Source organism: Fundulus heteroclitus, chromosome 23, assembly GCF_011125445.2.
Source record: "Fundulus heteroclitus isolate FHET01 chromosome 23, MU-UCD_Fhet_4.1, whole genome shotgun sequence".
NCBI classification, from domain to species: Eukaryota; Metazoa; Chordata; class Actinopteri; order Cyprinodontiformes; family Fundulidae; genus Fundulus; species Fundulus heteroclitus.
In genome coordinates this window covers 27,611,876-27,713,862 of record NC_046383.1, presented here as the reverse complement: position 1 = coordinate 27,713,862, position 101,987 = coordinate 27,611,876, and the positions used below count along the sequence as shown (strand labels likewise).

Here is a 101,987-nt window from a genome sequence, read left to right as displayed (position 1 = left end):
TATTGTAATAATGATTTCATTGTCTAGTATTAAAGTGTCACTTTTACGTCCCCATTTCATCCCGAATAACTTGTATTTACTGATTCTGACCCTGACAATCTGATTTTTAAATTTTTTTTATCTGATTTACATTAATAGCTAAACTGAGCCATATTTTCAAACAAGTTTCATTCAGTTAATCTAAAACACACACATACACACGCAGACACACACACAAAATGATTGTAACAATTACATGTGATTGTGAAAAAGTTCAAAATATCTCTTCAAACTGCAGCTTGGGTCACGCTTATAGATTTATTGTCATCCGTCCATCCATTTCTCAGTACTGTGGTGTCATCGTAATTCCATTTAAATCATTCTGCTGATTGGCATGTTTTACCCTGTCACCTGACCTATGCAAATAGATGCAAGCCTGCATCTGAAACTGGAAATCAAATAAAAACTTGTCCACGTCTTTTTGTATTTTGCAGTTTGTAAACATAAAACTGAAAGTCTGGAACTGTTGCATGTTGCAATGCACGTGCAATAAACATGATCCAAAGCTTAATTTTTGCCGGCCACGGCGGGGTTCATCGGGCCTTGCTTTCAGTTTGCCTACAGGGGTCCGTGCACGGCGAGGTTTAAATCGCTTCCCTCCCTAGTACAGCTGGAAATGTTGAAATGCTCCTGCCCTTTAGATCTCTGCAGCCTTTGCTGAGATGAAAGCGCTCCCATTTATTCTAATCAAAAGGCTGCTAAATACCAGAGGCCAGACCCGCTGAACTAACCAACCTCCGGCGCTACCAGACCCCACGTCACCGCCGCCCGCTCTCACAAACACTCCCCCCCATCGGCGCCGCACAAACTGAAGAGCCGGGCGATGTTCGCTTCAGGCCCAAAGGGCGGCGACGGGCAACTGTGACTGACAGCCGAGGTTTTTTTTTTTTTTTTTTGCCTGTGGCTTAATTGCAGTCAGCTTCTCCTGCTGAGCGTAATTAGCGTTCAGTGGCGTGTCACTTCCAGTAGAGTTTCATTTATTAGAGATGATGATTGGCTAAGGGATAAAACACAGGGGTGAGACCCCTGTCTCCCCTCTCAGTGGGAGGGAGAGCTCAGCGAGGGGGGGGTTGCAGTAAAGAGAGAATCTCACCTGCTGAAAGGTCCCCTGCCTCGCGTAACCACCCAATTAGGCTCAGGCTGCTGTTTTTTTTGTTTTTTTTTTTCCCTCGCTTGCAACGTTGAGGGTCCTACAAATGTCTTGGCACCAGCTTTCTGTTAAGCTTTTAGACCTTAATGGTCACTGTGTGATCCACCTCTGATCAATCTAAATTACAGGACGTCCTAAACCATCCACCCAAAGATAGAGATGTAGCCAAGAGGTCTACGGTAACTCTGGAGGAGCTGCAGAGATCCACAGCTCGGCTGGGAGGATTTGCTATTGACTCCACTTGCCCTTCTTGAAGTTTATCCTAAGCCATGAGGAGGACCTGTAAGTCTGCGGAAGAAGACGCTCTGGTCAGACGAGAGCTCCGCAGAGACTCTTTGGCTTGCAAAAGACTATTTGTGGCCAAAACCTTAACACTGCACATCATCATCATCATCATCATCCAGATAACGGCGTCCACACTGTGAGGCATGGCGGTGTCAGCATCATGCTGTGGGGGGGTGACTTCCCTCAGCAGGTACCGGGAAGGTCGACCCCTTCCAACAGGAGCATCCTACCACCGAGTGGTTGGTGTCTGAGTAAATGAATGTGGCGTGATAAGATGTGAAGAAGAATTGCATGTAGGCAAAGACCAGCGATCTTCATAATGTTTCTGTGTCCCCATCAATGGCTGCAATCTGCAGGCCTGCACAGTACCGTCTTTGTTGTCTCAGTGGTAAATACCAAGGTACTACCAAGGATCGTTGACATAAAAATACAACCGGTAACAGAACATTGTATTATACTGCATGAAATCATAATAAAAAACATGTGAATTGGTGTGTTTAGGTGACAAAAGGTTCATCCAGGAAAACCCATTTAGACTGCTGCTGCTTTGCTGCCCCCCCTGGCACCGGAGCTATTGATTTGATGAAATGAGGGATGAAATGAGGGTCACAGAGGTGTCTCTGAGTGTAATGTGCTACCCTGCGTGAAGGAAAACAAGGGTTTAGCAAAAAAAAATCAAATAAACAACAAAAAACGGCTTCTTTTTTTGCAGGAAAACAAACTCAGCAGGAGGCTGGCGTTTTCGCCAAAGTTCTTTGCTCCGAATATTAGCATCTGCAGTTGTGTTCACTGCCCAGCTCTTATCGTGTATGATAAGAATTTTTCATTTTGTTCAACAGATATTTTAATGATGAAAAAATTGGAGAGATTAATTTGTAACGGTTTATGTTTGTCGATGCTCAGCATTCTGCCACACATTTACTGGTAGCTACTTTAATGCAATGAAACGTTTTAGCCATTTCTTTTGGATTTCATTGAGATTTACAGTCTAAACCTGTTTATTGATTGTAAAGAAACTACATGCTCTTTGAATTCTAACTTTTTCTGTACGTAATACAAGGGGTCCACTTTAGGATCTAGCGTAATGTAAATCTAGAGTCAAGTATAGAAAACCGTACAGATAATTTTGCGCTGTCATCATTTATTAAACAGAAACAAAGCCATGAAGGAAAAGCAACGCAAATGTATTGAAAGACTAATCGTGACCAGGTTCCTTCAATGACATTTAGCGGGGCGGTAGCTGCATCTGTGGAGGATGCAGGAGTTTAGGCAGGCAGGACAGTATTAATGACCTGAGAGAAATACCTGCTGCTAGGCCTGGACGATAATTCAGTAACAATATAGAATCGATCGATAGAAGTGTGGTGCCATAGAAAAATAGAAAAAGGGTCAATAAAAGTTTAAATAGAAGAACAGTTTTCCTCCTTTTGCATTCTAGCCTGCTGTGTAGTTCAATGCTACAGTAACGTCCTCCCAACCAATCACAAACGCAGACCCAGGATTGTCCGTCACCAAGCTCCGCCCCCTCCAAAGAGCTCAGAGAGCATTTGTTCTTTTTTAAATACTTGCAGTTTTGGTAAAAAGTTGGTTAAATAAATGGCTGGTTTTGAATTAAGTGTTTGTGTTCTTTATTTAAACATAGCTCCTTAAGCAACAGCACAAAACAGTCAGGGCTTAAAATATGTGTTTACCGATATCGAGCAATGCGATTTCTATTTTATTTTTATATATATCGTCCAGCCTGACCTGCTGCTTTTATAACTGCTTGAGGTTCGCCAACCAACAAACAAGGCTGACAATCAAGAAGAAAATATTTCAGAGAAGTCGCCGCTCTTTTTAAGAGTGGATGTTCAGACCACGCGATGCTCAGAGAGATCGTAGAACAAGCCTCGGCTGGCGCGTCAATTTCAAAGCACACGATGGCGCAATTAGAAAAAGACTCGATGAATGTGCTTGTTTGGAGAAAGCTTCTTCTTTGAAAAAAATAAATAAAAGGATTCCACCTGCACGAACTGTAAGTCTTCCTAAACAATGTCCAAATCAGAGACGTTTGACCCCAACATGCAGCTCCCCTTGGGGACCAGCTGCTTACGTCGAGGGGCCAGAGGTTTAAACGAGAGCGCCTGGAGGACAACCGTCACCGTGTGTTTGTCTTTGAAGGCCCTGCAACGACACAGCGTTTTCTATCTGCAGCTGGTGGAAAAGCTGCTCCTTTTCTTCTGGTCAGGTGTAGAGATGTAGCCGTTCTCCTCCACCTCCAGTGTTTACGCTGCGGGTCAGAACCCCGGGGACTGATGACGGGTTATACAGTGGAAGTGTTGCTCTGATTGAGCGAGTTGCCTCTGGCGATAAAAGGTCGACATAAATAATCAATGAGGGGGGGAAATGTCAGAGAGGAAGGGAGAGAGAAAACAGGAGTTGTTAGGGAGCTGACGTGAATAAGTCTTATTTTTTATTTTATTTTTTGCACTTTAGTAAAGTAACATTTTAGTCCCTAGTCTTTAAAGATGGTTGCTTTTACATCCACCATGCTCATTTAAATCTACGCAGAAACGATTACCTGATGAAACCCCCGCACAAGAGAGACCACTGACACCTCACCAGAGCCCAGACCCGAGCTTTAATTAGAACCCCTGGTAATTCAAAAGGGTTTCCCTGTGAAAACAGACTTAATGATTCAACGCCAGCAGGAATCAGTCCCACGGAGGCCCTGCTGTACCTGTGTGTGTGAATGTTCAGGAATCGCTCTCCCAGCACAAACCCGACAGAAACTTCGACTCGGACTCAAACTCAGGCCAACGTTTTGACAACGGATTTATTGAAAACACTTTCCATTTAGACACACATCGCGAATAGATACGTCCCGCAGCGCAGGTAAAGAAAGACCTTTTACTGTCACGCCGGCTGTTACACCACTTTTTATTATTCATAAATACAATGACGACACAGCTGTATATTTTGAGCATTCATGTTAAATTAAGAATCTCACATTGTAAACTTACGTAGAGGTCAACATTATTTGCAAACACTTTGAGCCGGCTTTCATTTTCTACGTAGAAAATAATGTTTTTGTCATCCTAATATAAAGCTTTAATTTACAGGCACCAATGACTACCTTACAAATCGCAAAAGGTTTTCACAAATGCAGATGGCGATGCTCTGATTGCAGTTCTTACCTTGGAGCAACATTGCACAGACAGAGGAGAGAACATCGATGATTTACATTGCAGCGGTTGGCGGAGCTGTGTTTGGGAATCAGCCGGAGAGGAGCTTGTTATTTTTCAGCTTCTTGGGTCTGGTTCTCCCACGGCACTGGATCGTTCTCATCTGTCTGCAGTCCGGTCTCCCTGTCCTGCCAGAACTGCTCCACGTCGGGCAAGACGATCCCGTCTTTGAGGCTCGCCCTGTCCGCCTCTTTCTCCCCTCTAGGTTTGCCTTGCTCCGGCGGAGGCTGAGCCTCGCTGCTGATCTCCTTGCTGGAGCTGGTAGGGAGCCCCTTCTCCTCCCTCAGCTGCCCCGAGGTCTCCGGTCGGGGACAGGGGGACTGGAGAGAGGTAGGGTTATGGGGTCCGGGCTTTGGCTTCGGCGGCGGCTGTTTGCGTAGGGTGAGGCGCCTCCACAGCCCCCGGTAACTCTCTCTGAACTCCTCAGAGAGGAAGAGGACAATCAGAGGGTTGACCAAAGACAGGGTGAAGGTGAGCAGCTGAGCGGAGAGGGCGAGGAAAAGGGGAGGAGAGGCGCTCAGTGGCTGAGCTCCTTGGGTTTCTTTCTCTGCGAGGTGGCGCTCCCAAAGCCACACCACCCACTGGGGAAGCCACAGGACAGCCATGGCCAGGGTGAGGCAGAAAAGCATCAAGGTGAGCCTGCGGGATCGGATCTGCGTGCGCAGGTTCTGAGACTTGGTGGAGCGACGCTGGCAGTGGCCATACGCCTTCCAAAAGTACATGAGGGCGAAGCCGAGCGGTGCGCAGTAGACCCCCAGAGGGTATGCTTTGACGTACACGGACATGAAGTCCCTGGCTTCTGGAGGAAGCATCAGCACGCACGCGAGCCGGCGGACGTCCCTGCGCAGCTCGGCAAACAGCCACAGGGGGATGGTGACCGAGCAGGCGGACAGCCAGATGAAGAGGAGCACCACCAGGATGGAGCCCAGGTGGATGCTCACCTGCCGGGTGGGGTTCGACACGTACTGGCTGCAGGCTTTGGCCATGAAAGCCACCGTCAGGCTCTTGGCCACCATGCAGGACTGGAGGAACCAGTCGGCCGTCTTGCACACCGTCCAGCCCAGGCTCCAGCTGGACCTGGAGTAGGAGACGGCCCTGAAAGGGACGGCGAACATCAGCACCAGCAGGTCGGCGAACATCAGGTTGAAGATGAGCGAGTTGATGAGGGACAGCTTGCCCCTGTGAGCGTTCGAGAACAGGATGACCATTGCGGTGAGATTGCAGGCCACGCCCAGGACACAGATGACCCCCAGAATAGCTGGCACCAACACCCGGAGCTCGCCGGGGTCCCGATGGTGGAACAAGCCGGGTCCGTTGAACGGCCACTTGTTGGAGGAGCTGTTCTCCACAGCCGTGCTGTTTCCAACTAGCTTATCCATCGATTTCAAAGATAACCTGGCACAAAAACTAAAAGTAAATGAATCTGACAACTCAAGAGACAGCCAGAAGAACTGAAAGAAAATAACTGAGAGGAAAAAAACTTCGAAAAATTAGGTAATCTGAAGACGTAAACGGGTTTTGGTTGAGAAGATCACAGCAGAGGAGTTCAGAGCAGGCAGTCAGGAGTTTAGAGCGGAGCTCTTGCCCGTGCCCTGCTTTATCCTGAGACGCAGAGATGCAGCCCCTGCCGCGAGTTATAAAGATGACGTTTGATTGACAGCTGCTCTCCCCAGCTGGCTAAAAGCATGCAGACTACACCCACAAGGGGCCAATTAGGCAGGAAAAAGAACGCTGTGTAATGTGCACGATTGAAACGCAACATACCCAACGTTTACATTGGAGGGTTCTCTGGCACAGTTACAATGCGTTTCATTTTAGATTTACATTTTTAAAATCGGGTTCATTGGGTAATCAAGTCTGAAGTTTAGATAGTTTGTACAAAATCGATTCGTATCTGTTAAAGAACGGATTAAACGTAAAGTTCCTGGCAAACGTATTCATACCCTTTGAGCCTTTTCACATTTTGCCCCCTAACAACCTCAAACTTTAATGCTTTTCCACTAGACTTATGTTGTAGTCCAATGCACATTGTTGGGCCACTGTCACCTTTGCCTCCACCTGTAAAGTGGAAGCAAAGCCACGGCATCATTTTGCTTCAAGTCTGAAGTTTAGATAGTTTGTACAAAATCGATTAGTATCTGTTAAAGAACGGATTAAAGATAAAGTGCCTGGCAAACATATTCATAGCCTTTGAGCCTTTTCACATTTTGCCCCCTAACAACCTCAAACTTTAATGTTTTTCCACTGGACTTATGTTGTAGTCCAGTGCACATTGTTGGGCCACTGTCACCTTTGCCTTCACCTGTAAAGTGGAAGCAAAGCCACGGCATCATTTTGCCGAGGGCGCCAAAATGGCCGTACAGCTAATTCCGAAGGCAGGACAAGAAGGAGCGTCGATCAAAGCAGCCATAGGGACCACGCCGGATTCAGAGGAGCTGTGGAGATCCAGAGCTCAGGCTGGAGACTCGGTGGACAGGAAAACTAAGAAATGTGCGCTCAAATTTGGTTCTCATGGTAGAGGGGCCATTTGCAGTTTGTTACAATGCATGCATATGGAAGGTGATGCTCCAGTTGGACGAAAGGAAATGTAACCATTCAGTCTACTTAGAAAACACTATGAGGGGAGAAAAACTAACACTGGTGTGAGTAAAGGCCCACCGTCCCCACTGGCCAGAGTTGATGGGAAGATGGATGGAGCCAGACACAGGGCGATGCTGTGTGAAAACCTGTCAGGAACCTTCCAGCGGAGCAAAGCTCCCAGTCATGCTGCCAGAGCCTCAGGTGAATGATTTAAATCCGGGTCGTCCAAACTTTTTGGCTATTGGGCAGAAATTGTCAAGTCAAAAGCACTTGAGGGCCAAAAAAATTTAAATAAAATAAATAACTTAAAGAAAAAGGTGTTTTTTATTGGTGTGCTGTACCTAACGTTTAATTAAATATTTAAATGTAAGATTTTAACTTAATTCATTTCAACTGTAATAATGATGCCCTAATTAAAAATAAAAAAAGTTTCTATCTGCACCAGCCACCAGTGCTGGTCGGCATCATCATTCTTGAAATGCAGTCGGGGGGGGGGGCTTGGCTGCACACACCCCCCCCCCCCCCCCCCAGCCACACTTTGGACACGGCTGATATAAATCAAAGCACGCCAATGTGTCAGAATGGTCTAGTCAAAGTCTGAACCATAAATCCAACTGAGAATTTGCAGCGATATTTAAAAAAACATATGTTCACAGTCACCCACCATCCGGTCTGACTCATCCAGAGGTATTTTTCAAAGACCAATGGGCAAAAAAACAAACAAGAAAAAACAAACAAAACAAATCTGTCTTTAAATGTATAAAGCTAGACAGAAACCTTAAAAGCAGCTACTATTCTATTTAGAGGTCCCACACCAAAGTGGTTCTCCAATTAACTCAGGAGGGTCTGATACTTCTGTATATTTTGCAAAAAATATACACAATTTTACACAATTTTAGATATGCATAAAATTCACACAGGTTTGTTGCTGTATCGTGACAAAATGTGGAAACGTTTGCCTTTTTTCACCAACCACATGTGATGCTTTGCATTGCTTATAACTGGGAATCCATCAAAAGGTCAAACCAAGAGAAGCCAGTCTCAGTTTTTACCACTCTTTGTCCACTAGAGGGCGACTTCAAACCAGAAGCTGCTCTGATCTCGGGGCGCACACAGCAGGTATAGCTGGGATCCACGCTTGACTCAACAGATGCTAAACAGATTAGAGTCCACACTAGCAGGCATTTGAGCTTGCAAATCTTTATTCGTTTTTTGTTTGTTTTTATTCAAAGTAAGTCCAGTAAGCATAAAGACTGCATGGTAATTCCTTGCATTTTGATACATTCTGAGCTATAAAAATTGGTTCGTTTCAATTAGAAGTGTCACAAAGGAGGGCGGTTTAGAAGATATCACTGTTAACAGACTCACACACAAATATTCCCTGATTTCACAGAGTCCAGGTGCGCCTTTGACCGCTTCGCACGAAAATCGGAGCCGGAGCCGATTTCTTTTGAGACGACCTGCTGCCGGTCGCCGTTGCCCGTCTTCGCCCCCTGACAACAAACATGCACAAGCATCGGGACGACCTCATAGAAAAGCGGTTTAAAGCCGCGGCGTGGTGCTTCAAATGATCTGTGGAGGTCCGGCTGCTCAGTCAGCTTCGGCAGATTCCCAACCAACGCATGCAGAAGGAGCTGGTCATGCCAACATGGCGTAGTTTGAGTCCCTATCAAATCACACGCTTTGCCGCCATCGTGTCGCCTACAAATCATTTTCAGCACTTTTTATTTGAAGAAAAAAACTAAAGTTTTGCAAAGAAAAACGTTGTGGCTTTTTCATTTGTCTGAGAAACCGATGACATTAAACACACAGTGGTTCCTCTGTACAAAAAAAAAAAAACTGTCTTCTCCTCCTCGTCATTACTTACAGAACTTTGTCCACATCTTCATGAAACCTTTTTTTTTCCTTCATTACTTTATTTTCATTGGTAAAGAAAGAGATGGAAAGTAAAAGCAACGACAAAAAAAAAAAAAAATCCCTAAGTTAACATTTAATTTAAAACATTCACACAGTCCCGTCCCCCTTCCCTCCCGCGCCCACTACATCAAAGCCCCACATACCAAAAAGAAGGCACCACAGCTTCTAAACAGACTCACCCACCGAGACAAAAACAAACCAAATCGGATCACGGCGTCTGGAGGGGGGGGGGGGGGCTTCGTTCCCATCCGAGACGCGAGACCGGCGTTTCTAATGGGGGGTAGGGGGTCGGGCGTTAACAGTCTCGCCTTCTTCCTGCGCCGCCGTCCAGCGCTTGGCCTCGGTCAGAGGCCGCGGGGTCCGTCGCATGCGCGGCGGGCTGAATAGGGGGGTGGGTGGGTGCACCGACGCTACATGAAGACGAGCCACCGTCATGTGAGCTGCCGTTCTGTCTCTGCTGCCCCCATCGGCCCGCTTCTTCAGGGTCCAGAGGGCTGCTACGTAACACGGTCCAAGCAGCGATCCTCCGTGCCGCACCCAAACGCTTCCTCCGGCTGTCCGAGCGGCTCAATAAATTAAATCAGAAGTCATTTTCTTGGAATGAAGTCATTTTTTTCCCCTCCCCTCTCCTTGAATTGTATCCCTTTCGGAGTCCAATTTCTCTGGACACTTGACTCTCTTAAAGCAGAGTTGGGGGGGAGGACGGTGGGGAGGGGGGATTTGAGACGACAGCCCCCCCACACGGGTGTGGGTCCAGACTAAGTGGCTGGCAGGGGGTGGGCGGACTGCCTTCTTTTTCTAGTTCACTTTGTCCTGGAAGATGTAGAGGTTGTTGGTGGCTGCTACAGCGATGATGTTCTCTTGTGGATGCCACGTCGTGTGGAGGATCTTCTTGCTGAAGTCGAGGCTGTCCACGCTGATCTCATCCTTGCGACGTTTGCCGCCCACGCACACCTGGAGGGAGGGCAGAGGGAGAGTCAGGGGGGGGTTTACGCCTCCCGCGGCGTCTTTGGGGTGTTCTAGATGTAGCGTGTTTTACCTAATCCAATACATTGTATTGGATAAACTGTTCAATACTATTCAACCAAAACACTTTTATTTTGGAGGAAACATATAAACAATTTTCTCATTGCACAGGTGTGCACAGTATAACTAATATTTAGTTAAAGCGCCCTTTAATGAGATGACGGCATTCAGACAAGGTCGTTTTCGCCCATTGGGTCTTCTCATTCAGACAGGGTGAAGGCTTTTAAGTTCTGGACTAAGACACACATTTTTATTTTATTTTGAAAGACAAAATCCCTTCTCGGGCTGCAAAGTGACGCAGTGGGTAGCACTGTTGCCTTGCAGCAAGAAGGTCCTGGGATCAAGTACACCCCTGGGTCTTTCTGCATGGAGTTTGCATGTTCTCCCTGTGCATGTGTGGGTTCTCTCCGGGTACTCCGACTTCCTCCCACAGTCCAAAAACATGACTGTTAGGTTAATTCGTCTCTCTAAATTCTCCTTAGGTGTGAGTGTGTGTGTGAATAGTTGTTTGTCCTGTCTGTCTCTGTGTTGCCCTGCGATAGACTGGTGACTTGTCCAGGGTGTACCCCGCCTCTCACCCACTGACAGCTGGAGATAGGCACCAGCACTCCTCATGACCCCACAAGGGACAAGCGTGTTAGAAAATGGATGGATGGATGGAAATCTCTTCTCATTGTTGGCTTTCTAGACACATCTAAGGTTCTGGGGTCAATTAGGACTGGTGGCAGGAACGCTTCATTTTCCACTTCCATGCAAGTCCCTGTTGTCACCTGTTATCGCTCCGCCACCAGCAGGTGGCGCCGTTTCCTGCAGCTTCCTGTTGCTCAGTCTCTGCACAGGCTTCCTGAACACTTCCCATCTTGTCTTTTCATCCGCTTTAAAAAGAGCTGATGAAAAGCGCATCTTTTATTTATTTTTTTTTTGATTAAGGTGACTTTTTTTTTCCCTCCGGTTGTATCGATGACTTTCTTCACGGTGACATGGTATAGTTTTTGCTGCCTTATTTCTAACAGATTATTGCACAAAACTAATTTAGCTAAAGGTCGCACATGTCCAGAAAATCCTACAGGGACAGCTGAATGTGTTTTGATCATCAGATTTGCTATAACTAATGACAGGCGGGTATCAGAGATGACTGAATGCTGCAGCTGGATCAAAAAGAGGCACGGTTATTTGACCTGTCCAGGGACCCACTGACTGTTACAGATGGGCTCTGCCTTAGTGATTACTTTATACTTTACGCTGAAAAGGGCATCGGTGGGAATTCAAACAAGGACCAACAATGGGTCTAGCTGGAAGAATAATTTCAGCGGAGCTACGAGGCTGTAAACGAAGCTTTGGAGCAGATGTTTCTAAATGAATTACAGCTGATTTTACAGCGAGAAAACAAATCAGTTTACTTTGCGTACTAACGGCCCAGCTGCTTAGTGATGAGAGTGGGTTGATGTTGGAAAAAACAGCAAAAAAAGGGCGGAAAATTACAGTCAGCTCAATCTATGGTCTGATGAAATGCTGGCTAGATTATGGAAACGCATGCGATCGCTCCATGCCCCGCATTTCAAAGCAACTTCGCTTTATATTTACTTGTAATGGCCATTTACTAAGGCTGTTTTTTTTTCATGCAAAGGTGGTGAAACTTTAGGCTTCGGATCTCGCACTGCAAAAATAGAGCTAAAAATAAGATTTTTCTTGAATGGGAGTATTTTTCTTTGATTAGAGCAGGTAAATAAGATTATTTGCCAATGGAATAAGATTTTTACACTTAAAATAGGAACAATTCATCTCCATTATCTAATTTCAAGTGCAGTATATCTAATGATCTTATTTTAGGGGTAAAAATACTCATTCCATTGGCAGATAATCTTATTTACCTGTTCAAATCCAGGAGAAATGCATTAATTTCAAGAAAATGTTACTTATTTTTAGTTCTGTATTTGCAGCGCTGAAGCCAATTCCTTACGTACCTTGCGAGGCTTCAGTATAGCTCTGGGTTTGCTGTTCTCTCTCGACGCCTCCAGCGTGACGTCCCGTTTGGTGTTGCGGTCGAACATCCGGAAGAAGTTGTTGTAGGAACCGGTCATGATGACGCTGGAGGAGGAGGAGGAGGAGGAGGAGGAGGAGGAGGAGGGGAAAGCAGGGTGAGCACGGATTTAATCGGCTGATCGCTCCAAGGATCCGTCAGGACGACTCACCTGTCCGACCCGTTCCAGACGCACTCGAACTTGTCGAAGATGCAGTCGTTCTCATACAGGGAACACAGTTTCCCCCGCAGGTAGTCGTGAACCTGAAGAAGAAGAAGAAAAACACGCAAAAAGTTGATTTGCTGTCAGAAAGTGTCTTCGGTAAACCCGGAGCTCCACTGCCATACGCTCTACTCTCAGTCATCCTCCTGATCTGGTGACCTATGCTAAGATGCTAGGCAGCAGGTGGAGGCAGAGGAAGAATCCCCCCCCCTGGCCTTATCAATCATGGCCCCGCCTCGGGATTGCGTCGCCACATTAGACAGGGTGCATCTGACCCCGACGACCACACAGTGGGAGGCTTTACCCTTCAGGTTGCATCTGCACTAACGCCATCCTCTAATGGGAACGTGGCTCAATAGGCCCCTCTGGGGTAATTGCTGAAGATGACAAGGTTACGGGCCAGCAGAGTGACAGTGAAGCATTATTACGTTGACTGATTAGCTTGAAATCAATACGTTTTGATTCGATCTGGGCCGAGCTGGAACTTCCTAACTTCCCCAGCCCAGATTGGTTTCCCTGGCCCCCCGAGGCTCGAAGGGGGTTGACTACATTACCTGGTAGGTTTCCAGGGGTTTGTTCTCCATCTGGAGGTCCCACACCTTGACAGTGAGGTAGTCCCTTGTCATCAGGTAGCGCCCGTTGTGGCTGAACTTCACGTCGGAGATGGATGAGATGATTTCTGAGAAGAAGGAGCGCGTCGACGGATCCTCTGGCTCTTCGAAGTCTACGCGGGACAGAGAAGAACCGGAGAGCGCTTCAGTTCAGGCGCAGCGGACGAACACGCTGTTGTAGGTTGCAAAGGGTTGCCGCAATTCTGTGAAGGGATGCAGCTGCATCCCTTCACAGAATTGCTCAGGGAGATAATCGTGGGTCAGCACGGTGGGCAAATATTGGTTGTGATTCATATTGATTCTGGCAGCTGCTGGTCCATGTGCAGGCCAGCACACCGGGGACGGGAGCCAGGCATTCCATCGTTGGCTGTCAAGTCAATGTTCCTCCCCACCCTTCCTTCCTCCTCCCCCCCCCCCGTCTCATCTCTAACTCTCTGAAAAAACGCCCCCCCCCCCTCCCTCTCCCTGTCAGTCCTGTTCCTCAGCTGAGGTCTGGAGGATCTCTCTGTGATGTGTCAGTGGGGAGTCTAACTAGGGCTGCGGCGTGAAAGATGAAAAAAAGCGAAGGGGGTTGAGGAAGGGATGAGGAAAACAAATCAATGTCAAAGTACCGGCCACATATGAGCCCCGTTGGATTTCTGTGTGTGTGTAAGCCAGAGAGGGAGCGTTTGGCAATAAGTAGAAGCGTGCATGTATATATGCATGTGTGGGAAGCGTCCCCCGCTCTCCCGCTCCGGGGGTGTATAATGGGGTCTCTGGGGAGTCAACAGGGGGAGGGCAAAGGGTTTGTTAGGGTCCCCTTTGCTTTGTCCTTGGGGCATTGACAATCCCCTCCTAAATCCTGTCTCCATCCCTCACCCATCCATCCATCCTGGCTGTAACACTGATTGATACCAGGCGTCTCGTGGATTTATGGGTATGGAGGGAGATGCTGAATAATTCTGGGGCTCACTCGAGCATATCTGCTCGGTTTAAGACATTGCGCTTATTCATCCTTAGATTTTCCTTTCTACATTTTATAACTTTACAACTACAGACCTCAAAGTACTCGTATTTGGAGTCTATTTAACAGAGAAACGCGAAGTAGTCCATAAGTGTGGAGGATAAAGAATTGGTAGTTTTTAAATATTCTCATCTCAAAGAAGAATTATCATCCCGATAACGCCAGAACAATAAATATCAAATACAGTTAATAGTTAAACAGTCCCCCTGTGGGCAGTCCTATAAATACAAGATGCTGAGGGCTACAGAGGTTTGCTGAAGAACATTGGTGGATACATGTCAAAGTCAGGGCTACTCTGGAGGAACTACAGAAGTGTAGAGCTCAAGTGGGTGAAGCAATGAGCAGAATAACCATCAGTCATGCGCTCCATAAATATGGGCTTTATGGCAGAGCGGCAACAAAAAGCAAACCACGAGAAGCCCTGTTTACACATTACAACGAGCCGTTTATGGCACACGGTAAAGATGTGAAAGAAGGTAATGTGGTCAGATGACCGAAATGAAAGCTTTTGAGCTATACGAGATGCGGCGGTGTGTTTGGCGCATCGTCCCCCCCCCCGCACACACCCATTCCTGCACCAGGCTGTGGGGATGCATTTGTTTAGCAGGGACAGCTCAGCTGATCAGAGTTGATGGGAAGGGATGGGTGGAGCAAAGTACAGAGATAGCTTCTTGAACAAACCACCTGAAAAACTGAGATGTAGAGGAAGTGTTGGTTCCTCAAAATCGGGACTGAAAACACTTTTGGTTTCCGTCAGCTTTTGATCAGAGATCCTAACTAATGAACTGATTGCCTGATCACTGATGAACGATTGGAGCTTGAGACTGAATTTGATTTGGATTCAAGTCTCAGATTTGTCCTTTTAATCTGTATTTTGAACATATGTTTTTTCCATGCAATGCTTTTATGTGTTTGGCATATTAAGCTCTCTTTTTTGGGGGAAAACTTAAAGGTTTTTGTTGTTTTCTCTTTGTCTTGTTGGGCGTTGTCTTCAGCGCTTCCCTCTATGCAGTGAAATAGTTAAACGGCCACATTTCCATCCCGTTCTCTGTTTATTCTGCCGTCAACCCTTCAAAATCCCTCTAAAACCCCCCCCAGAACGATTCCTTCGTCGCGGGGGACTCGGGCGTTCACGTGATATTCAACAGGGCCAGGTTAGCACACGGTCCAGTGGATTCATCGACACGTTTGAGGAAATGAGTGACATTATCGAGCAATAAGGTGTGTCCGCGAGGGACTAATGCGATTGCTCTTATGGCATTGATTTCCCAGCGAAAATGTCAAGGTATTCATTATTCATCTGGGCAAAGTGTTTGCATGCGGCGTTAAGGCTCAGAGAGGGGCGCCCATTGTTCCGGACACGCTTGAAGATTTACCGACGGGTGATCAGTCGTGACATATTGATCATCTGTGTGTCACAGCAATACACCCGGACGGCCCAGTTAAGGGAAAGCCCAGCGCATCATTACGTGGGTCAAAGAGCCGATTTTTGTTTCCCCCTTTTTTTCATTTTAGCTCGTTGTGAGCCTTTTTTTTTTATTCTCAATAAAAATGATCTTACCCTTTTCTTGTCTGTTTGGCACAACCCTAACCAAGCAAACAAACTTCCTCTGAGTTTAAGCGCTACTTTTAAACAGAATTCAAAGGTTTGCGTCCGTGTTCCTGAGATGTGCGTCTCCATCTTTGTTACGATACGACGTTACATCGATTTGTTTGGTTGAGGATAAGATATTTGCCCACATGAAAAAAGTCTGTTACGATTTTCAATCGATGCCATTGACATGATGCAATATTATCTGGTCATCTAACATTAATATATAAATCGATAGCAAAACACAAGAGGTGTGCATCTCCATCTTTGTCACGATACGGCATTATATTGATTTCTTTGGTTGATGATAAGATTTTTTCCCATATAAAAAAAAGTGTGTTACAATTTTCAATCGATGCCATTGATATGATGCAATATTATCTAGTCATCTAACGTTAATATTTACATTGGATATTAGATATATTAAATATATTAGATTGGACCATTTTATTTCTAAGCTCTTGCAGGTATCACACATTTAAATCAAAACTGCATTCTTCTAATTTCAATATAATAATAATAATAATAATAATAATAATAATAATAATAATAATAATAAATAAAAATAATACATCACCTGTTCACTATAGTCTCATGCCTGAGTTTCTAAATAAAGGCGTATCTTAAAAATGATACGGATCGATATTTTCATATTGCATCGATGTAATGCTGATCGTTAATCGTTTAATCGATATCTGTGTGGATCGATGTATTGTTACCGCCCTAGTAAACAGCAGTACACGCTGTGCATCACGTCAAAGAACATCCATAAAGATAAGGTTCCTGAGCACGTTAGCCACGCCTCGTCCTAATCTGCGACACCAAATGGTTGTTTTCCTCCCGTGATGCACTCTTCTGATACTCACATTTGCAGTGCTTGTCGCAGAGGGCGGCCTGTCTCATGTCGCAGAGCCGTATGGAGCCCTTGCTGCTGCTGTAGGCGAAGGTGTGACACTGCTGGGGATGAAACTCTGCCGAGGTGATGACTTCCGTCAGCTCCTCCATGTTGGCTGGCTTAATGTCTACGATGTCTGAGAGACGCCGGCTAAGGAAAGACCTCGGGAAAAGAACCAGAGATGTTGCATGGAACATAATCAGCAATGCAAGCAGGACTTTTACTGCAGTTTGAAACCACAGCAATGGGAAACATTTGCCACATCGGGTGTCAAGTTTAAATGAGCTGTTTTAATGGTCAATCATAAAACTGCTGCAGCGCATGACTGATGTTTTGCAAAAGCGAAATCTGAAAAGCGTGGAACGCATTTGTGATCAACCCTCCCGCTCTCTGATACCCAGAAATGAAATTCAGTGCAACCATCTGCACTTTGTCAACAAATTGTTGAACAAAGCTAAGCTAGCAAGCTAATGGGTGTTGACAAATGTGACGGTTATGAAAAAAAAAAAATCCTTATTTTTCTGTTTGTTTCAGTTGCCCTATTGAATTTGGCACACAAAATTAATGAAATATGGCAAAAACTAGATATTTAGGAGACAGGCCACATTACTGGCACACTAACAGACACAACACATAAAACCTTGTTACTCAAAAAAAGTCCCTACAAATGCTGAGGTTTGTTTATTGTTGCTTTAATTGTGGAAAAAAAAAACTATTTGTCTCTAAGAGTCACATTTTAGACATGCTGGATGAGGTCCTGCGTCCGTCTGAGAGCCTTTAGATCCATATCTGTTCAACACACAGGAGAGCATCAACTTCAACTTGACTTAAAGTTGCATAAAATGATTACGTTGTATTCAACATTCCCTCCGCTGATCAGAGGCAGACTCCTCTCATCGATCCAAGGTAGTCGCGTTTTAGCACCCAAAGGATTTCATTTAATGATTTCTCGCCAATCAGCCTCTCATCTTCACAGCAGCTTGATCAATGAAAGACTTTACTACGCAAACATAATAAACGTATTCCCTGAATATGTTTAATACATGTTGTTGCATTAACGTCAATTATATTAGCACACGCTGACATAAACCTGCGTACACGATCTGAGACCTGGTGTGGGATTTGAATGCATCCGAAACTCACGTCCAGATTGATGAAACACAAAAAGAGCATGAAAGCTGCAGCCATTTTCCCACAGTAGGTAGGTTTAGTACACGAGGGCCGAATTGTGTGCTTACACAGCACGCAATTCGGTCAAAGAGACACTACAGTTGTTTTTTCTCATGGAAATGTTTTGTAATGTGAAGTATTTCTATTTTCATCACCATTACTGTCCACACCTCACATCCCGCCATACCAGCACAAGGCCTTAGCAAAGAATGGTCAAAGCAAAAACTAGTTACACACAGCTGTGTCGGTCCCTAGCTGTTCATTGGGGATCGCTTATGGAGAAGATCAAAGCGGGTTTAAAAGGATACTGAAGCTGCGGTCCGTGATCTCCAGGTTCCACAGGTTCACCCGCAGGTCGTCCGTGGAGATGAAGGTCTGCAGGTCGGAGTTGACGGAAATGGAGTTGATGTGGTAGGTGTGTGCGTTGCTGAAGACGCGCCTGGCGGTCGCCTCCACCATCAAATCCATCGGCTGCAGCACGGGCACCTGCAGGGCGTTAAATAGAAAACATCACGAGAAGCAGCAAAAATACGCACCCCGAATCACCTTTGATGTGTACTATCAAATTCATAAATGATTCTGTTTGATTCCCACATTGTTTCCAACAGGCATTCTCAGATGTGCCTCTCTGTGAGTGAAGAAGCATGGGTTTATGTTGGAGACGACTCCAAGGAACGGTCTGCCATTTTTATTCCTCGCATTATAAAAGAAACGGGGACGGAAACTGAGCGCGTCTGTTTCCTGTGGCGCTTCGGGCAGATCACGATGCTGCACAGTTACTCTGCCGTCACCACACCCCGATCCCTCCTCACCATCTGACTGCTGGAGGAGTCAGCCTTGCGCTCCGTTTCGCGCCTCAGTGTCAGAGAAATTGGGCAAAAAGCGATGATGGGGGGCAAAAAGGGAGCGCCTGAGGGTCTGGCAAGGCCCTGCAGAGGAATGATAACCGTACCCCGCAGAATTAAGACGGCCGTACACGCGAGCCACAGAGACACACGCGCGCAGTTTGGACAGCGCCGCAGAGGCTTCAAAGACGCCCGGCAACCGGCCCGCATGCAGCCCCCCCACCGCCCAGATAACACCCAGACAAAGAGAGAAAAGAGGGGAGGGAGCCAGGAGAACAAATCGTCCGCTTCGTCCGCTTCGTCCCCCCCCCCCCGATTGGGTTTCTCTTCTGCTGCTGGCGCTGATTGAAAGACACGGCAGCCCAGCAGGCGGCTGTATCTCTACGGGTGTCACTTCCCTTCCATGTCTTTCACTCGCCGTGAAGCGAGACAAGCGCCTTATTAACCCGTAGCCCCGGACACCGACTGTCAGCAGTCCTGTCTCGTCTCAGGAGACTTTCTCCCTCAAAGTTCGGCAAGCGGGATGTGCTGGATCCCGAAAACGCGCTGAAAACGTGGACTGGGTTTAAATAACTTCTCGACGGACACCTCGATGCGGGGAAACATCCCTCATCTTCCTGCCCGGATTCCACCGCCTCCAAACAGGATTGCCGTCGTGGCGGCCTGTCCTCTATAGGCAGCCATGATCCCCAGGCCAGCCAGACAAAGGAGGGGCAGACGTGCTAAACTCAGCACTAATCTGCCACGGCAGACCAGCACATGCTGCGCTCGCACAATAAGCTTGCGTGGAAAATGAAACGGGCGGGGAAGCGATGGAAATAAACGAGAGGATGATAGGTCGTTCTCACTTTCCACTGCCGACGGTAGCTCCAAACCTCTCATTTGTTAAGAAGGGAATGTGATTATCTGATAATATAACTGAAATACATAGTGAGACGTGGTATAAAAACCATAATGTTGCATTTCCACCTGACACCAGGCACCAGTAATGGTATTCCCAGTGAGATAGGTGTCTGCACGGCGTCAAGCGTTGTGTTAAAGTGCCACTCATTGGGGAGTAAGTCAGGAAAACATCCTGATCCTAACCCCGTCGTTCACTGAGCGTTCACGTGAGTAAAGATGCGCTGAAATGTTCTTGCAGTGTCCAGAAACAGTGAGACATATCTCATTAATCATTCATGGAGATACATTTGGTGATATTTAAGCTCAGGAAAGAAAGCCGTGGGACCACATTGACTGGTCATTTTAGTTAAAAACTGAACCGCTGCTTCAGCAGCAGCTCTGGTAGAGGCGTGTAAAAACGGTTGATAATAAATTCTGCTTTTTCTTTGCGAGAGGACAATCTTACGCTGACGCCGAGACGTCCATACTTTGATTTGAAAACTTTACTTAGTGGGGAAAACTCATGTTAAGAAACAACTGCTTAAAAATCTTCAGGCTTTATCTTCAGCTCACATTTTAATGTGGGAACTGAGTCAGTCATGGACGAAGGTTGATGTTTGTGCCAGCTGAACCATTGCGGTGTTAATTTGGCACCGTTTTTAAACCTTACTCTGTAGAAAGAGAAATAAAAATGACTCGTTTTGTATTTAAAATTCCCTGGTATTTTCATGATGCCATGCACTCTGAAAAGGTTTCCAGAGCCTTTGGAAGAGGCAGGGGCCATCAGCGTCCCAAGTCTTAACATTGGGCGTGAAAAATCATGGACTGTCTTTTTTTCTTTTTTCCACTTAAGAGTACACTGAGGATACTATTCCTTTTTCATGCTGATATCGCTAACATCTATTGTTCAGAAATGTGCTCTCTACTGATGGTTATACGTGACAGAATTTGGACCAACTCCGTCAGTCTTTGTACAATGTTCTTGCTTTCCTTCACCTGCACCACGTACTTTTGCCAGGAACTAAACCGTGACGTTTTACCCCAGCCGGACACATCGCCGCGCCGTCTGACTTCACGAAACGTGACGGCTCTCCGTAACCTCTTACCCGCAGCGAGGTGATGGTGGACGGGTCCCGGAACCGTCCGTCCTCATCCTTCAGGTTGTAGCCTTCCGGACGCTTGTCCCGTTCGCTTATCTTCCACAGCTTCACGGTCTTGTCTAAAAAAAAAAAAAAAAAAAAAAAACACAGAATAGATTCAGATCGAGGCTCACAGAGAAGCGAATCTCCCTCCAACTTGCTCGCGGGAGGGGCTGGGCAGCCAATCTGCCACGTAGCTGGGCAGCCGCCAGCGGAGATGATGAATGGCGGCTCGTGTGTGCATTCTGATATCACCGGTATCAATCTACAAGTTGACTTCATCTTACTGCCGCACATCCCCCCCTCTCCCCCCCTCCGAGGAAGCCATCTGGGCGGTTTTCAATCTTACTTCACATAAACACCAGTTACATCTCATCTTCTCGGTCTACTGAAGGGGATGGCAGAAGCACTCAGGCTGTTGCCTCTTTTTTTTCTCCCCCCTTCTTTTAATTTCCACTGCGTATATTGGTGTCAGAGCGTCGAGGCCATCACCACAGGACCCTCCGCCATCTGCTCCAGCCACTGCTAGCACTTCTGTAGCAGCCATGCTTGAAGCCAGCAATCTGCAAGACGTCTCTGCGTTTCACTGGAGAGTGTCTGCACACGCTTTTAATGTGTGTGTGTGTGTGTGTGTGTGTGTGTGTGTGTGTGTGTGTGTGTGTGTGTGTGTGTATGTGCTTGTGTGCGTGTGTACATGTGTGTGTGTGTTTCTGCAGCAGCAGCCATGCATGAAGTCCTTAATTTGAAACTCTTCTGCTGGTGGCACCTGCTCAGCCAGGCGAGACAGCCATGCATTCACACAGAGAGCCAAAAAATAAAAGGCATTTCTGTTTGATACTGACGTCTTAGTTTAAATCGACTCTGCAAAACGAGAATTTCAAATTAAAACAGTTTTCCGTGCTTGCTGACGAACGACACCAGGACGTCCTGAGCATTTTGCATTGGGGGTTCGTCTCCCAGCGCTCAGAGAGACGTGAAGCACTGACCGTTGGTGGAGAGCAGAAAGTACGCGGCATTCTGCTGAGGCAGCCATTTGATCTTGTTGATTTTCTCCTCGATCTCCAAACTCTTCAGGTAGTCGAACTCGGGCTCGTGACTCTGGAATGTGCTGTAAACGTTGTACTCCCCTCGACGATGGGGTTGTGTCTTACTCTGTGGGGGGAGAAAAAAAAGGTGAGGAAAGTTGGATAAGGTTGTGCGGTCCGACATGTTAGAATCAGGAGGGACGTACATTCTGATTTACATTTGTCTGGGGATGCTCTTCCATCAAAAATGTAAATGTTGCATGAGGAATTTGTTGAATGTCATTTGGACTTTAAAATGGAACAGCATGCTTGGGTCACAACCACACTATGATTACGCTTTCTGGCAACAAACACTCCAAGTGGGTTTGGCCTGCTAATTATCAATCCATGGATTTCTAAATGCTCGGTGAAACTCCTCGTACTGATGCCGCGGACCTTTTTTTGTTCCAGAAATCTGGAACAAACACAATTTTTGTTCTGGAAATCGTGTTTGCATTCATGAGCTTTAAAAAAAAAATTTGCACTTGATTTAAAAAGCTACATACAAAATTACATCAATGAGCAGTACAGTGGAACTTTAAAGCTTTGGCCTGAATTTACTAACCTGACGCTCCGCATATCCATCTGGAAACCTTCCGTTGAAGTAATTTTGGGAAGGGGCGAAAATACTGGTTAGCTGATTGGCCTATGTTGGTGATAGACGGGCCAAATGAACCAATCAGATTCGTCGTCGCTCTGTTACGAGCGACGACAAAAACACAACCACAAGCCAAGCTGCTCTTGCTGCTGCAGGTAAAGGCTCGTTAGCTCAGCAAAGAAATACTCTGTAATTCCGATAAAACTTGCTCGATAGCCACGCTAACTCTAGTTTCATCGGCTGAAGCCACCATGTTCTTTAGACTGAACTGTCGCGCTTCTCGTTGCGTCACACCTCAACCCGCCTCAAAGCCAACGCTGATTGGACGTTCGTTTGGTGAACTGCTCCAAATTTTCTTTAACAGAAAGTAGCCAGACTGATCTGCGAGTGAAACCTTGAAAGCTCGCGAGATCAGGATGGTCTCACAAGGCTATGAATTTACCCCCAATCTCCCACTTTTTACCCCTGTTCTCATGTAAACAGGGGTAAACAGAAACTCTTCACATTTCTTTAAATGTGAAGAAGGCGCTTCACACCCTTCCCCCCCTCCCCAGGTCGTAGAGCGTTCTGCTCCACCCTGTTCGGCCATCTTTGTAGTATGCTGGGGGACGGTGTCGTGAACAAAGGAACATTTTGACTTATCCGCCTGTAGCTTCAGCGTCCTTTAGCTTGGACATCCTGGTAAGCCAGACGTCCATGACCTTGTTTATCAGCTCCGTAGTAAATACTGTGGCGTAATGGTTCAAAAGAACTAAATAGAAAACTGAGAAGACTAAAAGGCTCGAAGAATATGACCCAAGAAGAATATAAAGATTTCTACGCAGCACCTGGACAGTCTACATTTAACTTTTCTGCATTCCTCGAGACTCCAAGTACACAACAAAATGTGTTTAAGGGCTAAAAAAGTGGATTTTGGATGATATGTCACCTTTAAAGTAAGCACTGGCCGTTTGTATTCGATTCAAACTAAATGAAAGTTGCCATAAAAATGAGCAGCCCTCTCTCAAATGAATTTTAACATAGAATGCAACTGCAAATATGAACGTTTGCACATTAAAAGCTTTTGCACAGAAATAAAGACATCCTGTTTGCCATTTCAGGAAAGACACAAGACCTTTCTGGACTTAAGATGTCTCCAGCTGTAGAAAACACCCTTTAAGATGACGTGGAGGATGCTTGAACACAAGGATACTGAGCTACAGTTGAAAACACTGACAATGCGCCCTTCTTCACCCTTCACCACAGGGTGGCGCTGTCTTTACTCAGAACTTTTGCAATGAAAATAAAAAAAAACATGGCTTGTGGCGGAATCCAAGAGGGTGACCAGGCCTCCGTTTCAATTGGGTGGGTGAACCTTCTTGCTGGCTTTATTAGTGCGATTAAGTGTGGAGGGGGCTGCAATCCCCGATACACAGTACGACAGCTTATCTTTATTATTTTTTTCAATATTCACCTCCAACCAAAAACAAACAATCCAGCTAAATCGTTATGAGTCTGTCAAACGCTTTCAGCCGAAAAGGGCAGCACAATTAGCATCGAATTGTTGGCATTTCCTACCTCCTGCTCCCTCTGGAAGACAACCACTCTTCCTCCTTTATCCCCGGTGGCCAACAGCTCCCCCGTCGAGTTAAACTCCACCGTCGAGATAATGTCAGCTGCAACACAGGAAGCAGAGCAGAGAAAATGTCAGTGCGGACATGAGCAACCCAAAAAAAAAAAAAAAAAAAGGTGTACAGGGATATCTAGAGGAGGAATTTACTAGAAAACACTTCAGGAGAAAAAGTAAGAGAAGGCAAATCTTGTGGCCAACCCACAAAGGACTATTTGGCACAGAAACCCAGTTTGATGGAATGTGGGTTAGGAGAAACCGATGGGTGAGCCACTGCTTGATAATCCAGCCTCTCGTCTGGCTGAAGCGGAACAATCTGTGTCATTTCTAACTGCGCTTCTGCTGTTTTATTATTGACGCTTTTTTTTCCTAAAGGGTAATGTTCATCTCGCTGCACCTGACTGGGACTCAATGGGTAACCTCCTTTGGTTCTGGTAACTGACCCGAGCCTCTTTAAGATGTCGGTGTGCCTTTCCATACCTACGGTTTTACCAAAAAAGTAAATAACAGACACCTACCCTTAAGGTAGCATCTCCTCTCCACCTCACCCACACACATCGGCCTGGGTTTAGGAGAGGCCGATGGTGGCTGTAATTATTACCCAGCCCCGGGCTAAAAAAAAGGCAGAGCGTTCTCCCTGGGTCTCTCTCTCTCTCTCACTACAATGAAGGTAGCCCTTCGCTTTACCAGTGACGATAATATTAGACAGAAAACGAGAGCGTTTGTTGTTTCGTACCCCCTCCCCGCGCCCTCTGTGGACCTGCTGCTGCTGGAGCTCTGAGCGGGAGAGGGGGGATGTTTCCATGGCGACCGTCTCCATCACTAGCGGCAGAGAGTGTATGCGAGTGTGTCTGTGCCAATAGCTCTCAGACTTAGTTGCTGATGCTAGCTGTAATTCAGCAGACACAGAGAGAACGGGGGAAAGTGCTGCAACGGAGTGAAAAAACCTGCCTACGTGTCTGTGGGGGGGGGGGGGGGGGGGACTCGCTGCAGCACACAGCCTCAGACAATGGAGCGCCTGTAGTCGGGCTCATCTCGTCACACGGAGCTGTTGTGCCCGCTGGAAAAGGCCGTGTGTGTGTGTGTCTCTGTGCAGATGTGCGAGTATATGAGCGCGCCTTGTCTCAGTTAATTGTTGGGGAGAGAGTCGCAGACGAGGCCAGTGGGATCATCATGATCCTGTGTCAATAATAACGCGGGGTGGAGGCTAATACTGAGCATATTTGATTAGAGAAGGCGCTAACCCTTCCACATGTAAGGCAAATTCTGACTAATTACAAACTAGGCCAGAATTAAAGAGGAAATCAAAACCTCCTAGTATAATCCACGTCATTTTAAACTGACTAATACAGTCTGTTTAAACAACGACAACATTGCTGATAGCATAAAATAATTTGCAATATTGGTTATTAGTAATATTGTAACCATACCTAATTTTGCCTACTATGTGTGGTAGCAGTTTCCAGGTGGTATTTGCTCAAAAATTTTATAATTTTTGCCACTCTGACCCTAGAGTAACACAAGCTGATATTAGCTAGTCAGTAAGGCTATCTGCTCAGGCAGAGCCTGCAGTCAGCAGCTTAACGGCCATAGAGTCGCCAGAGCTTAACAAGTCAGACACGAAACGATTACCGCATATCAACGGCTATGGACTCAAATCTGGCAACATCTTAATCTGACTTTTTCTGCGGTTAACTATACTTTAGGCGCCGAAAGAGATGAGTGAAGCATTTTCCCATTCGTGAACTGGTTCAATAGCATCCAGCAATGGCTGCTTCCCCGCAGTGACTTGATATGATGAGGAGGCGGTAGACAGGAGGAGAGGAGGGACCAGGAAAAGCAGAAAGAAAGGAGTGTGTGGGACAACAGAGGAGAAAAATTTGGCTTCAGCCTGAAGATCTCAGGGAAGACATAATTGGTTGGATGAGATTGATTCTATTGCTCCAGTAGAAAAAAAAAAGTTATCTTTTTAAAAACAAACATGCACGCCGCAGCTAGGTGTGGATCAGTTTTTGCGTTTTCTACAATGTTGCCCCTACACCTTTCTGTTGCTGCGCACTGCCACTCAGCTGGCTGAATGAAAATTATCGCACTTTACCCTCACTTGCACAAAAAAGAACACAAAAAAACGAATTTGGTTATTTAGAAAACTTTTGTTTCCATAAAACAAAGTGTGCGAATGCTACGTCAGTCCTGTTAAGCTGTACCGTATGTAAGCATTAGGCAGGATGTCTGCTTAGCAGCTGAACGTAGGCTGGCTGCGTTAGAAGATAGTGTGACTAACCAGCGACTCCCTGTGCTCGAACAGGAAGGCCAAAAACTTTTATTTCTAAAAAATTATTTTGGAAGTCTTTTTTATGTTTTTTTTATGTTAGGCCTTGCACCAAAATAAAAATAAATAACAATAAATGGATATTGAATATATCTGATTACATTTTTTTTTGTGCAAATACCACTATGTAAATAGATTTTACTCAAGATTATCCTACCATGACGATGCAGACTCTTAGAAATTTAGACGCATAGGTTTCCACACCATGGCTGGCCGTGTTTTTGTTGGCCTGAAATATTTCCTAACGGTTTCATTAGTCTGCATTTTGAACATGGGATTTGTGTGCAAAGTCAGCTGAGCAGCAGTGTGCAGCCACATGTGGGGAAACTAGAAGTGGGCAAAATTAACTGATATTTTGCGGTATTATGAGTTACAAAAACAATAAAATGTACAATTATTATCAAATTATCAACTTCATCTTAGCCTTTTGCATGTCAAAATAGTCAAAGCCCCACCAATATAAATACTGCTCTTGAAAAACATTCCCATCTTAAAATAGGCTTCTTCTGAACACCAGAGACACAAACAAAGTGCGATTCCAACCACTAAACTGCACAGAGTAGCTGCACTAAATCATATTCTCACAAGTATCGATATTTATTGATGCTCTCAGTGACACAATGGAGGAGAACATTGTAAACCTTCCCATTTAAATAATGCAGTCAATTTTTGGTGTTTTCAAACATTAATTGGAATTCATAGTGGAAAAAATCCACATTCTTATCTTGATAGGGGAAAAAAACGATAAACGATATGTCAAATGTGCGTCTTTATTTTAAACCATACGTCTTGAAAACCTTAGCACGCCTCAGTACCGGTAACCAGGCCGTGCCGAACTCCGTCTGGCGCCCATCAGGTCCGCCCAGACAATAATGGACGTTTCTTTGTATCGGTGCGCATTTCTCCACTGCTGTCCCACACGCTCCTTTCTTTTTTGTTTTTCTTGGTGCCTCCGCTCTTCCAACTCCACCGGCTCATCATCGTCGCATTAACCCACTGCGAGGAAACAGTAATTGATGGATGCCATTTAGCCAGTTTACACGCGGGCACGTCCTTCCATCATTTCTCTCTGGCAGCGAAGCGGAAACCCGCAGCAACATTATGGATAGATGAGCTTTTCTGCATGCAAATGGCCTCACATCAGGGAAATTAATCTCTCCCGCCTTCAGACACTGATGGAATTCGGTTCAAACTGGCAACAATTTCTCCAAATTGAATTTTTTTCTCTTTGGGAAAACGCGCAGATCACTTGGAGGCCCTTAGACGGGGCGTGCTCTGCTTGCGAGAGACTTCCACCTTCCTGGGCGTCAGCGGGGTCAAGATGGACATGAAAAATCGGCATGTGGGAGATTCAGTTGATCAAATGCGCACTTAAACACTATCTCTCTCTTACACACATACACACACACACACAAGGTTGTATCAGCAGACCATAACCAGATGAAGCCCATAAATCCTGTGGCTAGCCAGGTCTAACAAAGACAGGTCAGCGCTTCTTGATGTTGCAGAGGGGATGCTTGGGATAGCACACATCCATCAACCGTAATAATGCAGACAAGGCTGTCGGCCCGCTGCTGTAACGTCGTGAGCGTACGTCCGAGTTAAAAGAAGAAGAAGAAGAAAAAAATCCAGCGTGGAGCTGATTTCTTTTTGTTTCTGCTCGCCAATTAGATCCCCCTCCCTTCAGCATGTTATATTGACCGCCAGCAATCCAACCAGTGGGGTGGAAACATAGATACGCATTGATTCTGGAATGAAAACGATGCAGGAGGGTCCAGAAGCGTACTGGATGTATATTTATAGATGCCCGAGGATAGCATCGGGTTCAATGACTGAGAGCAGGGAGAAGTTTGTTTCTGTTAAATCAAAAACCCCGAGGGCTAAAGCTGGAGTGACCCGGCTGACCTCGGCGCGGCGTAATCCTGTCTTGGTGGGAAGAGCGCGTTTTATAAAAAATAAAATAAAAAAAAGCAAACAGAGCTTTGAACCGTCGGCGCTGGAGGGTTGTGTAAGACACGCAAACCTCAAAGTTGCATGGGAATCTTGTTGCGTAAGCTGCGTGCCGTCGTGCCAGGTAGACGGGACGGGACGTGAGCAACGTGGTGCCGTGCTAAAGCGTCGCTAGCATTAGCAGACATGGAGAGGAGAGGATTATATCACTTGTGCTGAGCTGCCTGCGTCAAAGGATCAGGCAGGCGGCGGATAATTCTGCCGTGTTCTCGCACTCTCCTCCACCTGCCGGCATTGTTCCACGTCTGACAACCCATAAGATGTACCGCTCACTCCCTCTTTTCCTCCAACAACATGCCAGCCTCATGATTTCTTTTCATTTAGCGCATAAAGACCTTTCCTCGGTGCGGGACTACAGCAGCTGATAACGGCTTCGTTTTACACCAGGAACAATGGAGATCAATCGGGACTTTGAATAAAGCCTGATACCTCGCCGACCTGGTGCCCCAGCCATATGATCAGGGCTTTATTGGGCCTTATTAATTGCACACAAAGCAGCAGAGCACAATGCGGCTCCCTTCATCTGAAGAGCGTGACTCTCTTTGTAGAGGATCTGGAGAGAACAGGCTAATTAACCTGGTTTCTCCAGGACCAGCCCTTTGAGACTGACGCCGGGTCTGTGCAACAGCGCCATTTTTTTTTTTTTGCCCTGCATGTTTATGTGCTTGAATTCTTTCTGCAAGTCTCTTTGGGGCAAAATCTAGTGATCCCCCCACACACACACACACACACACCGTCACACTCTAAGGACTAAAATGAAAGTCGAAATGGCCGAGACGTGTTTCTGCTCCTCTCCTCTCACACTTCTGTAACACGTCGCCGTGGCCCACATCTGAGCGCAGACAAAACAAGGGGAGAGGAGACGAAGCAAAGGTGTCAAGAGTGAAATCGGTTCATCTTCACTGCTGAGTAGCGTACGGCATCATTTGAATTGCTTGCTATTTGCTATTCTGTCAGAAATTGAAAACGGAGAGGAGAGTGGGGTTGAGGGGGGGGATGGTAGAGATCCGAGGGCGCGTAGAATTGGGATCAACCACCACCACCAAAGAAAAAAAAAAAAAAAAACAAGCGCAGAGACTCTTTTTCTCTGGCTGCCTTGGTGCAACTCCTTTCATCTTGCTGCCATGAATCAATGATTAGATGTCTGCAGCACAGACTGAAACATGTTTCTTTTTCTATTTTTTTTTTCCTGCCGACCTTTTCACCAAAACATGAAGGGGTCCGGAGCGATGCCGCTTCCTCGACAGGACTAAGGAATTAGCCATCAAAACTTACAAATGCATCCCGTCACAAGCGGCGGAAAGGTCAGACAGCAGCCGAGCCTCCAGGCTGCCTCTGCGGGGAATGACTCGAGCGCCAACGGCGTCAACCGCTGGCTGTGCAGCAGGCTGTGCAGCAGGCCGCATCGCGGCGCAGAAAATAGGACATTTTTGTCATCGGGGGCTACAGTTGCAACGCGACGACTTCCCTTTAATAAATTCTCATTAAAATTTCATGGCGCCCCCGACTTAATAAGAAGCTAATCAGGGGATGAAAGCAGCTGCTGAAGAAAGAGTCCGACTCGCCCCAACTTCACAGCTTGCCATTAAGCCCCCGCCACCACCCCTGACAGTAACCCCCCCCACCCCACCCCACCCTTCCCAAACACACACACGCGCATCTTCCACACGCTGCGAGCCGAGAAGGCAGGGCTCTGCGATTTGAGTGTTTCCTAGTGAATAATGGATGGCACCTGAGGGTATGGTGGGCTAAATCTTCTCATGCCGCGGTCCTAAAGTGTGGCCCCGGGGCCGTTTGCCTTGGCACAGGCAAGCGGCTCCCGCTCGGCTCTCGTCAGAGGCGGCAATAAAGGTTGTGAGCGCACTGTTGAGGGACTGCGTCAGTGTTCTCGGGGCTAGAGAGGTCAGTCGTGGGCTTGTACAGGCATCAGAGGGATGCAAAATGGGAAAGGCTGAGAGAAAGCGATATGAGGTGGAGGAAAAAGGGGGTGATGGAGGGAGAAAGAGAGAGAGAGAAAGGGAGGGAGGGAGGAAAGGATCGCATGTCCTACCAATGGATCTTTAGGTCATTGTTCCGGTGACTAAATTGTAAAAGATCAAAAATCAATGCCGGAGCAGACGTTACGTTAGGTCTTGTCTCATAGCTGGGAGGCTGTTTACATCTTTGAACCCGGTGTGTTGCTATTTGACAGCATTATTCAATTTATGGATATCCAAAGTGGCTGTTGTTCAGAGGAGAACAATGTTGGAGGAGTATGATAATCCCCCACCCAAAAAAAAAAACCACACAGAGACAGAGCTGGATACAAGCATCAGTCCCGTCATAAGCAAGCAATGGTTCATCCACAGGCAGCTGCTCGATGCAAATAATGTGGTAATGTGATGCTTTACATTAGGGATGATCCAGATTTCCTTGCAAACATTATGGTGACATAAAAAAAATGTTGGATATTTTTAAATTGGGGTTCTAAGGAGAAGGCTATACACAGTCAGTATCTTAGCTGGAGTAAATACCTCCCTAAATGTCTTCAGTTCGCAAAAACTTGGTTTAGTTTCTCAGCAGAGGTTGAAGCTAAAGTGTAGTCACAATAGTTCCAAAATTAAGGCAGATTTCATTCAGATTTCAAACTAGCTATGTGTGAGCATTTATAAAATATTGACTTTTGCAGCCAATTTCAAATATCTGATTTTTGTAAAGCTTTGACCTGCCAATCATGATTTTAGCTGATTGTAAGTTCTATATATATATTTTTTTTTGTCTTTTTGGCATACCAGGAGCAGAGGTGACGTCACACTGTGTGTATTAACAGTGTGAAAAAGGGGGTTTACTATTTTAAAAACAAAGAAAAAATGTTTAGCTCACATTTTAAACTAGTTTCACCATCTCATATTAGCAATTAAATTAGTGCAGTTAGCATTAGCTTTTGTAAATCACTCTCCATGTGCATTTATGACAATGCAGAGAAGCACACCCTATAATTTTCTAAATGCTGCCAATGTTTTCAGATCTAGAGTTTTGTACCAAATAGAAGTTCAGAGCTCAAGACGCCACTAAAATCCTGGTAATGACTGAATCCCGGTCTAAATCAGTCCCTCACTAAGCCTACAAACTTTCCCAGACGTGGAAACGAATATTTGTCCTGTGGCAAACGGCTTATTGTGAGAAACCCACAATGTGATTGGTAAAAAGAGCAAGAAACAGCAACGCAGCAAAATGACCAACACATGCTAAAATCAAAATCAAGCGCCCTGTTGTAGCTGCAATAAGAAGCCAACATGCCTAAGTAGAAAGGAATTTGTATACCTTTGTATACCTTTTGTGCTTCATCTGACTCTATAGCTCAGTTTGAGTCTTCTTACTAATCAACAGCTTCAGTAGTGAAGATTGTTGTAGTGAGCACAACCTGGTAGCACTGACCAAAAAAAAAAAAAAAGATGGTCACTTTGATTTCACAGAGGCTGGCCTGGCTGAAAATCATCCGATCCTGGTCATCAGCTGATTTCTCAGTGCATCTCTGCTTATGACTGCAATGTAAAAGTCCAGCTCTATGTCCCTGCTCTGAGTAGCTGTTTGCTTCCAAGAAAAGCCCTTCTGTTCATCTAGAACTCCACTCAAAAAAAAAAAAAAAATTATCTCAGCTACCTGATTCTGTACCCAACTCGGGGCGACCAACCGATATTAGCCACCGCCAATGGATCCGCTGAGGCGTGGGATTGGTGCTAGACGAGGGTCAGCGTGAGTGACATCATTAAAATGTCCTGCTGTCGTGGGTGACGACGGCCTGAGGCAAGGCCCAATGGGCTCTCCACCACCACGGTGCATCAAGGACTACTGTGTGTGGTCTGATCAGACCAGGCCTGACGAAGTACGTGCACTTTGGAGAATTTATGAGGACAGCCAGTAGACCCCCCCCCGCCCCCAACACGTGCCGGTGCAGTGATCTTTGGCTTCCCGAACTGACTTCATAGCACTTAGAAGACGCAGACACACAGATCCGGGCACATACACGTACTCGTGATACATAAAGTGTGACAATCGGTCGTAAATTACAGCCGTAAAAAAAATAAATAAAAAATAACAAAAGTACACGCGCATGCGAAAGGCCCAGATGGGCCTCAGACTAGACAGACCTTCCCTTCAAGGAGACTCCTTTTACAATCTGTGCAACCCTCATCTCTGCTGCCTTTATCTAACGCGTGCACGACACGCTGAAAAATAGCGAGACGGAGCAGAGGAGAAGATTCCCCTCCCGTTTTTTTTTTCTCCTCGCTTTTTTCATCCCAGCTCAGACATCAAACAAAGATATCCATCACTCCCACCCCCACTTCGCCTCCTCTCGCTGTGAACCAGCGTCTGTGTTTAGCAGTGACAGGGAATCGTCTAATAAGTGCCAAAGCTGAGCAAACGATGGGGCTCCCCCCCCCCACCCCACCCCCATGCATTCGAAAAAAAGCTGTCAAAAAGAAACAGTATATAAAAAAAAGGAAGAGCATCTAAGAATGTTAGAGCTTTTTGCCTTTTTCAGGCTCTGACTTTGTCTGCCGTGTGGCCCCCAGCAGCACCTGTTACCTGTGCTCGGGGGGCCTCTGACCCACCCTGCAGCCAAGCATGTGCTCGGAAATCCAGCTTTACTGTAGGATGCTGGTCTGCAGGTCCATTTGCATAAAACTCTCATTGGATTCAGTTATATTTTTGGACTAAAACCGCTTTCCAGTGCCGACGTTCCAGGGAATAAAGATGTAAAAATGAGTCTGGTGCCAAAATGATTATGCTGTATATAACATAGCAGACATGATATGCTAATGTTCAGCTTCCAGGGGTTCGAGGCGTGATGCATTTCGAGACAGGATGATGGTGTCAGCTAAAATCCCTGAACCCTCCATGCTTTATTCGTCATTATTTGTGCCATTGGTTTGAAAATGAAAGAATTTATGAGCAGTTGGCAGCATTTATAATCACAGGAAGCAGCTTTTGTTTGCCCCTGTAGAATATCGCCCTGTGCTGCCTATATGTCTCCAGGAGAGATCTATAAAGAGACACACATTTCGTTGCGTTTACCTTCCCCATAATTAGGGCACTTTCTCTGTAACCAATCTCAACAAGTGAGTGAGGAAAGCCCCCCCATTTTTTTTTTTTTTTTTATTTGCCCTGCCCTGTTATTTAAACAGCATTACGTCCAGATTACAGGAGCGGCAGGACGGTCTGATTTAATCCCCTGTTGCCGAATATGTCCTAATTCCTCTGGTCATTCTAAAATAGCAGGTGCGATCGGAAGCCGCCTCCTCACGCCCAGGCAAGATGGGTCTTTATGTAACCAGAATTTCCCATTCATTCTCTCCCCAGCAGCTTAAACCGAGGCGAATAAACGCGCCAACAGATCCAAATAACGCCTTTGCAGAATTCCCACCAAGCACATTTGGCGTGGATTCCAACGCCGTGTTTTTTTTTTTTTTTTTTTTTTTTTTTTTGATCTGGTTTGACTGTTAATTCAAACTGTCTCCAGTTTACCTTCGGTTGCATAGTTATGGTCGCGGAGGAAGCTGTTGTTGATTTTCCGGGTGTCACTCTCCTCCTCCATTGATCAATCGGCTGGTTCCAGATCCTGATAGCGGCAGAGCTGCGCCCATCCTGCCCGGTACCGTCAGCAGGCGAGCCGAGGGACCAGCGGGGGGGCTGTCATCGTGGCTCCCGGTTTCCCCCCTCGGCGTGCGAACGAGATCAAACGCGCTACCTGCGAGGATCGGGTGCGCGATCTGTGTAGGATGTTCGGGGCCGGTCCTGCCCACGCCTCGGAAACCACAATCCAGAGAGCGCGTCGACGCCGGTTAGAGGTTCAACAGCCTAATTGTTATCCCTGCGCATTTGGTCCTCTGCTTGAGGGATCCAGGGAAACGATGGTGAAACAGTGACTGATCGTCACCACATTACAGGCGGAGGTGGTAGAGAGAGAGAGAGCGAGAGAGGGGGGGAAAAAACGAGAGAAATGTTGCGTCTTCTTCAAGGTTGAACCCGCAGCGGCAGCTCCGTAAATCTCTTCTGGAGGATTTGAGTTTAGAATAAGATTCCCCCCCTCCTCCTCCTCCTCCTCCCTGTGCCAGCGGGGCGGGTAGGATTATGCGTCAACGAGCTCGCTCCGGTGCCTCGGCTGCTCCGCGCCAGACTCTCCAGAGTTACATCCCGGATCACGCAGGGTTCCCCCGGCTGTCTCTCTCCTTTTTTTTCCCTCTCTCTCTCTCTCTCTGTCATTTATTCATCGGAAAGCGGACCTGCGCACAGCCCAGCTGACTCACTGTGGCGTTTAGCGCAGAGATGGACTGTAGCTGTTGCTGCTGCTGCTGCGTTTACAGCAGATAAGGGGCCCCTCCCTGCTGCCTGATGCCTGGCTTAAAAAAAAAAAAAAAAAACACCAGCAGCCGCCTGCATCTGAAAAAAAAAAACGACTTTAAAACTCTTCCACTGGCTGCCTGATGATGACAGTTCTGAACCGAGGGAGGAAAAAGCCTGGCAGACCTATCAGCCTCCCCCCCATCACGCTGCTGCTGCTGCTGCTGCTGCTGTTACTGCATAGGAATCCTTTCATTGTTAAAGCAGATTGAGCGGTGAACCCTGCTTTGCATCTGGAGCCATCCCTAACAGCAGGCTACTCATGCAGGGAGGGACAGGCAGGAGAATTCAGAGCACTGATATGGCCAGATGGCGTGGAGTTCAGCCTCAGAGAAATCAGGGCAGAGCTGGACACAAAGTAGAGGTCTCCGCAGAAATATTACATATATATATATATATATATATATATATATATATATATATATATATATATATATATATATATATATATATATATATACATACATATACATATATATACATATATATACATATACATATATATATATATATATATATATATATATATATACATACATATATACATATATATACATATACATATATATATATATATATATACATATATATACACATATATATACATATATATACATATACATATACATATATATATATATATATATATATACATATATATATATATAATATATATATATATATATATATATATTCTGAATGCTTTGATCTGAAGCAAACCTCTGCCACCATCCCAAGTCTTTTGCAGCCTCTAAGAGGTTTTCTACCCACTAACTCTGGCCAACTACCCTGCCCCTGCCGAACAACAGTGTTCCCACAGCATTATGATTTTCAGGGTTAATTTTTACATAACATATAGTGTTTTTTATAATACCCTCTTAAGATATGTATATATATACCACTCACCGGCCACTTTATTAGGTACACCGTGCTAGTAAAGTGCTACCGGGTTGGACCCCCTTTTGCCTTCAGAACTGTCTTAATCCTTCGTGGCCTACATCCAACAAGGTACTGGAAACATTCCTCAGAGAGTTTGGTCCATATTGACATGATAGCGTCAGAACCCTAGAGATGGCTGTACGTGAAAATGCCGGTAGATCAGCAGTTTCTGAAATACTCAGACCAGCCCGTCTGGTACCAACGACCATGCCACGATCAAAGTCACTTAAATAACGTTCCATCCCTTCTCTGATGCTCGGTTTGAACTACATGCCTAAATGCATTGAGTTGCTGCCATGTGATTGGCTGGTGACTATATATATATATATATATATATATATATATATATATATATATATATATATATATATATATATAGATAGATAGATAGATAGATAGATAGATAGATAGATAGATAGATATAGTCACAGTCACTTAGTGGGGAGTGGTGGCCTAGTACAGTACGGTGAGAGCAGGGTGCTTGCACCCTTGGAAGGCTTCCCTGGGTTCAAATCCCACAGACTTTAACTCTTGGTCCCTTAATAAGACCCTTAGCCCCCAGAATGCGCCCTGGGTGCCGCACAGTGGCCGCCCACTGCTCCCTGGGATGGCTTTTGTGCAGAGGACAAATTTCATTGGAATATGTACAAAAACAATGCAATGACAAATAACGATGATAACAGCTATGAAGAGGAAGAGAGCCAAAAATAAGAAGCTAAAAAATACCCAGACGCTGACTAATAAGATCAGCAAGGTCGCCTTCTGCTCCTCTTTTTGGAAAGATCTCATTTTCATGCTGAGTTTAATAACAGAGCACACATCGAGCCTCCTTGGTCAACCCTTAATCTTCTGATGAGCGTGTGTGTGTGTGTGTGTGTGTGTGTGTGTGTGTCCTCAGTGAGTTGCGCATCCTCGCCTTTATCTACTCACTTTACGCTAAATCTCTGTTTCCACAAAGGGACTGGGTATCTTCCTTGCACAGCGAAGCGGCAGCAGCAATCAAGAGATTGTGGGGCCTTCTCTGCTAAATGCATTAACGGTCTAATCCGCGGGAACCATTTGCACATGCAGTCCTCAGCTCCTCTCCTAATGAGAAACTGGCTGTGAAGGTGGCGGCCTGCTCACAGGGGAAAAAAACAAGGACTTCCTACACATGCTATTTTACACTCCATCACCCTCGTACCTCCATCTCCATCTCTGAATACATTACAGGCATTATCCATGGGAAGGGGGGTAGGGGGGGGTGGAGTAATGAAGGTCGTAGGCCACCGATTCACGTGTTTCTGTATTTACACTCCCGTGCTTCTCTAATGAAAACTGCGGAGAAACGCTGCCATCCTTGACCCTCTTAGCTCTAACCGAGTGGCCAGCGCAGATTCCCCATCTCTATCAATATTTAAAGAGGATTTACGGGGACAAAAGAAACACACAAAGACTAAGTTACAGCTGAGCGGAGCGAATGGAACTGAGAGTGAAACAATGCATTTATCAGAGTGAAGCCACGCGGATGAGAGGTTTCGGTTCTTGCATGATTTGTCGGGGCGGGATGAAGAAGGGATGTACAACAAGGAGTAGCAGCCCGCATGAGTTATAAAGGCTTAACGACAAAAATGCTGCTGGGAGCCTCTGCTAAGAGGCTACCTCATCAGTATCACCGTCATTTCTTTGTCCATATGTGCACACCCCAAATTTTCAAAATACCAAATGACACGACTTCCCAACTGGTAAGAGGTCGGCTTACGCACTCGCACAGTTGCATTCACAGCTCTTCAACACTTTGCACATTTAGCACAACATGTCAATGTATTTTATTAGGATTTTGCATAATAGACCAACACGAAGCAGCAAGTGATTGTAAGGCCTGTGTGTTAGGCCCTACAAATCACTTCAACCAACGCGTGTTACGTTCGTTAAAGTGATTTTGTTACTTTTACTCTTGCCGTTTCTTTAGAGCTAACTTTAGATTAGATGAGCTTGTTTTTTGTCACTAGCATATACTTTGTGTGGCTCTGTCTGTGTCTTTGCCACTGTCATGCCCAAATTTGCCCAATCTGGGACAATGAAGGGATTTCTTATATCATACCATGAAGCACCATCCACTCAGTTATCTGACAGTAGAAAACTATTGAAGAGCATAGCCGCCCGCCTAAACTCACGGGACAAGCAAGGAGACCATTAATCCCAGAAGTAGCCAAAAGCAACTCCGAAGGCCCCTGTAGAAGGCCCCAGTAAAAATGGAACGAACCGTCAACACAATTAACAGTTTAGTACTTAAAAATCGGGCTTTTATGGAAGGGTAGCCAGAAGAAAGCCATTGTTGAAAGAACGGTATTAGAAGTCTTGTTTAGCAGTTCGCCGAACATTACGTGCAGCAGAAAACCAACTCTGCACACCACTTTGACCACATCGTCCACACAGTGCAAGGTAGTGGAGGTTTGCATCATGCTGCGGGGATGCATTCCCTCTCCAAAGAGAGAGTGGCCGGTCCAAGTTGATGGGAGGATGGAAGGAGCTAGAAGCAGGAAGAAAGCCTGCTAGGGGCCCGCAGAAGACAGGGACAGAGGTCCACCTTCCATTTGGATGATGGCCATAAAAATACAGCCAGAGCTACAACTGAATGGTTTCATGTCAAAGCAGAGCCATGTATCAGAATGGCCGAGTCAACATCCAGACTTAACTCCGACTGAGAATGTGAGGCAAACCTAAAAATAGCCGCTCATAAAAGCTCCTCATCAAATCTGACTGAGCATAAGCTGTCCTGCGAATAGAATGGCTGAGCAAGGTCTCCAGACCCACAGAGCCGGTAGGGGATTTTGTTTGTCTATCACCTGAAATAATAATAAAAAAAAACAAGCACGATGGAATTTTTATCTGATATGAACGGAAAAACCGGGAGAGTTCAAGGCATAGGAATACTTTACCGGAGCACTGCATTTATTCTGACAAGAGTTCAATCCAAGCGTCTCATTTTCTGATTTATCTAAAAGAAAAACATCAACTCTAAACCGCCCAGCAAGCTGTTTTACTTTGTTACACTACTCTTCTCGCTCATTACACCCCATCCACCACTGCTGGGTAGGAAACCCGCGACAGCGCATCTACAGCCCCGTCTGTAGATGCGCTGTAGATTTCCTGTAGATTTCCTGTAGATTTCCTGCAAAGTCTGGTGCACCAGACTTTGCAGGAAATGCTCGGGGGGGGGCAACAGAATTGGAGAGCGTGTCCTCAATTCCCCTCGACCATTTGGACATAGTGGTTTAAATTAGGCTCGTGCAGCACCGAACATAGGGACACAGTCACACGGCAATGATATTTTAGTCATGCCCAATTGGTTTCTCTGATGTGTGGTAATTGCTTGACCTGTGGGGGGGGGATGCAGGTGTGGGGGAGGATACAAGCAGTAAAGACGCAGCCTGCATACCAAGCAACACATGCAAGTTCACAGGGAGCACAGCTCTTCCAGCGGCCGTGCAACACAACAGTGCTTCCATACGTTCGCCGCAGCAACCTCATCTCTCATGGCTGCGGTCGATCGCGCATCGACCGCATGATGATGTTCGGCTTAAATGGGTAAAGATATTGACTGTTCCGTCCTTTTAGTCCAACAAATTCAAGATTATGGCAAATCACCTAAAACATAATTAAAGTTATATAAGTCATGCTTTAAATTCAATGAAGGGTGAATAATGAAACAACAGATGAAAAAAAAAAGCTTTGTTCTGTAGGCTTGATCATTATTTAGGGTTACCAGGAGATCTCAGAGTATTAGAAAACTAAAATAGTTCTCATCAAAGTCTTTCTTAAGGATACCTCGTATATTATTATTATTATTATTATTATTATTATTATTATTATTATTATTATTATTAACCCTGCAAAAGGATAAATTGGATTTGGATAATAGCCTAAATAAAACAAAGTAGGGGGTAACATAATCCATCCATCCTTCTTCTATACTTCTTCTATACTGGCTTCTTCTATTAAGCTTGTAGGGTCGTGGGGTGTTGGTGCCTATCTCTGGAAGTCACGAGAGGCATGGTACACCCCAGGACAGGTTGCTAGCCCATCACAGAAGCACAGAAGTATTAAGCAAACAGCATGCAATTAAATTTAGACACATATACGGTAAACTTTGCCCATTTTTAACAATAACTTGTCCCCAGAAGTCATGCCATATTTTACTAGGAAGAAAAACAAAATGATATGCAATAGTATAACAAAAGGTGTTTCTGAAGAGGATTACCAACTATAGCTTTAAGAAAAAGCTGTAGTTGGTAATCCTCTTCAGAAACACCTTTTGTTATACTGTGTAAAATCGTCATTCCATCCTGAAAGTAGTTAATACATTACTGTATGTCTTAAGAAAGAAATAATTCTCTATGGAAGCGGCAAGCCTGTAAAAACTCTAACCAATCTTTGCCATTCAGTCCGAAGGGCATAAACTTGTCAAAGTTTTGCTCCTACTCTCACCCATAGACATTATATAATCATTCCCCTCTGTCCCTCAAGTTCTGGGGGTATCGCCGTATCTCTTTGTTGTCCCACATGCCAATCATTCTGACACGCTCACGTAACGCCAACATCTGTGCTCGTTCCTTGTTAGTTTCTGCTTCCTGGGTGCGCACTTCTAGAATTTATGTATCTGGTCATTGTAGCTCTTCTGCTCTCACCGTATACTTTGAACATGGCTGAGATTCACATAAAAGTAAACGTTGGTTTATGGTTAGTATCCTACCACAGGGCTATTCAACTGGCGGCCATGAACTGCTTATTTATTAAGAACAAATAAATAAATTGTCTAATCCACCTCAGATGGTCAATAATGCTTTACATTTCAGTTGTTGCTCAATAGAGTTTTGTCACTAAGCAGATTTGTTAACATGAATGCAGAACATACAGGGGGTGTCACTAAACAGAACAGACACATGGTGCAGAACTGTCTCTATCTAACGCCGCTCCTCCAGCACCCCTACACCAGTGAACGGATAGAAACAGGAAGGTTAAAATGAAAACCCCGTGTTTTGGCTGAAAGGACATGAGGTTCATGCATTATCCTTTAATTTTTGTGCTTATTGTCAAAAACATGTAAAGTGGACAAAAATTAATACGTATTTTCTTATCTTCCTTTTTCAGTTTTGTATTTAAAAAAATGAAAGCATTTTCAACACTTGACGTCTTTCTTCGAATTACACATTTGGGTTGCGTTAATTATGATTTGCTGTAAAATACTATTTAAAAGGCAACAGATCATTATAATGCTTTTTTTTATATAGTGGCTTTATTTGCTGGATGTCCAGCCGCTGAGCTGATGGCCGTCCAACTGTGGCCCCCTAAGCAATTTAGTGAAATAGCCCTGTCCTACTACACCTTAATGGAAAATCCGAGGTGCACAAGCCTGCATGGGCTGCAGCAACAGTATTTAGCACTCAGAATAGGAAAATATAACGATTGTTGAATCTGTTCTGGGAATATCTACAGCCTTGCAGAAGACTCTATATAAGTTGCACACAAAAGATATTGAAAAAAAAACATTCAGTATTTTGAAAGAGACTGTTTTAGAAATTATACATGACAAAATGGTAACATTTTAAGATTATAAATAAAGCTGCTATTAGAAATCTCTGCTGTAAAGCCTATCTCCTTTCTGAGTCAATCTGATTTGACACTTCTGAGTGAGGCGATCTATATCAGAAGCACCAGCTAAGCTGCGGCGCTGCTGTGGTCCTGATTTCTCCTCCCCGTCCCTAGTTTTAGGGTGTCTCTGTGTTATCAAACAAATCACAATGATAATCATTAAGCAGCTTAAGATTCTCCCTCCAAACCTTTATTGTCTTTCATTAGCCAGGCATCCCACCCTGGCATTAGGAGCAGCTAAACACTTGGGGGGGGTAATAGGATTGCCCCGGCAGTCCATCTGTCACGGGCTAAAGAGCTGCAAACCTCCGAGAAGCGCCACCCATTCCCTGCACACACCTTCTCAGCCTGCCCTTTTCTCTGCGCTTTCCCCCTGGAGATATTTATTCAGTCTTAAATCATAACCCTCTGTGCAAGTAAGTCACATCCATTCCAGTGTGTAAATGCCAGAAAGAGTGAGTAAAGCGGAATAACAAATACCCACTTCACTTAAAGTTTATACCCTTCTGGCCTTTATAAAACTATAAAACAGCGCTTCTGTTCCGTTAATAGAGTACAAATGGAGATGCATGGCAGTAGGTGTATGAAAGGAGCGCGAGGGAGAGAGTGGGGGAGGGATTCAGAGTGAGCGCAGCGGGCCAGGGATATGGAAGAGGAGAAAGATAAAAAAGATGGATTCATAGTTTTGGTAAAGGGTATTAAATCAAGCCCAGAGGCTGTCTTTAAATCAGCAGGCTTTACTCTTGGTGTCATTCCAATTACATCAGGATGAGAATAATGCTCCATTGCTCTGAGACTTCGGACCAGCAGGATTGGAAACCCCCCCACCACCACCACCAACACTACCCCCTGACTCTCCTCCACCCTGTACCCTCCCCCTCGACTCTCCCTGCTTCCCTTGATAATAAACTAATTGAAAAGAAATGTGTGTACGCTGATTAGCTCGGGACAGAGGTTTGTGGATGAAAACTAACCAACTGTAACAACTCGGTTCACAGCTGCATGGCTCTTTCATTTGTCCGCTTTGCGGAGTAAACAGATGCATATGTGAAACATATGGAAGCCTGCATCGAGTGCGCACCCACAGGAACACATGCATGTTGCATCACAGTGATGCAAGCAACAAAGCACTGCCACTTGAAAAGTAAAATAAGCATACCGACACCTCCCCCCCCCCATACACACACACTCACTCAAACACCACAAACACACAATGCCGACCACAATTTGTTTAGTGAACACACAGTGTAGTCTTGCTGAGAGGAAATGATGACACTTAACAGAAAATCGTTGCATTGTGCCTGCTCTGGTTGCTAGGAAACAGCAATTGAACTGCCATTGCAGCGCAGCACAACAGCTGCCCACGTAATTGGACAATTAAGATCTTACAACGCCATCATTTTAGCTCATATCCATCTCAATAAAAAAAGGTTTGAGCGCATCCCAACACATTTTCTACCAGTTGGGTTAATGGCTCGAACATGTTCAGAGGAAAGCCGGATTTCATTACTGAAATGATTAGTGGCGCACTGAAAGGAAGCGACAAGGAGGGCTAAACGGCAAAAGCAAAAGTACCATTTGCATGGCCCGGGAAGCTTGCACTGACGCTGTTTGTGTTGCTAAGAGTGCTATATTTATCCTCCGATACTTTCCTTTACGCAGCCAGATGAAAGACCAGCCGGTTGAAAGTAGGTTAAGCAGGTTAGTGAGTGACTGCAACTCCGCCCTCCCCATGCATAACCAGGGATCCGTGCGCAGCTTATGTTCAGCACCGCGGACAGCTCTGTACAATGCAGGCGCCAAGGCTGTAAACAAGACGCGCGCTAAAATGAAAGTCCAAAACAGTATCTGCATATAGTGCCTTGGAAAAATATTCCCGCCCTGTGAACATTTCCACGTCGTTTTTCATGGTTTCATGTTATAGTTCAACACGAAGCAACACATAATTGAGAAGTGAAAGGAAATGGACACATGGCTTTCAGATTTTCTTTACAACTTAAGTTCCGAAAGCTGTGGCGGGCATTTGTTTTACCCCCACTTTACTACGTCGCCTCTAAGTGAAAACTCAGCTGTTCTGTGAAGCCTTTTTTTTTTTTTGGTTCTAGTCAATAAACAGCATTAAAAAAACAAGGAACGATATAGACAGATGAAAAATATAGCAATAGACAAGTTCAAAGCAGCTTTAGGGCTATTCAACAATTATCCAGACAGTGAAAACATCATAGAGCAGTGTTCAACCCAACACTTTTAAATGGATAGAAAATGTCAGGACTGCAAAACATTAGTGAACAGATAGCATCATTAAAACCAAGGACTAGACCAATGGTATCGTTGCAGAGATCCACATCTCAGGTAGAATGATGTGTTGACAGAAAACTATTTGCGATGCCCTCCATGAATTTATAATTTTGTAAAGCAGGCGCTCTGGCCAGATTAGACCAAAACTAAACGATCTGGCCTACAAGCAATACACTTATATGTGAAAGAAAGCCAACTCTCCACACCACCCTGAACACACCATTCCCTCTGTAAAACATGAAGGCAGCATCATGCTGTTGGGAGTAGTTTTCTTCAATAGTGACAGGGAAGTTGCTGTAATAAAGAGTATTTTCTTAATTTTGTTTCTCTTTCCCCTCATACCCTGAGATGTACAAGAGACCAAAATGCTATGTCTGGTGAAAAAACAACAACAAAGCAAAACAAAAACTAATCAGCCCTATCCCTACAATGGAAAATGGTGGTGGCAGCATAATGCTGAGGCCATGCTTTTTTTCTTTTACAGGGATGTGGAAGCTGGTCAGAGTTGATGGGAGCAGGCGGGGAGATACATAGAGGCTAATCCTGGAAGAAAACCTGTTGGATGATGAAAAAGTATTGAGACTGCAGAGGTTCACCTTCCAGCAGGTTAGCGACATATTGCAGCGGACCAACACGTAGCGAAAGCTACACTGGAATTGTTTACACCGAAACATGTTCATGCGCTAGAATGACTCAGTCAAAGTCCGTGTTCATCTTTGGCTAGACTTGAAAACTGACGCACACAGATGATCTCCAGCTAATCCTGATCTAACCTGGAAAGCAGAATTGGCAACAATTTCCGTGTCTAGATGTTGGAAGCTGGTGGAGACTTACCCTGAAACACTCGCAGTTGTAACTGCAGAAAAAAAACAAGGATAGCTCTACAAAGTCTTGTCTCAGGGGCGCTGAATAAAAAGGCAAACCACATCTCTTGAATTGTATTTGTAATACTTGTTAAAAACTATGTATCATTTTGCATTTGGGCCACTCTGTGCAGGCATTTTCTCAAAAACCCAATAAACTGTAATATATGGTTGTAATGAACCAGAATATAAGAAGCTTAGGGAATAGTAAGGAACTGTAATACGTATCAGATGTAATCCCTTTTGCCAAATCTAATTCAGAAATAAAAAGAAAAGAATACTTCAGACAATTTCATACACAAACCACCAAGATTCTCCAGTATGGTTAATGTCTTTCTGAACACAAACTACAGCAGTAAAGAGTACAAACGTATTTTATACAAGGCCTATGTGGACAACGAGTGTGCAATCAACAAGAGCTAAAATCACTGATCAGAACAGCAGTGGTGTAGAAACAACCTGACCCCCTCTTCTGAGCGGGCTCCCTCCCCCTTTTTGTTCACTACAGCTTGCCAGCAAGGTTTCCCTGCAGCCATTGAGTCATGTTCCAACCAGCCCCATGTGACAAAGGAACATGTTCCCGGTGCACCCCGGCTCAGGAGCCACCCCCTCCTCCAGAAACACGAGCATACACACCCCCAGACACACATAAAGAGCAGCTCTATCCCAATAGCGCAGTCTATCACCGACAAAGAGAAAACACATGCACCAGTGTCACACATATAGGCCGTAATCTCCAGGAAAATCCCATTTGGCAGAGCAGCTGCCAGCGTGGATCACGGATAGGCTGTAGTTGTGGTGCCCACGGGGTGGCAAGCTGTCCGTCCACACTTCTCCGTCCACTAAAGGCAAACAAACACAGGCGTGAAAGGGCGTGCTCAAAACGGGAACGGCCCCTCCGACAGGGATGATAAACTCTTCCCACTTTAATAGAAGCACGTCAATGATTGCCATGGGCCAGTTTCTCATTTACAACAGGGCTTGATTTTTATTGCTCCAATATATCGATCTGTTACGAGGAGGTCTGCGCTGTAACGCAGCCTCAGGGATCGGGACGTTTCTGATGTAGCGGGTGGGAAGACCGACTGGTCCATCCATCTGTGTGTTCATCATTCTGGCTTACTGTCCAGCTTGCTTGCTTGCTTCCTTCCTTGCTTCCTTCCTTCCTTCCTTCCTTAGATCAGACAGACTTTGCTGTGAAACAAGCGAACGGCTTCAGCAGTGAAGAGATAATCTCAGAGCACCACCACCTGGCTAAAAATAACAATTACACTGCTAAACCTTTATGGCAGGGATCACCAACCTTTTGAACTAGAAGACGTTAACTTAATGTAATATAAACATGTTTTTAATGTTTTTGTCATTTTAAATCTATGTAAATACAACTATGATTAAAAAGGAAGAGCAACTGAATAAAATAACATTTTAGATGCAGCTCACTGGTGGGTAGTGCTATTTTTTGAGCAGGCTTAAGAGCACCACATATGATCCTAGGGGGCCACCTGGCGCCCGCGCACACCATGTTTGTGACCCATGTTTTATGGTGAATAAAATAACATGAATAAATTTTAGAGAACACCAAAAAGCACCAAAAACCTCAAGAATACTCTATTATTTACTAATTATCAACGCAGTTTTGCGTTATACACCTTTGTTTTAATATAAAAGGCAAGTGTCTAAAAGTTAAATAGCACTTATCAGACCAGCCAATGAGAAATGTAATGTGCCAATTACGTAATTTCATTCATTGAAAGATTAGAAAGAGAAGCCACAGCTCCTGATGAAAAAGTTAGACATGTTCCTTTAGAAAAACATTAGTCTTGTACAAAAGATAACAATCTAAAAAAAAGAAAAAGAAAAAAAAAATCAGTGAAATCATCTGTGACCCAAACCACAGTAGGACCGATCGGTAAGAAATCTGATGGGCTTGAGTTTAATCGTATACTTAGATTATTCCGATGCTCTGAAGGTGCTTAATAAAAAAAAAAAACATCAGAAGCAAAGCCTCTTTTGTCAAATATGGTCGCTAAACCATAAAGTTAAGAAGTGCTCAAATCCGTAGGATTTCAGGTTTTTATTTAGGATGGAGATGGGAACAATAAAATACTGTAACCTTTGTATACAGTCATTTTCAGTAAATTAAAATAAACATTTCTAAGAAGCTTCTTTGTCAGATAAGAAGACCTTAAAAAGCCGGTGTTAAACATACTTTTCATGAAGCCCCCATCTCTGCTTGAAAAATGTGGCTTTTTTATTGGTCTGACGCAATATTTTTATCTTAAATTGTGTGTTTTCATTTAGCTAGAGGTGGAATTAAATAACAGAAATAAAGGCTGTGTTCATCTCTAGAACGTGTTCCCCCTAGTGAACTGAGTTAAACCTAAGAAAGTCGTAGCAAGTGTTAATAAGCATGGTGGTGGTAGCATCATGACGATGGTTTGTTTTGTTGCCAGATGTTTGTGTGCATTACATAAAGTGGGTGGAAAAATTAAGAATGGCGCTAAAAGTGTCAACTGTGACAATTATCCCAAATATATATTAGTTCTTGCTTTCAATGAACAAATCAGGCTAACATCAGTGTTTCACGATGGCGTAGACCTAAACCTTTTTAAAAAGGCCTAATGTGTGTCAGGAAACAAACCTTATTTCAATCAGCCCTATCCAATCCTGACAAGACGAGCGATCAGATGTTCAATCAGAGTTGAGAACCACGAGTCTGTATGTAAAGTTTTGATCCTGAGAAAATTCACAATAAAATATAAGCTCTTCAGACATTTCTTGTTTGTCACAGAAGTTATCCCGTCAAAAGAATGGTTCGAATGCATCAGCAAAAGACCAAAATGCGTGTTGCACTCGTGGTAGTCATGGGGGGTGTCAACCTCTGACAGAAGCTGTATGATATACATGTGTATAAATTATAGAAAGATTCTGAAACATTCAATCTAATTAAGATCACCAGATCCGAAGGGTAATCCGCTTAAATCGACCATCTGTTCTTGTTTAAAGGAGAGTGCTCACACCAGCAAGGGCTAATTCAATAAGCATTCAAATTGGTCCATGTGCCCATATGTGCCGTAAGCTGTAATTTTTTTTTTTTTCCTTTTTCTCCAGGCTGGGAAGAACTCTGGACCGAATGATTTCTGTCGCCTGTACTTCACAGAAACTGAGTGTTTCAAAATCCCTGGCAGCTGGGCTCAGTCGGCAGATCAAATCACTTATGGTGCAGTGGCAGATATGCAGGTAGGTGATTCTGGAGTGTTACCTACCTAAAGCAGTATAGCTTCCCTACACGTTGTTATATTGAGGAATTTAGATAGTGGGGGGGGGGGAATTATTGTTTTTTTTTCATATTCAGTTTTCTTTTGTGCAAATTTATTCACATGCCAGACTATTTTCAAACTTCCAGCCTGCGGTAGAGTCCTATTTGTGATAAAGTTCTCTGGCCGTGCTCCGTTTACTGGTAGTGGCATCAGATTCTATTTCAGTCAATGCAGGAAGGGCTCTAAGTTTACAGCACATCCTGAAACAATCTGTAACAATTATGTAAACACATGAAAAATTCCAACTAGCAACCACATGAAGGGATTTAGATGAGGACAGAACGGGTCTGTAGATGCGTCCTGGGTAGATGAGACCCTGCTCCTCTGTGTCATCTGACAGCTTCGACGAGGGATCCATATTTTGTCTGCGGATGGTTTCTGAAACTGAGCAGGACTAATTACTCTGCCGTTGCAGGCGCTGAGGCCTGCCAGCCGAGGGCCTGCAAGAGCGCTCTGAGATAAACCAGCTGCCGGAGGAGGACGTGTACCGGGAGCAGCCCTGTGAATTTGAGAGGTCAGCGCGCACGCATCAAGCGACTTGTGTTTACATAAACAGCCTGGCATGCATTTCCGAGGGGAGAGGAGCAAAGGGGTGGGACATCTATACAGGCAAAGAAGCTGGTAAAGCAGCCAGAACAGGAAGTAAGGGTCAGGCTGGGAGCTTTAATCTACAGTCATAAAGTCCTGGTGGAAACAAGCTCACATACCAAATCATCCTGCTTTATGTCAAGAAGATTTCATGGAGTCAAAAAAGCATCAGTGGGAGTGCTGAATCGAGTCAATAATACATCATGCTTTGCAAAAGGATACATACCCCGGGAACAGTTTTCCATTTTGTCACATTGCAACCGTAAACTTCCGTGTGGTTTGTAGGGATTTTTAGGGCCAGATCAAAACACATTAGTAGGGAAAATTATGAAATGGGGGGGGGGGGAAACCCCCGGATAGAACATTTTTTTTTAAAACTACAACTTTTAAAACTGTTGCATGCATATTAAGAACCCCTAAAGCAAAACGATGTATCAAACCTTTTATTTTCTCAATTTAAGCTGCAAATCTTTTGGGGGTGGGTATTTCAGCTCTTTATCTAGATAATCAGTTTTTTCTTTGTCCATTCTTCTTTGCAAATTAAATAAATTTCAGCCGGATTGGTCGTGAAAGGCAATTTTCAAGTCTTGCCATAAAATTTTAATTGGGTTTAGGTCTGGAAATTGACCAGGCCGTTCTAACCTGTGCGTAAGCTTCGATGTAAACCATACATTGCAGCTCTAGCTGAACGTTTACAGTCACTGTCCTGCTGGAAAGTAAAACCTGTTGCCTCAGTTTCAACTCTCTTGCAGCTTCTAACAGGCTTTCTTGCAGGTTTGCTCTGTATCAAGCTTCATCCAGCTCCCCATCCAGTGTGACCAGCTTCCCTCTCTCTGCTGAATAGAAGCATCTTGGCATTATAATGATCAGGGTGATTCGCAGTGTTAGTTTTTTCACCACACAAAGTATTTTGGGGATTTTCGTATTTGTCTGTAAAAACAATAATTACAATTATGTATCAATGTACTTGCTTCCTACAATAATGTGTTGCTTTGATTTTTCACATAAATTCTCCATAAAATACACCAAATTTTGGGGTTCTCAATACCACAAAACGGGAAACGGTTCAAGAGGTATGAATACTTTTGCGAGGCAGTACTATGTCATTAAATTCTGTGTTGTTTTCTTTTGCAGACGAAAACATGAAACATGCGCAGCTTCTGTCGGGAGTCACTGTGTGCAGCATCACGCTAATCAGAAAATGACTTGCTTAAGTTTGGGATAAACAAAATCAGCCCCTGTGAACGGACAGCGTGGCCTAGTTACACACCGTCAATACTAATGGCATCAGGAAACAAAGTGTCACCATGGAAACCTGGAGGCCTACCCCACACCCGTCCGTATTACCGGCGGACAGAAATAAATGCTTAACCGGGGATGAAAAAGAAAGGGTGAAGGTGAGGAAATTTGAAACAGAGCTAAAGGGAGGAGGTGATGAATGAGAGTCAATATGAGGACGAAGGAGCGGCAGAATGAGCCAAAATGTTTGACGGAAAGGAAAAGAAAAGAGCGGGATGGTGGGTTGGTAAGTAGAAGTTGGTTAATTGCCAGCTTGGTATAAGAAAAAAAAAGAAAAAACAGGCAGAGCAGTGTGTCGGAGCCAAAGCCTGAGACTGCCGGAAAAGAGCTCCTTCCTCCAAACAAAAATCTGCACCCTCATCTTCTTTCCTCCCTCCGTAAGCACAGCCACCCAATCCATCAGCCGCTCCACTCCACTTTGTTCTTAAAACGAGCAGCACTTTCTCTCAAACAGCCCAGATGGGCTCCGTTAAAAGATGCCCCCCCCCACCGTATGTATCATCCACATCGCAGTTTTATCTCCATCTCTGCGACAAGTAGCAGCGGAGAGGCCCGGCAGAGTGTGGGTCATTTGAGACTGAATGAAAAAAAAAAAAAAAAAAGCCATTTCTTCAAAGGATCCGTTGATGGGAGCATGTTGGGTTTTGGCCCCGAAAAATATTTACTGTAAACCGTTTCCAAGCGTAACATTGGCCGCCGGTGGGAAAGCTAATTTAAGCACAGTACCCCACTTTGTCTCACAGCGGGCCTACAAACACACTTTATGCTAGGTGGGTCACAGAGCCATTTGAGCAGATCAATGCTGGCTAATCACTGAGAGTCATGGCTAACAGAAAGTCAACAAAACTTGCATCAGAGTCAAAACATTTCTGGCCAGAAGTTTGCCTCCACTCACCAGCCTGAACGTCAATCACTTTAAGCATTTACGGACGCATCTATATCTTTCCTTGTAATTAGACGAATGGGTCAAAACCCTCTTCTTGCTGATGCATTTTACAGATACCAGCTGCGTGAAAACAATACAGTAATTCTGTCAGGGTGCAATTCTGCCTGCTGCACCCTGAGCCTTTTCCAGCACCTTCTTCCTCCCGCCCAGCTCTGACTCCACTCTGCCTAATTATCTACACCTGTTCAGCTACTAATCCTGGACTGTTTCCACCTGCAAGCCTCACTGCTTAAACCCTCCTCAGTCTGTTCTTCCCCGCCGGATCGTCATCATCCCTCACCCAGGCCTCTCCTGGCAGTCAGAGAATTTCCCATGTCTGTCTGCCACAGTTTCCCTCGTTCTCCCGGTCAGAGATTCTCCCACGTCTACCAGTCAGAGATCCTCCTACGCCTGCCTGCCTGCCTGAGGTTCCTACTCCTGGACGCCCCCTCTGCTGCGCTCCTGGTCCTACTGCAGCACCCGCGTCCAAAGAACCCCCTCTGCTGAGCTGCTGATTCTCAGCGCAGCACCAGCAGCTCTTTCCAGTCCTCCAGCTCCTGCACTCTCCGTCCACTTGCCCCATCCCGGTAAAAGACTCTGGTTCCATTCCTCCACAGCTCATCAATCTCCAATAAACTCCTTAAACTAAGCTCCGTGTGCGGTGTGTGTTCGGGTTTGTCGTGACAACTCATGACAAATTCATTAAGGCTTAGAGCTAGAACTTCCTGACAATATTGCAAGATTAATAAACGAGTAACGAACGAGTGTCAAACCCACTAGCAGAAAATATGGATTCCCTGCTTTTGGAGGATATTTAGTCAGTTGTTTTACTGCTGATATTGTATTTGTTTAATTTTTTAAAAGTTATTTAAATGAGTAAAACTGTGCATCTTTCTTTCAGTATTTGTGTTTGTAGAAGCTTTTTGAAAACCATCTCATTCTTCTTCAACGTCGCAGCTGTTTACTAGTTGGTTTTCGGCCTGTCACATAAAATGCCAACAGAATACATGGGAAAACTTTTTCTTAAAAAAAAGAGTAAATTCCAAATTATCTATATGATTATGAATACTTTCACCAATGCCTACGGAGGTAATCACACTTTGCCTGCTCTGTAAGACAACACAATGCATCAAAGTTTAGGGCTCCATCTACTATATTTTTCATAGGTCTTGTCCATTTCAATTAAAGAATAACTTTGGTTATCAGAGCATAAAAAAATATGCAATGTCCCCAAAAGGTTCGAAACCTGGCAAAAACTTTAGAAATCACTACTCTCGTGGTGCTCAGTCAGCTGTTTTACTGTAAAGCAAACAAACAAAAAAATAAGACAATATAAACTAACAAGTGATTTAACAGCTGAATATTCTGCATTTCTATTTTTTTCTAGTTTCATACCCTAAAAAGTCGGGTGCTGTCTAAAATTAGGCAATTGGTACCGGTCCTGCGTCAATTTGTTTCCATCTGAGGCATGTTTCCTGCTTCCTGCTTTAACAATTGACATTTTAAAGTTATCTTTTTATAGCCAGCTCACAGCCTACTGTGGGGAAATGTGGTTATGTGACTCCAACAAATAATGTGTACTTGCAGGAACTCACTCAGAGTTATTTTGATCTGATCAAGGGTCATCATCCGTCATATTTTATAAGAGTTAGGCCTTAAAGAATCTATGACGACACAAAACCAGAGGAGTTGCCGTGCTAATTGTGATGTTTTCATGATTGTATTACCTTTTTCCCCTCAAAGCAACACAATTGGCTAAAACAGCCCCCCGGTGTAGAGACTCCACATGTTTTGACAGGAGTTGTATTGGAATAAACATGTTATCTGGTTTCAACTCATCCATCCTATGGAGGCCATGTCCCTTGAATTAAATCGTCTGGAGTGTTTCTGTCCCTCGAGGCTGTCGAGATAACTGCTGATACAACAGACTGTCACTCAGTCACGTTTGCATAATCCCACAGTGCAGTATCGGCGTCATGGACAGATTTTATAACCTTATGAAAGTCAATGAGACAAAGCTTGGTAAAAAAAAAAAAAAAGGAGTTAGGCAAACCAAACAGCAGAAATTTATAGTGAAAAAAGGTCAACCTGAAAGCAAAACCTGCTAACGTTCGTCTCAGTAATATACTTAATTCAATGCTGTAGGGTTAGAGCCATGCTTTAGAGAGCTGGCCCGCCTGTAGGGGATTCTAAGGAACGGAGACAGGAGACACAACATAGCCTAGCAAATGATCTATAGTGTAGAAAACATACAGTGCTGTGAAAAAGTGTTTGCCTCCTCTAATATTTCTTCCATTTTTGTTGTTTTTTGTCACACTTAGATGTTTCAGATCATTAAACTAGTTTTAATAGAGGGTAAAGATAACATGAGTAACAACAGTTAGCAGTTTTCAAAGGATGATTTCATTAATTGAGGAACAAAAAGCTATCTAAACCGACTCGTCCCTATGGGGGGAAAAAACATCTTGATGATCCCGAGGACTTGTGGGAAAATATTCTGTGGACTGACGACGAAGGCGTGTGTAAAATTACGTAAACTAAAACCAAGAGCATTTCAGAAATGGCCAAATATGGTGGTGGTAGTGGGACGGTTTGCTTCTTTGACACCTACTGTAGGTAACTGTAGTGAATTTTGCTCTTTTCCAGAGAGAATCCTGCAGAATAATGTCCAGCTATCTGCAAACAACTTTAATTGAGGCAAGTCACACTTTGTTTCTGCAGCATAGCATAGAATACCTTGGCCACCTCTGAATGATAAAAAAAAAGCTAAAACTCATTGAACTTTTGGAATGGCGTACCCAAAGTCCAGACTTGAAAACCCTCAAATGTGGCTGAATTAAAGCATTTCTACTCAAAAGAGAATAGGTGGTGAGTGGTGATGTTAACAAATAGCTAGTAGTTATCACAAGGTTTTACTCTTTCATAAAGTGTCAGGTTGGTTTGGATACCATTTCTTGCTATCCAAACCAACTTGTTAATTACTCATAGTTATTTATTCATAGTTAGTTCAATTATCCAGTTATAAATTTTATAAGATGGTGTGAAATGTTAACAAAAAAGTAAAAACAGAAGAAATCTGTTAGAAGACATCACAAGCTTGACATCATGAACCTTATGGACTGACTGAACTGCCTAGTAATTCTCATGGTTAAAAGACCATTTTAAAACAAAACAAACAAACAAAACATGTTATTTATTTATTTTTTTTTTACAAATAAAGATCAGTCAGTGGGCATTTAATGAGGAATGAATTCAAATCCCAATTTTTTTCAGTGCACATAAGTTCATATTTATTAGCTTTCATTAAAATTTAAGCCATAACTTTACTTTGGGGGAAAAAAATCTTGCTATTCTATCAAAAACCAAAGCATAAAAAATGTAGCGGCTGGTATATTACATTGTTACATTGATTGAAATGAGCAATTTCACTCAGCGCTTTGCATCATAAATGCATGTGTACAGGACAGTGTAAAGCAGCATCCGGCATTAGGAACAGACTGGTACGGGTGCAGTTTGCAGCCTCAGACTGTATTAGGCTACATTATTCATCCAGTGCCATGTCTCCTGCGTAGAACACCATTCAGACATAACAGTAAAAGCTTTCAGTACAGCGTAGCATAAGCAAAAGAGCTTCTTCCCTCTCTCTTTCCCCCTATTGCTCACAGACAGACACACAACACTACATCAGGAAAACAAGAAAGGCTCCATGGCCCTTTCATCTACGCCTGTATCTACTCTAAACTGTGTTTTGGTCGGGATCTCTGCCTTGTATCGAACGTACTCGGGTTACGTTACACGGCTGGTACTGTGATGAGTCAGCAACAAGGAACTGCTATTTTTAGGGGTTGTTTTAAAACTTTGCTGGGAAACAATAAAGAGGGGCACCTGAATTGAGATCTGATCGGATCTCCGCCGTTGTTCCAGTGGGTATGCACTGGTTTGAAGATAAACACTGTGTTCAGCTGTGTCTCAGACTATAAAACGCTGTTCGCTGTGCAGGAAGGAAATGACAGTTTATATAGCTTCTGCCTTGTTTTCCTGGTTGGTTTCGATTATTATTCTGGAGGAAACACGCTGTTCTGGGCATTGTCACCTCTTAACTAGAAAGTCTCCGGGTCAAATCTGGGTTTTCCCCGGTTGGCAAGGCTTCATCCCACACTGAAAACAATTCAGCTGCTAATGATAAATTAGACATATATGATTCTGCATCAGACTGTTTGTGCAGCCAGGGTGTATCCTGTCCCCCACGACCCTGAATGGAGGAATTATCTTGTGCTGTGCACCAAACTGGGGCAGAAGAGATTGAAGAGATTAGAAAAAGGGTGCCCTAATCTGAGGACTCTGACTCTGACTCTGGCTCTGGCGCAAGTTATGTTCCCTCTAATCCCAAGAATGGGAGTAATGCTAGCCACCAATATATTAGTTATTAGTACACTACAAGTCTGTCTAGATGCATCTAGACATGTTTAGAAGGAGGATTTTACTCCACCAATTCATAAATTGTCATAATAGCTTTTTTCCGCAATATGTTATTATTGTAGGATAATACTTTTCCTAAAAATCATATGTTGGTATGTATTATAAACGGTAGCCATCTTTTTATATTTTTTCTTTTTTTTCTTTTGCTTTCTAGTCCAATGTAAATTTGCTTTGCAGGGTGGACATTATAAGCTTATTGCTTCTGCCAATACACCCTTTTTCAGACTGTTTTAATTTATGTTATATGGACAAATGCTGTCTTTATTATATATTTGTGTGTCTGAAATAAACAAATAAAGGAATAATTGCTTTGCCAAAACAAGCTGTGACCCTCTACTTACTTAACATACCTGGGAGTCCAAATTAAGTTATTTGGGACTTGAGTCTCATAAACAGTCTTTATCTCTTTATCTAATCGGGGTGAATGTAAACTGGTAAGTGTAGAACATCGAAGGGACTCAAGTCTCAGATCTCAAGCTCGAGTCAAGCCTTGAGTCTTCAAAGAATGAGTCCAAGACAAGTTTCCCTCTTTTTGTTTTTTAAGTGCAACCGGAGTCGAGTCCTAATCTCTGATGTATGCAGCGCACACTGAACAAAACTTCCTGAACATATTCGGTACAACACAACTAAACGTTCCCAAACATAAACCGCTGCGTTCTTCTCCCGAGCATGTGTAGCTCTGTGTTGTATTATCAGCTATACGATTTGTCTTTCTAATCAGCTGGAAACCGTTCTCCCTGCTTCTGCACGGTCTCATTAATGTTTTATCTAAGCAGCTCGGTTCATTGTTTCTAGCTTCGCACAAGTTTAAAAAGGCTGCGGTGCAAACAAGCTGCGAGTGAGCGGCGCCTGTCCACATTTGTCTGCACTCAGCCTGGGACGTTTGCTTCTCATTTGTCTGCAAGTCTTCATTAAAGAAAACGGACTCTAAAGGTGCGTTCACACCCAACATGAACAAGGCGAATGAAGTGAGTGATTAACATATTATCCCTATGTAAAGGCGCGATCAGGAGCGAATTAGCGGTCGGCGATGCAAACCACGCCTTTTGAGCGGTGCAAATGGTGCAAACAGAGCAAAGTGAAACTGCGCAAAATTACACCAGAGTTCAACAATCTGAACTCTTCTGTCAATTCACGTCACGTTAACCAATGAGGGACTGGATCTGGCTGTGTACACTGTCGAGTTTTTTGATTTCTGTTGAGCTCTGATTGATGTACTGACCGAAGGCCGATGTGCAGGTTGATAGGGCAGGATTAGGTTGCGTGCCTTGCCCAGGGGCAGAGCAACATGTGACAGGGTGAAGCTGGAATCAAACCCACAGCCTTCTAATCGCAAGACAACTATTCTACTGACTGAGCCTCAGTCGCATCTGATGATTTGTTATTTTGATGCTTCTCAAAAATGGAACACTGCAAAAAGGGAACTAAAAGTAAGTCAAATTTTCTTAAAATCAGTATATTTTTCCTTGATTTGAGGTGCTAAATAAGACTATTTGCCAATGGAATGAGAATTTCTACCCCTAAAATAAGATAGTTAGACATCCTGCACTTGAAAAAAGACGAGGGAGATGATTTGTTGTTATTTTAAGGGCAGAAATCTTATTCCATTGGCAAATAGTCTGATTTACCAGCTCAAATCAATGAAAAATACACTAATTTCAAGAGGATTTTACCTACTTTTAGTTCAATTTTTGCAGTGAATAAGCTGTAGAAAGTTTCCCATGACAAGGATTTATAAAGTTGGTTTTACGAAAGGTCGTGCGACTCGGACCTTTTCGAAAACTGCAGAAACAGATGGGTGGAGAGGGAAGAATGAGAACGAGAGGAAGCCCATCCTGTTTGTTCTATATTTACCTCAATCCCAGTAGTAGTTGCGCCTCTGCTGCTGTCTTGTCAGCCAGAGCAAAGGCCCAGCAGCTCAGCCCGATAACAAGTCTTTCATTCTGGCTTTGCTGCTCCCGACAGAGACAAAGTAAACGGACTGGGTTTCACCGTTAAGCTTACAGGCCAGGGTTGAAAGATATGCACTGGTTGTACATATTATGAAACAATGCTAAATATGAGCAAGAACGAGACTTGCAGTGCTGCTGTTGCTGGAATAATACTCTAACCCCGTGAGCCTCTGTCTCTGTCTCTCTCTCTTTCCCTGTTTTAATGTGGAAACCTAGCAGGAAGTGTTTGTGGTAAAGTGAGATTGGGAGCGAGAGCTGTGTGAGAAAAAAACATTGATATGCTGCAATGTTTTCTTCTTGCTGTGTGAGAGAACATCATGCTGTGATCAGCCTCAGTGGAGATAAAGATTTTACCCTACTACATATAACTTTATTGCACATTTTCTCCACTTTTACGAATCATGTGTTTCTTTTTTTCTTTTTTTTTTACATTGAAAGTGTTTTCCTCCACGTCTATTTGTTCCTATTCAGTTGACTCACCTTGACTAGAGCCATTGCAGCTGGATGAAGGTGAGAATCTGTCAGGGTCATGCCTCATGTTTAAACATAAACATTACAAATCCTAGACCTGACTTGGTATTTGCTAAACATGACGCTGTGTTTGCATTCCTCCCCTTTTTACAGATTGGCGTAAGCTCTTTCCATTGAAACGGATTCCATTGCTTAGAACAGCAAATACCGAGTTCACATTTAGGCACCCAGTAAAAACGCTTCACCACGAGGACAATCACTCTGAAGCTACACAATAGGGGTTGGCAATACAAACTTAACATTTTATCATGATACACTGCCGGACCAAAAACAAAAAACACAGTCCAGTATTTTATTGGACCGCCTTCACTGTGGCATTGTTTCGATAAGCTTCTGCAGTGTCACAAGATTTGTTTCCATCCAGTGTTGCATTCATTTCCCACAAATATCTTGTATTGATGATGGGAGAGTCTGGCCCTTTTTCAGCACATCTCAAAGAATCTCAATGAAGGTCTGGACTCTTTGGTGACCAGTCCATGTGTGAAAATTATGTCTCATGCTCCCTGAACCACTCCTTCACAATTTGAGTCCGATGAATCCTGGCATTGAAATCTTGGAACATGCCCGTGCCATCAGGGAAGAAAAAAATCCCTTGATGGAATAACCTGGTCATTCTTTAGGATCATGATGTTGCTGAACCTAGACCTGAGAAACTGCAGAAACCCCAGATCAGAGCACTGCCCCCACAGGCTTGTACAGTAGGCGCTAGGCATGATGGGAGCATCGCTTCACCTGCCTCTCTTCTACCCCTGATTCATCCATCACTCTGGAACAGGGTAAATCTGGACTCATCAGACCATATGACCATCTTCCAGTCCTTCACAGTCCAATCTTTATGCACCCTAGCAAACTGTAGCCATTTTTCCCTGTTTGCGTGACGTATGAGTTGTTTTCTGATGGCTAAACGCATTGTGCATGTGGAAATGCTCTTACTTTCACTATTAAACATAGCCTGGAGTTCTGCTGTTGTTTTCATTCGATTTGATTTGACCAAGTGTTTAACAGATCTCCCCTCAAGATCATTCAGGACTTTTTTTCCAAACGCGTTTCTTCCTTGAAGATGATGGGTCGCCACTATCCTTCCAGTTTTTTTTTTTTTTTTATGACTTGAACTTTATTTAGGTTTTAACAAAATAAAATATACAAGGTATACCATGTTGCACATTAGACCAATTGGGTATGCAAGCACTGAAAACATAGACAATAAAAAAAAAACATAAAAGAAGAACAAGAACAAAAAAGATGCCAACAATACACTTATGCAAGGTTACAGCAGACATTGCTGATTAATATTGGTCTGAGCTGGAAACGTCATTGACCCGTATAGAAAAAGTAGGGAGCCCATTTGTCATTATAATCCTCTACTCTATCCTTCCGGTTTTTAATAATGCCTTGGACAGTTTCTCAGCCCAATTTTAGTAGTTTCTGCACTCTCCTCAGATGTTTTTTTTTTTTTTGCTTGATGCATGCCAATGAATTGACTTTTCTGAAACAGACTGACACCGTTTGCCACAACCACAGGATGTGTCTTTTGACATCCGTCATTGAGTCAGCGTTGTTTAAATAACTTGTTGCCAGCTGAAAGATGATCGCCCATGCAGGAACCATCCAATGAGATGCTCATACCTACTTGCTTAGTAAAATCAAGTTGTTTTTTTTTTTTAGGCCAGGCAGTGTATGTTGTGGTATTTATTGTGAAAACATTAAAAGTGGTGATAAAAATCTATTTACAACTTCTTGTCTGTGTTTTTTGGTAATTATATGGCTGCAACTGCACATTACAGCAACCATAGCCCCACAAAGAGAGAGTCATTTTAAGAACATTCCCATTTTTAAATAGGCTTCTTCGGGGCACCAGTTATATAAAGAAGTCGGGTCCTTATCACTAAACCGCACACAGTCCCTCCACTCAATTAGAATTTCAAATGTATTGATATTTATTGAGGCTATCATGAAACCAATAGTGGAGAAAAAGTGTGGGAATACCAATTCTAACAATACTTTCAATTTGGGGGGGGTTTAAACATTGTTAACTGGAATTAATCAGTTTCACAATAAATCCAAATTCTTATCATCATAAGAAATGTTTCACAGTAATGATAAACCCCCTAGTACACAATTAGGATTTTTACATTATTCTTTCACAATTCAATATTGGAAAAATAAGTCAGATTCATTCTGGGATTTCTAAATCAAATGGATGTAATATTCCTATTATTTTATTAAGGGCAGAGATGGGAGCGGAGCAAAATTCCAGTGTGATCTGGAAAACCTTGTAAAAACTTCCTCATCATTCTGCAGATGAAGATGCAAGTAATCAAACACAGGTTTCAACAAGAACAACTGAAATACCTCACATCCATATGAAATAATAATTCAATGGCAATTTATGCAAGGGAGCCCAAACTTGGTAATACCCATGGCAGATATAGATTTAAAGAAATCTTTTAATTTCACCAATATGTTTCTTCTGACTGGACATAATTTACAGTTTCAGGTGCGCCTCAGCCAGAGTCCTGACTTGAATATGTGGAGGAAGCTAAAGATTAGGGTGATGGCGAGGAGGCTTGCCAACCTTAAAACTTTGGAGCTTATAACTGTCACAATACCAGTGGAAACATGTAAAAAGGCAGTCAACAATTATAGGAAGGGTTTGACTTCTATAATGACGCTCAAGATGTCTGTATTTGATTATTGAGAAGGGTGTAAATCATTTCCCACTTGCCATTTCTATTTAAATGTAAATTAAAACATATTTTTCAAATACCTTTTAAATTGTTCAACTATCTTTGGAGAGGTACCTGCCTCATTTCCTATGAATACAAATATTGTTAACTCTATCAACGCCAAGGGTACAGATAGTTTTGTAGTATAACTGTAGTATTTGGGGTGAACATGCATGTAACCAGCCTTTTATCCGTTGTTCAGGCTGGTGGTAGAGGTGTGTGGGGGGATATTGTTATCGGTGCCCTTTACGGAAATAAATCGTCGGCTGCCCTAGCAGAGATCTTTTGTTGTTGAAGAAAGTCCTGCAAGATGTGATAGAAAATCCCTAAACTTGAATCCGTGGTCTGCTGTTCGGTGTGGCAAACGAACTGACCGCCGATTAAAAGCTCCCACGACCAAAGACGACCTACAACAACTATCTGGTGCTATTTAATCTTTTCTGAAAAAAAGCACGCACTTTGCCTGCTGCTGCAACGACCGCTGTCTCCTGTCCCTCCTCCTCTTCTTCTTTTCACCGTCCAACTTCAGCACTCAACTTACTGCCCATTTATTGATGGACGTATACAGTCTGGGCCAGGCGTTGAGTAACGTTTGAACGCCACAGCCTATTTGAGTATTGCTGCTGACCATGTCCATCCCTTTACAGTATGTCCAAAGTGTAGCATGCCACAAAATTCAAATCCATTTAAGATGGTTTCTTGGACAAGACAGTGAGCTCACTGCACTCCATCGGCCTGCACTGTTACCTGACCTCGATCCGACAGGGTCTCTTTTAGATGTGGTGGACCGGGAGACTCGCGCTATTGGTGTTCAGGCGACTAATCTGCAGCAACTGTGTGATGCTGTCTGTCTGGTCAATACAAGGCCCAAAATCTAAATCTCTGTAGATTTTTCTCAAAACCAAGTTGAACAGCTGACACAAAGAAAGGTGTATTTTATACTGTCGGCGAGGCCTGCAAATGATTCCCTTGAGTATTGTTAAACGGCATCCAAGCTTAACTTGAGGCAGGAATCTACCGGAGCGTTCAGGACTTTTCATGACAAATTTGTCTATTTTTGATTTCCTCTAAAGCGATCTCCATGAGGGGAAAGACATTTTATCATGAAAATATGCAACCACCCCCAGCAGACAATGGCAATGTCTTATTACACAGCACAAGTCATTTACAAAATGTAATTGTCTAATAGTATCAATCAATCAATCAATAAATCAATCAATCAATCATTTATTTGCACAGCCCTTTGCACATCCACAATGATGGTGACCAAAGTGCTTAACAAAATTAATTTAAGACAACAAAGACACCAGAGAGATTAAAGAAAACGTAAAATACAGGTTAAACAAGGCAAATGAAACAAAATAGATATCCTTGTCTGTGCAACTTTGAATGAACGTCTGACCTCAACGAGAAAAACTCAATAACAAATACATACAAATAGCAAAATGTTAAAATTAATTCTGAAATGGACGGGAAGCCATTTTCGTGAGAATGAAACAGGTGTAACATGCAGGCCGTTGCAACAGCTGGTTCTGGAGCATGGTAAAAGAAATATAATCCATTTTACTGATCAGTTCTTGTCTTCTTTTCATGTAAAGCACTGCTTATCCAGTCGAAAAGATAACTGTGTGACGGTGATTGCGCTTCCCCTGCGTAGATAAGCCTGTGAGGTTAGTGTAAAAAAAAAAAATAACCACAGTGATGCTACCCAGATGCTATTGTGGGTTTTATCTGGTTAAACTTGCTGGAACGGCATATTCTGCCGAGCCAAGCTGAAACAAAACGGGCCTGTGCACAAATATCTGAAGCATATGACGTGTATATGCCGAGTGTTTGTCCCCAACGATGTGTTCAAGGACAGGACAAACTTAGGGGACGGCTTTGGAGCGCTGAGACGGCTGTCTGTCAGGCAAACAAGACGGTGGGACTTATGATAAGGGAACACACGCACAACAGCGTACAAACCCTCCGTTCCTCGCACGCTCACGGCCCGCTTTGTCAGAGCGATGACAGAAGTCCCCCCCCCGCCGCCCCCAGGCACAGGCACCACAAACTGCTCCTTCTATAAATTAATCAGCCACTGCACTAAGGAGCAATACACAAGCACACGTGCACAAGGGCCTGTCATTAATGGCAAGGATTACATCTGAAAATGCTCACTGAAACAAATGAGTTCTTTAAGAGGAAGCAAAAAGCCAAAGTAGGAAGACAGGGAAGGTGGCGGAGGAGTTGCAGCCACCTAAAAAAATGGCGAGGTGTCGCTTTGGGAACCCCCCCCTTTTTTTTTTTTTTTTCCATGACTCAAGCACAAAGCCTGTCAGAAAAGTTTAAGACTTAATCCATCTGAGCAGAACTGACAGCATTGACGTGAAACTGGAGAATGGAATATGCCAAGGGACAAAACATAGATAAAACCGGCGAGAACTTTACTTAAACTTGCAGGGTGAAAAGAGAGGCTGAGAAAAAGCTGGCTCGTGGGTCCCTCAGAGACTGGACCCAGGTGATTCCAAGGGATGCTGGCACGATATCCCTCATAACGGCACAGACGAACAAAGGGAAAACACACGTACACGCACAAAGCGTCCAGTGCAGCGCTTATATAATGCATTCTCCACCAACATGGTAGATGCACACTCATCTTCCCTTGGGGGGTGCGCTCTGCTCAGCTGGAGATTATCATAACGCAGTGACCAGCCTCATCGAGACTTCAGAAACTCAGCTGGAAGTCACCTCGGGTCATGCAAAAAAACACACACCAAGTAATTGCACGGCCGTCGCACTGCACAGAGGAGATGGTGTGTGTCTTTTTTTTTTTTTTTTTTTTTACTCATCACATTTCCAGGGTCATCTGCTGTGTCATCATCACACCCCGCTAGCCTCCAGCACAAACACAGGATCCAAACCCTCTCTCGCTTTTGCTTTCTGACTCCGACTGTTTCGTAACGGCTCTGCACGCAGAGAGCAGCCACGGATCATGTTACTGTGGCCGAGCACTAAGAACCCTGGTCCGTGATCCATTCCTTTCTCCTATTATACCCATCGCTGATGACACACAAAGGGATTGAGACTCAGACAGTGAGTTAAGAGGATGGGGGAAGAGGGCGAGCGGAGAAAGAAGCTCTGTTGGTCCGCTGCACCTCTTAACTTCCAGCTTCATACTTTCAAGAGGATCATCTTTCTGATGTGACACCTCATCCTCAGAACAACTGGACATCGATTTTAAAAGATAAAATGCCACTTTCACAAAAGGATAGGTTTTCTTTCTATTGATAGAAAAGTGACAGAATAGACAATCATCACAGCCTGCTGACTACGGTCCACCGCCGAAAGCTCCAACAATGGACACATAAGCAGGGGCGGATTTACCATTAGGCGAAACTAGGCAGTCGCCTAGGGCCCCCAAGTTCCTGGGGGCCCTAATTATCCAGCCAGGCTTTGATAATGATGTTGTTCCACCAGACTGAGAGAGTCCAGCATCATCCACTCTGCTGGTAAGCAGTCAGCACAGTGTACTTCCTGAAGATGACCCAGCTCTGACCAATCAGCTGTCTGATCGTCCACGCTGCTCAATAGTACTGAGAGGACCGCTCCAGGTGAAGAACAGGATCTTGCCAAGAAATGGAGACGGGCGCAGATTTACTTTCAGCTATTATTTCATTCAAATGAAAAATGGCGAACAGATAAGCAGATCATGGCTTGTCTACTAGAAAAAGGGACACAATAAAACATAGAGGAAAACAACAAGAAAAGGGATAAGAGAGGGACAAAAGGTAGAAAAAATTATGTATGTCTATTCTATTAAAAATTCTAAATCTGTATAATGGGTCTGTTTTATGTGTTGTCTTCACAATTCAGAGGGCCCCATGCCTTTCTTAGCCTAGGGCCCCAAATTTCCTAAATCCGCCCCTGCACATAAGCACCAGAACTAGGCGACGGTAGGATGGAAGAAGGTCACGCCTGTCGCACATAGATCCAGGAGGCATTACTAGAAGAAGGCACTCCCCGATGATGGTTTGAGCAATGTCCTGATGGGGGACCTTCAGTACTGCTTTCAATGTGGCCGTTGTACTGATCACACAGACCCTTTCATGGAAATCACATTTCTTGGTGACTGTGTTCTCTTTCAGCAGGATATTGTGCCACGCAGCACAAATGATTCAGGAATAGTTTGAAGAGAACAAGCTGTTAACTTAGCCCCCGCATATCTAAAATCCAGTCAAGAATATGGAGGATGATGTAGAGAGACCCCAAACCTTTGGAGGTCTTGTGGACTCCATGCCTCAACAGGTCAGGGCAATTCTTTTTTGGCAGCAGAAGAATGACCAGCCCACTATTGGACGGTCAGTTATAAAGTTTTATAATGTGTTTCCTTCTATTGCCTCTGTTAAACATCATTACCTTTTTAAGGTATTTCCATTTGGGGTTTAAATGGTCTATTTACTGATTTTTTTTCACACTCCTCGAGCCCTGACGAATGCTCTTATTTTGTTGTATTTAGATAAAATGGCAACACACTGGATTGAATTGAACTTGTTTGCTTTGCTGTTTTTCATTCAATTATTTGTTACATTTTTTTATTGTGAAATACCCAAAATACATACTCCACGCTGCTTTCTTTTTATCCTCCTTCAAAGGAGACAGACTTTGAATTGGTCCCAAGTGCTGATTCTTCAGGGTTTTGGAAGGTCTTTGAAAGTTTTGTTCTTTGAACTTTGGCAGATTTTCTATCTGTTTCAGTCTAACTTTTCAGAGTGTTTGGAGTTGGGGGGACTAGTAATCGAGGTCCCTGTAAAAGGTTTCAAGAGAGCCCGACGCTTTGGAAGCCCAGCATAAAAGACATTATTTTAAAGCACTGGTGCCACACTTAACATCATCGGTTTAACATGCTCCAAAGTAGAAATCCAGTTTAAGGTTGAAAAAGTTAACAGAACCACCAACCCCAGCTTTAAAATCCAATATGGCTGTCTTCCATGTGCAACTGTGTGACAGCCACAGGAAAAAGTGGTGTATTTGCACTTCTTATGCTTTGTTTCAATTAGTTAAGATCTTGCTAAAGGGTGTGAAAGTGCAAAAGGTGAGGACATGCATTGTTATTAGCTAGTACTGCTAACAGCAGTTAGCCTTACTGCTAATCGTATCGATTCCATCAGTTTCACTGTGTGTTAACCTTGGAACTGGTGGTAATTAAGGATGTGGCTTCCTTCCCAGATCCAACTTTTAGTTTCATAGGTAAATCCAAGATAGTGTACATGCTGATAAACTTTTATAGAGCTACAATCTAAAGCATCTTGTGTCTAAGTGTGACAGTGTGGGGTGGGAGCTGCACAGTACAGCTTAGCACAAGTGGTGAGGTCAGCACAGGGGATTGTGGGATGGAGTCTACAAGATCTAGGCACAGAGTCCAGGATAGGGCCAGACGTATTGCCACAGATCCCACCCACCCGAACAATGCACTGTTTGACTCACTTCCATCGGGCAAAGGATTCAGGAACATTAAATCAAAAGCTAATAGACTTAAAAACAGCTTCTTTCCCAAAGCTGTGAGGGCTATCGACCCCTGCTGAGAACCAAATAAGACATCAGACAATTTGGACACGTTAAACTTCTCCAGGAATATTTGTCTAATGCATTCATGCAACTGCACAGTATTTCTTTTTCTTTTCTTTTTTTCTACATTATCCTGTAAACCGAGTCCCACCTGTTTGTTTGACTTGAACATCAATAACCTGGAACACTTCAATTTTTGCTTCAACTATGTGAACATTATGTCTTGTTTTCTTTCTGTGTGTTACGTGTTAATCTGTTTGAAATCTGAGCCAGTGTCTCACCAAAATGTCACTATGGTGACATAATGACAAATAAAGATTCTTGATATTTTTTTGTTTACTATCGTCCACTTCAGGTTGTCCTGGGAACTGTCAAAGGTCTCTCCACTACACGTCTGTTTTGAGAAGAATCCGATGAAGCAAAGATCAGTGTGTTTGAGCAACTGCTGGTGCTTACTATTTCAACATTATAACTTGTTTGCATATTTATTTTGCAATACCCAAATGTATAATTCATAAGACCAGCCCACAAACTTCAAGTGGTTCTTGTACCACAGTCTAAGAACCAGCATGGAGGACTTGACTCTTTTCATGAACTCATACCAAACAGTAGATAAATAGGTCAGGCAACGCAGGGCTTTGACTATGACCTCAACATACTGCTATTCATCAGAGTATCTTACTTCCTGTGCCAAGGGGCTGAAACAGAAGGGCAGAGCATACCCAGGAAGGAAGAAGGGCAACCATGTAAAGCTAAATAATGCAATGCCTGAGCCTCCACATTATGACCTAGTAAATGGCTGGTTATACAAAAAAGACTCAGACCCCTCATGGGCCACATCTGACAACACAATCAGCAAGATGAATTGACCGGCCGGAATGTAAAGTCATTTAGACCGCTATCAGGGTGGGTGCTTTCAACATTACAACTCGGCGAAACACAGGGGGAAATAAGTCTGCGTGTTCCCGAACACTACGCATTCTGAGCTGGCTGAATTAAGAAGGGAGTCGTCTACAAACAAAGTGGATACTGCTCAAAACAAGTGCAACAAGGTTTTAGAACATTACGGTTTAAAAAAATAAAAAATAAATAAATAAAAATGAGCAATTATGGTGTATAAACCAAAGGAGCCTCATATATTACTCATATAAAAGTAATGCTTAAAAGTACATTTTGCAAATAACAAAAGTTATGTTTGTTAAGCTGCCGACTGTAGGCTCTAAGCTCATAGCTCAACAGATTATCCAGCTAATGTTATCTTGGCATTCTTGTGTTACTATAAAAAGCGGTAAAAAAGAGATAGCATTCTATTCAATAAGCACTTGGACACTACTATTCAACTTTAAACTTGAGTTTATTCCTCATTTTTGCTTGAGGCAAAGAAAAAGATAAACAACAGCAAGTGAATCGTTCCTAAAAGTTAACGACACTCTGATTACACACCAGTAAGGGTGTTATTTAAATTTCTTAGGAAATTAAATGAAATTATATATATATATATATATATATATATATATATATATATATATATATATATATATATATATATATATATATATATATATATATGTATGTATGTATATATATATATATGTATATATATATATATATATATATAATTTCATTTAATTTCCTAAGAAATTTAAATAACACATATATATATACATATATATATATATATATATATATATATATATATATATATATATATATATATATATATATATATATATATATATATATATATATATATATATAATTCCAGATAAAAACAGCATTGGCTGTTGCTGCTGTTTATACTATCATTATGTGTGATCTAGACATACTTTATTTACAAAAGTCTCCACTTCCCACAGTTCAGTCGTGTGAGTCTGAAACAGAAAAGTTTAGGCAGCACTGCTATAGTTACTCCACTCTAATTGCAACAATCAATACCCCCACATTCCAGCATATTGCTGGTATTAAATGAGACTTTCCTGCTTTGAATAAAAGTTATTACACCCTGTTTAACTTTTTGTTTTGTTTTTGTTTTACATTTATGTCCAAATGCCAAGCTTATAATAACACCTTGACAATCTCGCACAGGTCCATGCCTACAGTGGCACTGGTGAGGTGACCGAGCCAGGACTTTGAGGGTTTTAGGGGCAATAGAGGTAGTTGTCATGCAACTCCACGGCGACTTTCTGTATTCTTGACATGCCGCGGGCCTGTGTGTTGACTGCTTTACAGGCAGCAAGACGAACCCTGCTCCGCGTAGGCTCACAATCAGAAACGCACTCCGTGAGACGTTTGTCATTTGCATCAGGGACGTCTACACTTTCCTCTTTTAGCGTCTAGAAACCCAACACAACTTAACACAATGTGACACATCCGCAAAAAAGGGGGCAATGCCAGCATTCTAACTTCTCCAGACGCACGTCTCGGGGACACCCAGTTATGTCACTCGCACACATTAAACAACTCGCGGCGCCGTGGAAGCAAAAAAGGAGGGGGGTCCCACCCTACCTTCGGTGTGGCAAGTGGAGGACAGGATGGTGCTCGGAGGGCGGAAGAGGTACGGGAGGTAACGGGAAAAGCATTTCATCTTCTCCGGTGCTTGCCGTCGGGTGAAGAGCGCTGCGTCGCGGGGCTCCACATCCGCACTGCTGCCGCGCACGGCCAGCCAGAGACAGAGCCGTGGAGGTGCGGGAGGGGGAAAGAGGCTGTTCTGTCCGCGGCGGCGCAAAGGGGGGGCTATGACAGCATCTCTCCGGATCTGGTGAAAACTGCGCTCCGACCGGGGAGGAGGAGGAGGAGGAGATGGAGGAGGTGGTGTGTGTGGGGGGGGGGAAGCAAAGCCGAGTTGTTTAAGCAGGACACTGGGGGTTCGCTTCTGTCCTGACAGCTGACGGGGGAGGGGGGGTCAGTGCTTGTGTGGTCTGTAGGCGAGGGAAGCCTCTCCTGTTTGGCGAGGAGAGCAACAACTGCGGCTGATTACAGAGATCGAGCAGCGCGATATGACACACGGTGACGAACGGAGGCATGGACTGGATGAATCATAAACAAAACTTGTTTGCTGAGCAAGGCTATCGATCGGTTCGGTCTGGCGCCACCTTGTGACTATTTTGTTTACAGTAACCAAAGTTGTAACGTTGCACTAACATATCATAATGGTATTAGGGAATGGGTCGTGCGAATGGCTTCTAAAAAATTACTCTTGATTTGCAAACGCAGCGATATAAGGATTTAAAAAAAAAAAAACAAACGGAAATTTTTTAAGAGCATTTTACAACCAAGAAAAAAAATACCATAACCATCAACAGCCTATTCATGGAGCAGGATAAGATCTAAAAGTAGGTGGTCTTTCGTTTTGTTTACGTGCAAGCGTTTGCAATGTTTTGACAAGAGCCTGCACGTCTCGCGAGACTTTGGTGTGAACTAATGCAGGCGGAAGTACATCGCAGCTCTCTTTTCCGCCGGCCATAGAGGAGCATACGGCAGGGTAAGGATTCCTGTCAAAGAATTTCACCAAAGTTATCGCCATCCATCCACAATATAACGCCGCTCTGTCTCCGTGTACATGTAGCAACACAAAGCGAACACGAATTCTAATAAATCACCGACAATATTGATGCTATTCTAGTGGTAGATTATGGATTACAAACAGTATTTGGTCTCCCTATTAGCTGCGGCTAAATCCGCATGTCTTCTCGCCGCTATAGCGGAGTGGCTCCTTTTCGGGGGAAAGTGACGATTATTATGAGGGTTTTGTAGTTTCGCAAGTTATGTTGGGTAATTTTAACAAGTCGCCGTATTTCTAATATATAAAATGTTGGCTCCTTGGCTAGTAGCGAAAACTTCGCAGCGGCGTTAGCTTGTTTAGCATGTAGCATTTAGCCCGTCGGGACTACAGTGGCTTGTGTTTTTATATGCAACCAAATCAGATTAACCACCTGAGTCATTTGCAGGGGTTATATTAGAGGAATCTGAATGCCGTTTCTTTTGTTTTTAAATCCCAGCTTTAGCTTCTGTGACGTTGCAGCCTGTTTGTTTTTTTTCTTCTTCATCGCAGCATCATGAAGCTGAATCCATTCGTGACCTCCTCCCGTCGCAAGAACCGCAAGAGGCACTTCAATGCCCCCTCACACATCCGGAGGAAGATCATGTCTTCCCCGCTGTCCAAGGAGCTCCGCCAGAAATACAACGTGAGGTCCATGCCCATCCGCAAAGACGACGAGGTCCAGGTACGGCGGTTCCGAGGGTTCTGGTGCACATGACGGGGTCTGATCGCCAGTGCGGCTGAGCCTCTTTTTTTTTGTGGCGCTTCTTTGCTCGCAGGTTGTCCGCGGACACTACAAGGGTCAGCAGATCGGCAAGGTGGTGCAGGTCTACAGGAAGAAGTACGTCATCTACATCGAGCGCGTGCAGAGGGAGAAGGCCAACGGAACCACGGTCCATGTGGGCATCCACCCCAGCAAGGTGAGACGCCTTTCACGCCTGGCCGTGCCACCCACTTTATTGCCTAGGCGCCCTTCAGGAGATGGCTCTGAGAAATCTGATCTTGGTTCAGACATTATGTTATTTAACTGTTTCAAATGAAACGTGTTTAGGTTGTGCTGGAGTCAGATGACAACAACCTTTGCTGGTCTTTTGAGAGTCTGCTTGTGTAAAGCCAATTAGACGGATGGGTTGATGGAAAATGTGAGAAGGGTTTAATGTGCAGGCAAAGTGTGGGGTTTGTTTTGATAGTTTTTTCCCAGTTTGGGAAGCATAGCATGATTTAAACGGCATTGCTTTTGTCTGTGCTGTGTCACGTCACATCGGTTCATCGTTTTAGCCGCGAGTGTTTTGGTTTCTGAGTGCCTGAGCCACAGAATCTAGGTGCAAAAGCAAAGTTCCAAGTTTTATTTATCTTCTTTTGCACTGTAGACCGCATTAATGCAGTGTTTTAAACTCAGCTTGTGGTTCCTTAGCCGAGCTTAGTCTGAAGGGCTCCAGCTATTATAAGGTTTTGACAAGAAGGTATGAAGTGTCTGTTGAATCAAAGCATTATAGGTTTTGAAATGGACCCATCTAGGTCATGGTAGCAAAAACAGCAGTTTACCACGCTGCTATTTCACAAACTCTGTTGTTTCATGGTTTGTGGGGCGTATAAACATCAAAGTCAGATTAATAGGCAAGCATCTTTTTTTTTTGACCTAAATTAGTTTAACTCTCAATCTCCAAACTTGTCAGAAAAAGTTGACTTTTTTTGTTTTTGTTTTGAAACTCTTTAAACTCTCTTACTGAATTGGATTGCTTAGCATTTGCTCAGTTCACATTCAGACATTGTGGTTTCCCCTTGACTTTCAAACTCAGTTATACTGGCTGTGTTAGAAATATAAACTATAGAAAACACAAAGAACTCGGCAGCTAAAGTTATTTATGCAGTAAGATGATAATAAAAAAACAATCCCCTGATAGATTGTTGCAGCTCCAGCCATGAAATAATACAGAGTATTAAAACAGTTCAGCATGAAAGGGTGACGTTTTATTAAAATAAGCAAATGATAATATATTAGCGCAGTTTGTGCATTGTTAATATATGTATTAGGAAGTGATCTTGTCTTAAACTTATTTGTACTGCATTTTTCAGACTATAAGGTAAACTTAAAATCCTTAAATCTTTTCAAAAATTGATGGTGTGTCTTATGTATGATTGAAGTTGTGCTTACTGATCGATTTTTGTGGTACAATGCACTCAAAAATCTTAAAATGTGTAAGTATGGCGCTCTGCTCAATGGATATTCAGAACATTACGGTACACTGTCATTACCTTATCGGACCCCTGAGCTGTCTACAAGACTGCCTGACTGTAATATCTACACTAGAAGTGCATTCATGTAGAGGTCCCCACACATTCAGGTGTAGTTCACTCTACGGACTCTGCTCATTCAGGTACATGTCACACTATAAACTTCTGGGCAGTAAGAAGACTTTACATCAAACTGTTTTATATGTGACACTGAGCTTGATACACTGAGCTGCTCCACGCAGGCAGTCGCAGGTCACAGTCCTTCTCTGTTGTCACTGACAGGTGGGAGCCTGCTGGAAAAGAAACAGCTCTAGGTGTTCAGCTAGCTAATCACACATTTTACCATCCATTCCACCGCTTCGTACCACTGGCAGAAAGTGTGAGAATTGTAGGAATTTTCCACAAGAAATGTAGGCAATAGTACGTTTGACTATGAAGGGAAAAACATCTGGAGAGTCAGTGTGGAGTCCACCAAGCTCACAGCATGTGCACAGTCTGCCTGAATATGTGGGAGCCTTGAGGAAGCCCGCACCCGGAGTATGGGCTAGCAGCAATAAACCTAGTAAATTAATGCAATATAAATTTTACATTTATTTTGGCCTTATGCTAGAAACAGGGCAGTGTAGTCCAACTGCTCTGTACTCCTGATGGAGACGAATAGAGAGCTGTGTATGTGAATGGGCGGAGTGATACTACACACCTGGGAAGAATATTTAGTGCGCTTTATAATCCGGTGCGCCTTATGGTATGAAAAATATGATATTACCTGGTTAAATTCTTCAAGAGTAAAAGTGAGGAACCTAATTTGTCTGTCTTTTATTGTCTATTGACAAAAGTCGTAGGCTGACTTTATTTATATATATATATATATATATATATATATATATATATATATATATATATATATATATATATATATATATATATATATATATATATATCTCATATTTAGGAGTAAGGCCTTTATTGTAAAACTCTGAATATTACTCTGTGCGGTGAAAAGTACAAAAGAGGTTTACCTGACATTTTATTTTATTTACAGGCACCATAAAACACCATGTTTTATGGTGCCTGCCTTAGGACATAAATCATTAGAGCGAAGGCGAGGGTGCAATCTTGAATGTAGCCTTTTATAAGCATTGTGTTTCAGTTAATTTATCTAAAGCATCAATAACTAGACATTGTGTTGTTAAAAGTAATGGCAGCACAACCTGAAAACCAGTAATGAGTGACTGGTTCACATTATCCTTCATGTTGTTACATGGATCTTTCTCCACCTAACGTTGTGGTGTGTGTGTGATTGAACAGAGCCCACTGCTTGGCGTGAGCATGTTCACCCTGAGCCTTTTTCTGTCAATAAGACCCAAATGATGTGTGAAATGTGATATCGATTACTCATAAGTACTCTGTACAAAACCTACTGCTGACCAAAGCAGGCAGAACTGTCTGTGAAATGTACAAATGTCAGGCTTCCAGGTCCTAAACGCTTGTATTCTTTTTAACAGACAGCTTTACAAGTTGTTTTCATCATTCATTAATCTACATGTAATCTTTGAGAATGCACCTAAGTTATACACTGTTATGGGACTACATGTTGAAACCCAATATTAGTTTGTCAAACTAAAGTTGCAGTTAAAGGATGAAGAGCAGGTTACCTGGTCATCAGTAGTTTGACAAACATTTGCTCCACTTTGACATTTTCTTCATGTTATGTTGTAAAGCGCTACGCGCAATGCGGTAAAGATGATCATGTTGATCAGTTTACTCGTAAAGCTCAACATTTATTTGAACGCATAGACTGACAATAAGCAAATCACAGGTTGCACCTTTATTTTCCAGGTGCTTTTTGCAGAGCTACATGTATTCATTGGTAGATTGGTGTAATAGAAACAAAAAAATTTTGTGGTTCCTTTTCATTTTGAGCTTTGCATAGAAATCTTGGAGCATAAATCTGTTCTTGATTGTTAAATGATGCTACGCTGTTTTTAAAATAACCCTTTCTGTTGCTCCTAGACCTGTTAATGATTGGTTATTCTGGCAGAGACACATTTTGTTTACCAGCTGCTGTTTTTGTTTTGCCAGGTGGTCATCACTAGGCTAAAGTTGGACAAAGATCGCAAGAAGATCCTAGAACGCAAGGCCAAGTCTCGCGCTGTTGGGAAGGACAAGGGCAAATACAAGGAGGAGACCATCGAGAAGATGCAGGAGTGAAAACGATCTTTTGCTAATAATAAACTGTATAAATTCAGATCATTTTGTCTGCTGTTTTCTTTGTGTATTTTTGGTGTAAAATTTATGGCAGATTAAAATATAATTTGAAACATGCATTTTAAATCCTTGCTGAAGAGTAAACTGTAAGAAAATAACAAATTTAGTTCCATCTTTTACATTAGAATATGTTCTGAGTTTAAATATTTCGTATTGTCATCAGAAGGTGGTTGTTGGTTTTTAATGTTTGAACTATTTCTCTATGTCTTTCAATAAGAATGTTTAAATTCAGCATTTTAAGCATTTTGTGTACTGCTCTCTTTTATAATGGTACATTTTAGTATTGGTGGAGAAAGGTGTAATTTTTACCTACGTTTTAGCTTGTGCTTTCATCAATTTATACCCAAAAGAGGAGTTAATGAAATAGTCATTGCAGATATTACAGAAAAATCGCAACATTTCAAGTCCATAATTTACAATCTACCTTCTGACCACACTCATAACAGTTATAAAGTTTTAGCAAATTCTCAATCATACCAGCATAATTCTCAATCATAATTCAAGTGGTCTAAAGTGCAGAAAGTCATGCACGACTGCAAAAATCTCCTTTATAAAAATATGTAATTTCACAAAATGACCAATAGATGTCGCTAAAATGCTTAGTCCAAAAGGGTATTTAAACAATGTAACTTATTTTTGAACTGGTGTCACAACAGTGGTTCATTTATTTATATATATATATATATATATATATATATATATATATATATATATATATATATATATATATATATATATACACTTTGCCTACATTTAACAAAAGTTAAACAAAACAAGTCTTCCAAGATAAGTGACAGAGTTTAACTCTCAAAACTTCAAAAACAATTCTAATCGAATCAAAATAAAAACAGCTGCTAACATTTCCAGCTTTCACGGGACTAATCCCTGCTAAACAAATAAAATCAATGTGCACAAAAAGTGGGGCTATTTCTGAGGGAAGTCGTTGCTCCAGAACATAGACGGGTCCGCCGCCAGCCTCTACTTCCTGCCTCTGTCACAGTCATGTGATTCCTCTGCTCCCCGACACAGGAGATCGTGTTTCTACAGCGCTGAAGTTGACTTCAGTTTAACTTTTTCTGCGTTCAGACACTCCTGGTTTCTCCTAACAATGGCGGATCGGACGTTTGCCATCGCCATCTCTGTAATGACTCTGGTGTGGGGTGTTGTTGGAGGAGTTGTTCCCTGGTTTATCCCCAAAGGACCGAACAGAGGGTGAGTCTGTTAGCATTTGTTAGCTTTCCATCTGGCTAAAACCAGCCAACACGAAGCTGCACTTTACCGAAACTTTATGCCTTGTTTTCTTCTCTGTTTTTAACGTAAGAATGTGTTTTTATTTGTAAACCAGACTGAAAATTAAACGCCCCTTCTTTGTGCGACTTTAAGAGTTAAATAAGTTTGCGAAGTTCTCGTAAAACTTTAGTTAAGTGAAGCTAATTTCCGAGCTCGGTTCTAGTCAGCTTCGTTTCACTAACAGTTTATAGGAAAGTTATCGCTTCCTTCGTCCATACAAGTAACCTTTAGGCTTAAATAACCCGTCTGGGCACCAACACTCCCGCTTTAATTTATGTTTAGCTATGGAAACTGGGCTAAAAGTGTGATGCAGCTTCCCTTTTTGTCCTCCTTGGCTCACAAGATCAAGTCCAACAATGTGTTCAGGGGGGAAAAAGAAGAAAAAATACAATTAGATCCCTGTTATTTAACATAAAGACACTTATTTTTCTTGTTTTCCTACAGAGTTATTGTCACAATGTTGGTGCTGACTGCAGTCTGCTGTTACCTCTTGTGAGTATTTCCTTCCATCCTCATCCTGTGTGTCAGCTGCTGCTGCTAAACTGACAATGTTTAACCAATGTCTTATTTTGAGGCGTATTAACCTTGGTATTTATTAGTGTTTTTTTCTTTTTTCTTTCTTGCCACAAACTTGAAGGTGTTTCAGTAGGATCCTTTGTGACCGGACAACACAAAGTATTGTAGGAAAATGCTGCATGATGTAAAAAAAAAAAAAACAAACCCCAAACCTTCTTAAAGAGGCCAGGTTTGGGAAGTCTGCCACCGATGGTCGCAATAAACTATGTATGGGATGTTTAAAAGATAATTAACATGTATGTTTACGTTGGGGTCCAACCGTGCATATAATGTATAATGTCACACCATGACTGACCAGAAGAGGGCAGTAGAAGCAAAGCTGTTTTCCAGTCTTCTCATCCTTGAACAGCTGTCAGGAGTAAATCTGGAGTGATCTTTTATTCTAAATGGGCTCACAAAGAATAATGCTTATTTTGATAATGTGTGCTACAATACAGTTGAACAAGCTGTTTTATATGTGCTCTCCATCAGCTGGTTGATAGCAATTCTGGCTCAGCTGAACCCGCTCTTTGGGCCGTCCCTCTCCACTGACGTCATCTGGTACCTAAACTACGCCTGGGATTAACTTGGCCTTTAAGGACCACTTACCTTGCAGGTAAATTACTTCCTGTCACCTCTTATTACTATTTGAAAATCACGTTGATGCATTTACTTACTTGTTTTCTTGTTGTTGTTTTTTTTTTTTTACCCATCATCAGCGGGCTGGACACTGATGCACCAGATCCCCTCCAGAGACCATTCGTCAGATCACTTAAAACCCCAAAACCCTGTGCCTTTTAGTGATGGAGTGAAGCCCTCGTCTGCGTGCCTTGATAAACATTTGAGAGCTATTACTTGATTTTTTTTTTTTTTTCCTGACCTTCAAATGAAAGCGGCCTTCACTTGCTGTTGTGTGTGTGTGTGTGTGTATATGTTGTGTGCATTGTGTGCAATATGAGTGTCAATGGCATTTAATTAAATTGTTTTGAGGTTGACATGAGCTTGACTCATCTGTTTATTTGCTGGCGAAGCCATCAATTATTAAATTCCTCATTTAAACTAGTTTTCTTTTTTTTCCCCCTCTTTCCGATTTCTAAACCATGAGAAGTGTAGCCAGACATTGGAAACCTCCAAGTGAATGACACCTATATTCCATCTTTGATTTAATCATTCATGAAGGCCTTTGCAACATGTAGGTTTTTAAAGCGCCAAATAAATAAAAAAAACTTCTTTGTGTTCTGTCGGGATGAGAAGGCCAGCCGCTTCCTGCTTGCCGTAGTTGTAGCCGGTGCGTGACGTCATACGTTGGCAACATGGCGACTGCAGACGTCCACGTCAGAGTGTGCGAGCAAGAAATCCTCAAATATGACTTGGAAATCAAGGCTCTCATCCAGGTGCGGTTTTCTCCCTGGTAAGGCCATGCAGGGACATGTCCGAGCAGGCTGCTGCCATGACGACGAAGCTCTCCCGTTAGCCGCCATGCTAACGGACTGCCGCGGCTCGACGCTTTAACAACAAGGGCCGCTTATAACGACGCATTCTGGCACATTTATGTCATTAAACGATTGCGAAGGGGTTTTCGGGTGTTTATTTTGCATAATGGAAAATAAAAGGTGCAAAAAAAAAAAATAAATAAGTCAGCCGACTACGTCATTAATTGTCCTAGAAAGGGTGGTGTGACGTGCATTTCCTATATTTGTTTATAGGAACCCCAGTGAAAAGCTAATTTCCTCCTATTTTAACCAGCAAAAATTAGGAAAAAAAAAAAAACGGTGTGTGTGTATATATATATATATATATATATATATATATATATATATATATATATATATATATATATATATATGGGGAAATGTATCATTGCAAAAAGTGTGTGATTATTTATCATGCAGAAAGTATAAATTACTTCCCTGGCCTATGGGGTGTTGCATGACAGGAAAACTGGGTTGCGCTGGTGGAATAGTTTAATTCAAATAGCTACAGCTAGTAAGTGTGGAAGTGATCAGACTGATGTCTATTTTTTCTTAAGTATCTCTTTTCTCTCTCCAATCATTAACCCTTTGATGGGATTAATACTTGGTCACATTAAAACATAAAAGAAGTTGAGACAGGATGTGAGGGAGCAAACACCAACAACTGATGCATGCTGCTGTTGGTAACACTGCAAAAAAGGAAACTAAAAATAAGTACAATGTTCTTTAAATGAGTGTATTTGTCCTTGATTTGAGCAGGCACGTTTAAATGATCTACCAGTTGAATACGATGTTTGCTCTTAAAAGAGGAACAGCTCCTCTCTTATCTTATTTCAACTGCAGTTTATCTAATTGTCTTATTTTAGGGGTCAAAAGACTCGTTCTATTGGCAGATCATTTTATTTACCTGCTCAAATCAAAGACAAATACACTATTTTCAAGAAAATCTTAATGTTTGGTTATATGCAGTGAAGTAAGAATTAACATTCTTAATTCATCTTTTTAACATTGTCATATACAATGTTGATCAGAAAATGTGTTTAGTACCAGGTTCTGTTTGGAAAAGTATGGACCTTTACTCCAGTGCTTTCAATGTGAGAAATATCTTACACGAAATATCGAAATTAGTATATATTTTTTCTTTCGGACTTTAATTTCCCTTTGCCTTATTTTGTAAAAAAGAAACATCTATAAAAAGAAAAAGAAAAAAACTTTATAGGACACGTTTTTATTCACAGGTGAAAAATTGGACAAAAAGTTTTCAAAAAGTGTTGAAAGTCAAATCAGATGAAAGATGCAGGAGTACTGACCAGGAGTTGCACCGTATCGGTGAGTTTTATCCGAATAGTTAAGTGCGTGCCACTGACGTATTTGTCCAGTTGGAAAGACTTAGACTCCCCTAAGGCCCACGCCTGATGAATGTCTTCAGAAAAGCAAACGGATGAATCGTAACTAGGTTTAACTGAATGTGTAACAATGATTGGCACCCTAACACTTCCTGTAAAATAAGTGCTCGCTCTCCAACCTCCTGCGGTGTTTGTCAGACCAAAGAGGACGCTGAAGCTTGGCCTCGAAAACAGTGTGTGCCGTTCTCTATTTGAATTTGACATATGAACTTTTATTCTTGAATTAAATTAACCTTAAATGTGGAGGGGGGCATTGGTGTAACATGGAAGCATCGCAGGATGTGTGCAGCCTCATCCGTCTTGTCTCAGCAGGACATCACAGAGTGCGACGGCCCTCAGAGCAAGCTGACGGAGATGAACGCGGAAGTGAAGAAGCACTTCCACAGCCTCCGATCGAGGATTCATGTGAGCGTCCTTATTTTTGGTCATCGCATCTTGTGAGAAGACTTTTAAAAATGACGGGGAAAAAAAAGACTAAACGTCCATCCGTGTTGTATCAGGACTTTGAGCGGATAGCAATGGAGCAGGACAAAGAGTCGGACAAGCAGGCGTTGCTCGACCAAGTAGAGGGACACCGAAAGCAGATGCTGAGGTAATTCCTTTTAAGACGATCGGCCGTAACTTCCTGTTTAACACGTCGGCATGTACGCCGTGGGCGATGGCGTTGGTGAGCACCTGCTTGTGTCTGCAGCAACCAGACGGCCTGGAGGAAAGCCAACCTCGCCAGCAAGCTGTCCGTCGACAAGATGGAGAAGCAGGCGCTGCTCAACGGGTCCGACGGCGCCGCGAGGCAGAGGTGAGCGAGCTGGCGGCCTGCAGGACCGTCGTTAACGGCGCCTTAAACACCCGTCAGTTCACGGAGCATTTGTGCAACTTCCCTACCAGGAAGATGACCAAGGAGGGCCTGGCACGAAACGCCGGCGACATCACGGAGAACCTCATGAGCATCAGCCGGATGATGGCGCAGCAGGTCCAGCAGAGCGAAGACACCGTAACGACACTCGGTCGGTGATGGAAAGGCCCGGATGCGGACGCTCACTTCTGATTTGTGCTTTCGGAAACCCTTCACACTTTGCAGCAATATTAACTGGATTTCTTTTTTTTTCTCCCTTTTCAAGCCACGTCGTCGAGAACGGTTCAGGAGACCAACGAGGAGTTTAAAGCCATGACCGGCACCATTCAGCTGGGCAGGAAACTCATCACCAAGTACAACCGCAGGGAGCTGACTGATAAACTGCTCATCTTCTTGGCGCTGGCTCTGTTCTTTGCCACCGTCCTCTACATCCTCAAAAAGAGGCTGTTCCCTTTCTTATAGGATCCCTCCCGTTGTCCAGAGACGGGGCGTCCCGTAGCGGGGCCCACGCGCGGCGTAAAGCCCCCCATGCTGCTCTGTAAAAACCTCGCCCACTAAGTAGAAGGATAATCCTGCAGTTCCTCAGTGCGTTTAATTTATTGTTCAGTGACCAATTATGAGTGCAAAGTACGTTTTTCTCCTTAAATGCCTTCAAACGGTTCCAGAAGCGGATAGAGTAGGCAAGCTGCACGTTTTCCTCTGCCAGCTCTATCGATCTATAGTTGGATTCCTGCTCTGAAACTACATTAGCTACAATATAATCAAGTATTAAAAAAAAAAAAACATCCTGTAATGAAATTAGACGTGTTTTTTGGTAGCAACTCCAGGACTGAGTCCCTCACTTTTTTTATTATTCAGTGATGAGATGATCAACTTGCAGGTACACTGAACCCTAATTAGGTTAATGCTGTTCATCACAGCGTGCTGTATAATAATAATAATAATAATTATTGTTATGTGTAATTCATAACTGCTTCAAAGTGTCTTGATTGTCTTCCACGACTGCAGTGCTGAATACGTTCTCCTCCTGGGCCCGTGCTCCTTTCCCTTTGCTAACGGAAAGCCCGTATTGCACGCGTTTGCTCTCCGATCCATGGCGGCGTTTCGTTGAAGCCAAACGGGACTTCATGAGTGAGAGACTTCAAGCTGCCGCCGCCACCGCAGAGAGTCCCAGTAAGGCAGCGGAGCTGTTCACACCGGCAGAGATAGAGCCACATTCATCCACTGCCTTCCTTCAGATAAGACCCGGAAAAGCAGATTATTGCAGCGGACCCCCCCCCCCCCCCCCCCCCTCCTCCTCTTATTCCAGTGTGGGTGGCGAATGAGCGAGGGTTGATATTTTTAGGTTTGTGCGCTGCCGTTATCTGACGCTGCCTTTTCAACACCACGGAGGAGACGATGGTCAGAGAAGCCAACATGACCTTGCTAGCCTCTGTCTAACTGCTCTCCGTTGCCCTTAGGTCCGTCACGTCGGTCGCTTCTCTTTTTTTCTGTTGTTGTTGTTGCCTGTTGCTTTTGTAATAAACGTCGATGCCGCCGGGTTCACAGTTGAAGTGTGTCGCTCAATTGCGTCCATTGTTTTAGAGAGGATGACGGACAGAGTACGTGTGAAGAGACCTGAGAGACGCGTAAGCGTCTCCTCCTCAGCTGAAGTGGAAGGCAGTCGGGCTGAGCCGGCTCCTCGCCTGTTCGCTCAGCCGCACACTTAGGCGAGGCCTGGTACTCTGTTGAGCAAATTAGACTATTCTTGCATTTAGCGCCGCGATACTGTCCACCGAGTGCTTGGGTTTGTATCTCAACAAGTGGGCCCGGGCTCTCTGAAGAGCCCGATGGAGAGGCCACTGCTGCCCGCCAAGGGTTCGTAACAAGAGGCGGCCTGAGGCGCAGCTCTACATTTACTTAACGCAGAGCTTTAAGAGAGGGAAAGCCCCATGCACAGCAAGCCATTTGCTTTATTATCTCTTTGAGGATGGTTTAATATCCTGGATAAAATGAAAGAACTGAAGAATCAATCCTCTTAGTATAGCTTTTTTTAGATTTTGTGGCAGTAGAGGCCTTTATTTACAGGCAGCCTGTCCAGGTCAGGTGCGTCAAGGACTGTAGCCTCCGTGAAAGATGCGTCCGCTCTACCGCTGAGCCACATGTTTTTATGTGTTGCTTTGTGGAATAACACATCGACTCACCAACAGGAGGCGTCTTGAAACTTGGGGCTAGGAAGTTTTCCAGTTTTGTAGATTTGAGGCTTGTTTCCATCTAGTTTAGCCACAACACTAACGCTAAGTCAGACTTCTGGAAGGGGAGGTGCCCAGAGGCAGGGTTTCTGTATGACAATAAACTTAGCTGTGGTTGTCCAGGAAAGGGATTACATGCCACCGTGATTTTAAAAGTATTTTACCATTTAAGTCACTATTTACGCATTAATCACAAACCACTTGTCATTTGTTTCTTTTTAAGACGGAGCACAAGCCAGAGAAGCAAGAGGACCTTAAGGATTGTTTAAAATGTGTGAATGTTGCTTAATAAGTGTCTTATTAACAGAGCGGGAGGTTTTTAATGCGTCTTTCTTCAGCTGTTCAATGTGCAGAATGTCTGATGAGAATCTGTCTGATTAAAACTTACCCAGATTAAATGTTCACAAGCTGTTACAAAAAAATTCAGAGAGTTTGTTTCGTCATTCTAAGGATGGGATTGTTAGCTTTGCTTTTCGGGTGTTTTTTCTACAGTCGGTTAATTTCTTTTTTTTTTTTTTTTTTACCTTTTAAGACATGATTTGATATAACTAGTGTGTCCTATTCAGCTGCACAGGTGTAATTTCTGTAGTCATGTTGCATGTTTGTAATTGGTTAAGTTATATTTTTAGAAGTGTGTTTCTTGTAGGCCTTTGATTGTATTCAACGACACATTTATGGCCAAAAACTCTTTTCTTATATAGTTTTTATCATTATGATAAAAAAAAAAACAAGCCTTTGTGTTAAAGTCTACAGCCCACCCCTACTGTTATGTCCAATTAAGGTTGCTGATTTTATTTTAATGGAAGCTTTAAACCTAATTCTTAGTACGCTTGTGGTTTTTTTTGTGCAAAACGGTCTGGTATACCAACAAAAGATTCTAGACTTTATTTATTTTTTTCTGTGTGAGCTTTTCTTAAACTTAAAGCTGCCTTTAAAGGTTTGATGCAGGTCAAGGTCGTGGCCGCCAGCCAAGCTCCGTCCCAGCGGTCCTCAAGCGTTTGTGTACAGAGCAAAGGCGGCTGACAGCAGGTTGTAAAAACGAACAAACTTTTAACAACCTTTTCACCTTGTTTAAGTAAAACTGACTGAAGCTTTTTAACAGCCACTTGAACATTTTAACCTGACACGAACCACGCCAGGGGATTTTAACAGATGCTAATCTCCATTATGAGGGTTTATAGCTCATTCTGTCAGTATGCCTTTAACATGTCGGGGGTTATATTGGTAGGTTTTACTCACCATTCCCAATTTATTTCTTTATTTTATTTTTAGTCCCAAATAAACTGAAAAAAAAAAAAAACAGTCAGATTTGAAATAATAATATGATTGCACTTGTTTCATTCGGGTAGGTTTGAATGTTTCTGTGCAAAATTACGACAGTTGTGTAGACCCTCGGGTACATTTTAGACATCCTAACCGATTAGGGTAATTTTGCTCGTTTGTCGTATCTTCCGGTTCTAAAAAGACACAAAAAATTCAATTGGACTGTAATTAAAGTGTAAAACGTAGCTAGAAAGGTGATGTATTTTAAAAATCTATTCCAACAAGGTGGCATGTAAACCTGCACATGTTAACATCAGCCAAGATGTGTCATTTATTGGCCTCAGGGTTAAGAAACACATGCAGTGTGCCAGCAAATATGACTTAATGTGGATCTACCCGGCTATGGATGGATACAAACGTGAGCTCTTTCTCAAACAAAGCAAATTTCACAGCCACAAGTCTTATCACGGTTCTTTACTTTTACTAACCTAATATGTCCATCCATACAAGACAAGTAACCAAAGCAAAAGACCACTGTAAAAAAAAATTGTTTTTTAAAAGAACCATTAAAATTAAATTAGATTAATACTGTCTCAAATCACAGCTTCCCTAATGTGTTGAGAAAGTTCATATTGAATGTGGGTTGGAATCATTTAACTCAACATCTGCTCAGAAATATGGATTCATGTTCCAAAAGATCCGCAGCTTGACACACCGGTTTCCTTTATTAAATTCTCTTCAAGTATTTTAACAAGACGGTTATAATTTAATACAACGTTTAACTTTGCGTTTATGTGAAATTTAAATAATTTAACTGTAATTCCTGTGGGAAATATTCAAAGTCCCACAAAATTCCTTCTTATAAGGAAAACGTAGATCTTTGTAGAGCATATTTGAAGCGAACCATTATAATTAAGCTTATTCTCATTAATATTAGAATAAATGTATTAATATCATTAGAAGTTGTTGCAGTTGTAGTAGTAAGAAGGAGAAAGGTTCTGGGAAAAAAAAGTGAAATTCAAGATTAAAGTAGCCTGGATCTTGCATAGCCTATTTATTGTTGCTACTATTAGTTATCATTTGCGCAGAAAGTACACAGTGCGCCATAAATGAAAGTTTTAGTCATCTAAGAAAGAAGAAGAATAGTGCTAAATAATAAAAAAAAAAAAAAGGAGAAAAACAACCTCAAACAGCTATGGCTAAATAAATAGGTCCTGTTCGGACACCTTTAGAAATCCACATGCAGTCTTCTCCGCTCGAACGGAACCGGGCGCGTTTCCTGCTCGGTGCTTCTGCTACCACGTCCTAATGCCGTGCAGCGAGGACACGCCGTTACCGGGGGGGAACGTGTTCTGGACGTTGTTCAGGTCCCCCACCCCAAAGTTCACGTAGCCGCCGCCGCCGCCGCCGCCGGACGGGCCCTGCGCGCTCTGCACGCCGCCCGCAGGGTAGCCGCAGGCGTAGTTCGTGTTGCATCCGGGCCCCGCGTATCCGCCGAAGGCCGGGTAGTTGTTGTAAGCCAGGTGGTTGATGGGCCCCACGCTGTAGGAAGGGTTGTAGGCGGCCGCCTCTCCGGCCAGGCACGGCTTCCCGTCCCGCACCAGCACCGGGACCGACACCCTCCTGGGCGGCGGCAGCGACACCATCTCCAGGCTCTGGTCCTGCCTCTGTCGCTTGCACTTGTACCTCCTGTTCTGGAACCAGATCTTGACTTGGGTCGGGGTGAGCTTGAGCACGCCGGCCAGGTGGTCCCGCTCCGGGGCGGACAGGTAGCGCTGCTGCTTGAAGCGGCGCTCCAGCTCGTACACCTGCGCCTGGGAGAAGAGGACCCGCGGCTTCCTGCGTCTCCGAGGCTTGGGCCGCTCCACGTCCGTGGGCTTCGCGTCCTCCAGAGGCCCGGCGTGGCCGCTGAAACCATCTACCGGCACAGACAAGAAGACGGCACAAAGATAAACCCACAGGGCTTCTGGAAAGCCTGCTGCACTAAGAAGGACGAAATGGTGTCAACATGACAACATTCACACAATTTAAATTGGGTAATTTAGAATTAACATTTATGAGTAGAAATCATTAAAAGTTTCACGCCTAAAAGACACCTAAACAAATGTGATGATTTTCAATCAAATTAATACAATTCCAACCAGCGTGTCAGATGAATCAGTTAGTCTAGCTATTCTGTTTTACATCGACTTAAACTTTAGACGCACCAGGCAATATTTCCCAATGAACAGATATTCATAGGGAAGAACAAAACGTCTGCACAGTCAACAGTTAATTAAATAAAACAGGTTTAGAAGCGTGTGCTTATAAATTCTCCATCCATAATGATCTTCCTTAACACGCACATAAAAAGTTTTTAGATGGATCAGAACGGATGAAATACAGGAAGTGCTGCTCATTAGCAACAAGCACCCTGCGGCTGAGACGCTCAGGTTCCTGACAAGCTTTACTTTGGCATAAGCTGTTCAACTAATTAAAACTAAATTTCTTCTTTTAACACAGAATTTTTCCTCGACCAAAAGTCCTATGACAGTTCTTTTATTATATATATATATATATATATATATATATATATATATATATATATATATATATATATATATATATATATATATATATATATGCACACATCGGCCCTATGTCTTTATCTTCCACACAATAAATCACATTTGGCTGAACCAACACCTTCAGTTAGTATCTATGATAAGAAGCATTTGTTTAAAACTAAACTATTGGAAATTATAGAACATCACATTTACAAACGGGTGTGCTTGATTAAATACTAAATAATGCTATGTTTAATATGTAAAACCTGTAAAGTTCGTTTTTTTATCGCGTAAATGCGCATTTGCAGGTGGAAAACACGCGCGTCAACAGATTTTCTGATGTGCTAAAGTCCCAGATTTTCTAATCGCATATTTAGAAGGATGCGTCACATCTTTTGTTTTTGCTTAAATTAAACTGAATCGTCCGATTCAATCGAAGAGCTCCTCCTTGAAGCCAAATTCCAACGCGATTTGTTTAGGACTAGATTAAAAGCGCACGAACCCTGGCCTGTATGATTTGGGCGTACAGGCCCGAGGATTTGCTGCTCACCTTTTCTTCGTTTCTCCTCAAACGCATCTGATTTCGCACCCCTCTCAACTTCCATCCCTAAAAGCGATTTGCCATAAAAGCTGGACGTGAAGTTGCCCCTGGCAGTCTTGTTGTAGTCTTGGACGTCCTGCTGAAACAGAGAGGCGGCGGCGGCGGCGGCGGCGGCGGACGCGTCCCGGACAGGCTCCTGCTTCAGGCGGGCCAGCATGCAGGAGGAGGAGGTGGAGCAGTCCAGAGAAGATACCATCACGTCGGGATTGTGCTCCAAGTTTAATATATCCTTGACAGAGAAGGGTGTGGACGTGCCGGGGCTGGGAAACATTGCCAAAAGACGCAGGAGAAAGGAGACGAAAAAGAAGCTATGAATCTGTCATGTGGAAGCAACCAAAAAGATGTAAACCAAGACTTCTCCTTCCTGGGAGTATTTACTGGATTTAAGTGTTGGTTTGTTCAACCAGACTAGACTTGAGTGAAGGGTGCATTTTGAATGTCAGCCCTGTCTCCAAAGTTTTTTTTTCTTTTTTTCTGGACCCCGCTCTCTTTCTCTCCTCTGGGTGACGCAGAGAGGAGGAGCAGGGAAGAAGAGGAAATGAGCCTCATGCCTCTCCTCTAATAATGACGCGAGGTGCTATACAGGATGCCCCATACATTATTTTGAACATATTTGTGTTTACTTTTTTTATTCTTTAAAACATTTTTTTGTCTAACAATAATATAAAAAAGCAAATTATGTGACAGAACACAAAGCAACCCACAATGGTAAAGTGGATGAAAAGTGAAACCGCTGTGCAGAGGCATGTCTCCTCGTCCTTCTGCAGCCCAAACTCAGTCAGATTGGATGGGGAACAGTCTGCCAATAGATGATCTTTAAGTTCTTGGTCAGCTTTGGGTCTGGTTCATTCAAACACCTAAAGGGGCTTTGATTTAAACCATCCTGTGGTGGCTCTGGCTGCTGTTTTGTGGTCCTTGTCCTGCTGGAAGGCGAGCCGCTGCCTCAGTCTCAAACCTTTGGCAGGCTCAATAGACTTTCTTCAAGTATTAACCTGCATTTAGCTGCACCTGTCTTCCCTTTTCTCTTCCTTGTCCCTAATGAAGAGAAATACTACCACAGCATGATGCTGCCACAGCGTTTCACGATAGGGGCGGTGCGTTCAGGTCCAGTTAGTTTTCTGCAAGACATTGCACTTTGGATATAGCCCAAAATGTTGGGTTCCCCTGACCAGAGCACCTCATTTCATCTCTTTGCTGCCCCCCTCTTCCCCAATGTTTTTTATTTCATATTGCAAACATGACTTTTTGTGGCTTTCTTTCAACTATATTTTCCTTCCCACTCTACAAAGGTCATAATTATGAGGCGCATGAGTCGCCAACAGACTCTCCCACATTTGAGTTGATAGATTGACCAGTTTTATAATCCAAAGCTGCCCAAAAAAAATTATCTTAAAACACATTGTTTCTTCATGGCTTTTAACTCAGATTGAGAAGTTGTTTTTTTATTATGTAATTTTTTTATTTGATCTATTTTTATTGGTTGTATTATTCTGATGTTTTATTTATTGGCAATTGTTTTATTGTAATTCTGTTTGCTGGCAAGGGTATTACATATATTTTTATCAGTGTAAAGCACTTTTTAAGGTGCAAATCTTGAAGGCCTTCGTAGGACCGCTGTATTCAAACTGAGACGACATTACACACAGAGCAACTCTGTTTACATGTAGGCGATTGGTTGCCGTCCATTATTAGAGAGGGGGCGTGTTCCAGCGCAAAGGGGGGTGAATACAAGTACACGCCACACTTTACAGATTTTCGCCTTTTTTTTTACAATTATGTATTGTTTTGTCGGTCTGTAATCCTGACCTGATATGCATTGCAGTTTGTGGTTGCAGGATAACAAAATGTGCAGCGGTCTAAGAGACTTCAAATGACTTTATTCATTCCGCTTTGAATAAATTATTTTCTGGGACATCATAAACTGAAATATCGTCTGCTTCTTTTGACAAAATGAGGCCCCGATTCATATAACTGGTCGATTGAAACTCACCTGCTGCGTATAGTTTTTAGTCACGACTTTGTGATCGAGCCCAGCAGCGCGTGTAGTGATCTTACGCTTTTAACTCCCAAGAGAGACGATTTATCCCATTTCCGTGCGCCGAAGCTGTCTAATTAAGAAAGGTTAAAGTGTCTGATAAATCCTGTGTGTTTTTGAGGCGTCGGTTTTGGCCTTCAGTCGGAGGGAAACAGGGCAGACAAGCGTTCTTTAAGGTGGGGGGTGGGTCAAGGAGACCAGACAACAGTTTGGGGTCCCTGAGCACGGAACCCGAAACCAGGAGCGACACACTCTGCTGTCTGCCTCCAAGAGATTCTGGAGCCGCTGTCTGTCTTATCGGGATGTGATAACAGATGACAACAAATCCGCACACACACACACACACACACACACACACACACACACACACACACACACACACACACACACACACACTCCCACCCAGGCTGCGCCGGCCAGGTTGTCCTAAGAAAGTGCCAGGATTGACACTTTTGGCTTGCGTAATATTTCCTCACCCCCCCCCCCCCCCTCCCTCCCTCAGAATCTTTTTATCTTTTAAAATTCTGCTGTTTTCCCCCAAAAGGATTCAAAGACAAAAATATGTTCCTGCAAAAGTCAAAACACGCGCTCGCTAAGCACCAAATTCCCCACCTAAAAACCTGTTTCTAGGTGCGTAATGACGCATAACCTCCGTTCGTGTCGGCTTCCTCTGGCAGTAAAGCCAGCATTAATGCCTGTGGAGACGGTCCCAGGAGACAGACAGTATTATCGTTTGTTTTATCTTCAGCGTTTAGCGCAGCCACGGGGTAAATGGGTCCCCCTGTCTCCAAGCCGGCTGTGGTGTTTATAGTTTTTAAGACTATTTGTGCGCCTCGCCAGCTGATGAATGGCCCTAAAAATCTCTCCCGGCTGCCGCGAGAGTCAACACTGGGCCCGCTCTCGCTATAATAATCGCGGAAAGAGAGTAAAACAAGACGCTTGGGGGGAATGTTTCCATCATGATTGATATCCACTGAGTCAGAGTGCAGTTTCCCCACTCTTCTTGCCGCTTGGTCCAGAAGGCGAGGAAGGCGCAGAATGCCGAGCAAACCGTTTGTCAGACTTCAAGCAAAGCCCCAGCTCTACTGGACACTAATTTATTCTGTCAACTGTAAATTGAACAAGACAAGGCCTGGCATGTGTTTCATATCCCCAGTGCCCCTCCCTGGAAGCAGCCCAGCGGTCCCCTTTGACCTGTCTTTCTGCAGCACATCTCCAGCTCAGATAAAGCTGCAGATAAGGTCGCTTAAAAACTTCCGCTGCACGAATGCGTGGGTATTTTTAAGGGATGCGTGTCGAAGTGTTGGTGTGTGTGAAGCCGTAACCCCCCACCCCCGCTCCCTTAATCCCGCTGTGTTATCTTCTCCCCTAAATCATTTTTTTACACTCTATAGCCATTCATTGTTCAATTGAGATGATGAACTGGGTTCCCTGATATAGGAAAATTTTGACCAATCTGTATATTATGATTGAATTTGACATTGTAAAGTGCCTTGAGATGACATGTTTCATGAATTGGCGCTATATAAATAAAATTGAATTGAATTGAATTGAACGACTCACTGAATACACCCCTTCAATTTAGCTACAAATCTATATCGCCACTCCGTTCAAAGTCTCTGAATAGTTTATGGGTGTTATATACAGGCGTGCCACAATGGATAGGAAAATCACAAAAATATTTTCTTCAGCAACCAGTTTAGAAAATAAAAGATGATTTGTATTTAGATTTGTATTATAGATTTGTATTTAAAGTTTGTGTCCCCATGGCTTACAGTTTCTAAAAAACCAACAGATTTGATTTCTTAGCCATTTTCAAATACAACGAAAGCTCAATTAACACAGGACCGTACATGGTCCTGTGTTATGACATGTGACAACTGTTCAGCAAACAGTCACCAACACCCTTCTCGGTGAAGGGCCAATGCTTAAGAAGCTGGCTGTTCGTCAGAGGGCTATATCCGAGCATCCTCGTGGAAAGTTGAGTGGAAGGAAAAAAGTTTAGCAGGAACATGTGCACAGGTAACTAAAAGAGAGTGCAGCCTTAGAGATTTTGTCATGGAAATCCCATCCAAGACTTTGACGTAGATGCACAAGGTGCGGAATTTCACTCGACTGGGCGTTGAAGCTAGAAAAACCTGACTTTGATTATTTAGGGTGCATCTCTATGTAGATATGAAAAAGTTAATGTATTTCAATTCAAAAACGAAATTCATTTGGGATATATATCCTATTATAAATCCCTCAAACTGTCCATGAATGCACTTTCCTTCATGGTCCTCTCAAGGCTGCAATGATCCCTGTTGCTTGTGCAATTCCTTCTACCGCACTTTTCCTTTCCGCCCAACTTTCTGCGAATATGCTTGAATATGCACTCAGAAGAACTTCTTTATGGTGCCAAATACCTGTCAAGTCAGCAGTCTATCACATGATTGTGAAAGCCATAACATAACATGCCCCTATCTTCACATTTCTGTATTAAAAATTTAAAAATCTAATTTTAAAGTAGCAACACACATCGGGGTGCAGGAGGAGTGAAGTTCAATTGGTTTAGCTAGCAAAAAAAGGGTAGTGGCCGTAAATGAGACTCCTGCACTCACCCAAACTGAAGGAAGGCTGGCCTGCTTTGAATCATGGTTGTTAACACAACTCCTGCATGGTTAGAAGTACCGGGGGTTTTCTTAAATAGTAAATAAAGCAAAATCTAACTTTTAAGGAGTTCTGAATTCTTTTACATTTGATATCAAACCTGCGTGCGGGCTTATTCTGTATAAATGTCTGATAAGTATAAGTGTACAAGTGTTCTGAGTGAGAAGTCGGTCTCTCTCTGGCGCCCTCTGCTGGAGGAGCTTAGGTCGTGTCCTTCACGGTTCAGGTTCCTCTGGGGAAAAAAGTGACCTCACCACTGTACAAAATAGGCTAAAGCAAATAATTAAAGCAAGGCTTCAAATTCAAATTAGTATGCACAAATGGACAAATAAAAACATTCTAGATATATATAAAAAAGAAGATGTACGATTATAGACCAAGGGCATAACATCTTTTCCTGCTCTGTTTATTTGACCACAGCAAAGGAATAATTCTATTAGACAGGAAAATAGTTTTCTTGACTTTGTGTGTGTCAATAATAGGGAAACTAAACTGAAATGGACCGATACATTAATGTAAATAATATTATATTCACATAGATAGGTATGTGAATATAATATTGTATGCCGATTGGTTGGACACCAATCGGCATACAAAGTTGACCTCTATGCAAATGTTATTTTTGTTAATTCTCTTCTTTTCTTAATTTTTGATAACATCCATCCAGTATTTACTAAGCAGTCAGTTAGTGACACAGTGTAATCTATATCTGTGTTATATTAATAATACTGAAAAAGAAAAAAATAATTATCTGAACACAGTGGTAACATAAAGACAAAAGAAATTCTCAAATAAAATGTTTTGCACTTAAAGATAATCCATTTCTTTGTTTGGCGTTAGTAATTCAAGTGCTGCTAAGTGAAATAAAGTAACAGCATTACATACATTTACAATAGGAACAAGGAGTATGTTATAGGAATTTATGTATCCCATAAAATAGATATAAAAATGCAGGTTTTATTACAATTAAAGAGCAAAAATATGACAGAAGTGAACTGAAAAGCCCAAAAGAAAGCCTTAGTGTCATAATAAATCATTTATATCTATCCCAGCACTCTCTGAAACAGTTCTCCTTGTTGGAGTCATGAGAAGATGTTTTGTTCATAAAAAAGGGTCATTAAAAACTTCATGCTCGTTTCTATTTCTTATATTATTTTCCATATGAGAGAAGCCAAAAATCTGTCTAAGTCTAAGTTCTGCGAAAGGAGTTGGAACAGCGTCAGTGAGAGATTTTATTTTTCTCCGGTACCATCATGAAAAGATCAAGACTAACACGGGGTGATGGTCTCTGCATCAGAGTGAGTGCAGAGACATATAAAAGACGAACCTTTACACGATAGTGACAACAAATGCTTTTATTGTCATTACGTCTCCTCTTTTCGGGCAACACAGAGGAGCAAAGGAAGCACAACATGCAATAAAATGGCAACAAAAAACAGCAGCAGTGCAATTTTCTTCTAAACTAAACATGATTTTAAAAAGAGGTAAAATAACGTGTAAAATAATGTGCACCTTGGGTCAGCTTCTGCTTTTGACATATAGGCTAAGTGATTTGGTCTTAACTAGGGATCTAAAATTTTATTAGAATCTCAAGAGTAAAGAGTAAAATCACAGATTCCATCATTTTAATATTTATTAAAAAAAATGAAACAAATACAAACAAAAACCCCCCAAAAAAACAAATACATCGCCAAAACATACAGAACACTTCAAATTGTAGAATTTAAATTGGACACGCTTCTCTTTCGCTCAATTGTGCAGTAAACCGTCATGTTCTCCCGGTGTCAGAAAGTTTTGATCTGAAATTATCGTGAGTGTGCAAAAACTACTGCGATTCACATGAGCATTGCCTATAAACGTAAACTAATCATGCAGCTATTATTCAACACTTCAGCTCACTTTTACCTGCTGAATGTAAAAACTGTCTTGCTCAAAATGCTTGTAACAGAAACAGCAAAGAAAGCAATTGTAAACTCAGAGAAAAAAAACAACAATTTTGAATTATAATAAATAAAAGAAGGGATGGTCTTCATTGAGGAGATAGTGAAATCTTCCTAGGACACAAAAGCAACACTTCATTCTTCATATCATAAAACTGAAGGCTGATCGCATGAAGGACTTTTTTTTTGTTTTTCCCAGCAAACAACAGCGGGCTACATTCAGAGCAGTAAGATGTGTTGAAATAAGTTTAGGACTCCAGATTTCTCTTCTGAAACAAACAACACCCACAGTTCCTTTTGTTTACTTTAAATTAAAAACTCCAGCCTAAGGTTGAGAAGCAAGTTTATTGTAATCAATAAACAATAGTAATTAGTGCAATTTAAAACGTCTCAAGATAGGATACACACACACACACACACACATATATACACATATATATATATATATATATACATATATATATATATATACATATATATATATATATATATATATATATTATATATATATATATACACACATATACATATATATATATACATATATGTATATACATATATATATGTATATACATATATATATATATATATATATATATATATATATATATATATATATATACGTATACATATGTATACATGTATACATCTATCTATCTATCTATCTATCTATCTATCTATCTATCTATCTATCTATCTATCTATCTATCTATCTATCTATCTATCTATCTATCTATCTATCTATCTATCTATCTATATCTATATCTATATATATATGGGACAGATGCTATTTTATGCCTCTGTTGTTTTGACTTAAATACGCAATTAAATAAAAAATACTCTACTAATCCCAAAGGGAAGTTAAATATTATTGTATCTTCTAATGTTGGGTTTTCTTTGAGGCAGGATCTCCTGTAGCGGTCAGTCCTACCGCAGATCTGAAGAAGTCTCTGACTGAAGACGCTCTGTGATTATACGACAGTCTGATGAAGAAGATGCTTGGCGTTGTCTGTAATGTTTGAGGTTTCCTTTAAAAAACAACAACAACAACCCACAAACAAACCCAAAAACATTAGTTTGGTCATCAAACACATGCAAATGAAATGTATAGAGTTACCACGATGGGAGCAGCTTTATCCTGGCCGGCATTTCGATGATATCCCAAACCAAATACAGTTTTCAGCTGAACATCATTCATATCATCAGACTGAAAATGATAGAGGTCCTGTTTGGGCAAAGATCATCCAGGGGTCAGCGCCGTCCGCACGATTGTAACGGTAAACAGCCAAGCTGCTGTAACTGGAAACTAACTGGATCCGGCCGCCATGTCAAGTGTCGTCTGTCAGTGCATCATTTGTCTTGCGTGGGATGGATTCAGCAACATCCCCTTCATCTCCCTTCTGTCCTCTGCCTCCTCCTGCCCACCTCGCCAAGCCCGCTCTCACAGTCACACCAGAGTCCAGAGGTAATGTTCTTAGACTTGGCAGCGCTTCACACAGCCTTCTGCTGAGTTCAAGGTGATGTGAGGGCCCTCGGGGGACAAAACAGAGGCTGGATCTTGCTTCGGCCTAATTTAGTTTTGTCTACGGCCCTTTGCAGCTGATGTTTGAGGTCAGCGAAGGGGGGGGGGGGGGTCCTGTGTCGTAGCTTGTGAGACGATGAAGGGTTTTTAGGGAAACGGCGTCCAACCAGTTATTATCTCTTTTGCATGAACGGCCTGGGAGCAGATCCCTGGCAAGGAAGTAGAACAAAAACCTCCGCAGCAAAGTCAGGTACAGCACAGTTCAGAAATTCTTAACTTTTCTGACCCTGGAGAGGATGAACTCTGACACCTGCATTTTCTTCTAAGCAGCCCTGTACGCACTTCTGCATTTCTGTATGGTTGTAATGTAACAAAATGTTAGGTTTTTTTTTACAAACGTTTGACTTAAATAAGTTGTGTTTCGGCATTAATGTCCAAAAATAATTCAATAAAAAGTGTCCACTAGCGAATGGGCATTCACGGTGCATTGCAGAGGCAATCACACCTCAAGCCGGACCTGTTTTGTCACATTATAAACACAAATTGCACTGCATTTAATTGGAATTTTGCGCAGTAGACCAACACAAGAACAGCAGAAGGGTAACGTTGAAGCATAGGAGATGTCAAATTTTTTACAAATCTGAAAAGTGTGGCATGCATTTATATCCACCTTGTTTTTCTTCGTTTCCCTAAATAATGTCAGGTGAAACCAGCTGCCCTCAGAAATCATCAATTAGTAAATCCAGCTGTGATTTATTTCCAGTATGAATCCAGCTGTTTTGTGAAGGCCTCAGAGGTTCATTAGAGAACACTGGAGAACTAACAGCACCATGAAGACAGAGGAAAACAGAAAAACACAAGCCCACTACAATTTCATGTCCCTACTAGTTAAAAGCATTTTTATATAAAAATGTCTTCATTTGTTTCTTAAGAGTCTTGGGGCCAGGGCCTGGAAAGCCGGATCTCCTCGTGTTTTAAAATGAGTCCTCGGTACAACCTGCCACCTCTGATCAGCTGATCTCAGAGTCCGAGGGGAGCAATATGGCATAAATAAGCTGTTTATGTAGCTTGGCCATGTAATGCCCTTAGTGTTAGGATCAGAATCTTGAAATTCATCCTATGTTGTACAGGGAGCCAGTGCAAGGAGGCCAGGAGAGCGTTCAAAGTGCGGCAACAGCCTAGAGGCTGATAGCGCTGGAGGAGCGGCAGAGATCCCCAGCTCATCTGAAAGAATCTATTAACAGAACAACAACTAGTTGAGCACTTGATGGAAGAGTAGCATGAAGCAAGCCATTGTTGAAAGAAAACCACCACTGACATTATTTACTGTTTGCCACATTTAAAAAAAAAAAAAGTCAGATGAGAGCAGAGTTCCACATTTTGACCTAAATACTAAACGCTGTGGGTGCTGGAAAAGCGCTCGCATCGCCCTGAACACACCGGCGGCGTGGTGAAACATGACGGTGGCTGCATCTCACCGTGGTGATACGTTTTTCAGAAAGTACTGAGAAACATGGTTGGGGTTGATGGGAAGATGGAAATAACCAAACAGATGCCACAACTGAGGAAAACCGGGCAAAACCTTGAGATTGTAGAGGAGACTCGCCGTCCAGCAGGACGCTGACCCTGAACTTACAACGAGAGCCGCAGATGAATGGTTAGATCAGAGTATATTTATACAATGGTCCCGTTTATAATTTATCTGAGGCCCTGTAGCAGGACTTAAATCTTGTTTTATACAGATGCTCTCCATCCAATCTGACTGAGCTTGGGCTGTTTTGCAAAGCAGAATTGGCAAAATGTTCAGATTTGATGAGCGAAGCTGGTACAGATATAGAAATCAGGAAGCTAGCTTTAAAATATTTTCCTTATTAGTCACTATTATGCAATACTTTGTCTCGGTTTGTCAGATAAAATCCCATTAAAATACATTGAAGTTTGGAGTTGTGATGAAATGTGTACAAATGAGGTAAACGCGTGCTTCCCACAGCATAAAAAGTATCCTAACTGGTAAACTGTATAATGCCAAGATTACAAAGAGGACCGACTTCCTTCTATAGACCTGGGATCCTCCTTTCTTGTATCAATATCCCACTAAATGAGTGGCTTCATGATTTTACACGGGACTTTTTCAAAGTTAGCATGAAAATCCTCCACTGGAGGGCAGCAGCACACCTCTTTGCCCCCATCTGGACCATCATCTCCTTCACTCATTTTGTGTTCAGATTAAAGAAACACCAGACAGCTTGTCTTCTCTTCTGATGCTAGGAAATATATTCCCTCCACGTCCCAAAAGACAGATTCATTGCGAATGCCGGAGCGAATACATATAATATGTTCTCAAGTGGTGTTCTGGAAGCTGTGAAACTGAGAACCTGTTGACAGGTATTGGAAATCCTTTTTGTGGATATTTCCCACCCCCCCTCCCCTGTTTGATATTTGCCCGTGAGCTCAATGCAACAAATTCCCCCAGTGACCCGACCCACCCACGAGGCCTGAGCTCTGCTGCAGTTCGCTGGGAGCCTCCCCGGAGCAGCGTTAGGTGCCGGGTCCTATTTAGCATGCTGACTGCCCCATTTTTCCATGCAACTGGAGTTGACCAAGAAATGAGGTAAGGGCATTGCAAACCAGCTAAATGACCAAGACTGTAGCACAGCTTGCCAGGGCAGCTTCAGTTCCACACTTGGCTCAATGGATAATTGATGTGGAGACAAAAGGCGATGGGGAAACAGCTCGGGTCTCTGCGCATGTCTGCGGCCAAGGATAAGAGGCACAAACACACGTCCACGCAGAGCCTTGTCAGCTGCAGACATACATTCACTTTCAGGGGCCAACATTTCTCTGGCTTCAAACCGGTCGCGTCCTGTTGGCGAACACGTCAAAACAATAATTTACTTACTCTGGGTCCATTTTTATCATTTCCTCTTGTGTGGCAGGTGGTGTAGCGGCCAAAACTTCAATCATCATGTCATCGTCTTGGCACACGGGTCTTGGCCGGGCACGTTGGGACGTTGCGTCATCCCACGCTGGCCTATTGTTTCTTGTATCCCCACTGCGGACTTTGGGTACGCTACCACGGTGACAGGACTTGTCTTGTTCTCTTACAAAAAAAAAAAAAAGGAAAAGGGAAAGACACAGCAAGGGAGCTGAAACAGTGTCTGACCGGAGCGAACCACAGCTCCTTTTGTACAAGTTAGGAGACAGCGTTACCTTAAAAGTTTCAGCACAGTTACGGCACAACTGCTGTGCGAGTGTGTGTGTGTGTGTGTGTGTGTGTGTGAGAGACTCTGGGAGACTGTTATTACGTGTCCTCTTCTTGTCTGTCCTCACCACTTGTCTGTCCCTCACTAATGGGGACAGCATGAGAAGAGAGCCTGTGCTCCGTCTGGACCTTTCTAATTGCCCCTGCCACAGAGGCCTGATACAGCAAGACACTGTGTTCCCAGCGTTTCTACAGTGTGTGCATGTGCGTGTGTGTGTGTGTGTGTGTGAGAGAGAGAGAGAGAGAGAGAGAGAGAGAGAGAGAGAGAGAGAGAGAGAGTTAGTCTGGAGCAGACAGAGTCATTACTCAGGTGGCGCTCCCTCAGGTCCACCGCACATATTCAGGCCCCACATAGAGAACATCATTCATTATATGAACCAGAGCAACAGGATCAGGTCGGACCCTGGTTGGAAGGGACATTTGGCGGGGGAGGAGAAGGTGCAGAGGGACAGCGTCGGACAGCAGGATGAGCTAAGGAACACGGATGCAGGACATAGAGGATGTTAATAATTCAGTCGTACCCCCCTTCGAGTCTGAGTTGTACCAATAAAAGCGACACGGTTTTTGGCTGACAGGTGCCTAATGTGCGCCACAAGATGTAGAAAAGGGAGACATTCACTGGAACACAGCTGAATCCTCAAGCGGAGAAAAAGGAAAACATGCTTGTTGCAATGAAATTTCTCTCACTTAGTTCCGACACACTTAATTACAGAATTTTTTTGTATTTCGAACTTGAACTCTTTAGACCTTTAGTCTGAAAGAAAAACGAAGTCAAGAGAGATTGGAAAAAAAAACGAAAGCTTTGAGGGCTCAGCAAACTCTCTTAAGTTATTTTTGACTAATTATTTAAAGCTGTCAACTTCTTTAGAGATGTTGCAAGAGTTATATATGTAAACTCTTGCAACTCTTGCAATCATGCTTGTTTCATTTTACATGAAAACAAGCATGATCAAAATGAAACGATTGTCCTTGGTTAGGTGACAGAGAAATAAACGTATTTGCTAAAAAAAAGGGGGTCTAGCTCAAATGCCCTAAAGAATCACAACAGCATGATTCTGCCACTACCGTGCTTCAACCTCATGGTGTCCTTATAGGAGAATGTTCTGTGTTAGTTTTCCACCACTTTGTGTTTTGCCCCAAGGCAAAGTGACAAAATGTTTGATGATAGAGGTTGATGTTTTGGACTTAATCGTCTGAATAGAGCACCATCTTCCACCTGTTTGCAGTGACCTCCACATGGCTTGTGCCAATCTGCAAACAAGACTTCTTATGGCTTTCATTGAAGACAATTTGAGCCAAACAAGTAAAATAATATACACCAAGCATTCATCCTGCTAGTGTTTACTTAGCCCAGACATGAGCATTGTTGTGCCCCTAACCTCTGTGCCACTGTCGAGGTTAGGGGGTTCGTCTTGCAATTGGCAGGTTGCCGGTTCGATCCCCTGCTTTGACTGTCTCAGTCGTTGTGTCCTTGGGCAAGACACTTCACCCGCATTGCCTGCTGGCAGTGGTCAGATGGCCCAGTGGCGCCGCTGTATGGCAGCCTCGCCTCTGTCAGTCTGCCCCAGGGCAGCTGTGGCTACTTACATAGCTCACCACCGTTAGGGTGTCAATGTGTGTGTGAATAGGGTGAATGACTAAGACTGTAGTGTAAAGCGCTTTGGAGGTCGTCAAAACTAGTTAAAAGCGCTATACAAGTACAAGCCATTTACCATCTAACAGTTAAACTGTTTTACTGAAGCATCATTAGTTCAAGTTTGGAGTCCAACTGTTTTTAATAGTTTCCATTCTCCCGTCTTTTATTTTGTTTAAATTTTTCTACATTTTATTCCAACTTGCTTTTATTCTGTTTTAATTTTCCTATATTTTAATCATGTAAAGCACTTTGCATTGACTTTGTACTGAAATGTGTTATACAAATAAATTTGCCTTGCCTGGCCTTGCCTTATACATACTCTGTGAGAACCGAGAAATTTGTTCTTGGTGACGGGGTGGCAATAACGTGACAAAAATTAGTTTTGGCTCTGTCTATTCATACTTCACGAGAAGCTCAGCTGCCAAACTCCTAGAAGGGGTCCCCCACGCACTATAACATACGTCACACCTGCACTAAAATTGTGTAAATTTCAAATATGGCAGAAAGAGAGGACAGAAGGAAAAAGAATTTGCACCTTGTTATTTGCTAACTCTGAAGATCGATTGAGGCTAGGCAGGGCAGGGGCACAGAGCTGGAGCCGGATACAGGACAGGCGGAGAACTGAAAATTGAAGAGCAGAATGGGAATGGAGGGGAACCATCAAACCGTATAGGGAAAACCCTATATGTAAGCGGAAGTGGCATGTTGGCCCACTTAAAGCACCAGTTTAACAGGATGATTGCAGCATTTAGGCTCCATCCAAATACGTCTAACTATAGCTCCCAGTTCCTGTTCCTTGACCTTTCATGAGGTCAACAGTAAGAACACTATTGTGGGAAGGAAAGGAGCTTCAGCCTGTTGTGCCGATTTTGGAGAGCGTTCTAACTCACACGTCATTTTGTGATAAAGACACACATGGAAGATTGGAGTCCAATCCTGGGCTACAGCCTTCTGAAAATTAACTACACTCACTCTCTTCTCTCTTTGTTTGTTAATTTTTGTTAATTTCCATGAGGTTGGCTCTGCTTATATGTCATGTCACACAAAGGATTGTGGGATTTTTTTATAGCTCCTTAGCACCGATAAGGGACATTGTGAGGTTCCTATGCTAAAGGAGGAGTGAGAGGACGCATACAGGCTCCATTTCCTACCTCCTTCCTTACTGATTGCACTATTCAGACAGCACTTGTCATGAAGACCGCCGACGCACTTCCACTTTGGCTAACGAGTCCTTACCCAAAAGACATATTTCGATGGAGTCTTATTTTGACAGATGCATCAGACATTTCTGCTTTTCCAACACTAACACCCCCATCCAAATCCTGACCAATCACTAAACAGAAGTCCAACGCTGCAAGAAAAAAAGTTATGCCCAGACGTTGTGTCGAGAACAAGCAGCAAAAGCTCCCAGAGCAGGGCTACCAGAACAAAATGATGCTATATGCTGGGGGAGCGAGAACAAAGTTCTCACTTCTTATGGAGTATGTTGTAGCCTTTAGCGCTACTTAACCTCTTTTTTGCACCTTCGCTGGGCGTTGCTGACTCACTCGGCTTCATTGCTTCTCCTTGTTTACTCATTACGCACATATGTAATTTCATACATCCGGCCTTGTCTTGTTTTGGCAAATATACACAAAAGCACATTGTTTACTAACAAACCGAGCAAAAAACAATGTGTAAAACACAAAATGTAATAAGCCATCAGGCACGATAATTTAATCCGACAAGCTTTGTATGCAGCCAGAGTGAGCTACCAGCATTGAAATTTGTAAAGTCACATTATGCGACTGGGCCCCTTTTACAATTACTCACATTTTTTCACTTTGTGTTAGTCTACATCACAGCCAGAGTGCTCAGCTACATGGCTGTGAAACAACATAAGTATATTTGTACTAAACTCACAATCTTCTTCTGTCTTACATATTACAAAACAACAAACCAAAAAAAAAAACATACTGTTTATGCATTTATACCTAATGTCTGTACACAGTGAGCGATTGCAACCAAAGTAAAATCTATTGTTAGTGCACACAATCATGGCCAAATATTGGAAATATACGACTACAATCTTTCAGCGATGAAGTGCAGAAGTGGGAGTTTGATAATAAATTAGGTGACCAAACTTCTCATTGATTCCTTCAGATTGTTATAGTCAAATTCCAGGATTATTCAAACCTGATCCAAAACAGCGTGCTTAAGACTTCAGAATCTGACCTTCTATTAGGATGTCTGTAACCATGACTTCCAAATATGGAGTTTGTATATGTCTTTATAATAAATAAAACCCACTTTTATTGCTTTTTTACACAAGGCCACATGTCTCCGCTCAGCGTAGGAGTGAAACAACCCCTGTGAAGCGACACGGTTCTGAATCTTTTCACATCGCGATCGTTCTGCACTCACTTCTGTTTGTGGACACACAAATGTATGCAGCTCTCCAACCTAATCTTCTCACAGTCCTCAGGCCCTCTGGCCAGGTTATGAAATCCACCCAGGGCCAGGTTACAAAATTCCTCTGTGGTATCTGCCAGGGAAGGCAGCTTCTTGTTGACAGACGGGCACAGCATTCCTGGGCCTCGGCCTTGCCAGCGCACTGCCAGGAGCTGGGCTGAAGGAGCCATGGAGAGGCTGACTGGCATTTCTTAACACCTATGTGCTTTATTTCTGTGGCAACTCCGAAGCACGTACAGCATTAGCTACATTCCCTGAATGCTGTTCTTTCAATCTGAAACGCGCAGCCAGTGATGAGTGCTTCTGCCAGAACGAATGGGAAGTAAAAGGTGCAGATTCTGGCATGTGTCTTCTATTTCTTATTAAAGGGTTGCTAAAAGGCTCATATGTCTGAGGTCACTTCTCCCTGTTGATACGTTTTGTCATAAAGCATCAGTTAAGACACTGTATCTCCTGTCAGGCAGCACCAGGATTAAACGGACCTGCTGAGTTTTAGAGTTGTTTTTTTTCTAGAGGGTCACTTTCATTAGCTGAGG

General features: G+C 43.2%; 6 protein-coding genes across 11 annotated transcripts; 3 read left to right on the top strand and 3 right to left on the bottom strand.

Moving 5' to 3' along the window:
* Positions 1-4,637: 4,637 nt before the first annotated feature.
* Positions 4,638-6,581, bottom strand: gpr151 (G protein-coupled receptor 151). Its single transcript, XM_012849243.3, has one exon. The coding sequence runs from the start codon at positions 6,075-6,077 to the stop codon at positions 4,749-4,751; it is 1,329 nt and encodes a 442-aa protein (XP_012704697.2). The 5' UTR covers positions 6,078-6,581; the 3' UTR covers positions 4,638-4,748.
* Positions 6,582-8,460: 1,879 nt separating this feature from the next.
* ppp2r2ba (protein phosphatase 2, regulatory subunit B, beta a) lies at positions 8,461-68,427 on the bottom strand. 3 transcript variants are annotated; one of them, XM_036127719.1, is made up of 10 exons: positions 68,204-68,427; positions 23,820-23,917; positions 21,587-21,752; positions 20,568-20,680; positions 18,043-18,220; positions 16,536-16,700; positions 13,019-13,188; positions 12,414-12,505; positions 12,186-12,309; positions 8,461-10,149 (listed from the first exon to the last, which is right to left on the bottom strand). In XM_036127719.1, the coding sequence occupies exons 1-10, from the start codon at positions 68,280-68,282 to the stop codon at positions 9,994-9,996; spliced, it is 1,341 nt and encodes a 446-aa protein (XP_035983612.1). In that variant the 5' UTR covers positions 68,283-68,427; the 3' UTR covers positions 8,461-9,993. The 3 variants fall into 3 exon arrangements, with proteins under 3 accessions (XP_035983612.1, XP_012725950.1, XP_035983611.1); XM_012870496.3 differs by lacking the exon at positions 68,204-68,427 and adding an exon at positions 33,722-34,570; XM_036127718.1 differs by lacking the exon at positions 68,204-68,427 and adding an exon at positions 24,390-24,444.
* A 622-nt stretch (positions 68,428-69,049) lies between these two features.
* Positions 69,050-73,721, top strand: rpl26 (ribosomal protein L26). The gene is made up of 4 exons (XM_012870303.3): positions 69,050-69,179; positions 69,750-69,921; positions 70,016-70,156; positions 73,554-73,721. Exons 2-4 carry the CDS (start codon positions 69,754-69,756, stop codon positions 73,680-73,682), a joined length of 438 nt encoding a protein of 145 aa, XP_012725757.1. The 5' UTR covers positions 69,050-69,179; positions 69,750-69,753; the 3' UTR covers positions 73,683-73,721.
* A 1,010-nt stretch (positions 73,722-74,731) lies between these two features.
* atp6v0e1 (ATPase H+ transporting V0 subunit e1) lies at positions 74,732-76,584 on the top strand. 2 transcript variants are annotated; one of them, XM_021320726.2, is made up of 4 exons: positions 74,732-74,951; positions 75,474-75,521; positions 76,077-76,200; positions 76,304-76,584. In XM_021320726.2, exons 1-3 carry the CDS (start codon positions 74,848-74,850, stop codon positions 76,168-76,170), a joined length of 246 nt encoding a protein of 81 aa, XP_021176401.2. In that variant the 5' UTR covers positions 74,732-74,847; the 3' UTR covers positions 76,171-76,200; positions 76,304-76,584. The 2 variants fall into 2 exon arrangements, with proteins under 2 accessions (XP_021176401.2, XP_012737805.2); XM_012882351.3 differs by having other exon boundaries at positions 76,298-76,584.
* A 272-nt stretch (positions 76,585-76,856) lies between these two features.
* On the top strand, positions 76,857-80,098 carry bnip1a (BCL2 interacting protein 1a). 3 transcript variants are annotated; one of them, XM_036127322.1, is made up of 7 exons: positions 76,917-76,978; positions 78,295-78,385; positions 78,775-78,867; positions 78,963-79,054; positions 79,154-79,258; positions 79,348-79,466; positions 79,581-80,098. In XM_036127322.1, the coding sequence occupies exons 2-7, from the start codon at positions 78,344-78,346 to the stop codon at positions 79,775-79,777; spliced, it is 648 nt and encodes a 215-aa protein (XP_035983215.1). In that variant the 5' UTR covers positions 76,917-76,978; positions 78,295-78,343; the 3' UTR covers positions 79,778-80,098. The 3 variants fall into 3 exon arrangements, with proteins under 3 accessions (XP_012725487.2, XP_012725566.2, XP_035983215.1); XM_012870033.3 differs by lacking the exon at positions 78,295-78,385 and having other exon boundaries at positions 76,857-76,978; XM_012870112.3 differs by lacking the exon at positions 78,295-78,385 and having other exon boundaries at positions 76,893-76,995.
* Positions 80,099-82,872: 2,774 nt separating this feature from the next.
* On the bottom strand, positions 82,873-86,594 carry nkx2.5 (NK2 homeobox 5). Its single transcript, XM_012881179.3, has 2 exons — positions 85,906-86,594; positions 82,873-84,727 (listed from the first exon to the last, which is right to left on the bottom strand). Exons 1-2 carry the CDS (start codon positions 86,225-86,227, stop codon positions 84,105-84,107), a joined length of 945 nt encoding a protein of 314 aa, XP_012736633.2. The 5' UTR covers positions 86,228-86,594; the 3' UTR covers positions 82,873-84,104.
* Between the last annotated feature and the right edge of the window lie 15,393 nt (positions 86,595-101,987).

Excerpts from the sequence above, each read along its gene's own strand:
- bnip1a (XM_012870033.3), top strand. The coding sequence starts at position 76,898 with ATGGCGACTGCAGACGTCCACGTCAGAGTGTGCGAGCAAGAAATCCTC. Across the intron at positions 79,259-79,347 it reads GACGGCGCCGCGAGGCAGAG|GAAGATGACCAAGGAGGGCC; the intron begins GTGAGCGAGCTG and ends CTTCCCTACCAG. Across the intron at positions 79,467-79,580 it reads AGACACCGTAACGACACTCG|CCACGTCGTCGAGAACGGTT; the intron begins GTCGGTGATGGA and ends TCCCTTTTCAAG.
- rpl26 (XM_012870303.3), top strand. The coding sequence starts at position 69,754 with ATGAAGCTGAATCCATTCGTGACCTCCTCCCGTCGCAAGAACCGCAAG. Across the intron at positions 69,922-70,015 it reads GCAAAGACGACGAGGTCCAG|GTTGTCCGCGGACACTACAA; the intron begins GTACGGCGGTTC and ends CTTTGCTCGCAG. Across the intron at positions 70,157-73,553 it reads TGGGCATCCACCCCAGCAAG|GTGGTCATCACTAGGCTAAA; the intron begins GTGAGACGCCTT and ends TTGTTTTGCCAG.
- ppp2r2ba (XM_036127719.1), bottom strand. The coding sequence starts at position 68,282 with ATGAAATGCTTTTCCCGTTACCTCCCGTACCTCTTCCGCCCTCCGAGC. Across the intron at positions 13,189-16,535 it reads CTGCGACAAGCACTGCAAAT|ACTTCGAAGAGCCAGAGGAT; the intron begins GTGAGTATCAGA and ends TGTCCCGCGTAG. Across the intron at positions 12,310-12,413 it reads GTCTGGAACGGGTCGGACAG|CGTCATCATGACCGGTTCCT; the intron begins GTGAGTCGTCCT and ends CTCCTCCTCCAG.
- gpr151 (XM_012849243.3), bottom strand. The coding sequence starts at position 6,077 with ATGGATAAGCTAGTTGGAAACAGCACGGCTGTGGAGAACAGCTCCTCC.
- atp6v0e1 (XM_021320726.2), top strand. The coding sequence starts at position 74,848 with ATGGCGGATCGGACGTTTGCCATCGCCATCTCTGTAATGACTCTGGTG. Across the intron at positions 74,952-75,473 it reads CCCAAAGGACCGAACAGAGG|AGTTATTGTCACAATGTTGG; the intron begins GTGAGTCTGTTA and ends GTTTTCCTACAG. Across the intron at positions 75,522-76,076 it reads GCAGTCTGCTGTTACCTCTT|CTGGTTGATAGCAATTCTGG; the intron begins GTGAGTATTTCC and ends GCTCTCCATCAG.
- nkx2.5 (XM_012881179.3), bottom strand. The coding sequence starts at position 86,227 with ATGTTTCCCAGCCCCGGCACGTCCACACCCTTCTCTGTCAAGGATATA. Across the intron at positions 84,728-85,905 it reads TGAGGAGAAACGAAGAAAAG|ATGGTTTCAGCGGCCACGCC; the intron begins GTGAGCAGCAAA and ends CTGTGCCGGTAG.